The following is a 144179-nucleotide window of genomic DNA, read 5'->3' on the forward strand; positions in this document are numbered from 1 at the left end:
TCTAATGACATATATATATATATATAGACAGTATATATATATTTTCTTTTCTTTTTGGGACACATGGATCACTTCTATAGCGGTATGTTGGTTCTGCAAGCCTGCGAGAAAACCACGCAGTACGGATGCCATACGGATTACATACGGAGGATGCCATGCGCAAAAAACGCTGACACATCCTGCCTACGGAGGAGCTACGGACCATTATTTTCGGGACATTTCAGCGTATTACGGCCGTAATATACGGACCGTATTTTCATACGCTGAGTGTGAAGCCGGCCTTAGGTTTCCACAGACAGAAGCTGCCTCATGCTGCTACACGCAGAGCACGACTTGTGGCAGAACCCTCGCAGTACATGTGAGACCCCCTTCCTTCTATTCTTTCCTAAGCCCCCTGTATAGTGACAAGTCTCGGCCCTCAGCTACAGCTCTGTCAGAGAGACTTCTACACAGAGCCACCCTCTACACTGGACAACAGCGCACTGAGCGGGAGCGCAACGAATGCCGGAAGAGGAGGAGCTAGCACTGAAGAGTGGGCGTGGCTGCACGCAACTCCTGTGACGTGTCCGTACTAAGCGTTCCCTTACAGCCATTGGTGCGGTTCCGCCATGTTTGTTCAGGGCAAATTCAGCACTTAGCCCATAATGACACCTCTGAATCTATTTTTTTTTTCTCCGAGGTGTGCTGCCATACGTTTCATAGTGCTGCAATGTGAGAATACGACATAGATAGATATAGAATAGAAATAAATTTGAAGTCTGCCATGACCACTGCGCAGGGTTTGCCAGTGATAAACATGGCGTCTAGAGTCGGGGGTCGCGATTTTACCACGTCATTGAGTCGCTGAGTTTGCTTGAGTTATTGAGCCTGCCGGTAAGAGACTCGTAGAGGCTGGAGATGGCGAGCTCGGGGGGTGCAGCCGGCTCCTCGTCCCTAGCGGCTCTGTGGAACGACGTGAACAAGGCCGGGCAGAATGGCGACTTCACCAGGGCTCTGAAGTCGGTGACCAAGAGTGAGTGCGGGTTAGAGGTGGTGCTTGTACGTCCCTGATGTCTGTGCCTCGCATGACGCCAGGCTGCTCGTTATTTCACCTCCATAATGCTGATTCACCACATGGGGGCGCCACATCCCCAAGTGAGCAGCGCTGCAGTGGTCTGATGGCCCGTGATGGAGAGACCCCAGAGGCCGTGAGCCGGCAGTGGGGGCTGTCGTGTGCTCCGTCACTGCGTGCCATGCAGTCAGGCCCTCTAGTTAGGCTAGGTTCACATTGCGTTAGGGCAATCCATTAAGCGCATAGCGCTAGCGCAATGTTTGTTTAGGGTCGGCGTTCGGCGTCCCCGCTAGCACAGATCCCCGATCTGCGCTAGCGAGGGACGGACCTTGGACGCACCGTCCGTCACAAAAGAACGGCACATCGCTAGCGATGTTCTACAGGCAGAAGTCACATTGCTGTCAATGGGTGCGCAAACGGACCCGTTGCACGGCGTTAATTGCGACATTTTTGCCGTGCAACGCAGTCCGTTAGCGTTAACGCAATGTGAACCTAGCTGTGGGAGTGCTGCCTCTTTCCACAAGCCATGTGCACACTCCGGATTTGGTCAGCCTTCACCTCCATAATGCTTAGGCTAGGGTCACATTGCGTTAGCGCAATCTGCTAGCGCTAAACGGATTGCACTAACGCAATGTTTTTACCGGGGCCGCGTTCCGGGGTCGCGGTAACGTCCCTGCTCTCGCAGATCCTCGATCTGCGAGAGCGGGGAACAGACCGCGGGCGCGCCTCGGACGCTGCAAGCAGCGTCCGCGGCGCGCCACAAAACACCGGCGCGTCGCTAGCGCGTGCCGAACATGGCACGCGCTAGTGCTGCGCGTTCCCATTGCCGTGAATGGGCGTGCTAACGGACGCGTTGCACGGAGTTAATTTCGCCGTGCAACGCTGTCCGTTAGCGCGTTCCCATTAACGCAATGGGAACCAAGCCTTATTGGGTGATTCACCACATGGGGGTGCCACATCCCCAAGTGAGCAGCGCTGCAGTGGTCTGATGGCCCCGCTGGCTGCACTCCATGGGGAGACCCCCAGAGGCGGTGAGCCGTCAGTGGAGGCTGTCGTGTGCTCCGTCACTGCGCGCCATGCAGCCAGGCCCTCTAGTATTAGGCTACTTTCACATTAGCGTCAGACTCGGCCCGTCGCAGTGCGTCGGGCCGAGGTTCAGATGCAGTGAATGAACCGCACAACGGAGGCAGCGGATGCATTTTTCCTGCGCATCTGCTGCCCCATTGTAAAGTGCGGGGAGGTGGGGGCGGTCCGTCACAAAAAGCGGTCCGTCGGCAGCAAAAAACTTTACATGTAACGTTTTTTGCTCCCGGCGGTCCGCCACAACACGGCGCAACCATCGCACGATGGTTGCGACGTGTGTCAATGCGTCGCAATGCATAGCTAATGTTAATCCATGGGGCAAAAACGCATCCTGCAAACAACTTTGCAGGATGCGTTTTTTTCCATAAACGACGCATTGCGACATATTGCAAAAAATGCTAGTGTGAACGTAGCTGTGGGAGTGCTGCCTCTTTCCACACTCCGGATTTGGTCAGCCTTTCACCTCGACATCTGTAAGCCAGGAGCCAGTGACCCTACAGAAGTGGTGACGGCTTTCCTCTGATTGTCCCACCCCTGGCTGACACATACATCTAGCGGAGAGCGATGTGGCAGTAATGGGGTGTGATCACTCCTATATCAGGGTACACCCGACTGATCAGACGCTTCTGGCATAACCATTCTATATGCCCTGGCTGCTTATTGTGTTTCTTTTGCATTTTGATGTTCGGTTCCCATGAAGTCAGGTTCTGACAGGTTTCTCATCACACCTGGGCATTAAACCGTTTCATGATCTAAGACTCCATTCAGATGTCTGTGAATCACGTACATGTTCTATGTTGCTATTCAGTTGTCCATGTTATTTTGCTGACTGTGTGTTCATCAGGGCTTTGGAGTCGCTAAGGCAAACTTCCCACCCCTCAATTTCCCTGACTGCTGATCCCACAGGCCTGGTTACTACTGAGCCTGTACGTAAAGTACAGCACAGATTCATCTCAGCTAAACGCCCAGATCATTAGATCAGGAACAGAACTGACATTTATAGGACATTTCATAACTCCGACCCCACAGCACTGGTCACTACAGAGCATGTACACAATGTGCAGCACAGATTCATCTCCGCTAAACGCCCAGATCATTACATCAGGAGCAGAGCAGACATTTATAGGACATTTCATAACTCCGACCCCACAGCACTGGTCACTACAGAGCATGTACACGATGTGCAGCACAGATTCATCTCCCCTAAACGCCCAGATCATTAGATCAGGAACAGAACTGACATTTATAGGACATTTCATAACTCCGACCCCACAGCACTGGTCACTACAGAGCATGTACACAATGTGCAGCACAGATTCATCTCCGCTAAACGCCCAGATCATTAGATCAGGAACAGAACTGACATTTATAGGACATTTCATAACTCCGACCCCACAGCACTGGTCACTACAGAGCATGTACACAATGTGCAGCACAGATTCATCTCCGCTAAACGCCCAGATCATTACATCAGGAGCAGAGCAGACATTTATAGGACATTTCATAACTCCGACCCCACAGCACTGGTCACTACAGAGCATGTACACGATGTGCAGCACAGATTCATCTCCCCTAAACGCCCAGATCATTAGATCAGGAACAGAACTGACATTTATAGGACATTTCATAACTCCGACCCCACAGCACTGGTCACTACAGAGCATGTACACGATGTGCAGCACAGATTCATCTCCCCTAAACGCCCAGATCATTAGATCAGGAACAGAACTGACATTTATAGGACATTTCATAACTCCGACCCCACAGCACTGGTCACTACAGAGCATGTACACAATGTGCAGCACAGATTCATCTCCGCTAAACGCCCAGATCATTAGATCAGGAACAGAACTGACATTTATAGGACATTTCATAACTCCGACCCCACAGCACTGGTCACTACAGAGCATGTACACGATGTGCAGCACAGATTCATCTCCCCTAAACGCCCAGATCATTAGATCAGGAACAGAACTGACATTTATAAGACATTTCATAACTCCGACTCTACAGGCCTGGTCACTACTGAGCATGTGCACAATGTGCAGCACAGATTCATCTCCCCTAAACGCCCAGATCATTAGATCAGGAACAGAACTGACATTTATAGGACATTTCATAACTCCGACCCCACAGCACTGGTCACTACTGAGCATGTACGTAAAGTGCAGAACAGATTCATCTCCCCTAAAAGCCCAGATCATTAGATCAATAACAGAACTGACATTTATAGGACATTTCATAACTCCAACCCCACAGCACTGGTCACTACTGAGCATGTACGTAAAGTGCAGCACAGATTCATCTCACCTAAATGCACAGATCATTAGATCAGGAACAGATCAGACATTTATAGGACATTTCATAACTCCGACCCCACAGGCCTGGTTACTACTGAGCATGTACACAATGTGCAGCACAGATTCATCTTGCCTAAAAGCACAGATCTTTACATGAGGAACAGATCAGACATTTATAGGACATTTCATAACTCCGATTCCACAGCACTGGTCATCTCACCTAAAAGCCCAGATCCTTACATCAGGAAAAGAACTAACATTTATAGGACATTTCATAACTTTTCTGAATTCTTATGGATACATTTGCAGCACATCCTGCATTGTGCTACTGTACCTAATGTAATATATATTCTGGGAGTCGGTCCATATGATACCAACTCCACAGTGCTGGCATTCACATCCGTTTTGGTTTGAGTCATGGATCAAAATTTTCCATATAAATCTATGGGTCCGTTAAAATGGGCAACGGATTTCATCATTGTGCTGTCCGTGATTAACATGGTAACATAGAAGTTTTGAGATTTTTTTTTTTTTTTTTAAGATCATGAAATACTGATGAAGCTAGCACCTATTTTAACTGGTAAAAAAAAAAAATCAGTGACGTCTGAATGAGGCCTAATTCCATTAACTGCATGACTATGTACGATTAGGTTTCTCTCATTGTAGTTTGTAAGCTCTCACAAGCAGGGTCGTCTTATTTCGCTTTAATTATTGTATTGTTAACGTTGTTACTTATGACTTTTGTGTTTGAAACTGTTAAACTGTAAACCGCTGCGGAATATGTTGGCGCTATATAAATAAAGATTATTATTATTATTATTATTATTATTATTATTATTAATATATGGAAAGTAATGGGAGTGTATTTTACGTCATCTTTCCCTCTGTCTGGTTTAGTGTGGTGTTATTAGTGGTCGTGTTTCAGGCTTCTCAATTATCCATTATGTTTCTAGTATTACAGGTGGCAAAAGATGATGTGAAAGCTCTGCATTGTAAAGCGGTTTGTCTCATTCACAGCGGAAGCTTTAAGGAAGCCCTGACTTTAATTAACAACAACTCTAAATTGCTGACAAGGTAAGCAGTAAAGTGGTTGTGTCCACTCAAAATATTCGCCTACCGGCACCCATCTGCATCCAGCGCAGACTGCTCCTTTGCTCTGCGCAGAGACAAGAAGCTGTGATTCCACCTGCCGCTAGACCGCTGTGCTATGTGATTGACTGAAGCAATTGGGTAACTTGAGTAAAGTACTGTGGGATGTTTTATGATGACACCATGCTCAAGGTCACCTCACCAAACTCAATCAGTCTGCAGCGGTCTGGTGAAAATGTGACCTTGCCACTTGTCTGTGTGCAGACAATGGAACAGCCTGCGCTGGATCCAGGTGGGTGCCGACAGGGGAGCATGACCAAATTGGTTATATATCATCTTGTCCCCAAGGAAATTTTGTTTTGCATAAAAATGCCTTTTAAAGGTTTATTACAGCTTGGCTAGGGCTGTGTAGTGACTTTGTATGTACAATTCGTGTAACTTGCTGTTGTGGAACCATTTATGGTTGGGTTTGGCTTTAAGTCACATGTGACTTAGGATTTCCATTAGTCAGGAAAACCTAAACCTTGCAGATATTTCATACGTGGGGCACAGTTGCGTAATTGCTATCAAATAATCCATAGGTTTGGCTATTTTGCGTCTGTCCCAGCCATGATGTGTTGTATGGAGCAATGCAGCCACATTCCCAACTCTTGCTTGCAATTCGACGTGGCAATCCTCTTGTCGAGCAATGTAGCCCGAGCCTTGCTGGTGGTCTTATGTAATCATGTTATTTAGATGAATTTTTAAAATCTTCTGTTGTGACAAAGTTACAGTGACTTCTTATTTGTTATACAGTTAGTTCTCAAATGTCGCAGAATAGTAGAATAAAAAGCTGGTGTCCATGATGACTGCTCATCATATGCCGTTACCACCAAACTGTGACTGGGGAGCTCATCCAGATGTAAAGTGGGGCGTTATGGCTCAGGAATCAGGACTAAGTGCTGTGCGGCGTGTGACCAGGACATGATCGGGATGGGTTTTGAGGCTCTTGATGCAAATTAGAATGTTTTATGGTAATATACAGGGAATTGTAAGGGAACCTGTCAGTTGACTTTTTGTAACCTAAATACTGTATAGAACAATTTTAACAGACAGCCAATACAGTGGAATGTAGGCCTGAAATGCCAACATTTGTAGCCCAGAGATAAATTTGGCGTCTCTCAGAGGTACTACACTGTTCAATATGTGGCCTGTATTTTTTAGCCCAAAATACTGTATAGAATGAGGGTAACAGACAGCCAACACAGTGGAATGTAGCCCTGAAATGCCCAAATTTGTAGCCCACAGATAGATCAGGAGTCTGACAGAGATACCACAATATTCAATATGTGAACAAGCAAAAAAAAGGGGGCTCTGGATTGCTTTGGAATAAAATAATCAGGATTAAGATGGCAAAAAGAATTCTTCCTAGCCTCTGATACCAGCTCCTGCATTAACCATGTATGTTGTCTATGAAATGCTGTGAGATAAACCTGTTACTCTACCTGAGTAGCACAGACATTGCTCTTCAGCTAGTCCAAGCCTGCTTTCAACTGTGAGAGTGAAACATACATGGTGGGCCATTTATATGGATACACCTAAATAAAATGGGAATGGTTGGTGATATCAACTTGTGACTAGTGATGAGCGAATATACTCGTTACTCGAGATTTCCCGAGCATGCTCGGGTGTCCTCCGGGTATTTTTTAGTGCTTGAAGATTTAGTCTTTCTATTCGTCACAACTGCACCCACTTGAGAGAGGGGATCCGCCCCTAGGAACAGGAAACCTACAGAGAGATAAAAGGGGCGGCCCCCCTCGCTCCTCAGTTGGTTTCCGGTTCCTAGCTTGGAACCTACAGAGAAGATTCTCTGAAGATATTGTGAAGGAATACCCACCTGGATTGCCGCCTGTACGGCTCTGCTGAGCAGCAGGGGCTCCAGTACGAGTGACGGGGTCGGGGGAATGTTCCTGCTGGCTTCCCCCTCCTCTGGTCGCATAAGGATGGATACCCTTATGTTGTCAAGTCTCCCTGCTGGGACACTGTTTGGACGGTCTGATGTGCCGTCACAAGAGATTCCCCACAGGAACCGCAGTGAATGTGGTGGCGTTATCAGCATGGAGCAGCACTTACCTCCTGAAAGGTCCGGTAAGAGACGCTGCCGCATTGCGCCGGGAAGCAGCGTGGTGGCACGAGCATGCGCGGTAGAGGCAGCGTCCTGGAAGTAGATGGGTATACTTCTACTTCCGGGAGCGCGGTGTTGGGGGATGGCGTTCCTTCCATGGACGCCATTGTAGTGATCGGCGGGACCCAGAGCGTCTGTTGGCCGTGGCTGGAATCAGGTGATTCAAACAAAAAAAAGAAAGAAGGGGTGTTTTTTGTGCGGGGTGTATGAAGTTCTTCCACTATATAAATCATTTGGAGATAGTGGAGTGTGCGCAAACATGTCATCCCAATAGAATAATACTGAGCGCCCACTGGAGGAGTTAATATTACCAGTTGGTGACACTAGAAGGAATGGTAGTGGACACTCTAAAGTGAGTGATTCCACTGAGAAATCAGGAAAAGATAGAAAATCAACCCAGTCTGCACCCCAGGCTAATCAAACAACCCTACAGCCGGTATTTATATGGTTTTATATCCAGGTGAGCTCATTTAAAAGCTTCACTGAAGCTCATGGTAGCCTATTTTATGTCTATTTTCTCTTCGCCACGACAGCACCCACTGATAGAGGGGATCCACCCCTAGGAACAGGAAACCCTACGGAGAGATAAAAGGGGCGGTCCCCCTCGCTCCCATAGTTTAGTTTCCTGTTCCTACGGGAAAATCCACGGAGCGAAGAGGATGCCCAGCCTGGACGCCGCTTGCGCAGTTTACCTGTGAGGACGGCAAGGGCTCCAGGGCTGGATGCAACGTCGGGGGAACTGGCTCAGTTTCCCCCCTCTGCTGGCAGACGCCGCGAGGCCAGGACGGGCGGTTGCTGGTTCGCGGCAGGAATCATCCGGCGGTCTGCAGGGCGAGCGCCGGTAGGAGCGTCGCGCCGTCCTCGGCGGACGCCAGATCAGCGTGGAGCCCAGTATGTGCTCCCGGAAGTGCTGGTAAGCTTCCGGGGTGCCGGAGGAGTGAGACGGCGCCTGCGCTGAAGCCGGTGACAGCTCAGGCGCATACAGCATGGCCGAGACCCGGAAGTGGTTAGCACTTCCGGGTTCGACAGGAAGAACATGGCGGCCCCCATGTGAAAAGGACGCCGGCGCTGCATCCCGGCGTCCAAAATGGATTCTACGAGGGAGCCTGCACTACCTTCTGTGGAGATTACCGCTGTCACCCCACGCAGCCATGCCAGCAGCAGCCGCTCTAGACAGAGCGGATCGTCTAGAAAGAAATCGGATCGACCTCCACCTATACCTCAGTCTCCTCCTCAGCCGGTACCTTGACAGACAGCTTCTGGGTGAATGTGCATCTACCCCACTAAGCTGATTATTGTCCCTCTCCCTCTATATAGGCAAAAAGAACAGAAAAAGCGAAACACAAGCAGTGTGCGTTATGTCTCCAGCCCCTTCCGGATAGTTACACTAAGAGGCTATGTAATTCATGTATTGATACTACGTTATGGGAGGAAGCCTCAGAAGACATCAGTCATGATTAGGGAAGAATTACGAGCCCTGCATAGTTCTGACAGAGAGACGCGTATTAAGGGAAAAAGGGGATACGTTTCCCCTATATCCGACCAGTCTTCTGAGTTAGAGGATGCAGACTCAGATAAATCACAACAAGATGTGTCCTCAGATGAGGATCAGGATAAGTGCTTCCCCACAGACAGCATTGATAACCTGGTGAGATCAGTTTGTAACACTATGGGCATAGAGGATTCTAAAGTCCCTAGAACACCGCAAGACATAATGTTTGCTGGCCTATCCGAAAAGAAAAGACCCTCCTTTCCGGTAATAACGGCAGTGAAGAATTTAATCAAAAAAGAGTGGGAAAGCCAGGGGCAGAGGGGTTTACCACCGTCTTCAAAAAGGCGTTACCCCTTTTAATGATGAAGAATTCTCAACATGGTCAAAAACCGCAGCTGTGGCGTCTATATCAAAAAGATCCTTACTGCCTGTGGAGGATTCGGGCTCATTGCAAGATCCTCTAGATCGTAAAGCCGATTCGCTTTTAAAAAGAGCATGGGAGACCTCTGCAGGGGCTTTTAGACCGGCTATTTCAGCTACATGCACCGCGAGGTCCATGCTTGTCTGGCTGAGTGACTTGGAGGAAGGGCTGAAAGGGGGTCTCTCTCGGGAGAAGTTGTTGTCCTCTATACCCCTAATTAGAGGTGCCACAGCCTTTCTGGCGGACTCATCTGCTGATTCCATACGCCTGGCAGCCAAGTCGGCAGGACTGACGAATGCAGCACGTAGGGCCCTGTGGCTTAAGGGCTGGAAGGGTGATCCCCAAACCAAATCCAAATTATGCGGCCTCCCATGTCAGGGTGAGTACCTGTTTGGTACTAAACTGGACGAGATCCTAACTAAAGCGGGAGAAAGAAAAAAGGGCTTCCCTAATAATAATAATTACCTTCCATTCTATAGGAGAGCATTCCGAAAGCCCGCATTTAATAAAAGGAAGGAGTTTAAGAACCAAGATCGCTGGGCCACAAGAGACACAAAACAAAGAGGTGCATTCTTTGGGAAGCGCCCTTTCAAGTTTGAAGACAAACCCCGTTAGGACAGATCTACCTGTGGGAGGCAGATTGTCCTCCTTCTCAAATCAGTGGCGGGCGATAACATCTAATATTTGGGCAAATAACCTTATCAACTCCGGGTTAAGATTAAAATGTTCCCGAGTCCCTCCGGACTCATTTCTATTGACTTCATTAAAGTCTCAATTACAACAAGAGGCATTGGAGGAGGAGGTAATGAATCTTCTATCCAAGGGAGTCTTGGTGGAGGTTCCATTCCTTCAGGAGGGAAAGGGATTCTATTCCCCGTTATTTTTGATTCCAAAACCGGATGCAACATTCAGAACCATTATAAACCTTAAAAAATTAAACATCTACTTAGACTCCATTTTAAAGGTTTGATTTTCTATCCGGTCCTCCATTAAACTCCTGTTTCCCCATTGCTTTATGACGGTTCTTGACCTTAAAGATGCGTATTACCATCTGCCTATTTATATAGAGCATCAACAATATCTCCGTGTGGCGATTGTATTGAATGGGTGTATCCGGCACTTTCAGTATACAGCTATGCCTTTTGGACTATCTATAGCTCCAAGAGTGTTCACTAAACTAATGGCGGAGGTAATGTCATACCTAAGGTTAAAAGACACCCTCGTAATTCCATACCTAGATGACATCTTGGTAGTAGGAAATTCTCCTTCACAATGTCAACAACGATTGTGTGATTATGATAGCATCTCTGCAAGGATTGGGTTGGATAATAAACTGGGAAAAATCTAGGCTTTTCCCAACAACTCGGCAAATTTTTCTGGGGATTATATTAGACTCTACAAGCCAGAGATGTTTCCTTCCGGAAACTAAACAAATAACGGTTAGAAATAAGGTTCAATCGGTAATAGATAAACCCCTAATGTCCTTGAGAGAAGGCATGTCCCTTCTTGGCTCCTTCACGTCATGTATCCCAGCGGTTCCATGGACCCAATTTCATTCGAGGCATTTACAGTATGCAATTTTACATGAAGAAGAAAAATCACATGGTCGTTTAGATGTTAAGATTTCCCTTTCTAATGAAGTAGTCCAATCTCTGAACTGGTGGCTAGAGCCAAGAAACTTGGTTAGTGGGGTCCCCTGGGTAGTTAAACCCTCAAACATAATATATACGGATGCCAGTCCTACTGGCTGGGGAGCACATTTAAAAGACCACCTAGTCCAAGGACTATGGTCAGACTCTGAGTCAGACGACTCTTCTAATATAAGAGAGCTAAAAGCTATCTATCATGCTCTATGTGAATTCCTTCCGCAGCTACACGGGACACATACCAGAATTCTGTCAGACAACATGACATCAGTCGCTTATATCAATCATCAAGGAGGAACAAAATCAGGTACACTTATGTCTATAACCGAAGACATTCTAACTATAGCCGAAGAACATCTTCTGTCCCTGTCAGCGCTACATGTCAGAGGAGTGGACAACTCAAGAGCAGACTTCCTCAGTCGTCATACCCTCCACCAAGGGGAGTGGGTCCTAAATCATCGGATTTTCAAAATGATAACTATGAAATGGGGTATACCCGAGATAGATCTCTTCGCTACAAGAGACAACAGGCAATTAAAAAGATTTGCTTCAATGTTCCGGGCCGACAATCCTGACACTCTCGATGCCCTTCAGACTCCTTGGACATTTCAGAAAGCATACGCTTTTCCTCCTCTGATTCTTCTACCAACAGTAATTAGGAAGATAAGGGAGGACCGGGCAAATATAATCCTGATTGCCCCGTTTTGGCCAAAAAGACCATGGTTTTCCCTGCTCAGGGCCATGTCCATCTCGGATCCGTGGATCCTCCCGGAGGATCAGGATCTTCTTTTCCAGGGGCCCTTCAACCACCCTCATGTGAAGGGTCTACGGTTGACAGCCTGGAATTTGAGAGGCAGCTGTTAAAACTAAGAGGCTTCTCTGATAATGCAATTAATACCTTATTGGCAAGTAGAAAGAAATCCACTACTGCCATATATGTGAGAGTGTGGAAGAAATTTCTAAATCTCTATCCATCGGCCTTATCTAGTGAAATTCCCGTCTCTACTATTCTGGAGTTTCTTCAGAAAGGTTGTGATCTAGGCCTTTCAGTTAGTACTCTGAAAGTACAAGTTTCTGCTCTAGGGGCCTTGTATAGTCACAATGTTGCGGGTAATAGATGGATAGCCAGATTTATTTCAGCTTGCCAGAGATCAGAGCCAGTTCAGATTCCCCAAATACCTCCTTGGGATATTAATTTAGTCCTGGAAGCCTTGACAGGTCACCCGTTTGAGCCTCTAGACTCAGCTCACATTAAATATATTTCCCTTAAGACTGCTCTTCTTGTCGTGCTAGTATCGGCAAGAAGGGTAAGTGACATACAGGCGCTATCAGTAGATCCTCCCTTTATGTCAATTTTTCCAGATAGAATTGTCCTGAAAACAGACCCTTCCTGTCTACCTAAAATGTGTACAAAATTTCATAGGTATCAAGAGATCCTTCTTCCTTCTTTCTATAATAATCCTACAAACCAGGAGGAAGAGAAGTACCATACTTTAGATGTGAGAAGGGCTATAATAACTTATCTGGATAGGACTAGCGCCTGGAGGAAGAGCAGGGCTCTCTTTGTTTCCTTCTAGGGTCAAAGAAGAGGATCTGGTGTTACAAAAGGCACATTATCCCGATGGATTCGGGAGGCGATATATCTGGCCTATTCATCTAAAGGGGAGAATCCACCTGAGACTGTGAAGGCACATTCCACCCGGGCGATAGCATCATCCTGGGCTGAACGAGCAGAGGTTCCTATAGAACTCATATGTAAGGCCGCAACCTGGTCTTCTCCTACTACCTTCTATAGTCACTATAGATTAGATCTATCTGCCTCCACTGACTTGTGTTTCGGTAGATCGGTTCTTTAATACGATAATCCCCCCCAAATAACTATCTCTGAAAGTCTCTCAGTGGGTGCTGTCGTGGCGAAGAGAAAACACCGGATTACGTACCGGTAATGCTCTTTTATAGAGCCACGACAGCACCCCTTCACTATATATATATATATTAGTGTACATATGAGCACTGTTAAGGGTGGTGGATTCTTGTAGTTATACGTATTTATGTTAAAATAAATGATATAGAATTACCTACTAAAACTGGTGGGCGGTTCCTCGCAATCTCTGTAACCCAAACTGTGGGAGCGAGGGGGACCGCCCCTTTTATCTCTCCGTAGGGTTTCCTATTCCTAGGGGCGGATCCCCTCTCTCAGTGGGTGCTGTCGTGGCTCTATAAAAGAGCATTAGGCCATGTTCACACAGTGCGTTTTTTACCGCGGAACCGCGGCGGTTTTGCCGCTGCGCTTCCGCAGCTGTTTTCCATGCAGGGTACAGTACACTGTACCCTATGGAAAACAGGACACACTGTGCACATGGTCCGGAAATTGTAAAAAAAAAGACGCGCTGAATAGCTCCCGGAAAAAAGAAGGAGCATGTCAATTCTTTTTCCGGAGCCGCAGCGGTTCTGCACCCATAGACCTCCATTGTGAGGTCCAAACCGCAGTAAAACCCGCAGATCAAAAATATATCTGCGGGTTTTACTGCGGTTTGATGTGCAGAACCGCTGCAGCAGGAAGTGCGGGGAGCGGGCGGAAGTGCGTGGGCGGAGTGTGGCTGCCCCCCCCGTGTTCCGATCCCGCCCCCCCGTGCTCCGATGCCCCCCCCCAGTGCTCCGATGCCCCCCCCCAGTGCTCTGATGCCCCCCCCGTGCCCTAATCTCCCCCCCTTATACTCACCCGGCGTCCCGGTGTCCGTCCGGCCGTCTTCTCCCTGGGCGCCGCCATCTTGCAAAATGGCGGGCGCATGCGCAGTGCGCCCGCCGAATCTGCCGGCCGGCAGATTCGTTCCAAAGTGCATTTTGATCACTGAGATAGGTTATATCTCAGTGATCAAAATAAAAAAATAGTAAATGACACCCCCCCCCCTTTGTCACCCCCATAGGTAGGGACAATAAAAAAAATAAAGAATTTTTTTTTTTTTTTTTTCACTAAGGTTAGAATAGGGGTAGGGTTAGGGGTAGGGTTAGGGTTAGGGTTAGGGGTAGGGTTAGGGTTAGGGGTAGGGTTAGGGGTAGGGGTAGGGTTAGGGTATTTTCAGCCATTTTAACCCTAAAAAAATTCCTAGAAAACACACAGACTCTGGCTAGAAAACTGCATCAAAAAAACGCATCAAAAAACGCATCAAAAAACGCATCAAAAACGGACCAAAAAAGGACCAAAAAAAGGACCTGCGTTTTCTGCCAAGAGCTGCAGTTTTTTAAAAAACAGTCAGGAAAAAAAAAGGATGGAAATCCTGAACGTGTGAACATACCCTTACTGGTACGTAATCCGGTGTTTTTTCATAGGTAAAAGACTGGAAAGACTAAACATAAGCAGTGTGCTTTGTGTACTGAACCCCTGCCTGATTCCTATACTAAGAGATTATGTCAAATTTGTATAGGCAATACCTTGCAACAGGAAGGATCAGTCAGAATGGATGATATTCGTTTAATGGTCTGTCAGGAGGTAAAGTCCTTAAAGGGACCTGATTTTCGCGGGCCCTGTGTTCGGTCCGATGGGCAGTGTTTTCTCTTGTTTCATTCACCCCTTCGTTTCCTGCTGGCCGCACTATTTTCTTGAATGTGAGTTGGTTTCCTCTGTAGTACACGGGTGCGCAATGCAATCTTGCCTTGCGCATGCGCAGTATGCTTTGCCCAACTGCGGGCAAAGCAGAAAAGTGTTAGTGCGCATGCGCCGCCGCACTATGTCCCGGAAGTATTTCGCTGTGTTCCGGGACATAGTGCGTCATAGTGTGTTTTTCCCCCCCCTCCCCTCCCCCTGTGGCGACGATCGCTCTGATTGGCTGTTGAAAGTGACGTTTCACTTTCAGTCAAAGCAATCATAATATTTCACCAATGAAAATTTGGTGAAATATTACAATCCAGTCATGGCCGATGCTGCAATATCATCTGCCATGACTGGAGACCACGATCTCCTGCCCTCCTTCCGGTCCTCCGCTCCCCCCCCCCCTGTGCTCCGATCCCACCCCCTCATACTTACCGACCTCCGGTGTCCATCCGTCTCCTCCATGGGCGCCGCCATCTTCCAAAATGGCGGGCGCATGCTCAGTGTGCCCGCCGGATCGGCCGGCAGAGTCATTCCAGGTACAGTTTGATCGCTGTAATAAGTTCTATCACAGTGATCAAAATAAAAAAAAATAATAAATACCCCCCCCTTTATCACCCCCATGGGTAGGGACAATAATAAAAAAATATATATTTAGTTTTATTTTTCCACTAGGGTTAGGGTTAGAACTAGGGTTAGGGTTAGAACTAGTTAAGGGGGAGTCACACATAACGATATCGTTAACGATATCGTTGCAACGTCACGCTTTTGGTGACGTAGCAACGATCCAGCTAACGATCTCGTTATGTGTGACAGCGACCAACGATCAGGCCCCTGCTGGGAGATCGTTGGTCGTTGGGGAATGATCAGGACCATTTTTTGGTCGCTGATCACCCGCTGTCATTGCTGGATCGGCGTGTGTGACGCCGATCCAGCGATGTGTTCACTTGGCCACGCTTAGTAACCCGATATTTACCCTGGTTACCATTGTAAAAGTTAAAAAAAAAAAAAAAAAAAAAAAAAAAACAGTACATACATTCTGATGTCTGTCACGTCCCCCGGCGTCCACAGGGTTAAAACTGCTTTCGGCAGGAGCGCTGCTAATGTGTCAGCGCCGGCCGTAAAGCAGAGCACAGCGGTGACGTCACCACTGTTACTGCCGAAGCTGACACAGTAAGTGCAGGGAGGCTCTCGGCAGCAGCGCGTGCATTAGCAGCTCTCTTGCCGAAAGCAGTTTTAACCCTGTGGACGCTGGCGGGGGACGTGACAGACATCAGAATGTGAGTATGTACTGTTTTTTTTTTTTTTTTTTTTTTAACTTTTACAATGGTAACCAGGGTAAATATCAGGTTACTAAGCGCGGCCCTGCACTTAGTAACCCGATGTTTACCCGGGTGCTGCAGGGGGACTTCGGCATCGTTGAAGACAGTTTCAACGATGCCGAAGTCTTTCCCCTGATCGTTGGTCGCTGGAGAGAGCTGTCTGTGTGACAGCTCCCCAGCGACCACACGACTTACCAACGATCACGGCCAGGTCGTATCGCTGGTCGTGATCGTTGGTAAGTCGTTTAGTGTGACTAAAGCTTTAGGGTTAGGACTAGGGTTAGGGTTAGAACTAGGGTTAGGGTTAGAACTAGGGTTAGGGTTAGAACCAGGGTTAGGGTTAGAACTAGGGTTAGGGTTAGAACTAGGGTTAGGGTTGCTGTAAGAAAGTCCTTACTGAGAGCTGGAAGAGCCGGGAAAAATATGTAGACAATCCTCCTTTCAAGCAGAGACTGAAGTTTATTCAGAGATTCGCAGCAGGACAGCACATGGATAATCAGAGAAATAAAGCATGTGAGCACAAACAGGAATCCAGACAGACAAAGTAATGCTGGGACATCTGGCGGTGGTCTGGCCCTAGCCTGGCCAGGGTGTGGCACAGCGGCAGAATGGCGATGGAATGGCCATGTTGTGGCACGGCCGCAGGTTGGCAATGTAATGGCCCCGAACAACAGTAACAGGGGCTTATTATACATGGTTTAGACAAAGAAAGCTGCACCTTGAAGCAAAGGGCGTATACATGATAACCTCACATTGCAGAGAGAAACATGTGTTTTAGAACAAAGAATATAATGACATAATATGACATCAATTAATGTTTACCCAAACTACATTAAAATCATAAATCTCCATGTCCCACTTAGCTAACCTTATTATTCACATCATGCTTTCAGCGTGCTGTTTTAACTCTTCATACACTGATAGCTCTTTAGCTCTTGATTCTGGTTTCATCTTAATATCTTAACTAAATATATATATATATATATATATATCACTATTCACTAGCATATAATACCACTTATTTTCTATCACAGTGCCCTGCAGCTGTTCCATTTAGTCTCCCTGGACTCCTTCCATACTTACTAATGGCACTGAGGTGATTTTATACCTTTATTCTGGGGAGAGCCTCAGCTATTTCTGCAAAGTTAGTTGACTAGAGTTTGTCCAAGATGGCTGCTAGAGCCAACATGGTTGTTCAGTATATTATGGCTGACCATTCTCTTACAGTTGCAATTAGGGTTAGGGTTGCAATTAGGGTTAGAATTAGGGTTGCAATTAGGGTTAGGGTTAGAATTAGGTTATGTGCACACGGTGCGGATTTGGTTGCGGATCCGCAGTGGATTGGCCGCTGCGGATTCGTAGCAGTTTTTCATCACGTTTATAGTACCATGTAAACCTATGGAAAACCAAATCCGCTGTGCCCATGGTCAGAAAAAAACACGCGAAAAGCTGCGTTGGATTTTCCGCAGCATGTCAATTCTTTGCAGATTCCGCAGCATTTTACACCTGTTACTCAATAGGAATCCGCAGGTGAAATCTGCACAAAAAACACTGGAAATCCACGGTAAATCCGCAGGTAAGACGCAGTGCGCTTTACCTGCGGATTTTTCAAAAACTGTGTGGAAAAATCCTCACACGAATCCGCGACGTGGGCACATAGCCTTAGGGTTAGGGTTGGAATTAGAGCTAGGGTTGGAATTGGGGTTAAGAATGGATTAGGGTTAGGGGTGGGTTAGGGGTGTGTTGGGGTTAGGGTTGGGATAGGGGTGTGTTTGGGTTAGGGTTGTGATTAGGGTTATGGCTAGAGTTGGGATTAGGGTACGGGTGTGTTTGGGTTAGGGTTGTGGTTAGGGGTGTGTTGGGGTTAGGGTTGTGATTAGGGTTATGGCTAGTGTTGGATTAGGGTTAGGGGTGTGTTGGGGTTAGTGTTGGAGTTAGAATTGAGGGGTTTCCACTGTTTAGGCACATCAGGGGTCTCCAAACGCAACATGGTGCCACTATTGATTCCAGCCAATCTTGCGTTCAAAAAGTCAAATGGTGCTCCCTCCCTTCCAAGGCCTGATGTGCACCCAAACAGTGGTTTACCCAAACATTTGGGGCATAAGCGTACTCAGGAAAAATTGTGCAGCAACTCTGGGGGTCTAATTTCTCCTGTTACCCTTGGGAAAATAAAGAAATGGGGGCTAAAAACTTATTTTTGAGGGGAAAAAATGATTTTTTATTTTCACGGCTCTGCGTTATAAGCTTGAGGCCCCTGCTAGGAGATCGTTGGTCGCTGGGGAAAGTCCAGCACTTTTTGTCGCTGGATCTCCCGCTGATATCGCTGAATCGGCATGTGTGACGCCGATTCAGCTATGTCTTCACTGGTAACCAGGGTAAACATCGGGTTACTAAGCGCAGGGCCGCGCGTAGTAACCCGATGTTTACCCTGGTTACCGTTGTAAATGTTAAAAAACAAACACTACATACTTACATTCCCGGTGTCTGATCATGTCCCTCGCCGTCAGCTTCCTGCACTGACTGGTGAGCGCCGGCCAGCCGTAAAACACAGCATAGCGGTGACATCACCGCTGTACTTTATGGCCGGCGCTCAGTCAGTGCGGGAAGCTGAAGGCGAGGGACATGACCAGACACCGGGAATGTAAATATATAGTGTTGTTTTTTTTTTTTACATTTACAACGGTAACCAGGGTAAACATCGGGTTACTAAGCGCGGCCCTGCGCTTAGTAACCCGATGTTTACCCTGGTTACCCGGGGACTTCAGGATCGTTGGTCGCTGGAGAGCTGTCTGTGTGACAGCTCTCCAGCGACCAAACAGCGACGCTGCAGCGATCGACATCATTGTCGGTATCGCTGCAGCGTCGCTTAGTGTGACGGTACCTTAAAAAGCAGAAACGTGCCTTCAGGAGCAAAATCCTCTTCATGCATGACAATGCACAATCTCATGCTGCAAAGAATACCTCTGAGTCATTGGCTGCTATGGGCATAAAAGGAGATAAACTCATGGTGTGGCCACCATCTTCACCTGACCTCAACTGTACAGAGAACCTTTGGAGTATCATCAAGCAAAAGATCTATGAGGGTGGGAGGCAGTTCACATCAAAACAGCGGCTCTGGGAGGCTATTCTTTCTTCATGCAAAGAAATACAAGCAGAAACTCTCCAAAAACTCACAAGTTCAATGGATGCAAGAATTGTGAAGGTGATATCAAAGAAGGGTTCCTATGTTAACATGGCCTGTTAGGAGGTTTTGGAGTTAAATAGCGGTTTTTTTTTCAGTGAATGTGACTTCCTAATGCTGCAAATTCCACAAATGAGCATTTTCAGTTCTTTAAAACATATCAAATGTATAGAAATTCTACTGTGCCTAATAATTTGGAACAATGCATTTTCAGTTTTTATTTATTTTGGAGATTATACTGTTATCATTGGGAGGTTTCTTCAATAAAATTCGATGTATAATCTAACGGGTTATGACTTTTATTAGACTGACTGTCATTTGCACCGACCATTTAGGAAAATCTGAGAAAAATATCATTTGCATAATAATTTGGAACACCGTGTATATGGAACCTTACAAAATAGTCCACCATAGTAGTGGAAGTTGTATTTCTTGTAGGGTGCCTCCTTGCCTGAGAGAACCTTGAAGAAGCCAAGCAGGAATAAAAAGTGTCCTATCTGTGCGACTAAGATGGATACCTGGCAGAAACCACTGTGTGAAGCATGCACCTGCAGGATTATAGGAGAAGAGCAGGCTTCTCTTATGTCAAATATGAGAGCCATCATAAGAGAGGAGGTTCAGGCTTCCGTGTCAGGCCTGGTACTCCCTCAGACCTCATTTCCAGAGAAATCTAGGAAGAGGCCAAGGGTAGAGTATTCCTTAGGAGACTCCTCTTCCGTGTCAGATCTAGATGAGGAGGAAGAAAGAGAGCCTCCGGAAAAAGGAGATATTTATTTTCTGCTGGAGAACGTTTAGAGGCTGTAAGGCATACTGTGCAGATTGAAGAGCCTCAACCAACTTGTTCGGTATAGGATGAGATGTTTGGAGGCTTACGCTCTCAAACCTATAAGGTCTTTCCGGTGAACTCCCATATCTAGTCCATGATTCTAGAGGAATGGGAGGAAGCAGAGAAAAGACTGACTATTCCTAAGGACTTCAGACTCCGCTTGCCGTTTGATCCAGAAGAGGTTAAAGAATGGGTGGGCATTCCTAAAATAGACATCCCGCTAGCTAAAGTGTCCAAAAGGGCTGCAATTCCTTTTGAGGACTCTTCCAACCTAAAAAAGCCCAATGATAGAAAGGCAAACGGCCTTTTAAAAAAGGCTTGGGAGAGTTCATCAGCAGTTATTGGAGTGAATATAAAGGCAACATCTGTTGCTCGCTCAATGCACCTATGGATAGATTATCTTCAGGATCAGTTAACAGCCAAGACTCCTAGGGAAACTATTCTGAAATCCCTGCCTCAGTTAAAATTGGAAACCACCTTTTTGGCAGATGCCGCTGCAGAATCTGTTAGGTTTGCAGCTAGGGGTCAATCCCTGTCTAATGCAGCCTGGAGAGCTATCTGGCTCAAGAGCTGGTCGGGAGATATGCATTCTAAGAATAAGCTGTGTTCGATACCCTTTTCCGGGGCAGGGTCTTCGGACTGGTCCTCGATGATATTTTAGAGAAGGCCTCAGATGTAAAGAAAGGGTTTCCTGAAGAAAAGCCTAAAAAATTCCAGCCCTTTCTTAGACCCTGCTGTAATCAGAAGCCAGATTACAGGGGGAAAGGAAAGCAAGGTAGATGGAGTTATCAAAAAGGTGGGGAGAACAGGCTCAAAAGCAAAGACTCGAGCTACTCAGGTTCAGGGTCTAGTTACTGAAGGAAATGACGCCATCAGAGTGGGGGGGTCGTCTATCAGAATTCCTAGGAGGATGGCAGGAAGTAACTACAAGTCCTTGGGCCTTACAGGTGGTGTCCCAGGGATACAAAATAGAGTTTATATCTTACTCTCCCGAACGATTCCTTGTTTCCAGCTCCCGTCTAAAATCGGCATCCCCCATGTGGTCAGATATACAGGACCTCCTGGAAATGGCGGCAATTGTTCCGGTCCCCCCTCAGGAAGAGTACAGAGGTAATTACTCGAATCTCTTCTCAATAATAAAACCATCAGGAGAGTCAAGAACAATAATAAATCTGAAACAAATAAATGGGTGACATACAAAAGATTCAAAATGGAGTCAAGAAGGGGCATGGTAATGTGTACTCTGGATCTAAAGAGGGCATATTACCATGTACCTATTCATCGAAGTCACCAAAAGTTTCTAAGGTTTACAGTAAATATGGAAGGCAAAATTTACCTTTTTCAATTTCGCTGCCTCCCCTTCGGCCTGGCATCAGCTCCCAGAGTTTTTACAAAACTTATGGTAGAGGTGGTGGCCTATCTGAGATATCAGGATATAAGGATGAGTCCTTATTTAGACGATTTTCTAATAGCGGCAGACTCTGTAAACCAGCTCAGGATCAACTGTCAATCCCTCATTTCCACACTGGAGAGTCTAGGGTGGATCATAAATTGGAAAAAATCGGATCTGATAACCAAGTCCAAAATAAAGTTCTTAGGAGTCATGCTAGATTCGGAGACAAGAATGTCATACCTACCAGAAGACAGGCTAAGGGGCATAATAGAAAAAGTCCATCAGTTTGCTGAGAGCCAGAACTCTATCAGAGACGGGATGAAAGTCTTAGGATTAATGACGGCCTGCATCGCTTGCATGAACTGGAGCCAGTTTCATTCTCTGCAGATTCAGCAGGGATTTCTGACGGGCTGGACCAGAAAACGGAACTCACTAAATCAGAAGCTGAGACTCGCTTCAGGTCAAGATATCCTTGAAATGGACTCTTCCCAGGAACCTTCAGGTTATGGTACCATCGCTTCAAGCCCCGGGTGTTTGTCACAACAGACGCAAGTCAGCAAGGTTGGGGAGGTCATATTCAAGGAAGAGATTTCCAAGGTCGTTGGGAAAGGGAGGACAGCAAGAGATCATCAAACTACAGGGAACTACACGCAGTTTGGAAGGTCTTATCAGCCGCGCAGCCCTTACTGAGAAACAAGCATGTTAGTCTTTTCAGACAGCACGACTGTAGCCTTCCTTTGTCATCAAGGCGGCCCAAGACATATTGGATTGCAGGGTCTGGCGGAACAAATCTTCAGATGGGCAGAAAAGTCGGTACTGTCAATCTCAGCAGTACATTTGGAAGGATTCAAGAACCAGTTGGCGGATTTCCTCAGCAGGGAAAGAGTGTCCCCAAAAAGAGTGGGAACTGAACGAGGTCTTCAGAAGTCTTTGTCACCGTTGGGGGAAGCCGGATGTGGATCTGTTTGCTGTCAAGCGAAATGCAAAGGTCAGAACCTTTTACTCCCTAAATTCCTGCAGCGATCGATGCTTTCTCACACCCCTGGAACAACGGTCTTCTGTATTCTTTTCCTCCTCTGGCAATGATTCTAAGGACACTCGGGAAAATCTGCGAGGACAAGGCCAATGTCATTCATTGGCCGAAACAGAGTTGGTTCCACTTGCTAAAAAAGCTGTCAGTAGAGGAACCCCTCCTGTTACCAGAAAGAGAGGATTTTCTTCAGCAGGGTCCAGTTCTACACCAGAACCCAGGAGCTCTTCAATTGGCGGCCTGGATCCTGAACGGCAGGTCTTAAAAGCAAAGGGCCTTTCAGATGACGTTATCTCTACCTTCCAAGCCAGCAGGAAACCAGTGTCATCAGCTATCTATACAAAAATATGGAAACAAATTTTGTGGTTTTTGTGAGGAGATGACAGTTGATACTGACCATCCTAATATCCCAAGGATCCTTGTCTTCCTGCAGTCAGGATTTCAAAAAGGCCTTAGACCTAGTACATTGATGGTCCAAATAGCGGCCCTGAGTGTGTTTTTCGATTTCCCTCTATCTACCCACCCCTGGATTAGTCGGTTCTCTAGTCCTGAAGTTTCTATGTGAACAGCCGGGGGACATAGAGATCAGTAAACTTTCCCTTAAAACCACGTTCTTAGTAGCGATCACGTCGGCAAAAAGGATGGGGGAACTACAGGCTCTATTAGTACAGGACCCGTATTTACAAATCTTTGATAAACTAGTGCTAAGACTCGACCCGGCGTTTCTCCCAAAAGTCGTCTCAGATACTAATATGAATCAGGAAATTGTCTTGCCATCATTTTGTCAGTTCCCTAAAAACCAAAAAGAAAGAAAGGTTTTACCATAATTTAGACGTAAGAGAGACGGTACTCAAGTACCTTGAGTTATCTAGGCCCTGGAGACAGGATAGCAACCTGTTAATTCAGTTCAGAGGCCCGAATAGGGGGAAAAAAGTGTCTAAAGCGACTATTGCACGGTGGATAAAGTCCACAATCAATTTGGTTTATGAAGCTAAAGGAGAGAGTTCCCCGGTTAACCTTAGAGTCCATTCATCTAGGGCCATGGCCACGTCATGGGCAGAGAAAGGGGGGGGCTACGGCAGATCAGATCTGCAAGACTGCATCATGGTCTAGCCTTAGTACCTTTTCTAAACATTATAAGTTAGATGTAGTGTCGCCTCAGTTGGCTTTTGGTAGAAAGGTACTTCAAGCAGTGGTCCCACCCTAAATACCATTCTACTTTGGTATCTCTCCAGTGTGTTGTCAGGTGGTGACCTGGAAAACTGTAATTAGACCTACCGGTAATTGTATTTTCAGGAATCCTTCCTGACAGCACTATTAGTTCCCTCCCTATTGTATGATCTTTATACTCATGTGATGTAACATTTGTATGATTATTTTTTTTGGACTAAACCTTGTTTTTTGCATCCATCCAGATGTTACTTTGAAAAGCACTGAAGGGTGGTAGGGTGAGGGTCCTTTTAACCTCTCGTTTCCTGTCCCATGATGAATAAGAAGGATGTCCTCCAGTGTGCTGTCAGGATGAATTCCTGGAAATACGATTACCGGTAGGTCTAATTACGTTTTTTGAGGAAAGAAAAATTATTTTTTATTTTCACAGCTCTGCGTTATAAACTTCTGTGAAGCATTTGGGTGTTCAAAGTGCTCATCGCACATCTAGATTAGTTCCTTGGGGGGTCCGCTAGCGATTGGAGCTAATTTTTCACTGTCAAATGGCGCTCCTTTCATTCCGAGTCCTGCCGTGCGCCCAAACAGTGGTTTCTGACCACATATGAGGTATCGGTGTACTCAGGAGAAATTGCCCAACAAATTTTAGGATCCATTTTATCCTGTTGCCCATGTAAAAATGAAAAAATTGAGGCTTAAAGATCTTTTGTGAAGAGGAGAAAAAAAAAAAGTCCTTTTTCATTTTTACGGATCAATTTGTGAAGCACCTGGGGGTTCAAAGTGCTCACTAGGCATCTATATAAGTTCCTTGAGGGGTCTAGTTTCCAAAATGGGGTCACTTGTTGGGGAGCTCCAATGTTTAGGCATACGGGGGCTCTCCAAACGAGCCAATTTTTCATTCAAAAAGTCAAACGGCGCTCCTTCCCTTCCGAGCCCTGTCGTGCGCCCAAACAGTAGTTCCCCCCCCCCCCCCTCACATATGGGGTATCGGCGTACTCAGGACAAATTGTACAATAACTTTCGGGGTCCAGTTTTTCCTTTTACCCTTGGGAAAATAAAAAAAACTGTTGCTAAAAGATCATTTTCTCTTACCCCATGACGGCACTAACGAGAGGGATCCCCCCTCAGGGACAGGAAACCCACAGGTTAAAAAGGCGGGACCTCTCCTCCACCTCAGTTCGGTTTCCTGTCCCCGACGGGGACCCACAGCTTACCGTCCAGGGACCATCGGGCCGAGTTCAGGCAGCGGGGGGCCCTGCCACGGTCACGGGTGGATTCCTCCCTGAAGGCGCGTTCCGGGGTCGGCGGGCCTCGTGGATATGCGCGGAGGGGAGGCAGTGAAGAGGACCGAGCCTGCCTCTTCTCTTTTCAATGGAGTGGTCGGTAATAGGTAGCGGCGGCTACCTGGAGGTTTCCTCCGCCGGTCCATGAGGCGCACAGGGGGTGGTGACGCCGGTCACCGACAAGCGGCAGGATGCAGGGTGCAGCAGCGGCTGCAGAAGCTCCATCCCTCCTGTGAGCCGGTAAGTAGTGAGCGCGCGCGCGACTTACTGCGCAGGTGCGGGGGGTCACTTCCGGGGCGGCGCAAGGCACCTCTGGGTAAACCGGAAGTTGCCTGGAGCCGCTCCATCGGTATATATCCAGAAGGAAAGGGGCATACCGCTGCTCAGAGATTACCACCATGAGTGGAATAGAGCAGTCGGTGGAAGAAATTTCACAGGCCCCTGTGACAAAGAACCCGAAGGAGCGCCATTCTTCAAGAAAACCCACGCAGCGCAGCAGCTCAGGATCCCAGCGTAGCAGAGGCTCTGGTGGATCCAGGAGGGAGATGGTGGTTCAAGTGGAGGAGGCATCCTCAAAGCCACAACCGGTATCTTCCTCACATTAGGAGGGTAAGTGACCTCCGTGAAAGTGGAAATTCTAATAGGGGTTTATTGTTTCCTAGGGAAAGAAATGCCAGGGGAAAAGTAAACCTAGAGTATGCCCGCTTTGTTCAGCAGATTTGCCGGATTCATGGGTTAAAAAACTCTGTGCGCCATGTATTAAGAACACCATTGATGAGGAGACACCAAGTTTCACATCTGAATTAAAAGATTTAATTAAAACCCAAGTAGCGGACGCATTAAAAAGCGTAAAAAACCGTAAAAGAAAACATAAAGAAAAATCTCCAGATTACAGCTCCAGCGAGGGAGATAGCTCGAGTGAGGATTCTGATAGCTCTACAGCTTCATCATGCTCCTCCGCATCTTCAGAAAGCGGTTGCAACTGTTTCCCAATAGATGAAACGGATGCGCTGGTAAAAATGGTTAGGGCGACAATGGGTCTGGCAGACACTTGTTCCAAAAAATCTGTACAAGATCTTATGTTTAGTGGCCTGGAACAAAAGAAGTACAGAGTGTTCCCATTAAATGAAAAAATTCAAGCCCTTATAAAAAAGGAGTGGAAAAGACCAGACAAAAAAGTACTGTTAACACCCAAAAGGAAATACCCATTTGATGACCCAGCCTGCGCCTCATGGGGAAAAGCGCCAAAATTAGACGTCGCCATCGCGAAAGCCTCTAAAAAGTTCGCTCTGCCTTTTGAAGATATGGGGACCCTCAAGGATCCTATGGATAAAAAGGCTGATGTCTTCCTAAAAGGGTCCTGGGAGGCCGCCAGCGGGGGGCTAAAACCCGGTATAGCTGCTACGTGTACAGCTAGAGCACTAATGGTCTGGCTGGATCATTTAGAGACTCAATTAAAAAATAAAACCCCGAGAGAGTCTATATTGGACTCTGTGTCAGCGATGAGAGGTGCCGCTGCGTATTTAGCAGATACCTCAATAGACTCAGTTAGACTGACGGCAAGATCGGCTTCCTTCTCAAATGCGGCTAGGAGAGCACTATGGCTAAAGTGCTGGCCGGGGGACCTGCAAACTAAAGCCAAGTTGTGTTCCATTCCATGTGAAGGTGAATATTTGTTCGGTCCCACCGTAGACGATGTCCTCGAAAAAGCGGTTGATAAAAAGAAAGCCTTTCCGGGATTCCTAAATCAATCTTATAGGCGGCCCTTTCGAGGAAGGAGGTTCACACAAAGACGCCCCCCAAAAAACCAAAAGGAGTGGTGGGAAGACAGAAAATTCAAAAGAGGAGGTTTCATGTTCAACAAGCCGGATAATAAAAAACAGCCACAATGAGGGTGTGCCCCAGGTAGGAGGGAGACTGACCCACTTTCTTCCAACCTGGGAAAAAATTTCTGGAAGTGCCTGGACTCTAAACATCATAAAGACGGGCCTAAGACTAATCTTTCACACAATGCCACACAATCAGTTTGTGGTCACACCACGAAGAAAGTCGAGCAGCTGAGTATCCAGAGAGAAGTTCTCAGTCTTCTGGAGAAGAAAGTCTTACAAGAAGTACCGCAACAGGAAGAGACGAGGGGGTTTTATTCTCCGCTCTTTCTTCGAACAAAGCCGGACGGAACTTTCAGAGTAATTATAAATTTGAAACAACTAAACAGATACCTGGTAATAGAAAAATTCAAAATGGAGACAATAAAATCATGTGTCAGATCCCTTATCCCGTCTTGTTTCATGACTGTTATAGACTTAAAGGACGCATACTATCATGTGCCAATCCATCCGGATTTCCGGAAATATCTCAGGGTTGCAGTAATGATACAAGGGGAACTGAAACATTACCAATACAGGGCTCTTCCGTTTGGTCTAGCCATTGCCCCGAGAGTATTCACAAAATTAATGGCGGAAGTAATGGCCCATATAAGGGAACAAAACATATTGATTGTGCCTTATCTGGACGACCTCCTAGTGATGGGCAGTTCCTCTCTACATTGCAGCCAGCAACTAAACAGAGTGATGGTAGCCCTATCGAATCTAGGATGGTTTTTGAACCTGGAAAAATCCAGGCTTATCCCATCTCAAGTACAGTTGTACTTGGGGATAGTAATAGACTCAACAAAGCAAGAGTGTCGTCTGCCGGAAGAAAAAGTATCCAACATGATACATCTAGTGAATCAGTTAAGTATCTCTCCTCTGATCACTCTAAGGAGAGCCATGTCCATACTGGGGTCAATGACATCCTGTATCCCAGCGGTACAGTGGGCTCAGAGCCACTCGAGAGATCTCCAGTGGGAAATACTAGAGGCGGTATCCCACGCAGGAGGAAATTTAGAAAAGCAATTAAAAATATCCTCTCGGACAAAAACTTCCTTAGCTTGGTGGACAGACCCGTCCAATCTCAGGAGGGGGGTTCCATGGGTATGGCCGGTCTCGATAATCCTGACCACAGACGCAAGTCCTTGGGGGTGGGGGGCCCACCTAAACAGGCAAATTGCCCAAGGTCCTTGGTCAGTAGAAGAAAAAGACCTTACTTCAAACATGAAGGAGCTTTTAGCAGTTCAGTACGCCATCAATCATTTTTTAACATCCCTCCGTTCCCACCACGTGAGAGTACTGACGGACAACAGGGTGGTAGTAGCATATTTAAACCATCAGGGAGGGACGAGGTCTCAATCCCTAATGAAAGTGACAAATTTCATCATGTCACAAGCAGAAGCCAACTTGTCCTCCCTGACAGCCCTTCACATAAAAGGGTCAGAAAATCAAACTGCAGATTTTCTAAGCAGAACCCAATTAAAACAGGGGGAATGGGAGTTAAATACAAGAATATTCAAACGCATAGTGGATCTTTGGGGGGCCCCGGATATAGATCTATTTGCAAACAATCAAAATCGGAAAACGGAGGCCTTCTGCTCGATAGATCCTCGGGGGAGTCCAGTGGCTATAGACGCGTTGTCAATTCCATGGAAATTCCATCTAGCTTATGTGTTTCCTCCAATAGCTCTAATTCCCTTAGTCTTGAAGAAGATCAGGGAGGACAGAGCCAAAGTGATATTGATAGCCCCGTTCTGGCCGAAAAGAGTATGGTTCCCATGGCTACGCCTAATGTCCATAGCGGATCCATGGGTACTCCCAGATATCCCAGACCTTCTGCATCAAGGGCCAGTGAATCACCCACAAATAAAAAGTTTACATATGACGGCCTGGCTTTTGAAAGGGAACTGTTAAAAAAAGAGGGGGTTTTCTTCAAATCTAATTTCTACCCTGCTGGCTAGTAGAAAACCTGTAACTACCAAAGCATACGGCAAGGTCTGGAAAAAGTTCCTATCCACATCAGCAGTTACTCTATCAGATCAGATGCCAATACAGGAAATTCTAGAATTTCTGCAAAAAGGATTAGAGAAAGGCCTGGCAACAAACACCCTGAAAGTTCAGATTGCAGCATTGGGTGCCCTTTATAATCAGGATTTGGCGGGGAATCACTGGGTAAAAAGATTTATTAGAGCATCTACTAGGTCCAGACCAGTTATACATCTCACCGCTCCTCCCTGGGACCTGAACTTAGTCCTTTCAGCACTAACTAAGGCGCCGTTCGAACCTTTATCTCAGGCTTCACTAAAAATAATATCTTGGAAAACCTGTTTATTGGTGGCCTTAACCTCAGCTCGCAGGATTAGTGATCTGCAGGCCTTATCAGCCTACCCACCTCTAACACAAATATTAGATGACAGAGTAGTCCTCAAAACTGACCCTTCTTACCTTCCCAAAGTGGCGTCAAAATTCCACAGATCTCAAGAGATAGCGTTACCATCTTTTTGCCCCAATCCAAAAAACAAAAAAGAGGAGGCTCTACACACACTAGATGTAAAGAGATGTCTAACACACTATCAGCCACAAGGGAGTGTAGAAAAGGGAGGGCTCTGTTTGTCTGCTTTCAGGGACCAAATAAGGGTCACAAGGCATCGAAAGCCACGTTGGCGAGGTGGGTAAGAGATGCCATCAAGATGTCATATACCTCTTCCGGAGAACAAGCTCCGGACACAATTAAGGCTCATTCAACCAGGTCGGTGGCAACCTCTTGGGCTGAACGTGGTGGAGCATCAATAGATCAAATATGTAGAGCAGCCACTTGGTCTTCCCCCTCTACATTCTTCAAGCACTATCAGCTTAATCTATCTTCTCCCTCAGACTTAACTTTTGGTAGGAGAGTTCTTGAGGCAGTAGTCCCACCCTAAAACTTTCATTCTTTGAAATTCTCTCGTTAGTGCAGTCATGGGGTAAGAGAATATCGTAGTTACTTACCGATAACGGTATTTCTCTGATCCCATGACTGCACCTGTATATTCCCTCCCTTCACGTATGGGTGTCCACACTACTTATAAATTAAGTCACGAGGTGTGCATAAAAAAAAAAAAAAATGTATGTATATATATATATATAGAGGAGCTTATATAAGTTATACAGTTATATTTTGTTGTGTAAAAATAACCAATTAAGTTACAGCAGAAATTCCCTGCAAGGCTCTGTAAACCAACTGAGGTGGAGGAGAGGTCCCGCCTTTTTAACCTGTGGGTTTCCTGTCCCTGAGGGCGGATCCCTCTCGTTAGTGCCGTCATGGGATCAGAGAAATACCGTTATCGGTAAGTAACTACGATATTTGTGACTAAAAAGTTAAATGTTCATTTTTTTCCTTCCATGTTTCTTCTGCTACTGTGAAACACCTGAAAGGTTAATAAACTTCTTGAATGTGGTTTTGAGCACCTTGAGGGGTGCAGTTTTTAGAATGGTGTCACTTTTGGGTATTTTCAGCCATATAGACCCCTCAAAGTAACTTCAATTGTGAGATGGTCCCTAAGAAAAAAAATGTTTTTGTAAATTTTGTTGTAAAAATGAGAAATCGCTGGTCAAATTTTAACCCTTAACTTCCTAGCAAAAAAAATTTTGTTTCCAAAATTGTGCTGATGTAAAGTAGACACATGGGTAATGTTATTTATTAACAACTATTTTGTGTCACATAACTCTCTGGCTTAACAGAATAAAAATAAAAAATTAGAAAATTGTGAAATTTTCACTTAATTTCTGTTTTTTTTTGGTTGTTTTTTTTTTGTTTTTTTACAAATAAACGCAAAAATTATCAACCTAAATTTACTACTAACATGAAGCCCAATATGTCACGAAAAAACATTCTCAGAATCGCTAGGATCCCTTGAAGCGTTCCTGAGTTATTACCTCATAAAAGGACACTGGTCAGAATTGCAAAAAAAGGCCAGGTCACTAAGGTCAAAATAGGGTGGGTCATGAAGGGGTTAGTGGTTGTTCTTAAATAAATCATAAAAGAAAAAATAGGGGAATATACCTTAAAAATGCCGCCAGGCTCTTGATATTGCGCACCCTATTTTGACAGTGACTGGTTTGTATATACCTGAGCTATATATTCTTCAGAGCCTGTTGCAGATATTGCCACATTATTCCATTTCCTTTGATGGAACCGCATAATACCTCTAAAGAACTGGTGCTACAAAAAATACAACCTAGGCGAGGATGACCAGACCACGGCCAATGTGAACTTTTAAAAGCTTGTTCCGAGTGAGCGTCGACAGTTGGACCCCCACCAATATGATATTTATGGCCCGTACTAAGATTAAACCATTAAATGCTGGATTAACTCTTTTAGGGATGGACTCACAAATGCAGTTTAAGCCAAAGTTAAAATTTAATACAATAGAGAAGTAATTTCTTCATATATTTTCCGTTTTTAGATCCATTTCTAGCATTGACTCAAAGCTGCATCAAAAAGTCTTTCCATGATAACGGATATTAGATTTTACTGACTGCAGTTAAAGGGTTTTCTGGTTTGTTGTCGGATACGCACTCAATGCCGCAGTGCTGTGCAACTTTTCTAAAGAATATATGCTTACAACTATCCCCCCTCTTCACATAAATAGAGGAGGCATTTAATCATTGGAACCATCCCCCCTAGAAGTCTAACATGCAGCATTCACGTAGGAAAAACAATGTGCTTTTCTTAATTACTGTATCTCCTTAGAGTCATTCCAATATTATTAAAACCTAAAGATGTAAAAGTGATCATCTTGTCCTAATCAACATTTTTTTTATAGTCCGGTGAAAGATCTAGACTGTCACCAGCAGAGCAGATGTTGACCAAGAAGGTCTTAGGGTACCATCGCACAGTGGCATTTTGATCGCTACGACGGCACGATTTGTGACGTTCCAGCGATATATCCGTGACGTTCCAGCGATCTCGCTGTGTCTGACACGCTCCTGCGATCAGGGACCCCGCTGAGAATCGTACGTCGTAGCAGATCGTTTGAAACTTTCTTTCGTCGTCTAGTGTCCCGCTGTGGTGGCATGATCGCATGGTGTAACAAAGGTGTACACGATATTGTATACGATGTGCGCATAGTAACCAACGGCTTCTACATCGCACACACGTCATGAAATTATCGCTCCAGCGTCGTACATTGCAAAGTGTGACAGCAGTCTACGACGCTGGAGCGTCACGGATCGTGCCGTCGTAGCGATCAAAATGCCACTGTGTGACGGTACCCTTAATCCAATCTCTGAAATTTACAACCTGACTTGTTTGGGGAAGCGCATTTAAGAGCACAATCTCCATTTACCCCCCGATTCATCAAGGTGGTGCTGTGCACTCCGGTCTAGATAATGTGGAACTTCTGTGGGCACCTCACCACAAATGGCTTGAGAAAGACAAATATCGCAACCATTTAGCACATTCTTGAGTTGAGCCAAAAGTTTGTGACTTTTCAAAGCTTTTTACTCCAGAATTCTGTTGTAAAAGCTTTGATGAATTGGGCCCTTTCGAAAGGGGTGAGGAAACTCTATGGCTGATGTGTGGTCCCACCAACAACCTACATCTACATGATCTACATGATTAACAGCCAAAGCCAGATCTCCTCTTGTCTCCACTCAGTAATTAGACACAGATGTTGGCTATGTAACATACATCTACCAGATGTGGAGGGAGATCGGCTCCTGAGCGGCCTCCACACTTCCAAGCTTATTCCCAGGATATTTATTCACATCCTAATGTGGGAAGGGGTTATTATTATTATTATTATTATTTATTTATATAGCACCATTGATTCCATGGTGCTTTACATGAGAAGGGGTTACATACAAGTTACAGATATCACTTACCGTAAACAAACTAACTGACAGACTAATACAGAGTGGCGAGGACCCTGCCCTTGCGGGCTTAAGGTACCGTCACACATAACGATATCGTTAACGATATCGTTGCTTTTTGTGACGTAGCAACGATATCGTTAAGGAAATCGTTATGTGTGACAGCGACCAACGATCAGGCCCCTGCTGGGAGATCGTTGGTCGCTGAGGAAAGTCCAGAACTTTATTTCGTCGCTGGATCTCCCGCTGACATCGCTGGATCGGCGTATGTGACGCCGATCCAGCGATGTCTTCACTGGTAACCAGGGTAAACATCGGGTTACTAAGCGCAGGGCCGCGCTTAGTAACCCGATGTTTACCCTGGTTACCAGCGTTAACGTAAAAAAAACAAACACTACATACTTACCTTCAGCTGTCTGTCCCCGGCGCTCTGCTTCTCTGCACTCCTCCTGCATCATGTGTCAGCGCTGGCCAGCCGGAAAGCACAGCGGTGACGTCACCGCTCTGCTTTCCGGCGCTGACAGTGCAGAGGAAAGCAGAGCACCGGAGGACAGACAGCGGAAGGTAAGTATGTAGTGTTTGTTTTTTTAACATTTACGCTGGTAACCATGGTAAACATTGGGTTACTAAGCGCGGCCCTGCGCTTAGTAACCCGATGTTTACCCTGGTTACCGGGGACCTCGGGATCGTTGGTCGCTGGAGAGCGGTCTGTGTGACAGCTCTCCAGCGACCAAACAGCGACGCTGCAGCGATCGGCATCGTTGTCGGTATCGCTGCAGCGTCGCTGAGTGTGAAGGTACCTTTACATTCTACTGGATTATGGGGAAGGAGACAGTAGGTTGAGGGTTAAAAGATTATTACTTTCTTACAAACTTGAGTCATGCCCACAGGTTTGATGTAGATTTGTGCTGAGTGTACACCAACCCTGTGCGTACTCTGTTGCCAGACTATGGACCTCTAAATTAAAGTCCCTATGTGATACTGAATGTCATGAATCACAGGGGAGATATTGTTGATTATCCCACTGCTGCTACCAATATGTCATGTACCGGGGGTTGTTTGGTTGCCCCCAGTTCCTTTCTGAAGGGGATTTATTTATATCCCACTTCCCAGTTCCGGATTGGAACTCTAATCTCTCTGGTGCCCCCCTTACCCTCAGGTCAGACAGGGAACTGCAACTGGGATAATTTGTAGCTAGAAAGGCTGCCTTGCGGGAAAAATAATTATCAGCGCCGTCCATTGCTGTCAGTTTCCCCAAAAGCTTAGGACATTTCCGCTGCTAGCAGCTCTTATTTCTTATTTAATAACGGGTCCGGAGTAGTGATGAGCGAATATACTCGTTACTCGAGATCTCCCGAGCACGCTCGGGTGTCCTCCGAGTTTTTTTTTTTGTTTTTTTTTCTTTAGTGCTCGGAGATTTCGTTTTCTTAGCCGTAGCAGAATGATTTACATCTGTTAGCCAGCATAAGTACATGTGGGGGTTGCCTGGTTGCTAGGGAATTTCCACATGTAATCAAGCTGGCTAACAGATGTAAATCATTCAGCTGAAGTGAGCAAAACTAAATCTCCGAGTACTTACAAATACTCGGAGGACACCCGAGCATTCTCGGTGAAATCTTGAGTAACGAGTCTATTCGCTCATCACTAGTCAGAAGCCAATCCACTCAGTAGCAATGGCTTAGTTCAGAGGCTTTAGGCTAAGTTTTAGAGCAAGGAAAACAACGCTAGTAAATATTATAACTTTTACTCCAAAAAAAAGGCTAGGCAGTGTTAACAAAAGTATATAAAAGATATTATAAAAGGAGACAATTATCGCATGTACAGACAATTACAAAATAAATGGGATTAAAGATGAAAATGCATTTACAGTTGCTTCATTTTCTGGCAGACCGTGCGGTGTGGGGGAGGGGCGCTACATCAAAATGCATCACAGATTGCTTCTCAGCTAGCTCCCTGGACAAAGACTAATGCAGAATGACCTCTCACTATCTTATACCTGTGCCCAAAACCAAGGCACTCCCCCTTTGCTGACCTCACTGAATACTCCCCTTTTTGAAAATTATGAAATCCTGCTATTATCCCTATCTCTTAGGGTGAGCCTTGTAGAAGAAAGACAAACTTATTATGCTCAGTATGACATGGGGGTTCATTTAAGTATAAACACGAAGTGGATACATGACCTGCTTATGGAGAAATCCGTTCCTTGAATTTCGTTGGGTTTGGATCCTAGAGATTTCAGTGGGTCATACATCTAACGGTGGACCTTTTGGAATATGTAACTTTTATACCTCTATCACTACCTGGTGTCAAATTATTTTCTCTTGAATTAAGGTACCGTCACACTAAGCGACGCTGCAGCGATACCGACAACGATGTCGATCGCTGTAGCGTCGCTGTTTGGTCGCTGGAGAGCTGTCACACAGACAGCTCTCCAGCGACCAACGATGCCGAAGTCCCCGGGTAACCAGGGTAAACATCGGGTTACTAAGCGCAGGGCCGCGCTTAGTAACCCGATGTTTACCCTGGTTACCGTTGTAAATGTAAAAAAAAAAAACACTATATACTTACATTCCCGGTGTCTGGTCATGTCCCTCGCCTTCAGCTTCCCGCACTGACTGAGCGCCGACCGTAAAGTACAGCGGTGACGTCACCGCTGCACAGCGTGCTTTACGGCCGGTGCTCACCAGTCAGTGCGGGAAGCTGACAGCGGGGGACATGACCAGACACCGGGAATGTAAGTATGTAGTGTTTGTTTTTTTACATTTACAACGGTAACCAGGGTAAACATCGGGTTACTACGCGCGGCCCTGCGCTTAGTAACCCGATATTTACCCTGGTTACCAGTGAAGACGTCGCTGGATCGGCATCACACACGCCGATTCAGCGATGTCAGCGGGAGATCCAGCGACAAAATAAAGTGCTGGACTTTCCCCAGCGACCAACGATCTCCCAGCAGGGGCCTGATCGTTGGTCGCTGTCACACATAACGATTTCGTTAACGATATCGTTCAGTGTGACGGTACCTTAACTCTCACACAAACCAAAAAGCGCATTGCTGCAAACAAGAGCTGAGTTCTGCTAATTAACACATTCCTGAAGGAGAGGGGTAAGAGTATAGAATTACACTCAAGCACAGTGAGGAGGAAAGCGGAGGGGGGAAAATGGGGGGTTGTCTAATCTGCTGTGCATGTGGGTGGGTGTTGTGGAACCTTCTAGAAGTATACTCAGGATATGGCATATTTATATTATCGTGACACTGAACAACCCAGAGGAGCTGCTTGTTTGACTCTCTCAGGGTATGTGCACACGGTCAGTTATCGACAGTGCTTTGGACGAGCACATGTCCGCTGTATCTAAAGCGCTGCTGGCTATTGAACGCAGGTGATTCGGCATGTCTTCATTGAACGGTGTGGAATCGCTGCTTCCCATTACATTGTACGAGTGAAATTTATCTTGCAGAGACTTGAGTTTCTGCAAGTTAAATAGATATTCTGCAGTCTGGAAAGATGCGCCACATGTCAGTCTCCGCGGGTGTCAGTGCACACATAGTGGAGATGGGATTTCTTTAAATCCCATCTACTATGCTGTAACATCTGGACAAGTACGCCGCATCCAACCTGCAGCATTTACTAACCATGTGCACCTACTCTTACTCTCTTAAGCTACAATTTAGCGTAGTAGCATATTGGAGAACAGCTGCAAGATTAGGTATTGTGCGTCCTATGTAAGATTTCTTTTTTTCTCCTGTCTTCCTATAGTGACATCATTGCTTTTGAAAAGGCATACTGTGAATACAGGCTGAATAAAATTGAGAGCTCATTGAAAACAATTGAAAATGCACCTGAAAAAACAGAAAAACTAAGCGAACTTCATGGACAAGTGGTAAGTTGTTAACTGGTCCACCTAGTAAATGCTGGAGCCACCAAAACCCACTACCGTACTTATAAGGATGCACTGATTACTCCGATGTGACTTTTTTTTTTTTCCCCCCATGACTTCCATCCAATACATACACATACACACACACACACACACACACACTTATATACATACACTTATATACTAGATGGTGGCCTGATTCTAAGGCATCGGGTATTCTAGAATATGCATGTCCACGTAGTATGTTGGCCAGCCACGTAATATATTGCACAGCCCACGTAGTATATTGCCAGCCACGTCGGGTATTCTAGAATATGCATGTCAACGTATTATATTGCACAGACCACGTATTATATTGCACAGCCCTTGTAGTATATTGCACAGCCCTTGTAGTATATTGCACAGCCCACGTAGTATATTGCACAGCCCACGTAGTATATTGCACAGCCCACGTAGTATATTGCACAGCCCACGTAGTATATTGCACAGCCCACGTAGTATATTGCACAGCCCACGTAGTATATTGCACAGCCCACGTAGTATATTGCACAGCCCACGTAGTATATACTCACCTTCCGTCCGCAGCTGTCCTGAATAACCGCGGCCGTCATCACTGACCGCGGCCGCAAATTTAGTCCCCGGCTTTTGGCGGCGGTAGGCCCAGCAGCGTCCATGGTCCCGGCCGGCTCCGCCTTCCTCTCTGCGACTCTGCCCCCTTTGCAGCGCTTCTGGCCGGGCCTGTACTGGCTGGCTACAACCCGCAGCTGCTAATTTAGTCTCCAGCTTTTTGCCGGGGTAGGCCCAACAGTGGCCATGGTCCCGGCCGGCTCCACCCTCCTCATGGCGACTCCGCCCCCCTTTACAGCACTTCTGGCCGGGCCTGTACGGAATGGGTGGGGACTCGCTCTGCATACTTCCTGGCCTCCCCTGCCCTTTTGTCTACGCCCACTGGCTGGCCGCGACTAATGAATATCCGGGACTGAGAGAATTTTTTTTTTCTCCAAAAAAATAATGGAAACACTAAAATCCCACATCCTAGATATCACTGAATGAAATATTCCAGTTGTAAATCTTTATTCATTATGCAGTGGAATGCGTTAAGAACAGTAAAACTTAAAAGTGATCATTGTAAATGACAACTAATATCCCATGGAGGTCTGGAGTTGGAATGATGCTCAAAATCAAAGTGTAAAATCAAATTGCAGGCCGATCCAACTTCAGTGAAAATGGCTCAAGACAAGGAATTGATGCTCAGTAGTGTGTGTGGCTTCCACGTGCCTGTATGACCTCCCTACAACACCTAGGCATGCTCCTGATGAGGTGGCGGCGGATGGTCTCCTGAGGGATCTTCTCCCAGACCTGGACTAAAGCATCCGCCAACTCTTGGACAGTCTGTGGTGCAACGTGACGTTGGTGGATAGTGAGACATGATGTCCCAGATTTGTTCAGTCGGATTCAGGTCTGGGGAACAGGTGGGCCAGTGTTATGATGGGCAATTCAGGAACACAATGTACATAGCGATCAGAGCACACATAGTGATCTGACAACAACCCAAAATAACAGAACGAGCTCTGAGGCGTGGGAACTCTGTAGACCGCAATTCCTGATCCTCTCCAAACACAACTAGAGGCAGCTGTGGATTGCGCCTAACGCTCCCTATGCAACTCGGCACAGCCTGAGAAACTAACTAGCCTGAAGATAGAAAAATAAGCCTACCTTGCCTCAGAGAAATACCCCAAAGGAAAAGGCAGCCCCCCACATATAATGACTGTGAGTAACATGAAAAGGCAAACGTAGGGATGAAATAGATTCAGCAAAGTGAGGCCCGATATTCTAGACAGAACGAGGATAGGAAAGATAACTTTGCGGTCTACACAAAACCCTAAAGAACACCACGCAAAGGGGGCAAAAAGACCCTCCGTACCGAACTAACGGCACGGAGGTACACCCCTTGCGTCCCAGAGCTTCCAGCAAAACAAATAGACAAGCTGGACAGAAAAAATAGCAACAAATAGCAAAGAAGCACTTAGCTATGCAGAGCAGCAGGCCACAGGAATGATCCAGAGAAACACAAGTCCAACACTGGAACATTGACAGGAAGCATGAATCAAAGCATCAGGTGGAGTTAAGTAGAGAAGCAGCTAACGACCTCACCAGATCACCTGAGGGAGGAAACTCAGAAGCTGCAGTACCACTTTCCTCCACAAACGGAAGCTCCCAGAGAGAATCAGCCGAAGTACCACTTGTGACCACAGGAATGAACTCTGCCACAGAATTCACAACAGGCCAGTCCATAGCTTCAATGCCTTCATTTTGCGGGAACTGCTGACACACTCCAGCCACATGAGGTCTGGCATTGTCCTGCATAAGGAGGAGCCCAGGGCCAACCGCACCAGCATATCGTCTCGCAAGGGGTCTGAGGATCTCATCTCGGTACCTAATGGCAGTCAGGCTACCTCTGGTGAGCACATGGAGGGCTGTGCAGCCCTCCAAAGAAATGCCACCCCACACCATTACTGACCCACTGCCAAACCAGTCATGTTGAAGGATGTTGCAGGCAGCCGATTGCTCTCCACGACGTCTCCAGACTCTGTCACGTCTGTCACATGTGCTCAGTGTGAACCTCCTTTCATCCGTGAAGAGTACAGGGCGCCAGTGGCGAATTTGCCATTCCTGGTGTTCTGTGGCAAATGCCCAGCGTCCTGCACAGTGTTGCTTCAGGCACTCAGACAATCCTCATGGAGTTTGTAACCGTTTGTGCAGACATATGCACATTTGTGGCCTGCTGGAGGTCATTTTGCAGGGCTCTGGCAGTGCTTTTCCTGTTCTTACTTTCACAAAGGCTACGGTATTGGTCCTGCTGCTGGGTTGTTGCCCTCCTACGGCCCCCTCCACGTCTCCTGGTGTACTGTCTCCTGGTAGTGCCTCCAGCCTCTTGACCCTACGCTGACGCACAGCAAAAATTTTTGCCACAGCTCGCATTGATGTGCCATCCTGGATGAGCTGCACTTCCTGAGCCACTTGTGTGGATTGTAGAGTCCATCTCATGCTACCACGAGTGTGAAAGCACAACCAACATTCAAGTGACCAAAACATCAGCCAGAAAGCATTGGTACTGAGATGTAGTCTGTGGTCCCCACCTGCAGAACCGCTCATTTATTGAGGGTGTCTTGATAATTGCCAATTTCCATCTGTTGTCTATTCCATTTGCACAACAGCATGTGAAATTGATTGTCAAACAATGTTGCTTCCTAAGTGGACAGTTTGATTTCACAGAAGTTTGATTTACTTGGAGTTATATTCTGTTGTTTGTGTTCTTTTTATTTTTTGGAGCAGTGTGTGTATACATACATACATACATACATACATACATACATACATACATACAATATATTTCTTTCTCGCCTCATTGGGGGACACAGGTAACCATGGTTGTATGCTGCCGACACTATGCAAATAAAGAAGTAACTCCTCCCCCGCAGTATACACCCTCCAACAGGCACCAGGCAACTCAGTTTTTGCTTAGTGTCTGTAGGATCTAACACCAGATCCGCATTTCTTTTTACAGGGATTTGTTGTGTGTTATTAACCATTTCTCCTTTCTTTTTCAGATATTTTCTTCAGGGTAACAGGGTGCAGTTTTCTCACCCTGTTTTCCCCACTGAGCGACCGAGAGAGCAGTGTGGTATCGCCTACATCGCACCCTCTCGGACCCGCTGGGCAGGACTTTGTCCCCTGTCCCCCATTCGGGTGTTCAGGGTGACCTTTCCTCGGTGGCCAGTCCTGCCCGTTTCCCCTCCTCATCCCTCTCCTCGGAGTGGGCTGAGAGGAAGACGGTGGTCCCTTCCAGTGACCCTCTCCCCCTGTTTAGGGGTTGACGCCGTCTTCTGCGCCGGAGTTCGTAGCGCGGGAAGGAGGACTTCATTCCAGGACCCTCTACTCTGACAAGGGATCCTGATGTGTTCCTCAACCTCAGGTAGGGAATCTTCAAGCAGCTTGTACTGGGCAGCTCAGGATGATACCCCTCCCCCTCCCGCCCTGCAAGCGATCTCTTACCAGGGCCTCTGCTTAATAGGGGAGTGGGCTGTAATCTCCTTGTTCTTGCGTCGCGCCTATCGCCGCACGGCAGGCATTCTTCATTTTCCCCCCTTCCAATTGAAACCTGCGGGCGCCCGCCATTTTTTTTTCTGGCTACAGGCGGCCTTTCGGCGCCCGGCTGACCACGCCCCCTTGCGGCGCCCTGCATCACCGCGGCCAGGAGTCCAGCACTCTCGGGGGTGTTCTTCTGCTCCCCCCTTCGGCGCTTGTACACGCCCACAGCGTCACGTTGTTCCCGCGCTCTTCAGCCGACTTCCTCTTCCTACCAGCTTCTCCTCACACCGCGTGGGACACGAGGATCTCGGGGGGACACAGGCACAGACTCCTGCGGCTACCGCTGTCGCTGTCCTGTCAGCAGGCTCAGCGCTACTGCTCTCGCGGGCTCTACTCTTCCCGGCAGTACTTCTTCACCTAGACAAGGTAATAGCTCTACCTATGTCCGACCCCACTCCGGGCTTTGCCACTACAGACATCCACTACGCCTGCGCTCACTGTAAGAAAAAGTGGGCCTCAGGTCAGCCTTCTCCTTTCTGCCCGTCCTGCGTTCCTCCTATCATGTCAGCCCCTCAGGAAGCTCCTAGGTCTCGGGATGAGTGCACCCCCCTCCCCCGGAGTGGGCTGTTGCAATGTCTCAATCAGTGTCTGACCGGACTAAGGTGTCTCAGTCCCTGGTCCAGGCACTTGAACGTATCCCGCTTCTCTCTAATGCCACCAGTGCCACGAACACCTCACACGGTGATTCGCTCGCACCTGTCCAAGACCCTCACAGAGGCAGACTGGACAAAAGAGACAGAAAAAGGACCTTATCTAGATCCTCTTCCAGTTCCCTGGACCACACCGGGATACCCCTATCTGCCCGTTCACCCTCCTCGCAGGCGGACGTCTGGTCTGACCTAACCTCTCAGTCGGAATCTGACTCGGATGCAGATCAGACTTCTGGAACACAGGATATGGTCGATAGCCTTATTTCAGTTATTATTCAGACGCTTGAACTTAAAGGGAGGGTGCCGTGATTTTAGTTTTTGTATTAATAATTATTGATTATATAATCAATTATTTTTAATACAAAAGTAAATGTACCGTATATACTCGAGTATAAGCCGACCCGAGTATAAGCCGACCCCCCTAATTTTGCCACAAAAAACTGGGAAAACTTATTGACTCGAGTATAAGCCTAGGGTGGAAATGCAGCATTTACCGGTGAATTTCAAAAATAAAAATAGATCATTATTTCCCCATAGCTGTGCCATACAGTGCTCTGCACCGTTCATATTTCCCCATAGCTGTGCCATATACGGTGCTCTGCACCGTTCATTGTGCCCCATAGATGTGCCATATACGGTGCTCTGCACCGTTCACTGTGCCCCATAGATGTGCCATATACGGTGCTCTGCACCGTTCACTGTGCCCCATAGATGTGCCATATACGGTGCTCTGCACCGTTCATTGTGCCCTATAGATGTGCCATATACGGTGCTCCGCACCGTTCACTGTGCCCCATAGCTGTGCCATATACGGTGCTCTGCACCGTTCATTGTGCCCCATAGATGTGCCATATACGGTGCTCTGCACCGTTCACTGTGCCCCATAGATGTGCCATATATGGTGCTCTGCACCGTTCACTGTGCCCCATAGATGTGCCATATACGGTGCCCTGCACCGTTCACTGTGCCCCATAGATGTGCCATATACGGTGCTCTGCACCGTTCACTGTGCCCCATAGATGTGCCATATACGGTGCTCTGCACCGTTCACTGTGCCCCATAGATGTGCCATATACGGTGCTCTGCACCGTTCACTGTGCCCCATAGATGTGCCATATACGGTGCCCTGCACCGTTCACTGTGCCCCATAGATGTGCCATATACGGTGCTCTGCACCGTTCACTGTGCCCCATAGATGTGCCATATACGGTGCTCTGCACCGTTCACTGTGCCCCATAGATGTGCCATATACGGTGCTCTGCACCGTTCACTGTGCCCCATAGATGCTCCACATAAATCTCTGCCGCCGCCGCTGCTGCAATAAAAAAAAAAAACACATACTCACCTCCCTTGATTGCAGCTCCCGGCGTCTCGTTCCGGCGCCTCCATCTTCCCGGCGTCTCTGCTCTGACTGATCAGGCAGAGGGCGCCGCACACACTATATGCGTCATCGCGCCCTCTGCCTGAACAGTCAGAGCGCAGACGCCGGGAAGATGGAGGCGCCGGCCGGGAAGATGGAGCGACGCTCGGCGGCTGGAACGAGGACAGGTGAATATGCTATACTTACCTAGTCCTGGCGATCCTCGCGCTGTCCCTCTGCCTGGTCTTCGGTGCCGCAGCTTCTTTCTCTATCAGCGGTCACCGGCACCGCTGATTAGAGGAATGAATAGGCGGCTCCACCTCCCATAGGGGAGGTCATTTCTGTAATGAGCGGTCCCACGTGACTGCTGAAGAGGGGAAGAAGCTGCAGCACAGAAGACCGTGGGACGGCAGGGACAGCGCGAGGATCGCTGGGACTAGGTAAGTATGCCTCAGCGCCCTCACCCCCTCACCCGCCGACCCTGCCACCCACCTTGACTCGAGTATAAGCCGAGAGGGGCACTTTCAGCCCAAAATTTTGGGCTGAAAATCTCGGCTTATACTCGAGTATATACGGTAATACTTTCATACTTTTTTATTTATTCCTTTTTACTTTTACCACTGGAGGCCGCCATTTTCATTAGTGTGGGTGTAAGTGTCTGGGCACGACACTTGCACACCTCACTTACGGCAGCCATGGACATAGGAGCCAACGGTCGGACCCGACCGCATCTTTCATTGAGGCTGCTTCTCCTGCCTCTCAGCTGTGACTTGGGCATGCCCACTGAGCTGCTACGTCACAGCTGTGAGAGGAGATCGCGGCCATTTTGTTTTTTATTTTCCTCTGTCATCGCACACAGCTCAGTGTGTGCGATCATGGCAGGAGCTGCCAGGGAGAAGCTGCTGCTGGGAAGAGAGGGTCGGGGTGAGTATCTGCAGCCAGGAGCGGTGATTGCAGCCTGTACTTAGTATTACAGCACAGGCTGCAATCACTGCTCACTGCCGACCTGTTCTGAGCAGGGAGATCGTCACACTGCTCTGCCCTGACCATGATTCAGCACTTCCTGGGAGAGGACTGAAGGTAAGTACAGAGTTTTTATTTTCTTATGCATCTACCACTGCTACCAGCCCCTATATACCACTGCTACCTGCCCCTATATACCATCTACCACTGCTACCTGCCCCTATATACCATCTACCACTGCTACCTGCCCCTATATACCACCTACCACTGCTACCAGCCCCTATATACCACCTACCACTGCTACCAGCCCCTATATACCACTGCTACCTGCCCCTATATACCATCTACCACTGCTACCAGCCCCTATATACCACTGCTACCTGCCCCTATATACCATCTACTACTGCTACCAGCCCCTATATACCACTGCAACCTACCCCTATATACCATCTACCACTGCTACCAGCCCCTATATACCACTGCTACCTGCCCCTATATACCATCTACCACTGCTACCAGCCCCTATATACCATCTACCACTGCTACCAGCCCCTATATACCACCTACCACTGCTACCAGCCCCTATATACCACTGCTACCTGCCCCCCTATATACCACTGCTACCAGCCCCTATATACCACCTACCACTGCTACCTGCCCCTATATACCATCTACCACTGTCTCTATATACCACCTACCACTGCTACCAGCCCCTATATACCCCCTAGCACTGCTACCTGCCCCTATATACCACTGCTACCAGCCCCTATATACCACCTACCACTGCTACCAGCCTCTATATACCACCTACCACTGCTACCAGCCTCTATATACCACCTACCACCGCTACCTGCCTCTGTATACCACCGCTACCTGCCTCTGTATACCACCGCTACCTGCCTCTGTATACCACCGCTACCTGCCTCTGTATACCACCGCTACCTGCCTCTGTATACCACTGCTGCCTGCCTCTATATACCATCTACCACTGCTGCCTGCCTCTATATACCATCTACCACTGCTACCTCTGTCCTGTGTAGCTAATCTAGTCCTGTGTAGCTAATCCTGTCCTGTGTACAGTATCACACAAAATAGGATTAGATACACGACTCAGCACAGTATCACACAGGACAGGATTAGATACACGGCTCAGCAGTCAGTATCTAATCCTCTCCTATGCACTCCTCTCCCCCCTGCGTGTCTTTCCCCATTGTGGTTTATTATTTTTGTTGTGGGAGATGAGGGAGTCGATGATTATGCGTGCGGTATGGTTTAAAAAAGATTAATAAAGGACTTTATTCTGTCCGAGTCTTTATTTACAATACATGAGATCTATGTGGCGGCATTATGGGTGATCTATATGGTGGTATTATGTGAGAAGCATATGGTGGTATGTGAGAACACTGGCGGCATTATGTGTGATCTATGTGGTGGTATGTGTGATCTATATGGAGGTATTATGTGAGGACTATATAACAGTATTATGTGTGATCTATATGGCGGTATTATCTTCAGAAAGGGGGCCCATTCTATGGTGGTTCTGGCTGATCACCTGCACACGGGTCTGGGGTCATAGAGTGGGCAACAGGACCTACGTTAGGTGCAGTCAGGGGAGGGCTGGTGAGGAAGCTGAAGAGAGGGGTCTCATTTTTATCATTCCTATATGGCTACATTTCCCCCCTGCTTCCCAATGTAACCCTGTACTGCGCCTGTCGCCTCGCTTTCACACATCGCCAGGACAGGATCTGAGGAGGGGAATGGGGTCTTTGCATGCAATGTCTGGATCAGAACAGGCCATCAATCAGCAGAAATGTTTCCTGGATTTTTGTGGAGCAGACTGTCCATCCATGTGTATAAAAGACAGCGCTCTATGTACAATCCCTGGCTGCTCCGCGCACCAAACAGGGTGCCCCTATAGACCAGCACACTGCTCTCCTGAAATACTCTGTGCTGCTGCCACCCTGCTCCCTCCACCACATATCTCCCAGAATCCTTGCTGTCTGCCATCCTCGGTGACTGTCTACTTGTCAGTATAAGGCTGCTTTCACACTAGCGTCGGTACGGGCCCGTCGCAGTGCATCGGGCCGATGTACCGACGCATGCTGTGAAAGAAATGTCCGACGTGGGCAGCGGAAGCAGTCTTATGACGCTTCCGCTGCCCCATTGTAAGGTCTGGGGAGGATGGGGCGGAGTTTCAGCCGTGCATGCGTGGTCGAAAATGGCAGACTCGACGCCCAAACAAACGTTACATGTAACTTTTTTTGTGGCGGCGGTCCACCAAAACATGACGCAACCATCGCACGACAGTTGCGACGTGTGGCAATACGTCGGTAATGTTAGTATATGGGGAAAAACGCATCCTGCAGACAACTTTGCAGGATGTGTTTTTTCTCCTGAACGATGCATTGCAATGTACAGCCAACAACGCTAGTGTGAAAGTAGCCTAAGGCTGCCGTCCACTATCAGTATTTGGTCAGTATTTTACCTCAGTATTTGTAGCTAAAACCAGGAGTGGGTGATAAATACAGAAGTGATGACATGTTTCTATTATACTTTTCCTCTATTTGTTTCACTCCTGGTTTTGGCTTACAAATACTGAGGTAAAATACTGACCAAATACTGATAGTGTGACGGCAGCCATACTCTGCAGTCACCAACAAAATGGCTGCTCACTGGGTTCCTGAATATCATCCTCTCTAATCCCTTAGCAAACACCCAGAAGGGGAGAGGAGACATCACACAGGTCAGCAGACTCCGCCCATAATTACTGCAGTGCAGTAATGTGAGCTAGTTGTACACTAGGTTTTTCTGAAATTTCAGCAGCTGCTCCCCCTAGTGTTTAAAAGTGGAAATTTCAAAATTTTTCAAATTATTTTTCATATTTTACTAAATTATAAACAAATGATAATATTTTTTAAGAAAATGTAATCATTAATTCTTGACATTTTTACAATTTCTGAAAAAAAAATTTTTTTGATGGCACCTTCCCTTTAAGGAGGATGAGGTAAGCTCTCAGGACGTCTCTGTTGCGTTTAAACGGATTAAACGTCCCTCTAGGGTTTTTCCTAATCACAGGGAGTTCGACAACACTACCTCTACACACTGGGAAAACCCTGGTAAGCGTTTCCCTGGCAGGAAACGGCTAGACGTGTTATACCCTTTTCACTCTGACCTTGTCAGCAAATGGTCCGAGTCTCTTAAGGACGACCCGCCTGTGTCCAGGCTATCCTCTCAGACTGTTCTGTCTATTTCAGACGCGGCTTTCCTTAAGGACCCCACGGACAGACAAATCGAGGCATTGGCCAAATCGGCATTTGAGGCTTCAGGAGCCTCCCTCTGCCCTAGTTTCGCCTCATCCTGGGTAGCCAAGGCTGTGTCAGCCTAGGCCAAAACCCTGCGCAGAGGCATTTTGGCCTCTGCTCCTGCTGAGGAACTGTCTGATTTAGCGGATCAGATTTCTCTTGCGGGTAAATATCCCATGGATGCCTCCCTTGATGCGGCAGCCTGCTCGACTAGGGCTAACAGCAACTTTGTGGCCATTCGCCGGGTTCTTTGGCTAAAAGCGTGGAACGCAGATCCTGCTTCTAAAAAATCCCTCACTGGTCTGTCCTTCCAGGGTTCTAGACTTTTCGGCACGCAGCTGGATCAAATGATCTCTGACGCTACGGGTGGTGAGTACCTCTTTACCCTAGTCCAAGCCTAAACGTTCCTTCGACAGGAGGGGCCCCCAGTCCTTTCGTCCCTTTCGGTCCTTCGCCTCCACAGGAAACCCCAACCAGGACCGTTCTTCCTCACAAGGGAACCTAAGGAAGCCTTCTTTCGGGCCTCCCCCGCGCTGGAGAGCTAAGAGCCACCCCTCAAAACCATCTGGATCTTGGGGCCACAGGTTTTCTAATAAATGACGGGTCGCCCCCACCTGGAAATCCCCTCCAGGGTGGGAGGCCGACTTCTTCTGTTCTCAGAGGTTAGGCTATCGGTAGTCGACGACGCCTGGGTCAGGGAGATTGTCACGTCAGGCTACAAGATAGAATCTTCTTCGCCCCCAGGAAGACGTTTCCTGATCTCTCGTCCTCCCAAAAGGCCTTCTCATCTCCCAGGGCTTCTCCAGGCCGTCGATTCACTCCTCGCCTCAGGAGTCGTAGTTCCGGTGCTTTATCGCAAGCGGTTTTCGGGTTTTTACTCAAACCTGTTCATGGTTCCAAAGAAGGATGGCTCTCTCCATCCAATTCTGGATCTCAAGCAGTTGAACCGCCATCTCCGGATTCGGCGCTTCAGGATGGAATCTCTACGTTCTGTGGTCGCGTCCATGGAACCGGGAGAGTTTCTGTGTTCCGTGGACATCCGGGATGCGTACCTTCACGTTCCTATTTGTGTACGGCATCAGAGATTCCTCCGGTTCGCTATCCAAGAACATCATTACCAGTTCACGGCTATCCCTTTCGGTCTGGCGTCTGCGCCCAGGGTCTTTACGAAGGTCATGGCAGCTGTAATGACCATTCTGCGCTCAAAGGGGATTCTGGTAATCCCATATCTCGACGACCTCTTGATCAAGGGTCCATCCCGTCGGGATTGCAGCCAGAGCCTCCAGCTTACTCTGGACACGCGTCTTCGCCTTGGCTGGATAATCAATTACCAGAAGTCTTTCTTGATTCCAACCCAGCGTCTGGAGTTCCTGGGCATGGAATTCGACACCTCTCAGGCTCAGGTCTTTCTCCCCAAGGAGAAGTTCCTTTCTCTTCGTCGGGGTGTCAGAGCACTAAAGGGCCCGAACCCTCTGTCCCTCCGCCTCGCCATGAGGGTTCTGGGGAAAATGGTTGCTTCTATCGAAGCGGTCCCCTATGCCCAGTTCCACTCTCGTCCCCTCCAGCTGGCCCTTCTGTCTGGGACAGGAACCCACTTTCCCTGGATCGCCCGTTTCGCCTCTCTCCCAGGGTGAAACAGTCTCTCTTGGTGGACGCTGTCCACCTCCATTCTGCGTGAGAGGTCATTTCTCCCTCCCCACTGGCAGGTTATCACCACCGACGCCAGCCTCCAAGGTTGGGGAGCGGCTTTTCTCCATTTCACGGCCCAGGGCCGCTGGACTGCTCAGGAGGCGTGCCTCCCTATCAACCTCTTGGAAATCAGAGCCATCTTCCTAGCCCTCATCCGCTGGGAGTCTCTCCTTTCAGGAAAACCGGTCCACATTCAGTCGGACAACGCCACAGCCGTGGCTTACATAAACCATCAGTGAGGGACTCACAGCAGACAAGTCATGACGGAAGTGGCAAAAATTCTGCGTTGGGCGGAGGGTCACGTTCCCTCTCTATCTGCCGTCCACATCCCAGGGGTGGACAATTGGGAAGCCGACTTTCTAAGTCGCCAGGGCATTATGGCGGGCGTGTGCTCTCTTCTTCCCTCAATCTTCAGCTAGATTTGCCAGCGGTGGGGCATCCCAAACGTCGTCTTAATGACCTCCCGGGCAAACCACAAGGTTCCCCAGTACGTCTCCAGATCTCGGGATCTGATGGCCGTCGAATGCGACACTCTCGTGATCTCGTGGGCCCAGTTCCAGATGCCCTATCTGTTCCCACCCCTCCCCTTGATCCCAAGGGTCGTAAAAAAGATCAAGATAGAGGGGGTTCCCGTACTCTTGGTAGCTCCAGATTGGCCTCGCAGGGCCTGGTATGCGGAACTGTTGAACATGCTATCGGACATTCCGTGGAGGCTTCCGGATCGTCCGGATCTTCTTTCGCAGGGGCCCCTCTTCCACCCGAATTCTCGGCCTCTGAATTTAATGGTATGGCCGTTGAGGCTGCGGTCCTGAAGGACGCGGGTTTTTCTCATAGCGTCATCCAGACTATGATAAGAGTGAGAAAACCGGCTTCCTCGCGTATTTACCACAGATGTTGGAAGGCCTTTTTCCGGTGGTGTCAGGACAACAGTCTATTTCCTATGACCTTTTCCCTTCCATCCCTTCTCGGTTTCCTTCAAGCAGGTCTAGATTCGGGTCTTTCCTATAGCACCTTGAAGGGTCAGATTTCCGCTCTGTCTATCCTTTTTCAAAGAGACCTGGCCTTCCTTCCTCAGGTGAGGACCTTTATCCAGGGGGTTGCTCATATAGCTCCCCCTTATCGTCCTCCTGTTGAGCCTTGGGATCTCAACCTCGTCTTAGACGCCCTCCAGCGGGCGCCCTTTGAACCGATTCAGGACATTCCCTTCTCGCTTCTTTCCTGGAAGGTAGCCTTTTTGGTCGCCATCACCTCCATTAGAAGAGTGTCGGAGCTGGCGGCATCGGCATTATCCTGTCGTTCTCACTTTCTAGTCCTGCACCAGGAAAAGGTGGTTCTTCGTCCGATTCCTCCTTTTCTACCAAAGGTAGTTTTGGCTTTTCACATCAATTAGTACATCGTCCTCCCTTCCTTGTGCCCTTCCCCAGTTCATCCCTTGGAGAAATCTCTTCACAAGTTGGATGTGGTCAGGGCTATCCGGATTTATCTCTCCAGAACTGCCTCTTTTAGTCAGGCCGATCCTCTGTTCATCATCCCGGAAGGACGGCGAAAGGGGCTCCCCGCCTCCAAGTCCACAATTGTTCATTGGATCCGTTCGGCGGTTCTGGAGGCATACCGAGTCCAAGTCAAACTACCTCCTTCGGGGGTGAAGGCTCACTCTACCCGGGCTGTGTGAGCTTCCTGGGCAGTTCGTCACCAAGCTTCGGCCTCGCAGGTTTACAAGGCCGCAACGTGGTCATCCATTCACACCTTTGTAAAATTCTACAAGGTGCATACTCCGGCTTCTGCGGACGCGAGCCTGGGTAGGAGGATACTGCAGGCGGCGGTTTCTCACCGGCCGACCTAACTCCTCTTTTTTCTGCACAATATCCCACCCTAGGGACTGCTTTTGGATGTCCCATGGTTACCTGTGTCCCCCAATGAGGCGAGAAAGAAAGAGGGATTTTTGGTTCTTACCGTAAAATCGCTTTCTTGGAGCCTTCATTGGGGGACACAGCACCCTCCCTTGAAGTTGTACCGTGTTGGTCAACGTGCCGTTGTTGTGGGTTGGTACATAGGTTGAGTTTTATATTACCTGTTCCTACTACTGCTTTTGCACCAACTGAGTTGCCTGGTGCCTGTCGGAGGGTGTATACTGCCGGGGAGGAGTTAGTGACAGCAACATACACCCATGGTTACCTGTGTCCCCCCAATGAAGGCTCCAAGAAAGAGATTTTACGGTCCAGAAAGTGCTGATTTAGTCATGGCTACAAGAGCCTGTATGCCACATGGTATGGTATGGGAGCCCTGCTGGGCATGAGGTTATAAAATGTCACGCTCGCAGATACAAGTATTCAGTCACTAAGGATATAAGCACATGACACTGAGTACTGGACAAAACTTTTTTTTTTTTTTTTATATATATATATATAAGCTTTATAGGCTGGAACGATATGAAGAATGCTTATCTGTCTATCGAGATCTCATAAGAAATTCTCAAGATGATTATGATGAGGAAAGGCAAACAAATCTGTCTGCGGTGGTGGCTGCTATGAATCTGTGGTCGAAGACCAAGCCTGTAAGTGTCTGCCTTTACCAGCTTAATATTCCTTATTATTGTCATTACACGGTAAGCTAGCAGGTTACATCCAGCCATGGTCTTTCCTCGCTTTCTGTTTTCTAGGAAGACCTTGGCTTGCAGGAGTCCACGTATGAGCTGTGCTACAATGCTGCCTGTAGCCTAATTGGACAGGGGAGGTTTGGAGATGCAATGAAAAAGCTGCGAGAGGCTGAAAGTAAGTTCACTGCTCTTCTGACTTATTGGACCTATCGTAGTGTTGCTCCTCGTACTGTTTTAGTTGACCCTTATGACTTGATGGTTTTGATCATAATGAAATACATTATATTTTCTGTATGGTGTTCATAGGATTCGACCTGTAATTTTGCACCAATTAGAATAAAGGGATTTTCGAGCATTTCTTATTATGCCATAGAATTGCCCTGTATAAAAAAAAATATATAAATAAATAAGCTTTACTTGCCTACAACAGGACCAGAGCTGCCTCTATACTGCTACCCTTCTGCCTTTGTCTGTGACGGTGGTGTCATGACTACAGCACTTGTGACCGCTGCAGCCAGTCACTGGCTCCGCAATTGTCATAGTAGTCATGAAACCGCTGAACCCTGTGACTGACTGCAGTGATCATATGCTCTGTAGTAGTGAGGCCAAAGCTGCAGAATGCTTAGAAAACCCTGTGGACAATGGCAGGGAGGCAGCTCAAGACCTGGGTCGGTAAGTAAAAGCTTACTAGTTTTACAGTGTATGGTATTATATAAAAAAAAATAAGCCTTTCTACGCACATTCTTCAGTGAATATACTGCTAGGTAGTATTTTTTTACAATCAGGCTTCCGTTCCCATCACTCAACTGAAACTGCCCTAACTAAAGTCACCAATGACCTACTAACTGCCAGGAGCAAGCGACACTACTGTCCTCCTTCTCCTGGACTTGTCTTCTGCCTTTGACACTGTAGACCACTCCCTTTTGCTACAAATCCTCTCATCCCTTGGCATCACAGACTTGGCCCTTTCCTGGATCTCGTCATATCTGACAGACCGAACATTCAGTGTCTCCCTCCCCCACACCACCTCCTCACTTCGCCCCTTGTCAGTCGGTGTTCCTCAAGGCTCTGTTCTAGGACCCCTACTCTTCTCCATCTACACTTTCGGCCTGGGACAGCTCATAGAATCCCACGGTATGCAGTACCATCTCTACGCTGACGACACGCAGATCTACCTCTCCGGACCTGACCTCTCCTCCTTGCTTACCAAAATCCCGCACTGTCTGTCTGCCATTTCAGCCTTCTTTTCTGCTCGCTTTCTACAACTGAACATGAACAAAACAGAATTCATCATCTTTCCCCCATCTCACTCTACCCCTCCACCAGACCTATCCATCAATGTCAATGGCTGCTCACTATCCCCAGTCCCACTCGCCCGGTGCCTCGGGGTGATCCTCGACTCTGCCCTCTCTTTCAAGCCACATATCCAAGCCCTTGCCTCCTCCTGTCGTCTCAAACTCAAAAATATTTCCCGGATCCGTGCTTTCCTTGACCGCAACACTGCAAAAACCCTAGTGCATGCCCTTATCATCTCCCGCCTCGACTACTGCAACCTCCTACTCTCTGGACTCCCCTCTAGCACTCTGGCACCACTCCAATCCATCCTACACTCTGCTGCCCGACTAATCCACCTGTCCCCCCGCTATTCCCCAGCCTCTCCCCTGTGTCAAGCCCTTCACTGGCTTCCTATCGCCCAGAGACTCCAGTTCAAAACCCTCACACTGACATACAAAGCCATCCACAACCTGTCTCCTCCATACATCTGTGACATGGTCTCCCGGTACCTACCTACACGCGACCTCCGATCCTCCCAAGACCTCCTTCTCTACTCCCCTCTCATCTCTTCTTCCCATAACCGCATCCAAGACTTCTCCCGTGCTTCCCCCATACTCTGGAACTCTCTACCCCAACACATCAGACTTGCGCCTACCATAGAAACCTTCAAAAAGAACCTGAAGACTCATCTCTTCCGACAAGCCTACAGCCTGCAGTGATCCTCAACCTACTGAACAGCCGCACAGCCAGCTCTTCCCTCTCCTAGTGTATCCTCACCCACCCCCTGCAGACTGTGAGCCCTCGCGGGCAGGGTCCTCCCTCCTTATGTACTCGTGTGCCTTGTTATCTGCTCATGTTTAATGTATTTGTCTATATTTGCCCCGTATTCACATGTAAAGCGCCATGGAATAAATGGCGCTATAAAAATGGATAATAATAATGATAATACTGGATGATTCATATCTTGAAGCCAGAGAAGGAAAAAATAAGTTTCTGAATGAAGTTTTTTTTTTTTTTTTTTGCAATGTGACCACATAATTTATATATTCATTACCCTTTGTTTTTTGTCTTAAGATCTCTGCAGACAATCCATTTCCGAAGACACTGTGAGTATGTTCTCTTACTTTGGATACTGTTCCTTTTAATTTTAACCCCTTCACAACATTGCCAATTTCCATTTTTGCGTTGGTCTTCCCAGAGCGATTTTTTTTTTTTTTTTTTTTTTTACTTTTCTGTCCACATACACGTATGAAAGATTGTTTGTTGCAGAACGAGTTGTAATTTTTAATGACACCATTACTTTTACCACATAGTATACTGAAAAATGGAGGGGAAAAAATCCAAGTGGGGAGACATTGTGGGGAAAAAACGCAATTCTAACTTTTGGGGGGAATTGTTTTTACGGTGCACATTTTGTGGTAAAATTGACCTCATGACTTTGCCCATCAGCATGGTTACGGCGATACCAAAAATGTCCAATTCTTTATTTTATTTTAGTGGTGGGAAAAAAAAATCAGAAGCTCCAAGAAAAAATTGACAGGTTGTGTCTCCATTTTCCAAAACCCATAACTGATTAATTTTTTGGTTGATGGAGCTGTTATGGGTTGTTGTGTTTTTTTTTTTTTGTTTTTTTTTTTTTTTTGCGGGTTGAGATGACGTTTTTGCCTATATTATTTTGGGATAGCTGTGATGTGTGGATTGCTCATTGCACCTTTTTTTTGTGTGTTTTGTTGTACCTACACACATACCCTTCTCCTTAACCCCTTAATGACAAACGATACACTTTTTTTAAGGTATGTGCACACGCTGCAGATTTTGTTGCAGATTCGCAGCTGTTTTCCCTGAGTTTTGCAGTACCATGTAAACCTATGGAATACAAAATCCGCATTGCACATGCTGTGGAAAAAAACGCGCAGAAACGCAGCGTTGTTAATTCCGCAGCATGTCAATTCTTTGTGCGGATTCCGCAGTGGTTTACACCTGCTCCATAATGGGAATCTGCAGGTGTAAAACCGCAGGTGAAATCCGCATAAAATCCGTAAACAAAACTCTGTAAATCCACGGTAATTCCGCAGGAAATCCGCAGTGTGGATTACCTGCAGATTTACCAAAATCAGTCCGGGAAAATCTGCAGAGTACTCCACAGCGAGCGCACATACCCTGAACGGCGCTAAGAAATAAGGTTATAGTGTCCCCCAGCGTCAGATAATATCCGGAGTCTCGGTTACCGTGGGGCAGGGTGGATTTGATTTAAATCTAACTGATTTAAATCACGATTTAAATCACTAGTCAGTAAGGCTTGATTTAAATCAGTGATTTAAATCAAAGTTTCTACCTAACTGAATTTGACTCCGCAGAGGTCCCAGCCTCTTCTTCACGGCAAAAATGTTACAACATGAACAGAGTTGAGAAAAAGACCTTAATCCTATTGTTCTACAAACCTATGAATACCTATGAAGATGAGTCATCTTCATCACCGCACTTCTCATGATGTTGCCTCATTCGCGCCACCAGGCCTTGCATCTCTTTGTTGCATCGTTTGCATTTTGCACGCATGCCTGCCTTACCGATAGGCGAAGGAGCTTCATTAAAATATTCCCAAACTGGGTCTCTTTTACGGCCTGCTGCCATTATAAGGAAAGAATGTAATAAACCTCAGATCGTACACACAAACAGATCCAGACTTGTCTGTCTGTGGCTATGCTGCAGTATTGTGCTCAAAGTTTCACTTTCATTTTCTTGTCTGCTTGCCCTTCCTCCTCCTCACACTTAGATTCACATTCTTCTTGTGTTGTGCAGATCTATTCCACTCCAAACAATCAGAAACATATTGTCTAACTTCTTGGACTTGGCACTGAAGGGGTTGATTCTGTATTCATAGGTTTGTAGAACAATAGGATTAAGGTCTTTTTCTCAACTCTGTTCATGTTGTAACATTTTTGCCGTGAAGAAGAGGCTGGGACCTCTGCGGCGTCAAATTCAGTTTTGAGAACTGCGCAAGTAAAGCGAGCGTCTGTGATAATATAGGAGAGAAACTGCCCACTAATCCTACAGAAACCTCTGGAAGAGCATGGCATTGTGAATGTTACACATATACAGCCTTTATTCTGCTGAGTTAAACAACTCAGCTTTATCTCATGATGGAAGAACCTTTTGGATGGTAAAATATTTTCCTCAAAAAGCAGTTTATTGAAAAAAATCCGATTTAAATCAAAAAAATCCGATTTTTTTTTTTTTATTTTTTTTTATTTTTTTTTTTTTTTTTAAACATTGATTTTTATCCACCCTGCCGTGGGGTAGCTGAGACGCCAGAGTACATGATTCGGGTTGGTTTTTTTTTCACACCCCAGTGTTGCAATCACCGTTACTCACAGAATAACTGCGACCGCAGAAAAAGTCAGATTTCCCATTTATTTCTCTCTCCTCTGATATGATCTAGCACATCAGAGGAGAGAGAAATGGGGTCCCCCGAGCCCCCTCGGTACTCGTGGTGTCCCTTCGGCTGTGTCTCCAGGCCCTTGGCGTCTTCTGGGGAAAAAATGGCGGGCACATGCGCAAGATCTGCCAGCAAGCACCCGGCAACAATAGTTTTCTCCTACTGGTTCATTTTGATCACTGTGATAGAACCTATCACAGTGATCAAAATAACAAAATAGTAAATCAAACCCCCCTTTATCACTCCCGTAGTTAGGTAAGAATAATAAAATAAAAGTATTTTTTTCCATTATGGTTATATTTGGGGTTAGAGCTAGGGTTGGGGCTAGTGTTGGGATTAGGGTTAGGGTGTGTTGGGGTTAGGGCCGTGTTACGGTTGGAGTTAGAATTGGGGAGTTTCCACTGTTTAGGTACATCAGGGGTCTCCAAATGCGACATGGCGCCCGCCATTGATTCCAGCTACTTTTGGGTTCAAAAAGCAAAAGGTGCTCCCTCCCTTCTGAGCCCTGGTGTGTGCCCAAACAGTAGTTTTCCCCCACATATGGGGTATCTGCGTACTCAGGAGAAATTGCACAACAAATTTTGTGGTCCATTTTCTCCTGATACCCTTGTGAAAATAAAAAAAAAATTTGGTTCCAAAGTAAATTTTTTGTGAAAAAAGTAAAATATTCATTTTTTTCCTACCACATTGCTTTAATTCTCGTGAAGTACCAGAAGGGTTGTTAAACTTCTTGAATGTGGTTTTGAGTACCTTGAGGGGTGCAGTTCTTAGAATGGTGTCACTTTTGGGTATTTTCTGTCATATTGATCCCCCCCAAACTCGCTTCAAATGTGAGGTGGTCCCTAAAAGAATGGTTTTGTATATTTTGTTGGAAAAACGAGAAATCGCTGGTCAACTTTTAACCCTTATAACTTATAACTTTCTAACAAAAATGTTGGTTCCAAAATTGTGCTGATTGTAAAGTAGACATGTGGGAAATGTTATTTATGAAGTATTTTGTGCGATATGACTCTGATTTAAGAGAACAAAAAATTAAGTTTGTAAATTACAACATTTTCAACATTTTTGCCAAATTTCCGTGTTTTTCGTAAGTAAACGCAAGTTATATCGAAGACATTTTACCACTAAGATGAAGTACAATATGTCACGAGAAAACATTCTCCGAATCAGTGGGATCCATTGAAGAGTTCCTGAGTAATTACCACACAACGTGACAGTGGTTAGAATTGTAAAAATTTAATTTTTCTTTTCGGTTTTACCGATCAGGTTAATTATTTTTATATTTTGATTGGACTTGTCTGAACGTGGTGATACCACGTGTATTTATTTTATTTATTTATTCTTTTAAAGGGGGGATTTAAACTTTAATGGTTTTGTTTTTTACATTTTTCTTTTCCTTTTTAAAGTTTCCTGTTCACTGTTCTTGAATCTGCAGTCGTCTATTCGCTAGTGCTATATACAGCACTGCCACAGCATCACTGCATATAGTAGAAATCACGGTCTCCTTTGAGCCTCGGCCACAGGCAGGGTTGCAAACCAGCTCTGTAATGACAAGCACATGGGTCAATAGCCCGCTGCTGTCATAGCAACACGTTGGCGACCCACGATTACATCACGGGCACATGGAATGATGGGCCAACCTGCTGGTGCGTGTTAAATGCCGTCAGTTTTCTCCACCCACAATTGTTAGAGGCAGGTCCTGGCTGCAACACACAAGCTACCGACTTACTCCGTATGGCACATGTCGTGAAGGGGTTAATGAAACTCATGGACTACATGTTTTTTTTTTTTTTTTCTGAGATAAATGACTCCCGTTACATCTTCTCAGGATTTGACTGAAGAAGATATAGATGCTGAACTGACCATAATTCATGGTCAGATGGCCTATGTCATGCAACTCCAAGGCTCTATAGAAGATGCCCTTCAGCTTTACAACCAAATCGTCAAATTAAAGTAAGGATTGCAGAAGCAGCGAGTTTATCTCCTACATTCTACTCTAACCAGTGGTTCACTTCAGTGTCTCTTTCCTTACAGGCCCACGGACGTTGGTTTATTGGCTGTTGTGGCAAATAACATCATAACCGTTAACAAGGTTTGTATGCTGCTTTCTGCGCCACTTAAGAAAAACAAAGGAAATGGAATTTTCACTATGGCAAATAATGTTGAAATAGACAACCCCATTAACAATCCGTTATATTTTCTTAAAGGACCAAAACGTATTTGATTCAAAGAAGAAAGTGAAGCTTGCAAACGCTGAGGGAGTAGAACATAAGCTGGCAAAGAGACAACTGCAGGCCATAGAATTTAACAAGGCTTTGCTTTCTATGTACACAAATCAGGTATGCAGCGTAATACAACACAATTCATGACCTTTTCTTCATTTTCCTGAGTGGTTTTTTTCCGGTAACTGGAATGCTTCTACTTCTTTTAGGCAGAGCAGTGCCGAAAGCTGTCCACCAGTTTACAGGCCCAGAACCCCGAGGACCTTCTTCCAGTTCTTATTCAGGCTGCCCAGCTATGTCGTGAGAAACAGCCCGCGAAAGCTATAGACCTACTCCAGGTATACATCTGAGGCATGATCATATTAAGAATGTGTAAACTTTGACAGAGGTGGTCTACCGGAGAGCATGGCTTCTGAGGCTGTGTTCTCTGCCTTTGAGGACTTTTTAGGCTGTGTTCCATCGATAAGTCTGCGTGTTTTCTGCTGCATTTCTGCACCAACTTACTTATTTTTACTGCATTTATATATGAGTTTGAACCAGTTACATGTTTTTACTGCATTTCCACTGAAGAAATGCACGTGTGATTTTTATATGCAGATTTTCCTCATCTCATTTGTCTATGAAAAACAAATCAACAAATAAAACATATTAACACAAAAGAAATTTACAAATAATATGATGACAGGTCAACGTAAAGGGAAAAAAAAAACTAGCAGAATGGGCATGAGACTTGCATAAATGTCATCCACTTTGCTGGCTCTGATCACTTAGGCTTCTTTCACACTTGTGTTGGTGCAGGGCCGTCGCAATGCGTTGGCCCGACGTACCGATGCACGTTGTGAAACTTGTGCACAACATGGGCAGCGGATGCAGTTTTTCAACGCATCCGCTGCCCAGTCTATGTCCCGGGGAGGAGGGGGCAGAGTTCCATCCGCGACGTACAAAAAAAGTTACATTGTAATTTTTAGTGCAGGTACAATTCAGCTGTGAGAGACAGAAGATAAAAATAAAAACCAGAAAATCACATTGAATGATTTTTATTTAATTAATTTGCATTTTGTTGCATGAAATTTGTATTTGATAAAATAGAAAAACAGAACTCAATATTTGGAACAGAAACCTTTGTTTGCAATTAGAGGTCAGACATTTCCTGTAGTCCTTGACCAAGATTACACACACTGCAGCAGGGATTTTGGCCCACTCCTCCATATAGATCTTCTCCAGAACTTTCAGATTTCGGGGCTGTTGCTGGGCAACATTGAGGTTCATCTCCCTCCAAAGATTTTCTGTTGGGTTCAGGTCAGAAGACGGGCTAGGCCACTCCAGGACCTTGAAATGTTTCTTACAGAGTCACTCCTTAGTTGCCGAAGCTGTGTGTTTCGGGTCATTGTCATGCTGGAAGACTCAGCCACAATCCATCTTCAATTCTCTTACTGAGGGAAGGAGGTTGTTGGCCAAAATCTCACGATACGTGACTCCATCTATCCTCATTTCAGTACGGTGCAGTTTTCCTGTCCTCTTTGCAGAAAAGCATCCCCAAAGTATGATGTTTTCCTGTTTTCCCCAACATGCTTCACGGTTGTGATGGTGTTCTTAGGATTGTACTTATCCTTTTTCCTCCAAACACGGCGAGTGGAGTTGATACCAAAAAGTTCTATTTTGGTCTCATCTGATCACATGACCTTCTCCCAAGCCTTTTCTGAATCATCCAGATAGTCATTGGCGAACTTCAAATGCATCGGACGTGTGGTGGTGTGAGCAGGGGAACCTTGTGTGCCCTGCAGGATTTTAATCCATGACGGCGTAGTGTGTTACTAATAGTAATGTTTGAGACTGTTTTCTCTATTTTCTGGTCATTGACCATGTCCTCCCATGTGTTTCTGGGCTAATTCCTGACCTTTATCAGAATCATCTCTACCCCACATGGATCTTGCATAGAGCACCAGACCGAGGAAGATTGACAGTTATCTTATGTTTCTTCCATTGTCTAATAATTGTGCCAACAGTTGTTGCCTTCTCACCAAACTGCTTGCCTATTGTCCTGTAGCCCAGTCTTGTACAGGTCCGCAATTTAGTCCCTGTGTCCTTAGACAGCACTTTGGTCTAGGCCATGGTGGAGAGGTTGGAGTGTGATTGAGTGTATGCACAGGTGTCTTTTATATAGGTAATGAGATCAAACAGGTGAAATGAATACAGGTAATGAGTGCAGAGTAAGAGGCCTCTTAAAGAAAAACTAACAGGTCTATGAAAAGCCAGAATTGCTGGTTGGTAGGTGATAAAATACTTTTGTGCAATAAAATACAATTTAATTATTTAAAAATCATACAATGTGATTTTCTGGTTTTTTTTAGATTTTGTCTCACAGTTGAATTGTACCTATGACAAAAATGACAGACTTCTCCATTCTTTGTAGGTGGGAAAAATTGCAAAATTGGCAGTGTATCAAATACTTAGGCTAGTTTCACACTAGCGTTCAGCAGGGCTGCGGACCAAAGCCTTCTTCATCCATGAAGCCCCTATCACTGCTGCGCCCTTCCTTGAGCTCCGCCTACGTCTGCATGCGTCCTGCATACCCATCTTTAACATTGGGTACGCAGGCCATGCGGATGCCTCAGCATGCGTCATCTTGACGCTGTGCTGACCTGCATCAAATGCAACATGTTGCATTATCTTGCGGTTGGCGCAGCTTCCGCATGGCCTGCGTACCCAATGTTAAATATAGGGTACGCAGGACAAATGCAGACATAGGCGGAGCTCAATGAAGAGGCGCAGCAGTGGGCGAGGCTTCACGGAGGAAGAGGCCTTTCGTCCAAAGCCCTGCCGAACGCTAGTGTGAAGCTAACATTATTTTCACCACTGTACATAAGCGTTTAGGCTATGTGCATACAGGAAAGAAATATATCTTGGTACCGTGTTAGCCAGTAGATAGAAAAATATTTAGAATTGAGAGTCCTCAGTGGTTGATACCTTTTAATGGCTAACTGAAGAGATAGTAACAAATTGCAAGCTTTCCAGACTACTCAGGTCTCTTCATCAAATCCATGGTTATCCATGGTTTTTCCCTTTTTTTTTTTTTTCTTTTCTATGCCATGTTGTGCATAAATATGTGATTCTTCAGAATTTATATTAGTCTTTATCTGATGAAGAGACCTGTGTAGTCTGGAAAGCTTGCAATTTGTTACCATCTTTTCAGTTAGCCATTAAAAGGTATCAACCACTGAGGACTCTCAATTCTAAATATTTTTCTAGGCTATGTGCATATGTTTCCTGAGCAAAACTGGACATTTTCTGCAAGAAATCCGCATGCGTTTTTGACTCGTTTTTTCCAGAGCTTAAATAGCGGGAAAAATCCGCAAAATTAATGAACATGATGCGTTTTTTACCGCAAAAAAACGCATCATGTGCACAAAAATGCATTCTAAATGATTGGAAGCATAATGTGTGCATTTTTTATGCGTTTTTATAGCGAAAAAACCGCAACGTGTGCACACAGCCTTAAGTTTAAAAAATTAATGAAGTAACTTACAATTTGAGGATATAACTTTTAAGTATTTTTTCCAAAAATCCCTGTCCATTAACTTCTTGATCTGAACTATATGTTATTCTATTTGTCCCACTGAATCAATCCACTAAAATGATTTTATTTTCATATTTTCATAGGAATTTGCTGATCAGAATCCAGTCCATGCACCCCAAATCAAACTAACAATGGCACAATTGAAACTCTCACAAGGTATGTAACTAATACACGCACGCACGCACGCACACACACACACACACACCTCCCCCAAAATAATACATATGTATGTATGTATATATATGTGTATGTATATATATGTGTGTGTATATATATATATATATGTGTGTATGTATATATGCATCGGGTATTCTAGAGTATGCATGTCCACGTAGTATATTGCCCAGCACAGAGCCGCATAGTATAGAGACTTAAAGGGAACCTGTCACCCCGAAAATCGCGGGTGAGGTAAGCCCACCGGCATCAGGGGCTTATCTACAGCATTCTGTAATGCTGTAGATAAGCCCCCGATGTTACCTGAAAGAGGAGAAATAGACGTTAGATTATACTCACCCAGGGGCGGTCCCGCTGCTGGTCAGGTCGGATGGGCGTCTCTGGTCCGCTGCGGTGCCTCCCATCTTCATTACAAGACGTCCTCTTCTGATCTTCAGCCACGGCTCCGGCGCAGGCGTACTTTGCTCTGCCCTGTTGAGGGCAGACAAAGTACTGTAGTGCGCAGGCGCCGGGACTCTGACCTTTCCGGCGCCTGCGCACTGCAGTACTATCCTCTGCCCTCAAGAGGGCAGAGCAAAGTACGCCTGCGCCGGAGCCGTGGCTGAAGATCAGAAGAGAACGTCTTGTAATGAAGATGGGAGGCGCCGCAGCGGACCAGAGACGCCCATCCGACCTGACCAGCAGCGGGACCGCCCCTGGGTGAGTATAACCTAACGTCTTTTTATTCAGTCGCCATGACAGCACAACGAGAGAGGGGATCCGCCCTTCAGGGACAGGAAACCTACAGACATAAAAGGGCGGTACCTCTCTCCCACGTAAGTTGGTTTCCTGTCCCTGACAGCGGAACCTCTTCAGACAGGCCTGTGAAGAAGGTCGAAGGTATGACACGTCCCCACCCCTGGCAGGCCGATACTGGTAGCGGGGGCCCCCTACCTCGGCCTGATCACGGGACAGGAAGCACCACACGGCAGGGGGACTGTTGGTGTAGGTGGTAGCAGGAGGAAGCAGCCTCACACATATAGGCTGGCTTCTATGGTGTCCGCAGTAAAGGGGTACCTGTGGAGGATCTGGAGGAGGGAGTCTACGCTTGGTGCGGCTGCTGGGTCCTCGGAGTCCGTCTGTGCCTAACTGGGGTCGGTATCGGTCCGGTGAGGTGTCTGCTGCCGTCCTGGTCCGCGTGTCTGCTTGGCGCCGCTGCCGCGTCCGGAAGGGGCGTGTCCGGATGACGCGGCGAGCGGCGCGGCCGAATGACGTGGCCGGGCATGCGCAGTAGCGCTGGTTTCTTCCGGCCAATGGCGGCGCCCAGCTGGGGGCAATCCGGGCTTCGGGGATGGTCTGACGGAGGTTTTTCTGTCAGGCGGGGGCGGCGCAGCACGGAGCGGTGGCGGTCCCTCATCGATTAAGGCGGCATCTAGGATTCCCTGCTAACCCCCATCGGGGGCGGTACCCTGGGGGCCTTTTTTAAACGCTGCACACATGGTGGCTGGTGTTCCTGTTCCATTCCGTAATGGAGTCGCCAGAAGGAACACACAGCAGCCAGCGGCAGCAGCAGGAGCTTCAGCAGTTAGAGAAGCCTCGGAGGAGCTCCCAGCGTCGGTCTAGTGGCAGTAGCCGCGCTGGTGGAGCTAAGGAGGCTCAAACTTTAAGACCAAAGTCCTCAAGCCGTAAGGAATTGCCGGCTGCGAAGGACCCCCCATCTACGGTACCACTCATTACTGGCGGGGTAAGTGATCTTCGTGAAAGTTCACTTAGTGATTATTTGTTCCCCTTATTTTCCCTCTCTCCTTATTAGGGGAGGAAAAGTTTAACTAAGGCCAAACATAGGCAGTGTGCCGAATGTGCAGAGCCACTTCCAGACGGGCATTTAAGAAAATTGTGCAAATCATGTATACAACGTTTGCTGGAGGAAGAGGCTCCTGATCTGACCTCCACAATTAGAGAGATGGTTAGACACGAAGTGAGAAGTTCTGTAAAGTCCAAGTCTCGGGTGACGGAAGTTGAAAGGTCATCCCCTTTATCTGATGTAAATTCGGACTCGGGTGAGCTGAGCTCTGGGTCCCTCCCGTCTTCCTCCTCCTCTGGAGTCTAGTCGGGCCTGTTTGTCCTTGGATAGGGTTAACCATCTTGTTAAAGCAGTTAACAGTACAATGGGGATAGAGGACGCCCAATCAGAATGCTCCATTCAGGATGTTATGTTCAAAGGTATTGAGCGGAAGTCCCGTAGAGCCTTTCCAGTGGTTGACAAGATTAAATCACTAATTTCAAAAGAATGGAAGAAACCCGAGAGAAAGGGGTCACTTCCGCCTGCATTTAAAAGAAGATATCCCTTTGAGGAGGAGGCTTCATCCTCATGGGATAAGGTCCCGAAGCTGGATGCGGCAGTCGCCAAAGCATGCAAAAAAACATCTCTCCCCTTTGACGACTTGGGGAACCTAAATGACCCATTAGACAGGAAAGCTGATACTTTTCTTAAAGGAGCTTGGGAGACTTCAGCTGGGTCCTTGAGACCAGCTATAGCAGCCACCTGTACAGCCGGGTCCTTGATGGTATGGTTAGGACACCTCGAAGATCAGCTCAAGGATAAGGTTCCCAGAACTGAAATATTATCCTCTATGCCTATAATCCAGGATGCGGCAGCTTTCCTTTCGGACGCATCAGCAGACTCGGTCAGGTTGGCCGCCAGGTCCTCAGCATTATCGAACGCAGCCCGGAGAGCGCTATGGATAAAATGCTGGCCAGGGGACTTACAGGCCAGAACAAAGTTATGTAGCATCCCCTGTGAAGGAGCTCACTTATTCGGACCGGTCCTAGATGAATTATTGGAAAAAGCAGGGGATAATAAAAAACGCTTCCCTTTCCTAGGAAGATCCTTTTACAGACGGGACTACAATAGAGGATGGTCTAGCCGTAGAAGGCCGTATAGAGATTCTAACAGGGAATCTACCAGATACGACAGCAACAGAAGAAGGCGTAAAGGATTTATGTTTAATCCTTCATGAGAATTTAAGAAACCGCAATGACTGGCGGACCAGGTGGGGGGTAGGCTTTCGGCCTTCTACCCGGCCTGGGTACGGATCACGAGTAGCCCATGGATTCTAGGCATCGTGGAAAAAGGCCTAAAGTTTGACTTCCACCATATTCCTCGGGACAAGTTTATGTTGACACCTGTTCGTTCCTCCTCTACAGAGCAGTTGGCGCTGGAGTCTGAGGTCCGGGAACTTCAACAAAAGAAAGTTTTGGTCAGAGTCCCTACGGTAGAGGAAGGTAGGGGGTTTTATTCCCCTCTATTCCTGATCAAAAAACCTGACGGTTCATATCGCACTGTTATTAATTTGAAAGGCCTGAACAAGTTTTTGTTGGTTTCCTCCTTCAAGATGGAGTCGGTTAAAACAGCAATAAAGTTACTCTTTAACCATTGTTTTATGGTTGTCTTAGATCTCAAAGACGCCTACTACCATGTTCCAATACATGTAGATCATCAAAAGTTTCTTAGGGTGGCGATTTCACTAGCTGGCACGATAGAACATTTTCAATATCAGGCACTTCCCTTCGGAGTCGCAGTTGCACCCAGGGTGTTCACAAAAATCATGGTGGAGGTTATGGCACACTTACATGAACAAGACATATTAGTAATCCCATACCTAGATGATTTACTAATTGTAGGTCACTTAGAATCACATTGCAAGGACCAGCTAGAAAAAGTGATGAGAGCTTTGAACGACTTGGGCTGGATAATCAATCTCAAAAAGTCACGTCTTCAGCCCCTAAAAATACAAGAGTTTCTGGGATTTATTGTAGACTCTAGTCAGCAGGAGTGTCGCCTGCCGGACGCAAAGGTAGCTAAGGTTCAACAGCTGGTCACCAGGGCGATTGGCAATCCCTTAGTGTCAGTTAGAAGTGCATTGTCTCTCTTGGGCACTCTTACATCTTGCATCCCGGCGGTCCTCTGGGCCCAGTTCCACACAAGGACACTACAATGGGACGTTTTACACAATTCCCGTCGTCTAGGGGCTCACCTCGATAGTAAATTTACACTTTCTGCGGAGACTACACATTCACTTGTTTGGTGGACTCACGCTTCAAATCTACATAGGGGGGTCCCTTGGATAAATCATGTTTCTAGAGTTTTGACTACGGATGCTAGCCCTAAGGGATGGGGGGCTCACTTAGGGGAGGATTGGGTTCAGGGGCTATGGCCTCAGTCTGAAGAGGACTCCTCCTCCAATCTAAAAGAGCTGTTGGCTGTAAAACATGCCTTAAATAAATTCCTTGTACCCCTACAGGGTCGACACGTCAGACTATTATCGGACAATCGGGTAACTGTGGCCTACATTAATCGTCAAGGTGGTACACGATCCAGTTCATTGATGAAGGTCGCAAATCATATTTTTCAGGTGGCTGAAGAACATCTTCTCTCTCTGACGGCACTTCATATAAGAGGAAGTATCAATACCAAAGCCGACTACTTAAGCTGCAACAGACTCAGACAGGGAGAGTGGTCGCTAAATCCAGCCGTCTTCAAGCAGATCATTCAGTTATGGGGTTGTCCAGAGATGGACCTTTTTGCCAGCAGGGGGAACCAAAAATTGCACCAGTTCTGCTCCCTAAATCCAAAAGACAACCCATATGCGGTGGACGCTCTACTAATATCTTGGCGCTTCAGTCTCGCATATGCCTTTCCCCCTCTAAACCTAATACCATTAGTTCTGAGGAAGATTCGGGAGGACAGGGCCCAAGAGGCCATGGTTTCCTTGGCTGAGGAAGATGTCTGTCTGCCAACCATGGATTCTCCCAGAACTGCCAGATCTACTCTCCCAAGGCCCAATCCTCCATCCACGAGTAGCCAACTTACACCTAGCGGCATGGAACTTGATAGGTCTTTACTGAGGGGGAAGGGATTCTCTCAGAATTTAGTAAATACACTCCTTAAAAGTAGGAAACCCTCTACAACGAGCATCTATGTTAGAGTGTGGAGAAAATTTCTGTCATGTTCAGGGGCTCAAATTGACCAGAAACCATGTATAAACCAGATTCTTGAATTTTTACAGAAAGGACTAGAGATGGGCTTGGCCACAAGTACTCTGAGTACAAGTGTCGGCTCTGGGGGCACTATACAATCTTAACTTAGCCAGTAATCACTGGATATCCAGATTTTTCAAAGCAGTCACTAGGTCCAGACCAATCATCAAACAAAGGTTAGTCCCATGGGATCTGAATCTGGTTCTCTCAGCCCTAACGCAAGCCCCATTCGAGCCTATCGATACCATTCCTATAAAAATCCTTTCAATCAAAACAGCCCTCTTGGTTGCACTCACATCTGCTAGAAGGGTTAGTGATCTGCAGGCACTTTCCAGACATCCACCATACATACAGTTCAGGGAGGATAGAGTAATCTTGAAACCCGATCCCCTCTATCTTCCGAAAGTTGCATCAAAATTCCACAGGGTACAGGAGGTAGTCCTACCCTCATTTTGCTCCAACCCTGCTAACGATAAAGAACGTAAATATCATTGCTTAGATGTAAGAAGATGCCTCCTTAGATATATTACAGTTTCAGATGCCTGGAAAAAAGATAACTCTCTGTTTGTAGCCTATCAAAGGGTGAGGAAAGGTCTTAGAGTATCTAAAAACTCTCTAGCTAGATGGATCAGGGAGGCGATCTCTCTCGCTTATACAGCAGGTGGCAAAGAATTTCCAGATGGTATAAAGGCACACTCCACGCGGGCTGTAGCATCTTCCTGGGCGGAGAGGTCCGAAGTATTGATCGAAGATATATGTAAGGCGGCCACATGGTCTTCTCCTTCTACCTTTCTTAAACACTACAGATTAGATCTGGGTAGTTCCTCAGACCTTACGTTTGGGAGAAGGGTGCTGGAGGCTATTATCCCCTCCCCCCCCCCCCCCCCCCTAGTCTTCCTTGTTTTCTCTGAAAGTCTCTCGTTGTGCTGTCATGGCGACTGAATAAATACGTACGCTACTCACCTGGTAGCAGTGTTTTTTCAGGAGCCATGACAGCACCCTTAGATTCCCTACCCTATTTTTTTGGATGATTCAACACCCTTTCGGTTTTCCTTATAATTGCTTGTTCACTTGCATAATAAAATGTATTGGTTTATATGCTGCATCTGTGTTATTAACCTTGGTGGTCCTCTCATGCTCTGGAACCAACTGACGTGGGAGAGAGGTACCGCCCTTTTATGTCTGTAGGTTTCCTGTCCCTGAAGGGCGGATCCCCTCTCTCGTTGTGCTGTCATGGCTCCTGAAAAAACACTGCTACCAGGTGAGTAGCGTACGTATTTCTCCTCTTTCAGGTAACATCGGGGGCTTATCTACAGCATTACAGAATGTTGTAGATAAGCCCCTGATGCCGGTGGGCTTACCTCACCCGCGATTTTCGGGGTGACAGGTTCCCTTTAAAAAAAAAAAAAAACATATACTACCTATAGCCTGTTGAAGTCCTGCTATACTTACCCTCCGCCGCCTTTCCCGCTCCTCGCCACGCTCCCGGGACCGCTCCATTGCAAGCGGCAGCTTGCGGTCCCGTCCCAGGGCTGGTGTGAGCAGGACCTATGATGACGTCGCGGTCACATGACCGACCGTGACGTCACGGCAGGTCCTTGTCGCACACCAGCCCTGGGACGGGACCACAAGCTGCCGCTTGCAATGGAGCGGTCCCGGGAGCGTGGAGAGGACCGAGAAAGGCGGCGGAGGGGGAGTATAGCAGGGTTTTTTTTATTATTATTATTTTTAACATGACATTTTTACTATTGATGCCGCATTGGCAGCATCAATAGTAAATAGTTGGGGACACACAGGGTTAATAGCAGCGGTAACGGAGTGCGTTACACCGCGGGCCGTTACCGCTGCCATTAACCCTGTGTGAGTGGAGGGGATTATGGAGCGGGCGCCGGGCAGTGAGTGCAGGGGAGTACGGGACTGACTAATCGGACTGTGGCCGTCGCTGATTGGTTGCGGCAGCCATGACAGGCAGCTGCTGAGACCAATCAGCGAACGAATAACCGTGACAGAAGGACAGACGGAAGTGACCCTTAGACAATTATTTTTTTTTTGTTATTCTCAGGAAATGTAACCAAAGCATGCATGATCATGAAAACCATTAAGGAACTGGAGCACAGACCTGGCCTGGTGAGTTTATACATTACAGAATATTTCTTAGTGTTAGGCGCAGTAGACATCATGGCTTTCACTGTTTTGTCTTCTCCCTTCTTCTAATCCTAACGTACATGATCACCATTACGATCCATGAAAAATTAGTAGAAGGGGTAATCATCCAAAGGTAAATTAAAAAAAAAAGTTAATGTTGAAGACAACATTTTTGTGGCTTAAAGTGTTGACACCCTTGAAATTTTTCACGAACATTGGGTATTTCTTGCAGAAAATTATTCCAATTACACATGTTGTGTTATACACTTGTTTTTTTTTCCCTTGTGTGTGTATTGGAACAAACAAACACAGAGGAAGACAAAATGGATATAATTTCACACAAAACCGAAAAATGGCCCGGACAAAATTGTTGTCACCCTCAATTTAATATTTGGTTGCACACCATTCAGAATAAACATCTGCAATCAATGGCTTCCTATAACCATCAGCAAGCTTCTTACACCTCTCAACTGGAATTTTGGACCACTCTTCTCTTGCAAACTGCTCCAGGTCACTCATATTTGAAGGGTGCCTTCTCCCAACAGCAATTTAAGATCTCTTCACAGGTATACAGGTGTTCAATGGGATTTAGATCCGAACGCATTGTTGGCGACTTCTGAACTCTAGAGCCCTTTGTTCCAATCCATTTCTGGGGACTTCTTGAAGTATGTTTGCGGTCTTTGTCCTGCTACAAGGCCCGTTATCTAGGACGTAAACCCTGCTTTCTCCTTCACCTCATTGGGGGACACAGACTGTGGGTGTATGCTGTTGCCACTAGGAGGCTGACACGGAGGCTGACACGAAGTTAATACAAAGAAAGTTAGCTGTTCCTCTGCAGTATACACCCTCACGCTGGCTCCCAGAGAACCAGTTCTTGCTTAGTGTCCGTAGGAGGCACATGGGTCTGCTATTCAGACCAAAAACTTTTTTTTTTTTTTTTAAGCATTTTTACCTGGATGAAGGGGTGACTGAACCTTTCTAGGCTCCGATCTCCCCGGACCAACAACAGGCGAGAACATGGAGTGTCGCCTCCACGTATCCTCTTCTGTGACGTGGGATGCCATGCCTGGGCTGATTTTTAGGGGTGACGGGTCTCTTAAAGGGCACCAATCTCCCCGCACCATCAATAGACGAGCACATGGAGTGTCGCCTCTGTGTCTCCTCTTCTGCAGCCAGGCCTAATGCCGGACAACCAGCCTTGTCCACCAGGATTGAACCCCTTGGATGCACAGAGGCACCCTCCGTTTTGTCGTCCGTGCAGCCCCCACTGCTCCACCACTGTCTAGCGGTTGAAGCAAGGAGGCTTCTTAACATTATCCCTGCACCGTCCAAAAAAAAATCGCCAGCGACCGCAGCAACAGAGGTACCTGCACTACAGCGAAGGTACCTGCAGCATCATCCGAAGGACATCTCCAGCCTTTCCGGGTAAGCGCTGAGAAGGAGGGGGGGCTCTGAGCAAGTCCGGGTACAGGCAGCAGTCTTTTCCTGGCAGGGGGGACATTTTACTGTTTTTCAGGCCTGGGTAAAAATTTAGTCCCTGGCTTTGACCTTGTACAGGCCGAAGCTCCGCCCCTGATCAACCCCCACTATGATGCAATGTGGCAGCTCTGCCCACTTTTAAGGCGCTTGTCATTCTGAATGAAAGTTGCCCATGAAATCTCGTTGGCCATCTTCCTACACCCTGTTGCAATCTAACAGGGCCTCCGGATTCTCCTGAAGCCTCCTGCTTGCTCGGATAGCGACGTGGAGTGTGATTCTTGTGGCTGGGACACAGGACCTGGGTAACCCAACCTCGGGCACCTAAAAAGTCCCATAAGACTCTAACAGTCTTTTTCACTTCATGTAACTCCTGCCAGTCTGCGTTTCCAAAAACTGAGTTCAACGCTCTGCAAAGCCTGTGATCTCAAATGCTCTCGGGAGCCCCCCGCTGACACTAAGCCTAGTGCCCTTAGTCCCCCTGAGTGGGTCTTGTCCCTGTCGCAATCTATGACTTCTCTGGCCAAAGCGCTTGAATCATTCAGTGTTCCTTCTGGGGATCGTGGCGTTCACATGTGTGACGGAGGGACCATCCCTTACACGGCAACAGTCGGCTAGCTGGGGCCGCACACAATCTAGAAATGTACAAACGTCTAGGAAACGGATACGTAGTTCTTCTCCTGTACAATCACGTGCCATGCCGTTCGCGAGCTCAGTTTCTCCTTCTCCCTCTCCAGACGTTGGTAGCGAACTCGATTCTGAGTATGAATCGGACATCTCCTTAGATTCGGATTCGCCAGACTTTCAGAGGACGCTTGATTCTCTGATTGAGGCTGTCAACCAAATTCTGAAGGTTGATGAAGACTCCGGCTCTGTGCAGGATCACACTGTGTGCTTCAAAAAAGCTTTTTCCTTTTTCGGCGTCAACAACAAATCCGCTTCCGATCCTTTCACGCCAATGCAGTTTTGTCCACTACCTCTTCAGGATCAGTTCGCTCTCCACGCAGGAACAGAGGACCCCAGACATCCTATAGGTCCAATCAGCAATGGAAGGGTCGGTCCAAACCATCTGGATCTAAGCTAAGGCATCTAGGTTCCAGAGATTTTTCCGCCCAACGACTCATGGGATTAACTGGTCGACACCAGCAGGGTCGCCTATTTCTGTTTTACCAGGTCTGGCTCTGTCGTTCACGACAAAGGAGTCAGAGACCTAGTGTCTTCCGTATAGAAAATTGATTTTTCTTCGTGGCCACTGGCCCGTTACTTTCCTTCCCGACTTCCAGCATCAAGGGCAAAGGCTCTTTCCCGAGCCATAGACCCTTTGTGCCGCGATGGCGTCATTGTCCCAGTTCCGGAAGACGAAAGGTTCGAGTGATTCTACTCCACCCTATTCGTTGTCCCAAAAAAGGATGAAAAGGTGAGACCCATACTAGAATTCAAACTTCTCAACAAGTTTGTCAAGGTCCGTCATCTCCACTTGGAGTCTCTGCGTTCAGTCATCACCTCAATGGAAAAAGGGGAGTTTTCTAGCATCCATCGATATTTGAGATACTTACCTGCACATTTCGTTTTTTTGTTGTTGTTTTTTTCCTCCCCACCAAAAGTTCCTGTGTTTCGCCATTTGCGACCAGCACTTTCAATTCACGGCTTCCCCTTCGGCCTTGCTACCGCTCCCAGGGTTTTCACAAAGGTCATGGCGGCTGTCATGTCCATCCTGCACTCTTGGAGCGTGATCGTCCTAACCTGTCTGTACGACCTAGTCAAGGCTCCGTCTTTCCACGATTGCGTGGAGTCCGTTATTATCACTTGTGATACTCTTTCTAGTCTGGGTTGGCTGATTAATCTTGCCAAGTCTTCCCCCATTCCAGCCCAGCAGATATCCTTTTTAGGGAGGACCCTGGACTCCTCCTGAGGGTTGGTGATTCTCCCTCAAGACAAGGTCCTAGCCCTTTAGCAAGGAGCCCGCGCACTTTCTCAGTCATCCCTTCATTCAATCCCCTTTCGATAAGGGTACTGGGGAAAACTGTAGCAGCAATGGAAGTGGTTCCTTTCGCAGAGATGCACCTCTGTCCCCTACAGCATGCTCTTATAGCAGCTTGGGACAGGAACCTTTTCTCCCTTGACTGTCGATGCCGTCTGTCCCCGCTGGTCAGGCAGGCTCAGATGGTGGATATTGAGTTCTTCCCTCAACCAGGGGAAGTCCTTTGTCCCGGTTCAATGGTTAGTGGTGACTTCCGATGCCAGTCTTCTGGGCTGGGGAGCAGTTTTTCATCACCACACCGCTCAGGGCCGCTGATCTTCTCAGGAATCGAAACTTCCAATCAATATCTTGGAAATCTGAGCGATTATGGCTAGGGCTACTGAATATTCATTGTCTCCTACCGGGTCACCCCATCCTAATTCAATCGGACAACGCCACAGCTGTGGCATACATCAGCCATCAAGTGGGTACCCGCAGCAGGGCGGCCATGTCCGAGGTAACTCGGATTCTTCAATGGGCAGAGGGGAACCACTCCGTAATATCAGAAGTGAACATACCAGGCATGAAAAACTGGGCAACATACTTCCTCAGCCGTCAGGGTCTCGCCTCGGGGGATTGGGAACTTCATCCAGAAGTTTTCCAACAGATCTGTCTTTGTTGGAGGACCCCAGATGTGGATCTGAAGGCGTCCAGACAGAACGCCAAGGTCTCCAGATTCATAGCTCTGTCTCGAGATCCAAGAGCCATAGGAATGGATGCTCTGGTTCTTCTGTGGCGCCAGTTCCATCCTCCGTACATTTTTTCCCCCCGCTGACACTTCTTCCGAGAGTCATCAGGAAGATCAAGGCAGAAGGGGTTCCGGTGATCCTGGTCGCTCTGGATTGGCCACGCTGGGAGTGGTTCACAGAGTTTGTGCGCCTCGTCGCCGATGCACCCGGGTCATCCAGATCTGCTCTCCCAGGAACTGATTTACCACCAGAACTCAGCGGCCCTTTGTTTAACGGCTTGGCCGTTGAATCTTGGATTCTGACACAGGCTGGTTTTTCACCATAGGTCGTGTCCACAATGATCAGTGCTCGTAAACCTCTGTCGGTACACATATATCACCGTACCTGGAAGACATTTTTTGCTTTGTACAAGGCTCGTGGTCATCTTCTCTTCGTCTTCTCTATTCCCACCATTTTGGAGTTCCTACAGACCGGTCTGGACTCAAGCCTGGCGCTCAGCTCGCTCAAAGGCCAGGTATCCGCCTTATCGGTCTTATTCCAATGTAGGATTGCGACAAAATCTCAGGTGAAGACGTTCATTCAGGGGGTTACCCATGTGCTTCCCCGTTATCACATGCCTTTATACACTTGGGACCTTAACGTGGTCCTGGGAGTCTTACAAGAAGCTCCTTTTGAACCGCTTCAGGACATTTCGCTCACTTTTCTTTCTGTCCTGGAAAGTTGCCTTTCTCGTTCCAATTACATCAATCAGGCGGGTTTCGGAGCTGGCTGCTCTGTCCTGTCGGGTGCCTTTCCTTATTTTCCACCAGGACAAGATTGTCCTTAGTCCGTCCCCATCCTTTTTGCCCAAGGTTGTCTCATCCTTCCAGCTTAACGAGCACATTGTTCTTCCTTCATTTTGTCCAACTCCAGTCCACAGGGTGAAAAGGGCTCTCCATACTCTGGATTTAGACAGGGCTCTGAGAAGGTGCGTATCGAGGATGACGTCCTTGCGAAGGTCCGATTCTTTGTTCGTGGTTCTCAGGGTCGCAGGAAGGGTCTAGCCGCTTCAAAGGCCATGATAGCTAGCTAGATTCCACCATTCAGGAGTCCTACCGCATCAGATGTAAGCCTATCCCAGCGGGGATCAGGGCACACTCCACTCGGTCAGTGGGTGCTTCCTGTGCCATTCGGCATCAGGCGGAGCAGGTCTGTAAAGCCACGACTTGGTCCAGCCTGCATACGTTCTCGAAACACTACAATGTTCATACTCAAGCTTCAGCTGATGCAGGGCTGAGCAGAAGAATTCTGTAGGCTTCGCTGGTGCACATCTAGGCAGATGTTACGTGAAGCCTGATGTTGTTCTGTTTTTTCCACCCAGAGACTGCTTTGGGACCTCCCATTATCCTGTCTCCCCCAATGAGGGGAAGGAGAAACAGGGATTTCCGTGTACTCACCGTAAAATCCTTTTCTCCGAGCCACTTACTGGGGGACACAGCACCCACCCAGTTAGCCTAATGGATAGTGTTTTTCGTTAGTTTGACATGTTGTACTCTTATATGTTGTTAATATTCTCCTACTGCTTTTGCACTGAACTGGTTCTCTGGGAGCCAGCATGAGGGTGTATACTGCAGAAGAGGAGCTAGCTTTCTTTGTATTAACTTCGTGTCAGCCTCCTAGTGGCAACATCATACACCCACGGTCCTGTGTCCCCCTAAGAGTGGCTCGGAGAAATGGATTTTACTGTGAGTACACAAAAATCTCTGTTTTTGACACTGCACTACATTGCGAAACAAAATCCTTTGGTAGTCTTCAGATTTCATGATGCACTGCACACAGTCGAGGCACCCATTGCCTGAGGCAGCAAGTCAGTCCCAAAACATCTTCGAACCTCCACCATACTTGACTGTAGGTACTGTGTTCTTTTCTTTGTAGACATCATTCCATTTTCAGTAACCAGTAGACTGATGTACTTTACCAAAACCCTCTATCTTGGTCTCCTCTATCCACAAGACTTTCATAGAAGGATTTTGCTTACTCGCGTGCATTTTGCCGAACTGCAGTCTAGTATTTTTATGTCCCTGTGTCAGCAGTGGGGTCTCCTTCCATAGTGTTTAATTTCATTCTAATGTCGACAGATGGTTTGCGCTGACACTGATGCACCCTGAGCCTGCAATACATCTTGAATTTCTTTGAAACTTGATTGGGGCTGCTTATCCACCTTCCAGACTATCCTGCGTTGCAACCTTTCATCAATTTTTCTCTGCTGTCCAATGAAATTAACTACAGTGCCATGGGTTGTAAACTTCTTGATTATGTTGAACACCGTGGACAAAGGAACACCAAGAGATGGAATTGTAACTTTGAGTGTTGATACTGTTCAAGAATTTTGGTTCTCAAGTACTCAGACAGTTCTTTTCTCCTCTCTGTTCTCCATGCATTGTATGACACATGCAGATACGCAATGCAAAAATTTAGTTCACTTCTCCCCATTTTATCTTGTTTCAGGTGTGATTTTCATATTGCCCACACTTGTTACTTGCCACATGTGAGTTTGAATTAGCATCACATGTTGGAAACAAAGTTGTGTACCCACAATTTTGGAAAGGTTCCAACAATTTTGTGAAATTATGTCCAATTTGCCCTTTTTTCCCCTCTGTGTCCTGCGTGTGTATTGGAACAACAAAAAATAAACACAATCTAAGTATAACAAAACATGTGTAGTTATAGTAATTTTTAAGCATATATACTTCATTTTTCTGGAACAATTTCAAGGATGCCAACACTCTCGGCCAATCTGTGTATATATACGTAGCTCCTTATCTTAGTACTGTAACAAATATGCATATACAAAAAAAATGGAAGCAACGTTAAAGGGGTTGCCCAGTCTAAAATAAGTCTGCAGTTACTAGTTCTGCCAATATACTGTAGTCCCTTTACAAGCAAGGTTGATTAGCTGTCACCGTCAATCATTAATTTTTCACAATTACGGTAGTGGAAAAACTTTTCCATTTGGAGGTGCTGGCATTAATATTTGGAGGCTTGCTAAGGATAGTGACATTCCTACCATAGACAATTATGGTGCTCATGGAGAGGGTACCTAGCTGTGAACGCCCAACATAGAATTATTGTATTTCCCTCCAGCCACCACTAGGGAGAGCTCTCTGCACAGATTTTTCGAGCCTCTATATAATCCATGTGTAAGAAGCTTCCCCCTCATGCACTGTGTGAAGGGAAGCTGAGCCTAAAGCCTATGGACAAAGCCTAAGGACTTCGTTGAACAAAACGTACTGGAAAGCCTGCTCCACTATTATTTCTGTGTATATAACAGTCCTCGAACCTTAACTTTTCTAGAAATTAGATATTGCTGCCTTTGTGTCAAAAACGTAGAACAGTCTTGATTCTGCATGACTATCAATCCTAGCATGTGATACATTTAGGATTACTGCATTTTCCTTTGTATGCACTTTAGTTATTGCTTGTAAACTTTTATGTTGTGCCATTTTTCAATGTTCCAGGTATCCGCACTAGTGACTATGCACAGCCATGATGAAGATATTGACAGTGCTATAGAAGTGTTTAACCAGGCAATCAGTTGGTACCAAGCAAAGCAGGTAAGCAAGGCTGCAGAGACCCTCGTGTCTCAAACAGTGCCTTCCCCCATCCCACCACAGACAGATTTTTTTATAAGATGGGGGTCCGTCTTCTTGTCCGAATTTACAGTATCTTACCTGAGGGCTGGCGGTGGCAGAGCAGGGTCACAGGAGGCAAGGTGTCGGCAGAGGTGGGGTGATGCTGGGATGAGGAGGTGCTGGGATGAGGAGGTGCTGGGATGAGGAGGTGCTGGGATGAGGAGGTGCAGTGAGAGGGGTCCCAGGCTTACCGTGCAGGCAATGCAGGCTTACCATGGCGGCAGAGGTGCGGTGGCAGAGGTGCAGCGGCAGAGGAGGCGCAGTATGCGGGGTCCCTTTCCCCGGTATGGTGATTCAGCAGCCCGGTAAGCAGCAGAGCCGGGTGAATCCTGTTGTTATCGGTGGGCGCGGCCATCTTCCTGAGGCCGCGCGTGTGCAGATGAAGCGCTCTGCTTCCCGGGGCTTCAGGAAAATGGCCGCGGGAGGCCGCGCGTGCGCAGAAGGAGATCGCGGCGGCCATTTTCCTGAAGCCCCGGGAAGCAGAGCGCTCCATCTGCGCACGCGCGGCCACGGGAAAATGGCCGCCACCACGGATAACAACAGGATTCACCCGGCTCTGCTGCATACCAGGCTGCTGCATCACCTCACCGGAGAAAGGGACCCCGCTTACTGCGCCTCCTCTGCCGCTGCACCTCTGCCACCGCACCTCTGCCGCCACGGTAAGCCTGCATTGCGACTATTAGACGCACCCCCCCATTTTCCCCCCTTTTTTGGGGGGGGAAAAGTGCGTCTTGTAGTCCGAAAAATACGGTATATGTCATAATGGGCTCATCACCGAAGACCCTGTCTGCGACCGACAGGCGAACAGGCCAATGAGCGGTTACGAACCTTAGCCCTCTTCCACAGCTTCTGCCATGGAGGATCATGTGTATGACATACACATGACTCCGGCCCCCACCCATGAACATTAGGGCCTGCTGGACTCCGCCCTGTAGGCCGGGCAAAAATATGTCACGGTCAATGTCCGTAAGGTGAACTTCATTCGGTCTTAATAGTGCTGAGTTATCACCTTCCAGCTGGTGGTGGCGAACCACAATACCACTTCTTCCCATCACAAATTTCGCCATCTGCGCGTTGATCTTTCTCCTTGCGCGCTCTATGGCTTTTACATAGCTCGCGGCACTCCAGACTGCTAGTGGTATTATCTGTGACCACACCACTATCATATCCGGGAAGAAACAGGTAAAACTTTCTATGTCTGTTGTCATTCCTGTATAGAGCGAAGTGATTTTGTGTTTGCTCAAATCATAGCCACCAGCACGTAACACTAATATTACCGGCCCTTTTAGCGATGTTGACTAACTCCGGGCACATCTGTTGCTATTTGAGCCCTCTGATACCTCTCCAGTTGACCTCTAATCCTGAGAAGCCTAGATTTTTGTTCTCACGGCCGAAGCTCAGCTCTTTTCACCACCCAGTAGACACATGAATGTCCTAATATCCAAACTGCGGGCTATAGATGCCTGTAAGAGACAAAATGTGTTACTTCAGCAAATCGGGTCTTGTATATCTGGCGAAGCATGCAGATTTCCAATGACCCATTCTCTGCACTTCAGCCTCCGATACTCCTGCCCTAGCTGCTTTAGAGGCTGCCCCAATTCGAAAAGAATGTGTCCCATATTCCTTTGGATTAGCCCCGGTTTTTGCTACACACTGCTTGAAAATTGCCTGAAACTGATACTTGGTAAGAGGGGACTTGTCTATATGAGAGAAAAGCATCTGCTTGCGTGTCTTATTAATGCGTAACATTTGACTAGTTTTAGTGGGCATTTTGGGCCATCTGATGAGTTAACCGGGACCCACGTGCCCCTATCGGTGGTATCGCAGTTGGATTTTTGCACGCAAATGCGCAGAGCGTCGCTGCATATGGCTAAATACTCGTTGATTAAATCGCCTTCCACACTATTTTTGACCGTGGCAACAATCTGCTAATGCACAGCACGCCGAAAAAAACAAAAAGCTGAAAGATGCTGCTTGAGACTTGCATACTGATGGGGATATTGAAATAATGTCATGCAATAATCCAAGTGAAATGGGACGATGACATTCCTGACTCTGCTGAAGCCTTTTCCAGCCTTTAATGGCTTGTTTGATGGAAAAGAACTTTGTAACATCCACCCCATTAGTTGAAAGAAAAAGGCTATTCTGGATAATTGCCGTTGCGCCGATATACCAGACGCCCCTCTTTCTTTGAGCCAAATCAAAAATTCTGTAGACAGTCTGCATCTCGCTCGGTCGTACTTATCGGCGGGCCTACCCTGAATTAGCGAGCACTAATCTAATCTAATACCATAAACCTGCCAGGTAGCCAGTGTAACCGAGGCGCGTATTAATGGCATCAGTGATTGGCCACTGTATCCCATACGGATGGAGGACACTGGACACGACACCCGATGACTGCGCATTGGGGAGAAGGTCTTTGAAGGCCTGCCAATGGGAAGATAAGTGAGTTAACGAGATTAGTCTACAACTGCCACTAATGTGGCACCAGATCTTGTGTTTTAGGCAGAGTAGTGCTAGCCGGCGTAAGAATAAGGACAGGGATGCAGAAGACCTATGGTATAAGCTCTTTGTGGTTCCAGGATTTTTCGTTTAAAATCGAATGTTCGCGTTTATCAACTGTGTACCCCATAGCTCCACTGATGATACTATTGCAAAAATCTCTAACAGGGCTGGATCGCTCCCCCAGCTTGCTGTGGTCCATAGCTTTGGCCAGCTGCCTTTGCACCATTGGTTTTTGTAGATTGGTGCAAAACCATGTTTCATAAGTTCTCCTACCACGAGCCGTAGGTCCTAGTTTGCGAGTAAGCCTAATTTTATGGCCCGGCTGGGAAATGCCCTTTGTTGCCAACGATAATCGTTGAGAGAAGGCTGCCGACCTGCATTACGCGGACCCAGCAAGGACTGCATTTGTCTGTGTGACTTTATCTTCACAGAAACCCTGCAATATATGTTTTCTGCATTTTTTCCGCTGGTAAGCGAAAAACCATTGAATTGATGCCCATTTCGATGCCAAGGAAAGGTAATACATTACATGGTCTGACTGTTTTTTTTTCTGGTGATAGCGGTACGCCGCAATGCCGTGATATAAATCGAAACTTTTCGAGAAGGAAAGAGCAGAGTTTTGAATTTTTCTGGGCGATGAACAAATAATCGTCGTGGAGTGAATCAGAGAATTCCAGTTTCATAACGGACTACCCAGTACAGTAAAGTATTGAATAGCTCGAAATAGTGACACGAAATGGAATATCCCATCGGCAGGTACATATCAAAATAGTAGTTCTGGTCCGCCTTGCAACCTAAAAAGTGAAAGCAGTCTGGGTGCACGGGTAATAGGCAGAATGCCAACCCTATGTCTGATTTAGCGAACAGTGCGCCAGGCCCGGCTGCACGGACTAATTCTACCGCCTTGTCAAATGACGCGTATGTCACGGAAATTTCCTCTGGGTGGATAGCGTCATTAACCGATTTGCCATTTGGGTGTGACAAATGATGGATCAGACTATATTTTCCGTATCCCTTTTTTTTTTTTTTTTTTAAATGCTTAATGGCGAGATTCTGATATTTTGGAATTGCAATGATTGAAAGGGGCCTGCCATTCTACCTAGTTCAACCAACTTTTCGATATTTTATATTATATTGCAGGGAATTCGCTACGGATTTTAGGTTATTGGTCAGGGTTGGTGTTTTACGGAGTTTGAAGGGGATAAAAAAAAAAAAACGTAAAACAGGAGTGTATATGCCATGCTGCTTGTTTATTGGGGTAGAAGTTTAGCCAGGGGCTCATTGCGGCTACGCTCACCGGGTTTATGCTTTGTAGATGCTTTGTTTGCCTAACGAGTACACCTTACTGCTGGGTGCCCCCCCCGCAAGCTGAGCAGTAGTGCCTAAATCTGCATGACGCATGGAAACGGCAGTTTCCCTCGTTAAATAGCCAGCAGGCCTTGGGTTTTCGTTGTGTTCACCTGCAGCTGCGGAGTAGTTAGTGGTCGTAGATGAAAAAGGGGGGAGGGGGGAGCCGATTCTGCGACAAAGCTTCATATGTGTGGCTACAACTGAAGCTAACTCCCCAACCCATTAATTATCTAATTTTTCCAGGACGTCCTTCCTGACAGCACCATGGAGGGTGTCCTTGCAGGGACATGAAGCACACGAGAGGTTAAAAAGTCCCATCCCACCCCTATTCCTTCAGTGTTTTTCCTGTCCCTGCATGGAGGGACACACAAGAAGAGCTGTGCAAGCTTACCGGGCTCAGGGGGATCGTGCGGCCTGCCAATACCCCTCCCCCTGTCAAGAGGCCCAGGGCCGAAACTTCCCGGTGGGAAGTCCCTCTGCCCCAAAGGCCAGGAGCAGGACAAGGCTCCTGAATGGAGCCGGCACGCAGCTTCTGGGGACTCTGAGTGGAGCGCGTCATGTCCGGTAACGTCACTTCCAGTGACGTCACTAAGGCAGGGAGAGTGTGCGCTCCAGCGGTGGAACGTATAGCATCGTGGACACTTCTGGCAACAGCGTCCAGTGTTGTGCCGCCGTGCTTCTGACTGCAGCTGCGGAGACAACCATTGAAGGAGACATGCTGGAGGTAGGAGGGGTAAGTGCGCCTGGTGCAGGCCACCCTCACCTCACATAGGCCCCAGGAAGCTTTTAGCCTATTACTCCCTATTTTATGCCATTTAATATGAAGGAACCCCTGCTGCTCCTCCGACCACAGCTTAAAAGCCCGGCAAGGCCTCGGTGAAATCCAGTAGATGCCCTGTATGTCACGTGAAGCTCCCGGCCTCCCATGGTAAAACTCTGTGCACCCTGTACATCAAAGGTCATGAGAGATGAGCAGCTGTCGCTGCTATCAAAAATGAGATCCCTAACCCGTGAAGAGGTTCAGGTCTCTATGTCCAGCCTCGCACAACCACGGCCGTCCAGCCCCATTCCAGGCCGCAAGCGAGCCAGGTGGGAGAGAGATAGGAGGGAGCCAGAGAATAGTTCAGATGACGGGTCCGATCTATGGACTCTTGTCTCAGAAGAGGGGGAGCTTCCAGCAGAGAGCCACGACCGTTGTAGGAAGTCTCTTTTCCAGGCAGAGGACACGGACGAGCTTGTCCAGGCGGTGAGGAGTGCCATGAAGATCGAGGAGACCCCGAAGACCCAGTCCAGACAGGACATGATGTTCGGTGGACTTATGCCCCAGAGGCAGACTGTATTCCTTATAAGTGAACATATAAGGGCCTTGGTACTAGAGGAGTGGAAGGATGCGGAAAGCTGGCTGGTACTGTCCCGTGACTTTAAGGGTCGGTTACCATTCGACCCTGAGGAAGTCAAATTATGGGAAGAGATCCCTAAGATAGATGTTCCAGTAGCAAAGATCGCCAAAAAGACTGCCATCCCTTTTGAGGACACATCTAACCTGCGCGACCCTATGGACAGAAAGGCTGATATTCTCTTAAAGCGGGCCTGGGAAACATCTGCGGCCCTAATTAGGACAAACATAGCAGCCACCTCGGTGGCCAGATCTAGGTATCTATGGATGGGTCAGTTGGAAGAACATTTGTCCGATAAGACTCCTAGGACTGATAGTCTAAGCTCCCTCCACATTATAAAATCAGCTATGGCGTTCCTGTCTTACACGTCGGCTGAATCAGTTAGGTTTTCAGCTAGGAAGAACTCTCTAATGCAGCCAGGAGGGCCGTATGGTTAAGATTAGTGATGAGTGCATATACTCGTTACTCGAGATTTCTAGAGCACGCTCGGGTGTCCTCCGAGTATTTTTTTTTAGTGCTCGGAAATTTAGTTTTTATTGCCACAGCTGAATATTTTATATCTGTTAGCCAGCATAAGTACGTGTGGGGATTCCCTAGCAACCAGGCAACCCCCACATGTACTTATGCTGGCTAACAGATGTAAAACATTCAGCTGCGGCAATAAAAACTAAATTTCCGAGCACTAAAAAAATACTCCGAGGACACCCGAGCGTGCTCAGGAAATCTCGAGTAACGAGTATATTCGCTCATCACTAGTTAAGATCTTGATCAGGAGATAATGCCTCTAAGACCAAGCTCTGCTCCATCCCATTTTCAGGGCTTAAGAGTATTTAGGCCAGCTTTAGATAATATTCTGAAATCGGCCTCTGACAAAAAGAAAGGGTTCCCCGAGGACAAACCTAAGCGGCCCCAGCCCTTTCGAAGAGGTTTCTTCTCCAGGAGGCAGTATGACTTTAGAGGTCAGGGTAGGTCCAATAGAGGGTCCTACAGGGGCTCCCGTAGCCAGGGTGGGAAAAACAAAGGGTTCTTCTTCAGCCAAAACCTCCAGATCCAAAAGACAATGACGCCACTTGCATTGGGGGAAGACTCCGCCACTTTGCAGGAAACTGGGCCTAAATCGCACAAAATCAGTGGGTTCGTTTGCAGAACCATTGCAGAGGGATACCGCATAGAGCTTTACTCTCCCCCTCCAGAAAAATACATCTCCCTACTGTAGTCCCGGCAGATTCTGCTATACTGACAGACTTACAGGACATTGTCAGTTCGGCCGTCGTAATTCTGGTTCCCCTGTCAGAGGTGGGCAGGGGGCACTACTCCTCCCTATTCGCCATCACAAAGCTGTCAGTCGAGGCCCACACTATTATAAATCTAAAACCTTTGAATGGACAGAGGACAAGCAGAAGACAATTTATGTCCGAGTTACGAACGTGTTGGAACATCGAACTTCCATAAGGGCCGCTATGAAGGTGCTGGGACTAATGATGGCATGTATACCATGTGTCAGATGGGCACAGTCACACTCAAGACCTTTGCAAACAGAGATACTGTCCATATGGGGTCACCGTCAGACCTCACTGGATGGATCCGTCAGACCTCAATGGATGGATCCGTGAGCCTATCAGGACCAGTAAGGAGGTCACTCCTCTGGTGGACACAGGGAGAGAACTTGATGGTGGGAGTGCTATGGTCCACCTCCCCTTGCGTAGTGGTCACCACGGACGCCAGCGTGTGGGGTTGGGGAGCCCATCTACACGGGAGAATCCTTCAAGGCAGATCCTCCAACTTCAGGGAACTCTATGCTGTTTGGGAGACCTTAAGACGAAATCGGCCCACGCTCTCAAATCATCACGTCCAGATATTATCTGACAACGTGACAACGGTCTCATTCTTGAAGCATCAAGGAGGTCCAAGACACCGGCCACTGCAGGACCTGGCAGAAAGAATATTCAACTGGGCAGAAGATACTGTCCTATCCATAACGGCGGTACACCTGGAAGGGTCCCAGTACGTGGTAGCAGATTATCTGCGCAGACAGCGGGTTTGCCCAACCGAGTGGGAGCTGAACCAGGATATCTTCCAGAAACTGTCGGCATTGGAGAACCCGCAAAATAGACCTATTTGCAAACAGAAGAAACTCTTAAGGTCTCAAAATTCTACTCTCTGAACCCATTGGACGTTTCAGATGGGATAGATGCCTTGAGTCAAAAGTGGATAGAACCCCTCTCATATGCGTTTTCACCCCTGGCGCTCATACCAGCCTTCCTACGGAAGATTCAGGAGGATCGGGCAAGAGTCATCATGGTCGTCCTGTTCTGGCCAAGGAGGAGCTGGTTCCCTCTGCTAGGGGCCTTGGCGATCGAGAACCAAATCGAGCTTCCCCTTTGGGAGGATGTCATCCACCAGGGACAGATTCCCCACCCAAACCCAGGGAAGCTCCACCACATCCTGAAGGTTAAGGGCTTATCAGACCAAGTCATAGCCACTATCCAGGCCAGTAGGAAACCAGTCACATCAGCAATTTATCTAAAAATTTGGAAAGTGTTCTGTTTGGACTGTGGCAGATCCGACTTTGTGGCTGACACACCGGGCATACCTAGTGTCCTAGATTTCCTTCAGGCAGGGTTCAACAAGGGCCTTAGGCCCAGCACCTTGAAGGTTCAGGTCTCAGCACTAAGCTCTTTTTTTGACTATCCTCTAGCGTCACACCCATGGATAGTAAGATTCATTCAAGCAACTCAGCGGCTGCGCCCCACTATTAGGCTATTTACTCCACCTTGGGACCTTAACCTAGTCCTCAGGTCCCTGTGTAGGGATCCATATGTCCGCTGCGAAGATATGCCTATATCAATTCGCACACGGAAAACTGCGTTTTTAGTGGCGATCACCACGGCCATGAGGGTAGGGGAGATCCAGGCCCTATCCACCAGAGACCCGTATCTCCAGATCAGGGATGATGGCTTAATTTTAAGACTAGACCCGGCATTCATACCAAAGGAAGACTGTACCCAGAACCGAAATCGGGAGATAGTGTTACCCTCCTTTTGTAGCAATCCTTCCAATGCGAAAGAGAAAAGCCTTCACTCTCTGGATGTCAGACAGGCAGTTATAGAATATCTAGATGCCACTAGTAGCTGGTGTATAGACCCAAACCTGTTTGTTCATTTCGGGGAAAAAACAAGGGGAAGAAGGCCTCTAAGGCTTCAATTGCACGATGGATTACGACTGTCATCTCAAATCCACATGGAGAGAAGTAGAACCGGAGAATAGAAGCCGCGCAGACCACAATAAAGGTATCAGAGTTACACACACACTCTGTTTATTAGCCTACGCGTTTCGTGGCCAACAGGCCACTTCATCAGGGCATCAAGATTCATCAGTAAAAACAGGTATATATACCTACAAATACAATCAAAAAAATATATACAAACATGTATAAACCCCACCTTCTTACGACATCACTTCTGGTGAGAACGCCCACTTTAAATCAAAAATTTATAAATACACCCATAACATTAATTATAAAACATTAAAATACATAAAACACAATAATCAATCTTTAGAACTACAAATATTAATCAATAAATAATAAAAACAAATATATATAAACATTTCTGGTATCTAGATCAACCAGGATCAGAACTCACATATGAAGAAACCTAAAAACTATCCTCCAGAGAATAAACCTCCGTCTTATACCACTACACCACCTGGTGGTCTTAGGTGAGGGCAACTATTTATCCTGGATCCACCAGTTAAACCCATTCAAGACGCTATCATATGTTGACCCATAATAAAGGCAAAACAAACAAAGGGCTCATATAAGGTAACAACATCACATAATATAAAGTAAAAAAGTAAGGGAAAGAATGGGTTCCCATATGCTCAATTTCCACAACTCTTTTCGGATATGAACCCATATGATCTAGAGGTCTACAAACACTACAAAGGAATAAGCAGCACCTCAAACCAGTTAACCACCGGAGTTCATGAAAAATGGGGAGCACTGAGGTCCATAGTCTCTCCCCACGACGACACACGGAGGAACTCCTACAATCAAGAAAATCCATCACAGAAGAATCTCCGTGAGATGAAACTCATGATATTAATTACTTATAGGTACCTAGAAGAGGTCGCTAACCTCATTCAATCCACCAGGGCTTAAGGTGCCCAACTTAAATATCCAATATGTTTCTTTTTTACCCAGGACCTCCAATCTCCTAGGTGTATTAACAGGCACATGATCAATAGGAGTAACAGATAATTTAACATTCCCATGATGAACTATGGTACAATGTCGCGACAATCCATGTTCAGAAAAACCTCTAAGAATATTAAACCTATGGGAGTTCACACGTTTGTGAAGAGGTTGAGAAGTCCTTCCCACATACTGTTTACCACAGTTGCACTGAATCAAATAGATTACGTAATCTGTCTGACACGTCATTCTAAAATTGATATTAAAAGCCTTCCCTTTTTTTGAAAACGACGTGAAGCTGTCAACATTGTTACTAATAGATCTACAACATTTACACCTACGTCCATTACATCGGTAAGAACCGTAACAGCCAATCCATTCTTTACCTACTAAAGTGCATCCAGAGGAGGAAATCTTAACTACACTAGGTGCCAAAACATTTTTTATAGTAGGAGCCCTTTTAAATGTTACTGTTGGTTTCATGGGAACCACCTTATTAAGGATCGGATCGTTTAAGGGCCTGACCATGGAACGAATTCTAATGGTGGCACCATGGATTCCGTTGCTGCTTCTAGTCTTACACAGGCTATTATTCCGGATGGTGTGAGTTCTATGACCGATTCGGTTGTGGAACCACATGGAGGGGATTTTGAGAGGGGTTTACGAAATAAAGAAAATAAGATCAGACAGAACAAGATTAAAAGAAAGAAAAATATGTCACACCCACATGATCTTGGTAAGGATCAGGTGAGTGAAGACGCAGTAAGAGGTACAATTGATGGTAAGGATAAAGATATCCATGTTAATTTGGAGCAGGTTAAGCTCCAAATGGAAAGAATAAGGAAGGATAATTTATTGGATTTGAACTCCACTGGCCAAAGTATTCCGTTGGGTGTGTTGGTCTCGCTTGCTAATGAGGCCAATGGAGGTAAGGCCAACATATTTGACTGCCTGCTAGATGAGGAAACCAATGATGGGACACCTCCCCAAATATTAACACCTAGAGTAGGGGATAATTTTAACTTAATAGACATTCGGGAGAACGAGATGCAAGTAAATAATATAAAGCAGAGTTTAGTTGTGGATGACTCTAGGTCTGGATCTCCCTCTGTTTGTTTTTTACCAAAGGTTGTAGAAAACAACAACAGTATAACGAAATATTTTCTTCCGATATCACAAAAAAGAAAAAAACTAGAAGAGGTACCCGAGGGAAGAAAAAGAATAAAAATAAAAAAGTATGCAATACCAAGACCAATTTAAACATTATGGAGCAACCAGTGCAGGTTTTTGTAAATAAAAATGGATGTAAGCTCGAAAGAAGAGGTAATATTTTTAATCTTTCTAAACACAAACTCACCATAGGTGAAACAAAGGTTTTAAATAGGGGCCTGTCTTTTTGCCCAAATAATAAATCTAAAGATGTTGATCTTTTTATGGACCTTCAACATTTCATCCGTAAATTAACTTTAAAAAGACATTTCTGCATAAAAGATGATAGAAATAAGACGGTTGAGATGGTTGGTGATAACATCAAACATTGCCAACTAAAGGATAAATCTAAGTTTTACCCCTTCCATAGCCAGGGTCACCATCTAAAAACCTACGTAGACTTGGTTTTGAATGACTTCGAGTCCTTGAATTTTAAGCGAGGATCGATTAACAATCTGACAACAATTGAAATTGAGGGCATTAAGACTCTCAAAAATGATGTAAATTTGGTAATAAAATCTGCTGATAAGGGTGGAGGAGTGGTACTACAAGATTTGGATGCTTATGTCCGAGAGGCTAATAGGATTTTGTCAGATGAGGGGACTTATAATATTTCCAATAGGGCTGAATATGAGAATGCGATAATAAAATATAAGGAGTTAGTTAAAACAGCTGATGAAATGGGAATTCTGAATAAGAGCGAGAAAGAATTCCTTGGGGTAAAAAACCCAAAGATGGCAGTTTATTACCATCTCCCAAAGGTTCATAAGGATGAGTTTAACCCACCTGGACGACCGATCATAGCGGGGATTAACTCTTTAACATCAAATCTAGCAGCATTTGTGGACTCCTTTATGAATGAGTCTGTCAGAAATTTGGGTTCTTATCTCAGGGATTCTACCCACCTTATACAGGAATTGCAGGGACTTATATGGGGTGATGATTTTTTATTTATATCTATTGACGTGACTGGTTTATATTCTAATATTGACCACACTATTGGCCTTCAATGTTTTAAATTATACATCGATAGATTATCGAATGTGACCATGGCCCAAAGAGAGTTTCTGTTGAAAAGCATGACTTTTATTTTAGAGAATAATTTTTTTACATTCGGGGAGACTATTTATCACCAGATACGGGGGACTGCCATGGGGTCGAAGGCAGCGCCTACGTATGCTAACTTATTCATGGCTGCCTTTGAGTCCTGGTATGTCCTCCATTGTAAACATAAACAGAATCTGGTTCTATACAAACGTTTTATAGATGATATATTTATTATCTATAATAATGTAGATAATACGGTTTTTGATTTCCTTGATGCTATAAGGGATAATCATTGGGGTTTGGAGCTCACTCCCTGTGTGGATAGTAAAAGTGTCACCTTTTTAGACTTGAACATCTATATTGATGATGCCGGAGAGATCATGACCAAAAACCATTTTAAAAGAGTGGATGCCAATGGGTATGTTCACTATGAAAGTAACCATCATAGACCATGGCTTAGGAACATCCCAAGGAATCAGTATTATAGGATTAGAAAAAATTGTACTTCTGATACAGCATTTAGGGAACAAAGTAAAATTCTTAGGGAGAGATTTCAGGAAAAAGAATATCCGGTGAAGCTTGTTAAAAAGGCTTACAATTCCGTTAAGGGTTGTTCCCAAAATGAGCTTATACATCTTGACAAAAATAAGGGTGTTAGAGAAAACCTTTTTGAAACAAATTTTATTACTACTTTTTCGTCACAAAATGTACAAATACGGAATATATTAGAAAAACATTGGAGTGTGATCTTAAACGATCCGATCCTTAATAAGGTGGTTCCCATGAAACCAACAGTAACATTTAAAAGGGCTCCTACTATAAAAAATGTTTTGGCACCTAGTGTAGTTAAGATTTCCTCCTCTGGATGCACTTTAGTAGGTAAAGAATGGATTGGCTGTTACGGTTCTTACCGATGTAATGGACGTAGGTGTAAATGTTGTAGATCTATTAGTAACAATGTTGACAGCTTCACGTCGTTTTCAAAAAAAGGGAAGGCTTTTAATATCAATTTTAGAATGACGTGTCAGACAGATTACGTAATCTATTTGATTCAGTGCAACTGTGGTAAACAGTATGTGGGAAGGACTTCTCAACCTCTTCACAAACGTGTGAACTCCCATAGGTTTAATATTCTTAGAGGTTTTTCTGAACATGGATTGTCGCGACATTGTACCATAGTTCATCATGGGAATGTTAAATTATCTGTTACTCCTATTGATCATGTGCCTGTTAATACACCTAGGAGATTGGAGGTCCTGGGTAAAAAAGAAACATATTGGATATTTAAGTTGGGCACCTTAAGCCCTGGTGGATTGAATGAGGTTAGCGACCTCTTCTAGGTACCTATAAGTAATTAATATCATGAGTTTCATCTCACGGAGATTCTTCTGTGATGGATTTTCTTGATTGTAGGAGTTCCTCCGTGTGTCGTCGTGGGGAGAGACTATGGACCTCAGTGCTCCCCATTTTTCATGAACTCCGGTGGTTAACTGGTTTGAGGTGCTGCTTATTCCTTTGTAGTGTTTGTAGACCTCTAGATCATATGGGTTCATATCCGAAAAGAGTTGTGGAAATTGAGCATATGGGAACCCATTCTTTCCCTTACTTTTTTACTTTATATTATGTGATGATGTTACCTTATATGAGCCCTTTGTTTGTTTTGCCTTTATTATGGGTCAACATATGATAGCGTCTTGAATGGGTTTAACTGGTGGATCCAGGATAAATAGTTGCCCTCACCTAAGACCACCAGGTGGTGTAGTGGTATAAGACGGAGGTTTATTCTCTGGAGGATAGTTTTTAGGTTTCTTCATATGTGAGTTCTGATCCTGGTTGATCTAGATACCAGAAATGTTTATATATATTTGTTTTTATTATTTATTGATTAATATTTGTAGTTCTAAAGATTGATTATTGTGTTTTATGTATTTTAATGTTTTATAATTAATGTTATGGGTGTATTTATAAATTTTTGATTTAAAGTGGGCGTTCTCACCAGAAGTGATGTCGTAAGAAGGTGGGGTTTATACATGTTTGTATATATTTTTTTGATTGTATTTGTAGGTATATATACCTGTTTTTACTGATGAATCTTGATGCCCTGATGAAGTGGCCTGTTGGCCACGAAACGCGTAGGCTAATAAACAGAGTGTGTGTGTAACTCTGATACCTTTATTGTGGTCTGCGCGGCTTCTATTCTCCGGTTCTACTTCTCTCCATGTGGATTTGTTCTGCTTGCCGGGAGCTTGCTGCGACCATACGTGCTGATCCAAGGGAGTTGTGACCTGTCACAACCAGACCAGGTGAGTCTGTTTTGTGGGGGTCCACGTGATTGCGACACCTGAAGGTATTACTCTATGTGCGCTTTTTTTTTCTTGTTTTTAGACTGTCATCTCAGACGCTTACCGGGCTGAGGGGGTTACTCCTCCAGTAGGTCTAAGTTCCCACTCTACCTTTGGGGTATCTGCTTCCTGGGGCAAGAGAGCAGGCGCATCATTAGAGCAGATCTGTAGGGCAGCAACATGGGCCAGTGTTGACACATTCTGTAAGCATTATAAACTCGATGTACTGTCTGGCCAGCAGACCGCATTTGGTAGGAAAGTTCTCCAAGTGGTAATCCCACCCTAGGGAGGTTCTTTGGTACTCTCCATGCTGCTGTCAGGAGGAACGTCCTGGAAAATGGGCAGTAGACCTACCGGTAATTATGTTTCCAGGCATCCATCCTGACAGCACTTGTAGTTCCCTTCCCGTTTTTTGTTGATATGTCCTATGATGTAATATGATTCTGTCATTAAAGTGTTATTTGCATTAAACCATGTGGTGGTACTTGTTACAACACTGAGGGAATGGCGGTGGGATGGGACCTTTTAACCTGTCGTGTGTTTCCTGTCCCTGCAAGGAGGAGGACGACGACGTCCTCCAAGGTGCTGTCAGGATGGACTCCTGGAAACATAATTACCGGTAGGTCTAATGCCTATTTTCTGTCCTCTGAGATCTTCTTCAGGGACCCATGTTCCACCCTCCGCTGAGTCCACCTTAGGGACCCATATTCCACCGTCCGCCGAGTCCACCTGAGGAACCCATATTCCACCGAGTTCACTTCATGGACCCATGTTCCGCCGTCCGCTGAGTCCCCCTCGGTGACTCGTGTTCCGCCGTACGCTGAGTCCACCTCCACTGCTAGCATCTGTCGTGTGCCTGAGCCTGCCTATCTGGACTCGGATGCGTTGAGCCATTTGGATATGGATGGGGAACGCCATCTAGAGGACCGAGATGTGCTGCGGATCCTATATGAGCTGTGGTAATGGTAGGAATGTCTTTTAGAGGGACAGCAGGAATGATGGCGGGAAACGTTTGAGGAGGATGGGGAGGACCTGTGGCGTCTATGCCTGCGTCCTCTGTGGCTATGGGGTTTTGTTAGGGGCGTTAAGATCTGTAAAAAGCGGTGCAATGGGTGGGTTATGGGGTGTAACACTATTAGTTAACACTGTGCTGTTAATGTTAAACAGGGGAGGTGGGGGTTATGTTATTCTATATTATGGGTCGTGTATGGGAGGGTGGGGGTTAATGTATAACCTTTATTAGCTGTTTGGAAAATGATCGGGGGAGCTGTTGGTGTATCGATGGTGGTTGGTGCAGTTACTATTTGTGTATTGCTTCAAACGTGCCATAGCTGGAGGGCACGCTCTTTCGGGTTGGACCGATCAGCGCACTCCATAGCTGCATTGAGGGACCTCTGCTGGCAATAAGGCTGCGCCGGCAGGAGGGGCAGAGGTGGTGCAGCAGGAGCTGACCCTGAATTACTCGGTGGGAAACCGGATGTGAGGTAATGATGGGGGCGGGCCGTTACGCGCCGGAAGATGTTCTGGCTATATCTCCAATGTAGCTACGAGATCAGGATGATGGAGTCTCGCATCCTGTGGAACGCGTCGTATTTAGAAGGCGGAGCCGACGCCACTGCCACGCCGGTGGGCGGCGCTCTGCCGTGAGTCATGGAAAAGGGGTGAAGCTTCTGTATGCTGCATGGAGTAGGCCCAAGCCGGGGCCTAAATTTGTATGCCGGCCAGAAGCACTCAAGGGAGAGGGGGAGAAAGAGAGCGCTGTAATCGGAGCCCTCCGCCGGAAGCTGCCACTCTGACCAGGTCACTGCCCGGACCCACTTAGGCCTCTTTCACACTTCAGTCTTTTGGCGTCAGTCTAAAACAGCCATTTTCCTCAAATAGCGGATCCGCCATTTTTTTTTTTTGGTGGATCCGCTATTTTCCCATAGACATACATTAGTGACGGATTGTGGCGGATGGTCGTCCATTCCATCCGCCATGTGACGGATCCGTCGAGATTTGGCGGATGTCATCTAGACATTGACGGACATTATAACGTTTTTTGTCTACGCCGAAATGGCGGTTCGCGACGGATCAGTTACGTCCGCCATTCTATAGAATGGCCGCCTATGGGCGACGGATCCGTCGCGACCGTCATTTCGGCGGATCCATAGCCCCAATCCGCTTTTCCAATTGCGCATGTTCCAAAAAGTAGATACTTTTCCCTGACAACCCCCAAGTAACGGATCCGTCAAAAAACAGGATCCGTTAAAACCGTTTTCTCAACAATTGTGACGGATCCGTCGATCCGTCACTATGTCGGAGCAGACTGACGCCAAACAACTGAAGTGTGAAAGAAGCCTTACCGAAAGGTGTGCGTCCCGGTATTGAAACCTGCCGCAGCGCCAGACCCGTACAGTGGAGATGAATCACCGTACAGGTTAGCTACAGCTTGGACGGTGGATGGGACCTCTTTGTGGGAGGGGGGGTAACGGAGGACGGAGCCGCAAGCAACCCTACTGGAGGGGAGGCTATCGGTGATTAGGTTGCACGGCGAAGGGAGAGTTCAGGAGGGGCTGTCAGGGATGGTGTCCCAGGGATGGAAGGCGATGCCTGAGGCAAGGACAGGGGGTTAGGAGAGGGCACAGGGAGGCGAGCGCTGATGCCAGTAATAAAGACTTGAAGCCAGTGCTCAACTTGCTGTGCTGTCCTCTGCCGCAGGGCCTCCATCATGGCATCAGACATGGTCAGCTGAGCCTCCAGGACAACATGGCTGCAGGGGGTTTCGGGATTTTCAAGGCACAGCAGCTTCCAGGGGTCAGCCAGGGAGAAAGTGAAAGTTGCTGACCCTGGGCACCTGACTTTTTAACCCAAGTAGGTGTGGCTGGATGCTCCTTTCCCTTTAAATTCCATTGGTCAGTTGGGGTTCCAATTAGTGCATCGCCTGGGGAGTGGTGTAAGGGGGGGAATTGGGCACTGAACAGTGTTTCCCTCTAGCTTTAGCTATATGGGCTCCGCAGTCAGAGGCACGTTCCTTATTTATTACCGTGCCTTCCATTTGTTCGATCAAATGATTCTAAAATGGATTTCTAGTTCTCACATTCCCTATGTTGAAACTTAAAAGGAACCTATATTGTTGTATTTGCAGTCCTGTTTGTGGAAAGCATAATATAAAAAAGGAGAATCTGAGCAGAATGTAGGTTTGTGGGAAAAGTGTCAGTAAACTTTGCATTTTATTAATTGAAATCCTTAGTGTATATGTATGTGTCTAGTGGGCGGTCCTACTGGTGATTGACAGCTGTCACCTCATACACGGTCATACAGAGAAGACTGTCAGTCACTGGATAGGACCGCCCACTAGATTCATAACTGCAAAACAGCACCAGGGATTTCAATGAACAAAATGCAAGTTGTACTGACACTTTTCCCTCAAAAATATTTTTCTGAGCAGCGCCTTCTTCTGCATGAGGTTCTCATACTGAGTAATAAAAATTTTTTTTAAACTTTGCTTCCATGTTTTCATCACTTGCACATCATTAAGACATTTATTAGTCCTCTAATTTCCATAATTCTATGCTGATTCCTTTGCGGTGTTGCAATTACAATATTATAAATTCTATATATTTATTTAAAAATAAAGTTGTTCTATTTTTATAGCCAAACTCTCCAGCACACTTAGCCCTAATTAGAGAAGCTTCAAACTTCAAGTTACAACATGGCCGAAAGAAGGAAGCTATCAATGACCTGGAACAACTATGGAAGTGAGTTCTCTTTCCACATTCCACCTTCTAGGCTTATGAGTTGAACGAGCAATACAGTAATCAATTGTATCATTACAGACAAAACCCCAAAGACATTCATACGTTGGCGCAGCTAATCTCCGCGTACTCCCTTGTGGATGCGAATAAGGCAAAAGTGTATCCTTTTTGTTGATGGTTTTCATACTGCAGCGATGTATGTAACTTGTAATAATGCACTAGTGATGATTGGCTTCCTGCTTTTTCTGTACCTCTTATGGCTGTATCAGTTGTCCTTACATCAGAAATTCAGTCTTAGTGAACATTTGCCTTCATCTGACACTATGCATTTGAAAGTAGATGTTGATGCCTTAGAAAATTCCACTGGAGCTACCTTTATCCGGAAAAAGGCTGCCAAGGTGGCGACTGAGCAGCAGGCCAAAGTACAAGGGTATGTTCTTACTTTCAAATGTAAAGTATTATTGCCATTACAAAGAGCTTTTCCCATGAATGAGGTTTACAACCTCTATTAGGATAGTTGATAAAGATCACTTGGACCCTTAAAGGGAACCTGTCAGGGCAGGATTGTGCACAGTAACCTACAGATAGTGTCAGGTCGGTGCCGTTATACTGAATAAAATGATTCCTGGGTGATGAAATCTGTCTTGTGGTTGTTTAATCTTTCTTTTCAGTTTGTGTTAATGATGTGCCTGTGCTTCAGCGCAGCCTGTGGGGGGGTCTTCATGTGGTGCTCTGATTGGGTATTCACCAGTATGGCTTCTGACAGGTCACTGATCCCTCACTGACCTGCCCCCTAGTTTACATAATGAATATTATATGTAAATACTGAAGGGAAAAAAAAAACTTCCACAGGTAGGAGCCAGCCGTGGCACCTGCACTGCAGCATAATCGCCTGTGTACTGAATTCATCAAAAATGTGCCTGAGGTTATCCGGATGGTATGAAAAGGAAAAAAATCAATCAGCATAGCCTCAAGCACATTTATGATTAACATATTACACATGTGACTATGCTGGGGCCACGGCTGGCGCCTGCCTGTGGAAGTTTTTTTTTTTTTTATACTAGGGGGCAGGACAGTGAGTGACCTGTCAGGAGCCCCCCCCTCTACCAAATAAAGATTAAACAACCACCACGAGACAGATTTCATCAACCAAGGTATCATTATAATCAGTATAAACTGCACCAACCTGACACTGTGTGACAATCCTGCTGACAGGTTCCCTTTAGCAATCATTTCAACAGGCTTTCTGAGCCCATGTTCTTCCTAGGTGAGGTTTCAGTTGATTGGCGTGACATGGTCAGATCACGTTGCTCCATTTAGGGACCTTGTGGTACCCATTCTACTGATCATGGGGATCCCAATAATGAGACCCATAATTAGTCAGACATTTCTCACCCAATCCTGTGACTTGTGCAGTGATATTCTCCTCTAGATGCTGCTTACGGGGTAAACTGCTTTGTACATGCTGCTTCTGATGGAACATGGCACATTTATTTATTCATTTTGAATTGGTACAGAATCCAAAGATGAAAAAGCGATTGCAATACTATGTCCAATTGTAATACATCTTTTTAATCTTTTTTTCCCCCTTCTCTCAAACAGCCAATTGGAAATGAAGAAAAAGAAGAAGAAAAAGAAAGGTATTTTATAATCAAAAATGATTCAAAAAGTATTACACAATAATTGTAAGGCCAGGTCCATACAGGCAGTTTGTCAGTTTAGAGGTTATTCGATTAAAACACAGATCAGCTGATAATATTATTATAATCGGTGTCGATCAGACAGCTTGGACCCCCGTTGATTGCCAAATCCCTCTCCATTCATTCCCTATGGGGCTGCTGTAAAAAAGCAATGTGCAGCGCTCAGCAGCCCCATAGGGAGTGAATCACGCTTGTGCATTGTTGCTCTGTTTTAACAGGAGATCAAAGTTCCTCGTTCTGCCGATCCTTGTGGGTTGTAATGGTTGGACCCCACCAATCAAGTTATTACAGAAAGACAGAGAAAAATGTATGAAAAAGAAAACAAAAACCTGCACTACATGAATCTACCCTTTAGGGATTACTTATTTGCTGTGTTTTAACCTCATCACGACATTCGCCGTACTAGTACGGCGCATATCCTGTCCCTCCCTTTGATGTGGGCCTTGCCGCTGAGCCCCACATCTTTCCCGCCACTTGTCAGCTGTTTTGAACAGCAGACCTGTTCCCCTAACTGCCGCGAGTAGAATCGCGATCCATCCGCGGCTGTTAACCCGTTAAATGCCGCTGACAGCGACATTTAATGTTGAAAAAAAACGATAAAGGTTGCACCATAATTGACCAAAAATGATTACTCTAGAACAGTGAAGATGCGTTACTGCCATACAAAATGGGGAAAAAGCTCTATATAATGTATATATGAAATATTCATCTGCAAAAATTGCTATGAAAAACAGTAGAAAAGAAGGTACTTTGCGCATAAATTGGCCAATATATGTGTGCCCAACTGCCATGTCAAGGCGTCCCTCGAAAGTTGGGTCCCTGTCCTGTTTTGTCACCTCTCCTGGGCAAAAAAGCCTACAATTTATGGGTCAGAAATGGACCAGCTAACTACCTAAAATCACATGTGGCTGATGGGATTGGGAGTGCACATGTCCAAAAAGCGTCACTAATCCCGCCCATTGGTGAACTCGTCACATGATTGCGGGTTACCGATGGGTCGACATGACTACCGGTGGTCTCCAGCAGATCTCTATGGTTGTCATTGCCGGATTGATTTGAACTCCGCCCAGTGGTCGGCGCTCACAGCAAGTGAGCATTTCTGCTACATACAGTAGATCTGATCATTGCCTGTGTGTAGTAGAGGCGATCGGGTTAACGCAGCTCATGTGACCGCGACGTCATCGAAGGTCCTTCACTCACCGCATTCTAAGGAACAGAGGGAGACGCTTACAGCGCTGTGATCCAGGGCCCGTCCGAGGGTGAGTGTATCCATGTTTTTTATTTTTATTCTTTATTTTTTACATGAATATGGATCCCAGGGCCTGAAGGAGTCTCCTTTCCTCCAGACCCTGGGAACCACACGCCGTATAACATGACTGGGCATATAAGATGACCCCCATCTTATACAGCGGGTATATCCCAAATTCCATATTTTATATGGAAAAGTTGGGGGTCGTCTTATACGCCCAATCGTCTTATACGCCAGAAAATACGGTATATAAAAGTTCAAATCATCCCCCATTCAACACCTATTTAGTATTGTCGCTTTCAGGACTGCCCGATCTATCAAGCTATAAAAATAATCCGATAAATGGCGTAGCAAAAAAAGTTGGATGCCACAAGATTGCATTAAAATACAATAACGGGCGATCAAAAGATCGTATCCACACCAAAATGGTATCGTTAAAAACACCAGCTCGGCACGCAAACAATAAGCCCTCACCCGACCCCAGATCATGAAAACTGGAGACGCTACGGGTATCAGAAAATGACACCATTTTTTATTTTAACAAACCGTGGTTTGTTTGTTTTTATCATCACTGAAATAAAAAACAACCTATACATGTTTGGTATCTACAAACTCGGAATGACCTGTAGAATCATAGCTGCAGGTCAGTTTTAGCGTTTGGTGAACATGGTAAAAAAAAACACTGTGGAATTGCACTTTTTTTTTTTGCAATTTCACAGCACTTGGATTTTTTTTCCCCGTTTTCTAGTACAAGACATGGTAAAAGCAATGATGTCGTTCAAAGGTACAACTCGTCCTGCAAAAAACAAGCCCTCACATGGCCATATTGACGGAAAAATAAAAAAAGTTATGGCTCTGGGAAGAAGGGGTGCAAAAACAGAACCGCAAAAACGAAAAAGGGCTGCGGCGTGAAGGGCTTAAAGAAAATCTGCCAACAGGATTTTTCTAATGTAAAGCCGTGGCTGTAAAGGCACTGTAATGCTGATTACATTGATACCTTAGGTGAAGAAATCCACTGTGCTTCTTCTTTAATGAGTATGTGAAGTTTTCTGCTGAACTGTATACGGGTCTCCTGCCCCGGTCTGTGAGGTTACTGCTGAGATGTCAGACAGGAGGCAGGTCACTCACAGACCAGAGGTAGCGTGGGGGCTGGGGATCGGATAGGGAGGAGAAGACCCACAAAGTGACCTCCTTGACACAAGGCATCAATATTACAGCACAATCGTAGCCATGCCTTTACTTTACAAAATCGTGTTCACAGGTTCTCCTTAAGGTTCATTTTACAAACACCATTCCCTGCAGTGTGACATGAGGTTGTTACTGATGGTCAGGAGACCCATAGTCGGGTCAGGGGATTTCCAGCTGTAATTTAGACCATAAAATCCAGTCGTGCGAATGAGCCCTTATTTATTCAGTCGCCATGACAGCACAACGAGAGAGGGGATCCGCCCTTCAGGGACAGGAAACCTCAGACATAAAAAGGGCGGCACCTCACTCCCCCGCCAGTTGGTTTCCTGTCCCTGACAGCGGAACCTCTTCAGACAGACCTTTGGAAGAAGGTTGAAGAAAAGAAGCTATCCCACTCCTGACAGGCCGATACAGGTAGCGGGGGTCCCCTGCCTCGGTCTGGTCAGGAGGTTGGTAGCACCACACGGCAGGGGGACTGTTGGTGTAGGTGACAGCAGGAGGAAGCAACCCAAGGAAGGGGTTAGCTTCTTGGGTGTCCACTTACTATACCGGGTAAGTAGGCCGTGGTACCATGTCTGCGGGGCCTCTGGGGTCTGTCCGCCGCTACCGCTGTGGTCCGCTTTGGCCGGGGGACGCTGCCGCCCCTGTTTCGGCGCGTCTGCCCTCAGCGCCGCAGCTGTGACCGGAAGGGACGTGTACGGATGACGCGGCGAGCGGCACGGGGTGATGACGCGGCCGCGCATGCGCGGTAGCGCATTTTCTCCGGCTAGTGGTGGCGCCCAGCGGCAGAAGGGGGATTTTGGCCGCAGGGAATTCGGCGGCCAGGCTCACAGTGGACGGAGCCTATCGGTGTAATACCGATTAGCGGCACCTGGAGGAAGCCCTGCTGACCCCCATCTGGGGGTAGTACCTAGGGGGATGTATTTAAGAGCTGCACAGACTCCTCTACATGTTCCTGTCCTCGTTTCCTATATGGAGTCACCGGAGGGAACTCCGCAGCTGTGCGGTGAACAGCAGCAACCACTGGAGCAGCCACAGACAGGGAAGTCTCTGAGAAGCTCCCAGCGGCGTTCTAGTGGCAGTAGTCGCACTGGTGGAGCTAAAGCTGCTCAGAAATCTACTAAGTCCTCAGGCCGTAAAGATTCTCCAGCTAGAGAGGACCCCCCGATCACGGTACCATTTGCTTCAGGGATGGGTAAGTGAGCTACGTGAAAGTACGCTTTTTGATTGCTGTCCCTCCTTGTATTCCCTCTCTCCTTATTTAGGGGAGAAAATGTGCTTCCAAAGCCAAGCATAGGAAGTGTGCCGTATGTACAGAGCCACTTCCAGATGGGCATAAAAAGAAGCTGTGCAGATCCTGCATACAGCGCTTAATCGAGGAGGAGGCCCCTGACCTGACGTCTACCCTTAGGGACATGGTTAAACAGGAGGTCAGGGATTCCTTAAAATCCAGATCTCACAGGACAATGTCCAAAAAGAGGATGGAAGTCTCATCCCCAGTTTCAGATATGGATTCAGATGGTGTGAGCTCGGATTCTCATCCTTCATCTTCAGAGGACGTAGAATCTAGCCGAGCATGTCTATCACTAGATAGGATTAATCACCTAGTGAAGGCTGTCAACAACACTATGGGGATTGAAGAGACCCAGTCAGAGTGCTCCATTCAGGACATTATGTTCAAGGGCATAGACCGTAAATCCCGAAGGGTTTTTCCGGTGGTAGAAAAAATCAAGTCGCTGATTACGAAGGAATGGAAGAAGCCCAAAAGAAAGGGGTCACTTCCACCAGCATTTAAAAGAAGGTATCCCTTCGAGGAAGAGGCTTCAGCTTCTTGGGACAAGGTCCCGAAGTTGGATGCAGCGGTGGCCAAGGCATGCAAAAAGTCTTCTCTTCCTTTTGAGGATTTAGGTAACCTAAAGCAGGGGTCCCCAACTCCAGTCCTCAAGGCCCACCAACATGTCATGTTTTCAGGATTTCCTTAGTCTTGCCCAGGTAATAATTGCATCACCTGTGCAATGCAAAGGAAATCCTGAAAACATGACCTGTTGGTGGGCCTTGAGGACTGGAGTTGGGGACCCCTGACCTAAAGGACCCGCTTGATAGGAAAGCTGATGTATTCCTTAAAGGGGCTTGGGAGACTTCTGCGGGATCTCTGAGACCAGCAATTGCGGCCACTTGCACAGCTCGGTCTTTGATGGTGTGGCTAGGCCACCTGGAAGACCAACTCAAGGATAAAGTTCCTAGAAGTGAAATCCTATCTTCTATGCCCATGATCCAAGATGCTGCAGCCTTCCTTTCAGATGCGTCAGCGGATTCACTTAGGCTGGACGCAAGATCCTCAGCCTTATCCAACGCAGCCCGCAGAGCACTTTGGATAAAATGTTGGCCGGGAGATTTACAGGCCAGATCAAAACTATGTGGCATCCCCTGTGAGGGGGTTCATTTGTTTGGTCCGGTACTAGATGAGCTGCTCGAGAAGGCAGGTGATTGTAAGAAGCGGTTCCCTCTATTGAGAAAACCCTTTTATATACGTGATTACAGCAGAGGATGGTCTTATCGCCGTAGACTAGATATAACAGCAGCAGAAGAAGAGGTAGGGGATACATGTTTAACTCCCCTCGGGACTCTAAGAAACCTCAATGACTGGCGGTCCAGGTGGGCGGTAGGCTTTTAGCCTTCTACCCAGCCTGGTTGAAGATCACCAATAGTCCGTGGATTCTCAGTATCATTAAAGAAGGGTTAAAGTTCCAGTTCCATCATATCCCTCAGGACAAATTTAAATTAACTCCTATCCGTTCTTCTCCTGCAGAACAGTTGGCATTGGAGTCAGAGGTTCAAGATCTCCAACAAAAGGGGGTTCTTATTAAAGTACCCACGGAAGAACGAGGTATGGGGTTTTATTCCCCTTTATTCCTGGTAAAGAAGCCAGATGGGTCATATCGTACCATCATCAATCTGAAAGACCTGAATGAATTCTTGCTGGTCCCATCCTTTAAAATGGAATCTGTGAAAACGGCAATAAAGCTTCTTTTTCACAATTGCTTCATGGTTGTCTTAGATCTGAAAGACGCCTATTACCATGTCCCGATACATTTAAATCATCAGCGCTTTCTCAGGGTGGCAGTTTCTCTTGCCGGCACAGTAGAGCACTTTCAATATCGGGCACTCCCCTTTGGTGTTGCAGTCGCACCACGGGTTTTCACTAAGATTATGGTAGAGGTTATGGCACACCTTCATGAGCAAAACGTACTAATAATTCCCTACCTGGATGATTTATTAATTGTTGGGCGTTCAGAGTCACACTGTAAAGAGCAGTTGGAGAAGGTGATGGCAGCATTACATAACTTAGGATGGATTATCAATCTCAAAAAATCGCGTCTTCAGCCCTTAACATCACAGCAGTTTTTGGGTCTTATTGCAGATTCGGGTCAGCAGGAATGTCGCCTGCCGGACTCAAAGGTTGATAGTATTCATCGGCTGGCCTCCAGAGCAATTAATAATCTCGTTATCTCCTTAAGAGGTGCAATGTCACTTTTGGGTTCTCTTACTTCTTGTTTTCCAGCGGTGCTGTGGGCACAGTTTCACTCCAGGTCTCTGTAATGGGATGTTCTACATAATTTTCGTCGGCTGGGCGCTAACCTCGATAAAAAATTTTCTCTATCTGTTGAGGCCACTGATTCACTAATTTGGTGGACGCACATTCCGAATCTGCGTAGAGGTGTACCCTGGACAAATCAAATAACGCGAGTAATAACAACTGATGCTAGCCCCACGGGTTGGGGGGCACACTGGGAAGATGATTGCATTCAGGGTTTGTGGTCCGTCTGAGCAAGACACGTCTTCCAATCTAAAAGAATTGTTGGCGGTAGAACTTGCCTTGAATGGATTCCTTATACCTCTGCAGGGTAGACATGTCAGACTACTCTCTGACAACCAGGTGACCGTTGCTTATGTTAACCACCAAGGAGGTACGCGGTCTAGGTCATTAATGGATGTTACAAATCGTATTTTTCAGATGGCCGAAAATCACCTACTCTCCCTTACGGCTCTTCATATAAAGGGAAAGCTAAATACCATGGCCGATTATTTAAGCCGCAACGAGCTCAAACAAGGGGACTAGTCTCTAAAACCGGCTGTCTTCAATCAGATCGTACGTTTATGGGGATGTCCAGAAACAGATCTTTTTGCCAGTCGAGGAAACAGGAAACTACATCAATTCTGTTCCCTAAATCCGGAGGACAACCCGTATGCAGTCGACGCTCTTCTAATCTCCTGGAACTTCAGTCTCGCCTATGCCTTTCCCCCTCTAAATCTAATTCCTATAGTTCTGAGGAAAATTCGGGAAGACAGGGCCCGAGTGATATTAATAGCCCCATTCTGGCCCAGAAGGTCGTGGTTCCCATGGCTGAGAAGCATGTCCATTTCCCAGCCATGGATCCTCCCAGAAATACCAGACCTCCTTTCCCAGGGTCCAGTCCTGCATCCACGAGTAACCAACTTACACCTGACAGCGTGGAATTTAAGAGGTCACTTCTGAAAGGGAAGGGATTTTCTCAAAATTATAAATACACTGCTTAAAAGTAGGAAAGCCTCCAGGACAAACATTTATGTTAGGGTTTGGAGAAGATTCCTATCGAGTTCAGGGGCACAAATTGATCAAAGACCTGATATTACTCAAATCTTAGAATTTTTACAAAAGGGCCTAGAGTTAGGCTTAGCCACCAGCACCATTAGAGTTCAGGTTTCAGCTCTAGGGGCGCTATATAATTCTAACTTAGCCAGTAATCACTGGATAACAAGGTTTTTCAAGGCGGTTACCAGATCCAGGCCGGTTATTAAACAAAAAATAGTCCCATGGGACCTAAATCTTGTGCTCTCAGCTCTAACACAAGCCCCGTTCGAGCCTATTGACTCTGTCCCAATCAAGATCCTGTCAGTCAAAACGGCCCTCTTAGTTGCCCTCACATCCGCGAGAAGGGTTAGTGATCTACAGGCATTGTCCAGACAACATCCATATATGCAGTTTAGGGAAGATAGAGTGGTTATGAGACCTGACCCTCTTTATCTTCCAAAGGTTGCTTCAAAATTTCATAGATCCCAAGAGGTGGTCCTACCTTCATTCTGTTCTAATCCCTCTAACGATAAGGAACAGAGATTTCATTGTTTGGTCGTACGAAGGTGTCTTCTCAAATACATTTCAGTGACAGACACCTGGAAAAAAGATCACTCCTTATTTTTATCCTACCAGGGAGTTAGGAAGGGGCTTAGGGTATCAAAAAATACGCTAGCCAGATGGATTAGGGAGGCGATATCTCTTGCTTATAGCGCAGGTGGCGTGGAAATTCCAGAAGGTATAAAGGCTCACTCCACTCGTGCGGTAGCCACATCCTGGGCTGAGAGAGCAGAGGTGTCGATTGAGGACATTTGTAAGGCGGCCACATGGTCTTCTCCATCTACCTTTCTTAGACACTATAGATTAGATCTAGGTGGCTCCTCCGACCTCACGTTTGGGAGAAAGGTGCTGGAGGCAGTGGTCCCTCCCTAGTCACTTTTCACTTCTCTGAAAGTCTCTCGTTGTGCTGTCATGGCGACTGAATAAATACGTACGCTACTCACCTGGTAGCAGTGTTTTTTCAGGAGCCATGACAGCACCCTTATATTCCCTACCCTCTTGGCTTTATGGGTTCGACACTTCCTTTAGTTAATTCCTAAGTTTATTCACTGGGTGAATTGTACCATATATTAATATTGTTTATGTGCTACTAACCTAGAAGGTCCTTTCATACTCTGTAAACCAACTGGCGGGGGAGTGAGGTGCCGCCCTTTTTATGTCTGAGGTTTCCTGTCCCTGAAGGGCGGATCCCCTCTCTCGTTGTGCTGTCATGGCTCCTGAAAAAACACTGCTACCAGGTGAGTAGCGTACGTATTTTTCACTTCTTGATTTGTCAGAAATATAAAGAGTAAATTGTCATTGGCTGTATAAATACTTTTCAAATAGCATTCTGAATGAACAATTTGGTGCCAGTATACAGAGCACTATCTGCCATAGCAAAAGTCCTGGCACTGCTGCGTAAATCTTCACTCGCTATTCCCTGCTATACGCACAATCTGATTTAGGATGCTGCAGCTCGGCTCCTTTATTTTTTGAGAAAAAAATCTGTTAAGCGGTTTATAATGACTAAATCTTCATTCGGAGTGTATCACAGAAGTTCTAAGTGATGACCTCATATAACTACATTTAGAAATACAAGTGGACTGTTGAAAATGTTTAATTTAAAATTAAAAATGTATTTTAACCCAATAATGACAAGATAACACATTTTCAGTAAGGCGTCATGGAAGATTTACAGAGCAGGTTCAGGAACTGAGCAAGCACCATAACAGACAGATGCTGACTTCGTCACACAGCCAGTAATTGTCTGTTGCTGTTTAAAGCAGTTTTCCCACAAACAAAAGTTGATTTTAATCAATAGATCTTGGAATAATAATAATTTCGACAATTGGATGTGTTTAAATAAAATGTTCCTGTGCTGAGATAATCTTATAAATGTGCCCCTGCTATTTACTGTGTCATGGCTGTGTCTGACCATGCAGGAACATGGTCTGATCATACCACATCTCCTGGGCAGGGGAGGAAATAAGACAGTATACAGACATTACAGCACAGGGATTGCAGCTTTGAAGTAAAACATTGCTTAAAAACAGGAAGGGAAATATTTTACCTCAGAGAGAATCAGCTGTGATCCCCTTCTGTAATGTGTGTATCTTCTTTTGCTTCCTTGCCTGCCCAGTAGCTGTGGTATGATCAGAACTATTGTACACTGTATCTACAGAACTATTCTTGTACTGCTGTCTATTTGTTCATTCTACCTCACAAAAATCATAATAGGGCTCGGTTCACATTTATCATGCGCTATTTGCTGAGCGCTTGCCTCAGGGCTTCCTAAATCCCCAAAACTGCAATTCAAACAAAACCCGAACGGAACCACTCGGTTATAAGGCAGATGGAGTCACCTCAGACTGGTCTATTTTTCAACGTATTTTTAGAGCACAAGTGTGGGTGACGACAGATAGGTGCATGCCTGAAAAGATGGATACCACCGAAGCAGACACCAAACAGAGTACAAAGGGTCTCCATCTGCCTCACAGTGGGTGATTCCATTGGGGGTTTTGTCTGAATCGCATTTTTTGGGGATTTACACGGAAACCACAACATAAGTGATCAGTGTAGAATACAAGAATGTGATCCCAGCCTTATACTGGAAGCAGTCAAAAAATATTATGTACCCCAAAATGTTACCCCAATTAATCCCACACAAAACCAGCCCCCACTCAGGTCTGCAATCTGTCACTGGTACTATAGGATGTTCCCATGGGACTGGTAGAACAAAGACTCTGGAAAAAGCAACATGGCTCCCACCCCCTCAAATAAAATCCAGAGAATTCTGTGCACCCAAATCCAAATGCCCCACTGTGCCTAAACCACAGTAAGCGACCACATGATTGGCATTACACTGTGTGCAGAATTATAAGGCAAGTTGTATTTTAGAGAATTATTTTTATTATTGATCAACAACTCTGTTCTCAATCAACCCAAAAGACTTATAAATATCAAAGCTTAGTATTTTTGAACGTTGGAGTGGGTTTTTTTTTTAGATTTGGCTATCTTAGGAGGATATCTGTTTGTGCAGGTAACTATTACTGTGCAGAATTATTAGGCAACTTAATAAAAACCAAATATATTCCCATCTCACTTGTATATTTTCACCAGGTAAATCAATAAACTCTACAAAATTCAGAAATAAACATTTCTGACATGCAAAAACAAAACCCAAAAAAATTAATGACCAAAATAGCCACTTTTCTTTATGATAACACTCAACAGCCTTCCGTCCATAGATTGTCATTTGCTTGATCTGTTTATGATCAATATTGCTTGCAGCAGCCACCACAGCCTCCCAGTTCCGAGAGGTATACTGCTTTCCCTCCCTGTAGATTTCACATTTTATGAGGGACCACAGGTTCTCTATGGGGTTCAGATCAGGTGAACAAGGGGGCCATGTCATTATTTTTTCTTCTTTGAGACCTTTACTGGCCAGCCACACTGTGGAGTAGTTGGAGACATGTGATGGAGCATTGTCCTGCATAAAAATCATGTTTTTCTTGAAGGATACTGACTTCTTCCTGTACCATTGCTTGAAGAAGTCTTCCAGAAACTGGCAGTAGGTCTGGGAGTTGAGCTTCACTCCATCCTCAACCCGAAAAGGTCCCACAAGTTCATCTTTGATGATAACAGTCCATACCAGTACCCCCTCCACCTTACTGGCGTCGGAGTGGAGCTCTCTGCCCTTTACTGATCCAGCCTCTGGCCCATCAAGAGTCACTCATTTCATCAGTCCATAAAACCTTTGAAAAGTAAGTCTTAAGATATTTCTTGGCCCAGTCTTGAAGTTTTATCTTATGTTTCTTGTTCAAAGGTGGTCGTTTTTCAGCCTTCCTTACCTTGGCCATGTCCCTGAGTATCACACATCTTGTGCTTTTTGTTAGTCCAGTAACGTTGCAGCTCTGAAATATGGCAAAACTGGTGGCAAATGGCATCTTGGCAGCTTCACACTTGATTTTCCTCAATTCATGGGCAGTTATTTTACTCCTTTTTTGCCCAACACGCTTCTTGCGACCCTGTTGGCTATTTGCCATGAAACACTTGATTGTTCGGTGATCACGCTTCAAAAGTTTGGCAATTTCTAGACTGCTGCATCCCTCTGCAAGACATCTCACAATTTTGGACTTTTCAGAGCCCGTCAAATCTCTCTTCTGACCCATTTTGCCAAAGGAAAGGAAGTTGTCTAATAATTAAGCACACTTTATATAGGGTTTTGATGTCATTAGACAACACCCCTCCTCATTACAGAGATGCACATCACCTGATTTACTTAATTGGTAGATGGCTCTCAAGCCTAAACAGCTTGGAGTAGGACAACATGTATTAAAAGTGAGTCGTGATCAAAATGCAACTTGCCTAATAATTCTGCACACAGTGTATTGTAATGGAGAGAAGGCACTTAATTTACGGGTGCATATCACCAGAAGCACAAACTGGGCACAATTTAGGAGGCGTTAGTGTAAGGGAGACACAATGTGTGGGTACTAGACTGGCAGATCTGCAATTCTCCAGAATAAGGCCTGGTGTGGATGTTGCATAATAGTAACTGCAGCCATAGATGAATTCATAGAGAGGTGCCGTTTCTACAGTGGTGTCACTTTTGGGGGTTTTCTGCTGTTCTGGCACATTAGGAGCTCCACAAATGTCGCCCGTAAACTCTTCTAGCAAAATCTGCTCCAAAAGCCAAATAGCGCTCCTTTCTTCTCAGCCTTGGCGTGTGGTCTATCAGTAATTTCTGACGACATATGGGGCAGCACCGCGTTCAGGAAAAATTGCACAATAAATCGTGGGATCTAGTTTCACCTATTAACCCTTGTGTTCCTGACAGATTTGCAGAAAATACAAAAATTACCGTTACTGTATTTTTCGGATTAGAAGACATACTTATTTTTCCCCAAAATTTTTGGGGAAAATTGGTGTGCGTCTTATATTGCGGCTATACCTTACTGGTACCGTTGCTGCAGGCTGGGATGAGGGGGGTGTCCAGCGCTGCTGCGATGGTGTCCGGTGCTGCTGCGGGGGTCTCTGCTGACCATTTTGTGAAAAGCCAGACCCCCCCCCCCCCCCCCCATAGTTCCATGGTTTCCTGTGCAGTGGACTCCGGGAAAATGGCCGCCGGAGAGCAGTGCATGGGCAGATGGAGATCTCGGCATCAAGATCTCGGGGTCCACCGCCCAGGAAACCATGGAACTATGGGGGGGGTCTGGCCTTTCACAAAATATCAGCGGAGACCCCTGCAGCACCACCGGGCACCCGCAGCAGCATCGGACACCCCCTCATCCCAGCCTTCGGGATGCAGCATCACTCCACTCCTGCCTTTTTCCAGCAGTGACCCTGGGACCCCGCTTCACCTCAGCCACTACCCCCAGTAAGCAATAAGACACATGGATTATAAGTAGCGCCACCATTTTATTAGAAAAAAATAAATACATTTCCTATTTTTCTCCTCAAAATTTGGGGTGCGTCTAATAATCTGAAAATGCTGCACATTTTTACCACTATAATATAATTTTATACCATTGAGATGTGGAAAAAATGTGAGGCACCTATAGTTTCAAAATACTTACTCCACCCCTAGATGAATTTCTTGAGAGGTCTAGTTTCCAAAATGCGGTCACGTATGGGGGTATCTGCTGTTTTCAGTCAGTCTCTTCAAATGACATGGCATTCACAATTTATCCCAGGCTAATAGCGCTTTTTACTTTCCTAGCAGTGCCCTGTGTACAAACAGAAGTTTTTGACCACATATTGGGTACGGTCGCATTCAGAACAAATTGTGGTCTGTTTTATCCTATAATACATTGTGAAAATTAAAATTACAAATTTGGGGCTAAAACAACATTTTCATGAAAAAAAAAAATGAGAATTTTCAATATGACAACCTAATGTTATCAAATTCTGTGTAGTACCTGTGGGTTGAAAATGCTCACTATACCTATGGATAAAATTGTTGAGGGGTGTAGTTTCCAAAATGGGTTCACTTGTGGAGGGTTTTCTCTGTTTAAGCACATCAGGGTCTCCAAACGCGATATGTCGCCCGCAGACCATTCCATCAAAGTCTGCGTTCCAAAATGTCACTCCTTCCTCTGAGCCCTGCCGTGCACCCAAATAGTAGTAATCCCCCACATATGGGGTATTGACGTATGCGGTAGAAAATGTAGAACAAATTTCAGAGTCCATTTTCTGTAGTTACCCTTGGAAAAATAAAAAAAAATTAAGGCTAAAAGTACTTTTTATTTTTTATTTTTTTTGTGAGTAAAATGTGATTTTGTATTTTGACAGATCTATGTTATAAGCTTCTGTGAAGCACCTGTGAGTTCACCTCTAGACAAGTTCTTTGAGGGGTCTAGGTTCCAAAATAAGGTCATTTGTGGGGGTTTCCACTTCTTAGGCACATCAGCGGCTTTTCAAATGCAACATGGAGTCTGCTCTCGATTCCAGGCAGTTTTGTGTCCAAAAAGTCCAATGTGCTCCTTCACTTCCGAGCCCTGCTGGGCACCCAAATAGTAGTATTTTTCCACATATGGGGTATCTATGTATTCAATAGAAAATGTACAACAAATTTTAGGGTGCATTTTCTCCTGTTACTCTTGTGATAATAACAAATTTGAAGCTAAATTAAAATTTGTGTGAAAAAAGTTACCGTAAATGTTCATTTTTTTTCCTACCACATTGCTTTAGTTCCTGTGAAGCATCGGAAGGGTGAATAAACTTCTTGAATGTGGTTTTGAGCACCTTGATGGGTTCAGTTTTTAGAAGGAATGGTGCCACTTTTGGTTATTTTGTCTTATAGGCCCCTCAGTCACATCAAATGTGATGTGGTCCCTAAAAAAATAATTGTTTAAATTTTGTTGGAAAAATTAGAAATCGCCGGTCAACCTTTATCCCATGTAACTTCCTAACAAAAAAAAAGTTTAAAAAAATGATAGATGTAAAGTAGACATGTGGGAAATGTTATTTATTATTTTGAGTGACATAACTCTCCGATTTAAGGGCCTAAAAATTAAGTTTGAAAATTGTGAAATTTTCTCCAAATTTCCAATGTTTTAACAAACAAATGTACGGTAAGTCATAGAGAAGAAATTTTACCACTATCATGAAGTAAAACATGTCACGAAAAAAACAATCTCTGAATCAGTGGGATTCATTGAAGCGTTCCAGAGCTAGAACCACAGAAAGTGACACTGGTCAGATTAAAAAAAATTTGGGTTAAATCTGAATCTTGATGCACAAAAAAACAAGCCCTCATATGGCTGTGTTGGTGAACAAATAAGGTTATGATTGTTTGGAAGCAGAGGAGTAAAAAAATAACCATATAAAAAAACTAATCTCTCCTGGTCATGGAGGGGTTAAAGTAGATGTAGACCTTCAAAGTTGAAGCCTACATTACTAATCAGATGCACTGTACATGCCTCCACTTTATCTGTTTGTGTTTTCATAAATTAGGTAAGTTACCCAAGAATTATGATCCCAAGGTTGCCCCAGACCCAGAGCGATGGTTGCCTATGCGGGAGAGATCATATTATCGTGGGAAGAAGAAGGGGAAGAAGAAGGAACAAATTGGAAAAGGAACGCAGGGAGCCACGTCTGCCGTAACTGCTGAACTGTAAGTAAGACTTGACTCCGATAACAATGCTCTGTCATCCATATGATGGGCAAGTCAGGTCATTAAAAATGTTGGCTGGTTATGTTTACCTTGCATTGCAAGAGCATTATTTGTCCCTTAGGTACCGTAATTGTTCAGTACTAAAAAAAGTTAGTTGATGGCCTTTTTTTTTTACACTAGGTTATAAGACGCACCCCAAATTTTGGGGAGGAAAATAGGAAAAAAATGTTTAAATAAAATGGTGGTGCATCTTATAGTCCACTTTTACCGTAGGTTACTGGGGGTGGTTTCTGTGGTGAAGCGGGGTCCCAGGAGGCAGGGTTGTGCTGTAAGAAGCTGGCCACGACCAGAGTGGGGATATACTAGAAGGAGGGAGTATTGGGTAGGTTTGATACTGCAGGGCGATGCTACTGGTCCCAGGTTGGTTAGTGGGAGTGTTTGGTGGTGCATGGGTTCTGCTGACATTTTGTGAAAGCCCAGAGCCCCAACACTTTCCATGGTTGTCAATGCGGTGGACTCAAGAGAAAATGGAGTAGGCTCATGTCCAGATTGAAATCTCTGCTTCTGAGATCTCAGTCTGCGCATGCACTGTCTCTGGAGTCCACCACATTGAAAACCATGGAAAATGCAGGGCTCTGGGCTTTCACTAAAATGTTGGCGGAGCCCTCGCACCACCAAACACCACCTCTAACCAGTCTGGGACCCGCAGCATCACCCCACTCCTGCTGCTGTCAGCTTTCTGCAGGAGTGACCCTGGGACCCCGCTACACCGCAGCCTGTTAGTTACATTCGAACTAGAAGACACACCCCCTTTTCAGCCGCAAATTTGGGGGAAAAATGTGCGTCTTATAATCCGAAAAAGACGGTATTTGAACAGAGTATTGGCATTCATTTATTCAGTGAGTGACCTCATGATAATGAGATGTTTGACTTACATGATATAACAATGGACATGCATATTGGCTGCAATAAAATCATGGGTTAGAATTGTCATGCACAACTAATTCTTTTTTCACTTTAGGAAATATTATTTTCAATAAAGAATTGCTTTCTTTTTCCATTGAGGTGTAAAATGTTATGTCTACACTGTAAAGAGCATTCGTTTCTTCATATTTCTAATGTTTGATACTGAAAGGGAATCTGTCACCTGTTTTTTGCCCTATAAACTGCGGCCACCGGCATCAGAGCTTATCTACAGCATTCTGTAATGCTGTAGATAAGCCCCCGATGTAACCTGAAAGATAATAAAACAGGTTAGATTATACTCACCCAGGGGCGGTCCCGGTGCGTCACGTTCCGATGGGCATCGCGGTCCAGATCGTCGCCTCCCATCTTCATACGTTGTCGTCATCGTCCTTTCTTCTGTTGCGGCTCCGGCGCAGGCGTACTTTGCCCTGTTGATGGCAGCGTAAAGTACTGCAGTGCGCAGGCGCTGTAGATAATCACAGCGCGCACTGTAGATAAGCCCCTGATGCCAGTGGCCGCAGTTTATAGGGCAAAAAACGGGTGACAGATGTCCTTTAACTACCATAATGAACACATTGGATTTGCTTTATTCCATAATTTCTCTGGTTTCAGGGATGCAAGCAAAACAGCCAGCAGTCCGCCGACATCTCCAAGACCTGGAGTGGCAGCAACAAATGCTCCTTCAACAGCAAACAGCAATGTTGTTCCACCAAGACATCAAAAACCAGTGGGTGCTGCTGGCACAAAGAAAAAACAGCAACAGAAGAAAAAGAAGGGAGGACGGAGTGGTTGGTGATGAAAACCCCATCTACATAAAATTTGATCAATGTCTTACCATGTGCTGTTTGATGCACTCGCATTTTTTTTTTTTTTTAGAAATCTAAAATGGTGGACTTTGGAAGCAAACTTTTTATTTTATTTAAATTTGCTGTTGTGCATAACTATTTTGATTCCTGCTCCTTTTTGTTTTCCCAAATACAACATGTTGTTTTTGGTTTTTACCTCTATATTATTCTTCAAATCATGGCATTCAATAAGACTACCTTCCTCCGGGAAGTCATTTTAGCTATAAAAAAAACGATGGAATTTAATTTAATTGTGCATTAAATCAATATCAGCAACATACAACCATAGAGTTTGGCTTTCTTTTCTTTTAATTTTGCCTCTTCCTTCATATACACAACTCACTATAATTTTAGGTTTTAAAGGTGCAGTTTTGACTATAAAACCAATATGTATAAGGGAATTCATTGAAATGTAAAAACTTGATTATTCTGTCCCAAACCCCCCAATATCCTATATATTCTTTCAATGGAGAGTGATAGGCCCACATACATATACAGGCAGTTCTCACAAAATTTGTATATTATCAAAAAGTTAATTTCTTTCAGTTCTTCAATACAAAAAGTGAAACTCATATGTTATATAGTCAATACAGAGCGATCTATTTCAAGTGTTTATTTCTGCTAATGTTGGTGATTATGGCTTATTAACAAAAAGCACCTGCAAAGGCTTCCTAAGCGTTCAACCCCTTAACGATTGCCTATACACCTTTTAACATGGCAGTTAAGGGTACTTATTCCTCAGTGCCACTTTTTAACAGCGCTGAGAAATAAGTGTATAGCGCCCCCCAGCGTCAGAATTTCTCGGGGTCTCGGCTACCGTGGATGGCGGAGACCCCGGAGAACATGATTTGGGTCATTTTTTTCGACCCCAGTGTTGCAATCGCCATTACTAACCAGGGCTGTGGAGTCGGAGTTAGTTTTGGTTGGAGTCGGTAGAAATGTATTAATATTTCATAATTGAACTTTCATATGAATTTGATAAATGTTACTCAAATATATATGTTCTGTCAAATTATGAACAACAGTGATAAGCAGTTCTGCTGGAGATAGACATTTCTTAAGGTACCTTCACACATAACGATATTGTTAACGATATCGTTGCTTTTTGTGACGTAGCAACGATATCGTTAATGAAATCGTTATGTGTGACAGCGACCAACGATCAGGCCCCTGCTGGGAGATCGTTGGTCGCTGAAGAAAGTCCAGAACTTTATTTTGTCGCTGGACTCCTGCTGACATCGCTGAATCGGCGTGTGTGACACCGATCCAGCGATGTCTTCACTGGTAACCAGGGTAAACATCGGGTAACTAAGCGCAGGGCCGCGCTTAGTAACCCGATGTTTACCCTGGTTACCATCCTAAAAGTAAAAAAAAACAAACACTACATACTTACCTACAGCCGTCTGTCCTCCAGCGCTCTGCTCTGCACTCCTCCTGTACTGGCTGTGAGCGTCGGTCAGCCGGAAAGCAGAGCGGTGACGTCACCGCTCTGCTTTCTGGCCGCTGTGCTCACAGTCAGTACAGGAGGAGTGCAGAGCACAGCGCTGGAGGACAGACAGCTGTAGATAAGTATGTAGTGTTTGTTTTTTTTTTACTTTTAGGATGGTAACCAGGGTAAACATCGGGTTACTAAGCGCGGCCCTGCGCTTAGTTACCCGATGTTTACCCTGGTTACCGGCATCGTTGGTCGCTGGAGAGCTGTCTGTGTGACAGCTCTCCAGCGACCAAACAGCGACGCTGCAGCGATCCGGATCGTTGTCGGTATCGCTGCAGCGTCGCTTAATGTGAAGGGGCCTTTACTTCTTGTGTGTCACTGTTCTCTACTGCCCTTATCTAATCTTATACTTGGTTAACAAAAACAAAGCAAAATACAGCAGCACAGCCTTAAACCGAGATCAGGTGCACACTCAGTCCTCAATAATCGAGACCCGACAGTCTCGGGAGGTGCTCGCGTGGAAAATAAGGAAAACACCACGAACAATATGAATTGACTGAGGCCGGACACGTCTAGTTAGAATGTGGCCAGAAGTATCCAAATCACATACTTGTGCTGTCATGACCGTCCACTCTGGCCACCGGCAAGGGAGAATCCTGAAAGTGTGCAGTGCTTGCGCTGTGAGAATTCAGAAGCCTGCAGTCACATAGAATGACTGCAGACTTTCATCTCAAACCTGGACGCACCATTTTGTGCCATTTTGGTTGGTGGTGTGCCTCGGGATTTTTTAAGTATAAAAAGTGTGCCGCGGCTCAAAAAAGGTTGAAAATCACTGCCCTAAGGGACATGGGCGGCTGGACAGATGTTGTCATACGTCCAGCCGATAAAGGAGGCAAGACAGTATTAATACCAAGAGAGGCATACTTAGTGGAAGCTAATCGCCAGTTATCAGATACCACCACTTATCTTAAGTTAAAGGGAGATTGTACACAAAAATTTAAAGGGGAACTGAGCTCCTTTTTGAGGAGCGCAGTAGAAAATAAAATTATCACACAAAGAAAAGCAGAAAGATTACTCCCCCAATTTCCCACAAGACCTCATTGGTATTATCTTCCTAAAATTCATAAATCTGTCACGTTGCCCCCTGGTAGACCGATCGTGTCGGGGATAGGTTCGCTCACTGAGCCCCTCTCCCAGTATATTGACTGGCTTCTACGCCCTCTTCTAAAAGATATTCCCTCATATCAGGGACACTAATTCTTTTCTAAACCATGTGCAGAATGTTGATTGGCAGCCGGGGTTCTCCCTGGCATCCATAGATGTGGTCAGCCTGTACACCAATATCCCGCAGGAATTGGGTATTGGAATGATTAGATGTATCTTAGAGACTACTGATAGTAGTCCTGGTTATGTGGATTTTGTGTGTGAGGGTTTGCACTTTATCCTCACAATATTTTCACTTTCTTTGATGCTTGGTACAGACAGACCACTGGCACTGCCATGGGGACCCCGGCTGCATGTACTTTTGCTAACCTGTTCATGGCAGTGTTTGAAGAGGATTGTGTATTCTAGTTTAAATACGTTTTTGAAACACATTAAGGTATACTTAAGATACGTTGATGACGTGTTCCTGATATGGGATGGCACTGAAGACGAATTTTCCCGGTTCGTTGATTTTTTGAACACTAAGAATACCATGGGTATGTCTTTCACCTCCAAAATTGGGGGTGAAAAGTTGGAATTTCTAGATGTGGCTATTGATATCCAAGAGGGTAAATTGTGTACGTCGATCTTTTGGAAGCCCACTGCCGTCAATTCGCTTCTGCATTTCGACAGCTTCCATCGGGGGGGATGGAAAAATGTTAAGATCATTACCCTACAGTCAACCCCTTAGAACCAAAAGAGTCAACAACACACACAGGGGTTTTGATGTTCAATCTAAAGACCTATGCCAACGTTTCCGCACCAGAGGCTATCCTGAGGACATTCTGTCAAATGCCGTAGAACAGGTTAACACCCAGGTTCATCCTATATGCCCCACGGACACTTCTCCGCAGCGTTTCGCTTTTTGCTTTCAGTATAGCCCCATCAACAGAGACATCAGATCCATAATAAGGAAGCATTGGCATATACTGGAAAGGGATAGGGATTTGGCAAGTAGAGCTGCGGGAGGACCGCTTATTTCTTACAGGCGAGGGAGAAGGGTGAGAGATGTATTGGTCCATAACCGTTTAGTCAAGGAAAAACCACTTGGCTGGAACAAATCAGCCTGAAGGGTAATTACCGATGTGGGCAGTGTCAGTATTGCCGTTTTCATATTCAAGATCCGGTCCTGAATATTGGCCCCTGTTCACATAAGGTAAAACAACTAATTACTTGTAAAACTAACTACGTAGTATACATGGTCTTCTGTCCCTGCAGAAGATACTACATCGGGAAAACTATTAGAAAGTTATATATGCGCTTTAGGGAACATTATAAATCTATCCTTTCAGGAAAAGGAGTTCCCAGGCTGATTCAACATATTGGAGAGTGCCATGAGAGCAATCCCGATGTACTATCCTTTGCAGGTGTTGAGAGAGTAATGTTACCTAAACAAGGAGGGGACCTGCAGAAATTGTTGTTGCAACATGAGGCCATGTGGATCATGAAAACACGGGCAACAGGACCAGCAGGTCTTAATGAGAAAATTGATATGTCCGTCTTCCTGTGACAAGTATGGTTGCGGTTTTGATATTTGGCATTATCAAATTAATCTATATATTAACTCCTGATCTTTCTGACTCTATAAGTGGCCGTCGGGTTTATTCCATCACTCCTTTTTGATTTTTAGAAGGGGAGGTGGCATGACCAATACGGAGCAACAAGAGAAATAAATAATAAGTTCTGAGATGTCTCCGCACTAATATCATTTTCAGTTTTGCCGATAATGATTATTTACACTCTGTTATTTTAATTCTGCTGTTATAGATGTGAATACGCGATGGTATCGTCTATATTGTCGTTCATGCTTTTAATTGTATTTTAATCTGCACCTGCTGTTTCTTCATGCCGATTGGGGCTGACGCCTGGAGGAGTTGGTGATTTTTCCCATATCTTCTCGGGCGTCACTTCCTTTTAGCGTGGACCCGTAGAAGCGCCGGTTTGGCGTGAAACGGCCGTCGTCCAGCGGCGACTCACGGAGAGAGAAGACAAAGGTTGCTGGATATCGGGGGAAATGCAGTTGGAGAACGCACATGACATCAGAACCAAAGGAGCACAAGTTGAGGGGAGATGGAGAGATGGAAGAAGCGACTATGGTATACGTAACTATGGCCATAGAATTGCACCGCAGCTATGGGCATAGAATTAAACCGCAGCTATTTTCTTCTTGTAGTCCTGTCTCGTGTGTTTGGTACCTGATTCTAGACAGGCTTTGGGTAGAAACTTCCCCCTTCTCTTTTTATTTGTTCTCTCTACATGACTCTGTTGGGGGGGAAGTAGCGTCCAGAATAAGGGAAGTCAAGCAAATGTTTTTATAGGAATTTTATTTTTTTGGGAAGATACAGGTTCGAGCTGTTACTGGGGAGGGAGGGGGAAGAGAATGTTGGGTAGAGTTACGTTCTAAACCAGATAGATTCTATGAAAACCGATGACAGGTTTGTGAGGTTATTTAGATAACCATTATCAAATATATGATTGAGCGAAGATTATTTCATGGAATGTGAAGGGTCTGAGGTCTCCAGGAAAAAGGTCCATGGTCTTGAGACATTTAAAGAGGCTGGAGGCAGATATAGCTCTATTACAGGAAACCCAATTGTTAAAAGAAGATTTTAGAACGAACAAGTATTGGGTAGGGAAGGTTTTTGGCTCACCAGCTCAGGGCAGGAGAGCAGGGACCTTAAACGTAATCTGTCACCACAAAAATGGCCTATAAAACTAAGCCCGCCGGCATCAGGGGCTTATCCACAGCATTCTGTAATGCTGTAGATAAGCCCCTGATGTATCCTGAAAGATAAGAAAAACAGGTTACATTATACTCACCCAGGGGCGATCCCACTGCGGTCCGGTGCGATGGGCGTCGCGGTCCGGCACCTCCCATCTTCATACGATCACATCCTCTTCTTGCCGCGGCTCCTGCGCATGCGTACTTTGTCTCCCCTGTTGAGGGCAGAGCCAAGTACTGCAGTGTGCAGGCGCCAGGCCTCTCTGACCTTTCCCAGCACCTGCACACTACAGTAATTTTCTCTGCCCTCAACAGGCAAGACAAGACGAGGATGTCATTGTATGAAGATAGGAGGCGCTGGACCGGTCCGCGATGCCCACCGGACTGGACCGCAGCAGGACTGCCCCTGGGTGAGTATAATATAACGTGTTTTTCTTATCTTTCAGGATACATCGGGGGGCTTATCTACAGCATTACAGAATGCTGTAGGTAAGCCCCTGATGCCGGTGGCCTTAGTTTATAGCCCATTTTTGGGGTGACAGATTCATTTTAATTTTAGTAAATCGGCACTGTCACGATTCACACCGTGACTATCAACAGTACGTCACGATCGGGGTAACCTTTGGCCAGCCCACGGCTATCACATATGCAGGGGGCTTATCTTAGTTATCCCTCCACTGTTCCAATGTGATGAAAACACAAACAAGGTTATTGACCTCTTAATTTACCGCAGGTGCTTATTTTAGTTATCCCACTGCTCTGCAATATAACACTAACTGCAGGGATTTATGTATATCCTGCTTTACAGTTCCGCTTGAAAACTTGCAGCTCTCTGGCGCCCCCCTTACCCTCAGGTCAGCTTAAGTACTGCACCTAGGCTAATTAGTCGTCAGACAGGCTGCCTGCTCTGTACTGGCTATTGGGCACGCTGCAGCGAGGGCGATATAACTACTCCCACTCTGGCAGGAACCATAAAAATCAATGCCGCCGTTGCTACAACAACTCCCAAGAGCGCAGGACAAGGTATGCTGCCACCAGGTTCGATTATCTGCTCCGGAGCTAACCCAAAACAGTAGCGCAATTCGATTCAGAAGACTTAGGGTATGTTTTAGAGTAGGAGAACGAAGCTAATATTTAAATATTTTACTTCATAAAGATCAGGCAGTGTTTATAAAAAGGTATACAAAGATGTTACAATATGAGACAAAGTATGTATGTACAAAGCAATTATAAAATAACATGGATTAAAGAAGAAAGATAAAACTCACATGTGCTCACATCATCTGACTAGAAATGAAAACTTTCATAGGATATTGAGAGAGTGGTGGGAGGACTTCAGAGCGACAAATGAAGAACATGAACAAAATCCGTCACTGTACTGGGAGACGGCTAAAGTGGTCCTGTGGGGTTGTCTGTTGGGATACACGGTCACACTCAAAAGGAGAACAAGTGAAAAAATACCTGAGGGCAAGTGACCTCTTGAAGATGGCATATACGACGTTCCTGGTGGACCGCTCTGCTTCAGCAAAAAAGAGGTGGCTGGAGGCTAAGCACAGTTTTGACTCGTGGGCAGATAAAAAGGAGCAGATGTTTTATTCACAGCAGGAAGCGGCTCTTCATAGATTTGGAAATAAGGGTATGTTTCCACATTCAGGAAACACTGCGCATTTGACGCTGTGCAGAGCCGCAGCATCAAACACGCAGCGTCCAGATGTTATAGCATAGTGGAGGGGACCACTATGCGGTAAAACACGCAGGCGGCAGACCAGCGTAAACGGACATGCGGCGCGTCTTTTCAGAACGCAGCATGTCTATTTCCAAATGGCGACGCTCCATGGCCGCACCGTAAATTTACCATACACTATCATTAGATGCGCTAAAATCGCATCTAATGATTAGTCACATGCGTAGAAACTGCGTACACGCAGATTACTACGCATGTCTGCTGGCTCACCTGTTCCCCCGCCGGAAGTACCTCGTCCACTGCAGTTCTCGCGATAACGGCCGTGCACGTGACCGAGAGTTATCTCTGGTCACTAGTCTGGTTCTCGCAAACAGCTGATCAGCTGTTTGTGAGAACGCTGTAGTGTAGGTGATCGCTGGAGAGTTATCTCCGGCGATCATCTACCGGCTCTGCTACATCTGGATGTCAGGCTTCCAGATGTAGCAGAGCTGGACTCGTCTACACTGTGTGCACATACACCATGCAACATACACCATGCTGCAACATGTGACGACATGCGATATGATGCGACAACATGTAACATGCGACAACATGCGACGACATGCTACATGTGACAACATACGACATGCAACAACATACAATATGTGACAAGATGTGACATGCAACATGCGACATGTGACGACATGCAACATGCGCCAACATGCAACAACATACAACATATGACATGCAACAACATGCAATATGCAACATACGACATGCAACATACAACACATACAGTACATACATATAGACATACAGTACATTAAACATAGATTACATACTCACCATCACTTGTCACTTTGATCCACAAAGCCAGTGTCACCTGTAAAAAATATTAAAATAATAAACAAACACTATACTCCCTAATCCGCAGAAATCCAATTAAAACGAGTGTCCCACGATGATCTCCCGTGGAGAGCAGCAGCATCAGCTGATGTGACCGCTCTCCAGGTGCTCCAGGAATACAATGAAGGAAGGTATCCTTCCACACTGTATTCCTTCGCCATTGTAAAAAATAGTCCCTAGTCTCACTTGTGGCACTGCTGTGTGAGAAAGTTCCCATACAGCAATGCCATAAAGTGAGACCCTGAACTCAGGTAACCTCAGTGATGCACTGCAGGAACCATTGTCTCCTGTCAGTGTCACTGGAGGGCCTAAAGAGCAGTGACATCACCCGATGCTTCTGTTCTATAGGGGAGATCGTCGTGGGACACTCGTTATTAATTGGACTACGGCGGGCAGGTAGTATACGGTTTATTATTTTTAACTTTTTGCTGGTGATCGAGTATGGTTAAATTAAGAATATTAAAATACTTTTTTCTGGCTGTGTTTTTTTTTTTAACTCGTTCACTACTCTAGGATTGATAATGGATAGGCGTCTTATTGACGACTCTTCATTATTAACCCGGCTTAATGTCACCTTACAATAGCAAGGTGACATTAACCCCTTATTACCCCATATCCCACCGCTACACTGGAGTGGGAAGAGAGGGGCTAAGTGCCGGAATTGGCGCATCTTACAGATGTGCCATTTCTGGGGTGGCTGGGGGCTGGTATTTGTCGGCGGGGGGCCAATAACCATGGCCCCTCTCAAGGCTATGAATATCAGCCCGCAGCTGTCTGCGTAGCTTTACTGGCTATAAAATATAGGGGGACCCAACGTCTTTATTTTTTTGGGGTCCCCCTATCTTTATAACCAGTAAAGGCTACGCAGACAGCTGCAGGCTGATATTCATAGCCTAGAGAGGGGCCATGGGTATTAACCCCTTCCTAGGCTATAAATATTGGCCCCCGGCCGTCGGCTTTCCCCCTCTGGTGCAGAAAATTGTGCGGCAGCCCACGTAATTTTTTGCCATTTTTTTTTTTTTTAAATTAAACGTTCATTCATAAACATCGGCCTTGCTATTACACATCTACTAGATGGTGGCCCGATTCTAACGCATCGGGTATTCTAGAATTTGAATGTAGTTTATTTATGAAGTGGTGTTTAAATCCCTCTGCAATACCGCTGATTGGTTGCGGCCGGCGGGGTGCGAGCAATCAGCGAAGCGTGGTTAAAATCCTGCACCAATTCACGGCCGGACTGCACCTGTCGCTGATTGGTCGCGCCAGTCGCCCGCGACCAATCAGCGACGCGGGATTTCCGTTACAGATAAACAGACCCTTAGACGACACTAGGGAACACAATTTTTTAAGAGTTAGGTCAGACAACTGTTCTTAATTAATTTTTGGATGCTGAATCCAGAAATTATCTCAGTTTTTTTCTATCACGTCAAGTTTTTGAACTATAGGATTTTTGTCTTCTCAAAACTATGTACCGTATATACTCGAGTATAAGCCGAGATTTTCAGCCCACTTTTTTGGGCTGAAAGTCCCCCTCTCGGCTTATACTCGAGTCATATACCCGGGGGTCGGCAGGTGAGGGGGAGCGGGGGCTGTGTAGATATACTTACCTGCTGCGGCGCGGTCCCTGCAGTCCCTGGCTTCCCCCGACACTGCAGATTCTTCCTGTACTGAGTGGTCACATGGCACCGCTCATTACAGAAATGAACATGCGGCTCCACCTCCCATAGGGGAGGAGCCGCATATTCATTGCTGTAAATGATCGGTAACTGTGACCGCTCAATTACAGGAAGAAGCTGCAGCGCCGGGGAAGCCAGGGACTGCAGGGACCGCGCCAGGAGCAAGTAAGGGGAGCGCAGCGCTGCGCGATATTTACCTGCTCCTCGCTCCGGTGCGGCTCCGTCTGCAGCGTCCTCTAGCAGTGACGCTCAGGTTAGAGGGCGCTGTGACGTAGTCAGTGCGCGCCCTCTGCTGAGCGTCAGTGCTGGAGACGGAGCCGCACGAGGAGTAGGTAAATATTGAAAGCGCCGGCGTCCTGAGCAAAAGAGGTGAGTATGTGATTTATTTTTTTTTATGGCAGCACCAGCAGCAGCATTCTATATGGCACAGCATTATATAAGGAGCATCTATGGGGCCATAAAGAACGGTGCAGAGCATTATATATGGCACAGCATTATATAAGGAGCATCTATGGGGGCAAAAAGTACGGTGCAGAGCATTATATATGGCACAGCTTTATATGGCACATCTATGGGGCCATAAAGAACGATGCAGAGCACTATATATATGGCACAGCATTATATAAGGAGCATCTATGGGGGCAAAAAGTACGGTGCAGAGCATTATATATGGCACAGCTTTCTATGGCACATCTATGGGGCCATAAAGAACGGTGCAGAGCATTATATATGGCACAGCTTTATAAGGAGCATCTATGGGGAAATAATGAACGGTGCAGAGCAATATACCGTATATGGGGCACAGCTTTATAAGGAGCATCTATGGGGCCATAATGAACGGTGCAGAGCATTATATGTGGCACAGCTTTATATGGAGCATCTATGGGGCCATAATGAACGGTATAGAGCATTCTATATAGCACAGTTGTATATGGAGCATCTATGGGGCAATAATGAACGGTATGGAGCATCTATTTTTATTTTTGAAATTTACGTGTAGCTGCTGCATTTTCCACCCTAGGCTTATACTCGAGTCAATAAGTTTTCCCAGTTTTTTGTGGCAAAATTAGGGGGGTCGGCTTATACTCAGGTCGGCTTATACTCGAGTATATACGGTAAACTACTGTACCTAAAAAGTGGTGTTGTTTTTTTAAATAGTACAAATATGAATAAAAAATGAAATATATAAGAAATAGGCATGACAAAGTTGTGACTACTCTTACAAGTTGCCACGTAGCTCTATATGAGTCGAATTGTAATCAGATAACAAGTCTTATTACAGATATCAGTGCAATTGTGCTTCTCTGGCAGGTAAGTTGTGGAGGAAAAACTTGTAGTCAGTTTTTTTCTAGCACGTCATTTTTGGAATCAGCATGCCAATTTTAGTATAAATCAGCTCAAAAACCTAACTCAACAGAAAATGTTTTTCAAATTGTTCCCCTGTGTTATATATATACAGTGGGGCAAAAAAGTATTTAGTCAGTCAGCAATAGTGCAAGTTCCACCACTTAAAAAGATGAGAGGAGTCTGTAATTTACATCATAGGTAGACCTCAACTATGGGAGACAAACTGAGAAAAAAAAATCCAGAAAATCACATTGTCTGTTTTTTTAACAATTTATTTGCATATTATGGTGGAAAATAAGTATTTGGTCAGAAACAAAATTTCATCTCAATACTTTGTAATATATCCTTTGTTGGCAATGACAGAGGTCAAACGTTTTCTGTAAGTCTTCACAAGGTTGCCACACACTGTTGTTGGTATGTTGGCCCATTCCTCCATGCAGATCTCCTCTAGAGCAGTGATGTTTTTGGCTTTTCGCTTGGCAACACGGACTTTCAACTCCCTCCAAAGGTTTTCTATAGGGTTGAGATCTGGAGACTGGCTAGGCCACTCCAGGACCTTGAAATGCTTCTTACGAAGCCACTCCTTCGTTGCCCTGGCGGTGTGCTTTGGATCATTGTCATGTTGAAAGACCCAGCCACGTTTCATCTTCAATGCCCTTGCTGATGGAAGGAGGTTTGCACTCAAAATCTCACGATACATGGCCCCATTCATTCTTTCATGTACCCGGATCAGTCGTCCTGGCCCCTTTGCAGAGAAACAGCCCCAAAGCATGATGTTTCCACCACAATGCTTTACAGTAGGTATGGTGTTTGATGGATGCAACTCAGTATTCTTTTTCCTCCAAACACGACAAGTTGTGTTTCTACCAAACAGTTCCAGTTTGGTTTCATCAGACCATAGGACATTCTCCCAAAACTCCTCTGGATCATCCAAATGCTCTCTAGCAAACTTCAGATGGGCCCGGACATGTACTGGCTTAAGCAGTGGGACACGACTGGCACTGCAGGATCTGAGTCCATGGTGGCGTAGTGTGTTACTTATGGTAGGCCTTGTTACATTGGTCCCAGCTCTCTGCAGTTCATTCACTAGGTCCCCTCGCGTGGTTCTGGGATTTTTGCTCACCGTTCTTGTGATCATTCTGACCCCACGGGGTGGGATTTTGCGTGGAGCCCCAGATTGAGGGAGATTATCAGTGGTCTTGTATGTCTTCCATTTTCTAATTATTGCTCCCACTGTTGATTTCTTCACTCCAAGCTGGTTGGCTATTGCAGATTCAGTCTTCCCAGCCTGGTGCAGGGCTACAATTTTGTTTCTGGTGTCCTTTGACAGCTCTTTGGTCTTCACCATAGTGGAGTTTGGAGTCAGACTGTTTGAGGGTGTGCACAGGTGTCTTTTTATACTGATAACAAGTGTAAACAGGTGCCATTACTACAGGTAATGAGTGGAGGAAAGAGGAGACTCTTAAAGAAGAAGTTACAGGTCTGTGAGAGCCAGAAATCTTGATTGTTTGTTTCTGACCAAATACTTATTTTCCACCATAATATGCAAATAAATTGTTAAAAAAACAGACAATGTGATTTTCTGGATTTTTTTTTCTCAGTTTGTCTCCCATAGTTGAGGTCTACCTATGATGTAAATTACAGACGCCTCTCATCTTTTTAAGTGGTGGAACTTGCACTATTGCTGACTGACTAAATACTTTTTTGCCCCACTGTATATATATATATATATATATATATATATATACTAGATTGTGGCTCGATTCTAACGCATTGGGTATTCTAGAATATGTATGTATGTACGTCGTGCTGTGAGTGGGGGTTTAATTCTGCACCAATATTGCTGATTGGCCGGCCGCATAGTATATAGCACAGCCACGTAGTATATAGCACAGCGATGTAGTATATAACACAGCCCACATAGTATATAACACAGCCCACGCAGTAGATGGCACAGCCACGTAGTATATAGCAGCCACATAGTATATAGCAAAAGCCACGTAGTATATAGCACAGCAATGTAGTATATAACACAGCCCACGTATATAGCACAGTCCACGCAGTAGATAGAACAGCCACGTAGTATATAGCACAGCCCACGTAGTATATAAACGCCCCGTAGTATATAGCACAGCCAATGCAGTAGATAGCGCAGCCATGTAGTATATAGCAGCCACGTACTATATAGCACAGCGATGTAGTATAACACAGCCCACGTAGTATATAGCGCAGCCCACGCAGTAGATAGCACAGCCACGTAGTATATAGCACAGCCCGCGTAGTATATAGCACATCCACGTAGTATATAGCACAGCCCACATAGTATATAACACAGCCACGTAGTATATAACACAGCCACATAGTATATAGCAAAGCCACACAGTATACAACACAGTCACGTAGTATATAACACAGCCAAAGCAGTAGATAGCGCAGCCACATAGTATATAGCAGCCACATAGTAAATAACACAGCCCGCAAAAAGAATTAAAATAAAAAAGTTATATACTCACCTTCCGTCGTCCACCGAAGCTGTCCTGCTCCTCGCGATGCGCCCGGCAGCTTCCGTTCCTAGAGATGCATTTCGAAATTACCCAGATGAGTTAGCGGTCTTTGGCAGAGACCGCTAATTCATCTGTGTAATTTCGCAATGCATCTCTGGAAACGGAAGCTGCCGAGAGCATCGGGAGGAGCGGGAAAGCTGTGGAGGCGATGGAAGGTCAGAATAGCGTGATTTTTTTTTTTTTATTACTTTTACCATTATATCTTTTTACTATTGATGCTGCATAGCCAGCATCAATAGTAAAAAGTTGGTCCGGGATGAGGAGTAGGGAGGGGCCAATTCGCAGCCGGACTGCTGGCCGCGACCAATCAGCGACTTGGGATTTCCGTTACAGACAAAAAGACAGACGGAAGTACCCCTCAGATGATTATATAGATAGATGGATAATCTATAAATATATCTATCTATAAATATATCTATCGATAGATTATCCATCTATCTATATAATCATCTATAGATATATTTATAGATAGATGGATAATCTATAGATATCTATCTATATAATCATCTATAGATAGATATATCTATAGATACATAGATATACTAAAAAGGAAAGAAAAAAAAAAATTGTTCCAGCTCCAAATAGTAAAAATCCAAATTCCAACTTTATTTCGCCAATGTAAAAACAACGGTGGACATATGCTCTACATGTGCATATCAGGACACGAGCGACGCGTTTCGATCCTACACGGATCTTTATCAAAGCTACATGTGAAATGTTCATCAATCGATATATAGACCCTATACACCAATAGCAATCAAATGAACGGTCACATGACCGTGTAGAAGGTCCTTCACATATACACATAATAGTGGCAAAACATAAATAATTAAACAAATCTGTGATAAAAAACATAACAACAACATATATAAACACATTCTAATAATGAAACATTAATTCGTTACGTCTATTCAAACCTGTAGGAGACCGAGTGTTGAGATGGTAAATCCAAAAGGCCTCACGGGTATGGAGGCAACGAATAGTGTCTCCACCCCGTAGAGGCTTATTAACACGTTCGATCCCGTATGCCCGAAAAAATTTAGTGCTGCGAGCATGAGCATTTACAAAATGTTTGGAAGCCGCTGATAAGGTACGTGTAGATTCACCCGTATAGCCTATATCATAAAGATGTTCATTGATACGAATTTTCAACTAGCTAGCAGCGGCCACCCCAGACACACCATCCGGTCTGTGCCGGTTGGTGAGTTTGTTAGAATCAAACGTAATTGTAGTGATCAGCGTGATTTAAATGCGGAGATAGATTTGGTTTCGAGCAAATTGAAACGTCGCAACTATCCAGATTGGACGCTTAAAAGAGCTAAAAAGATTCTTAATAACAAAAATCGGGAGGATCTCATTGCACGGCAGGAAAATAAAATATTAACACCGACATCTCCTACATACAGAAAGCCCTATGTGTGCTTTCAATTCAGCCAACAATTTTATCAAATTAAAGGGATCATAAATAAATTCCTTCCCATATTATATGAGGATGAAAATTTAGCAGAAATTTTGAAAACTGGTGTTAACGTTGTTGCAAGAAAAGCACCGTCTATAGGCAACAGAGTCTCACCGAGTTTATTTTGCACGGATAAGAAAAGAAATAAAACATGGTTAGAGTGCAATGGTTTTTTCAAGTGCGGTACTAATAACTGTAAAACATGCGCACATGCTATTATTACCAAAAAAATTTCTAATCACAATAACACGCAATGTTTTAATATCAAGCAGTATATTAACTGCAATACTAAATGTGTTATTTATAAAATTGATTGCATTGCATGTCAGCTGTCTTATGTTGGCTGTACTTCACGAAAGTTGAAAATTCGTATCAATGAACATCTTTATGATATAGGCTATACGGGTGAATCTACACGTACCTTATCAGCGGCTTCCAAACATTTTGTAAATGCTCATGCTCGCAGCACTAAATTTTTTCGGGCATACGGGATCGAACGTGTTAATAAGCCTCTACGGGGTGGAGACACTATTCGTTGCCTCCATACCCGTGAGGCCTTTTGGATTTACCATCTCAACACTCGGTCTCCTACAGGTTTGAATAGACGTAACGAATTAATGTTTCATTATTAGAATGTGTTTATATATGTTGTTGTTATGTTTTTTATCACAGATTTGTTTAATTATTTATGTTTTGCCACTATTATCTGTATATGTGAAGGACCTTCTACACGGTCATGTGACCGTTCATTTGATTGCTATTGGTGTATAGGGTCTATATATCGATTGATGAACATTTCACATGTAGCTTTGATAAAGATCCGTGTAGGATCGAAACGCGTCGCTCGTGTCCTGATATGCACATGTAGAGCATATGTCCACCGTTGTTTTTACATTGGCGAAATAAAGTTGGAATTTGGATTTTTACTATTTGGAGCTGGAACAATTTTTTTTTTTTCTTTCGTTCATATGATGACCACGTGGATCAGCGTTGGGTTCCGTGCTCCTGCGGTGGCTACTCGGTGAGCTGGCTTTTTTTCTTCTTTGCTATTTCCAGTTTTGTGATTGCCGTTGCTCCCGTGTGGATTGCTTCTACTTTTCTTTTTCTATGGCACATAGTGCTGATAAATAAATTGACATTGGTGCATTCAGGACCGATATTTTGTTTTATCATTCATTTATCAGTTTTTCGTTATGGCTACAAATCTGACAAGAGACAGATCACATAAGGCTGCCCAGGTGTTCTCTAATGATATGGAGGAATGTATTGTGGCACCTGACCTGCATGATGGTTTAAAAAATCTGGAAAAACTTTTATTGCAAGAGACTAAGATTTGGTGGGATCAAACGACGCTGAATAATTATATCTCTAAAGATATGGTCCCGAGGGGACTGCGCATAAAAAAATTACCCACCACCATTTATTCCATGGAATTTATGGATGAATGGAATACTCTTTTAAGCAATTGCTCTTTGAATCTCATGAGACTAATTGTCAAGCATGAAGAGGTTAAACTGAGGGAAGTTCAGCAAGAAATGGAGGCTGTTAATTTGTCCCTGGTTCAATTTAAAACTATGGCACAGTTTGATTCTCTTGTTAATAAGATGCAGGACAATATCAATGCAGTGGAAGAGGACATTATGGAGAGAAAAAAACGCAAGTTTGCCCGAGATCTAAATGATTATGCCACTAAAAAAGTCTATGAGTGGGGCCAATGGGAGCACGGCAATAGGACCCCTAGGTCCATTTTGAAAAGCGGCTCAGGTAACCGCAGACAAGTAGCCAAACCGCATGTCAATTTCAACCCATCTGATCCTGAGTCATCGGACAACAATCCTAGCCTGTCAGATGTGTCATCGGGGGAATCTGTGTTTGGAGCTAGAAAAAAGTTTTTTCGTCACTCAAAAAATGCAAAAGGCGCGGTGGCAGGAAGCACCACAGAAGCGTATGGAATCGTGACTCGTCGGAAGAAACGTCTGTTCAAATAAATACTACGGCTAACAATAATGTTTTGAATTTATCATCAAGGACTCTGACACAAGATCAACTCGAGGTTCTTTCTTTGGGTCTCAATTTTGAGCCCAATCAGAACTTCGACTTATTTTCTACCATCTTAGATATCAACAAGTTCGTCCGAAATCTTACTGTGAAAAAACATTTTTTGAATAATACGGACAACACAGATGGTATCAATCCTGATGAACATATCTGCCGCGACACAGGTCTGGTCAATGAGTTCTTGGGTATGAATTTTTCAGAGCAAGTCGCTTTAGTTTCTTTACAGTCTCTTGATATGGAAAATCGGGTTGACAATGTTATTACAGATCATTCCCCTGGTTTTGTAACAAAAAATCCATATTTTTATCCAGTCCATGCTAGATCTGACTGCATGGATAGATTTCAGGAGATTGTAGAGAGAGAACTAAAAAAGTTGAGTGACAATCTTACTTCTGTTAATCGTAATTGCCAGTTTGGTAATTTCTCCCATAGACAACGTAAAGCGCTGCATGAACTTAAAGAAATGGATGATCTTGTGATAAAGATGTCAGATAAAGGTGGATTGGTGGTATTAAATTCTACAGATTATTGTTCTAAAATCATGGAATTGCTTTCTGATACACTAGTGTATGACAAACTGAGTTGTGACCCCTCGGTTAAGTTCAAAGAAAAGGTGGACAAAATTATTGAGGAAGGGCATAGCATTGGTGTATTATCTCTGAAACAAAAGGAGTATTTGATTGTAGACAATCCTGTGTGCCCAATCCTTCATGGTCTCCCCAAAGTCCATAAGAGCGATGTGATTCCACCCATGAGGCCAATAGTGTCAGGAATTGGCTCGGCAAATGAGCATCTGTGTGAATGGGTGGACTCAGTATTGCAGCCTCTTGTACGTAGAATCCCTGGCTATCTGAGATATTCCAAAGAGGTACTAAAAGTCTTTTCCGACAAATTATGGTTGCCCAACTATTCATGGCTATGCTGCGATGTCATCTCATTATACACATGTATTCCACATAAATTGGCTATGTGTGCTGTTCAATTCCATTTGGATCATTTCAGTAATTATTCGTTTGATTTAAAAAAAATTATTTTACAGGCAATTTATTTTTTTTTCTGATGACACAATTTTTTTTCTTTCAATGGTAATTTTTTTTTTGCAGAAATCAGGCGTGGCTATGGGCGCTAAATTTTCACCGTCTCTAGCCAACCTCGTTATGGCCTTTTGGGAGTACAAATTAATTTTTTCAGCATCAAATCCTTTTCTGTCGTGTTTGATATGGTATGGTAGATATATTGATGACCTACTAATGATTTGGGGGTCCGATGTATCTGCCATACCGAAATTTATCGAATATTTAAATTCTAACCAATACAACATTCGTTTTACATATAGGCAAGATCCGGTTCATATTCAATTTTTGGATTTAAAATTAAAGGGTATAAGTAATTGTTTCATTTCTACTAGCACATACCATAAATCGTTAAGTGGAAATACTATACTACATGCTAGCAGCGGCCACCCCAGACACACCATCCGGTCTGTGCCGGTTGGTGAGTTTGTTAGAATCAAACGTAATTGTAGTGATCAGCGTGATTTAAATGCGGAGATAGATTTGGTTTCGAGCAAATTGAAACGTCGCAACTATCCAGATTGGACGCTTAAAAGAGCTAAAAAGATTCTTAACCCCTTTCTGACATCGGACGTACTATCCCGTCCATGTGGGGTGGGCCCCTATGACCATGGACGGGATAGTACGTCCAGCGCGATCGGCGGCGCTCACGGGGGGAGCGCCGCCGATCGCGGCCGGGTGTCAGCTGCCTATCGCAGCTGACATCCGGCACTATGTGCCAGGAGCGGTCACGGACCGCCCCCGGCACATTAACCCCTGGCACACCGCGATTAAAGATGATCGCGATGTGCCGGCGGTGCAGGGAAGCACCGCGCAGGGAGGGGGCTCCCTGCGGGCTTCCCTGAGCCCCCCGCAGCAACGCGATGTGATCGCGTTGCTGCGAGGGTCTTACCTCCCTCCCTCCCTGCTCGAGCCCCGGATCCAAGATGGCCGCGGATCCGGGTCCTGCAGGGAGGGAGGTGGCTTCACAGAGCCTGCTCAGAGCAGGCACTGTGAAGGCTGCAGCGCTGCATGTCAGATCAGTGATCTGACAGAGTGCTGTGCAAACTGTCAGATCACTGATCTGTGATGTCCCCCCCTGGGACAAAGTAAAAAAGTAAAAAAAAAAATTTTCAAATGTGTAAAAAAAAAATTAAAAAAAATATTCCAAAATAATGAAAAAAAAAAAATTATTATTCCCATAAATACATTTCTTTATCTAAATAAAAAAAAAAAAAACAATAAAAGTACACATATTTAGTATCGCCGCGTCCGTAACGGCCCGACCTATAAAACTGGCCCACTAGTTAACCCCTTCAGTAAACACCGTAAGGAAAAAAAAAAAAAAACGAGGCAAAAAACAACGCTTTATTATCATACCGCCGAACAAAAAGTGGAATAACACGCGATCAAAAAGACAGATATAAATAACCATGGTACCGCTGAAAACGTCATCTTGTCCCGCAAAAAACGAGCCGCAATACAGCATCATCAGCAAAAAAATAAAAAAGTTATAGTCCTGAGAATAAAGCGATGCCAAAATACGGTAATTATTTTTTCTATAAAATAGTTTTTATCGTATAAAAGCGCCAAAACATAAAAAAATGATATAAATGAGGTGTCGCTCTAATCGTACTGACCCGAAGAATAAAACTGCTTTATCAATTTTACCAAACGCGGAACGGTATAAACGCCTCCCCCAAAAGAAATTCATGAATAGCTGGTTTTTGGTCATTCTGCCTCACAAAAATCGGAATAAAAAGCGATCAAAAAACGTCACGTGCCCGAAAATGTTACCAATAAAAACGTCAACTCGTCCCGCAAAAAACAAGACTTCACATGACTCTGTGGACCAAAATATAGAAAAATTATAGCTCTCAAAATGTGGTAACGCAAAAAATATTTTTTGCAATAAAAAGCGTCTTTCAGTGTGTGACGGCTGCCAATCATAAAAATCCGCTAAAAAACTCGCTATAAAAGTAAATCAAACCCCCCTTCATCACCCCCTTAGTTAGGGAAAAATTAAAAAAATGTATTTATTTCCATTTTCCCATTAGGGTTAGGGTTAGGGCTAGGGTTAGGGCTAGGGTTAGGGTTAGGGCTAGGGTTAGGGCTAGGGCTAGGGTTAGGGCTAGGGTTAGGGCTAGGGCTACAGTTTGGGTTGGGGCTAAAGTTACAGTTAGGGTTTAGATTACATTTACGGTTGGGAATAGGGTTGGGATTAGGGTTAGGGGGTGGGTCTGGGTTAGAGGTGTGGTTAGGGTTACTGTTGGGATTAGGGTTAGGGATGTGTTTGGATTAGGGTTTCAGTTATAATTGTGGGGTTTCCACTGTTTAGGCACATCAGGGGCTCTCCAAACGCGACATAGCGTCCGATCTCAATTCCAGCCAATTCTGCTTTGAAAAAGTAAAACAGTGCTTCTTCCCTTCCGAGCTCTCCCGTGTGCCCAAACAGGGGTTTACCCCAACTTATGGGGTATCAGCGTACTCAGGACAAATAGGACAACAACTTTTGGGGTCCAATTTCTCCTGTTACCCTTGGGAAAATACAAAACTCGGGGCTAAAACATATTTTTTGTGGGGAAAAAAAAAAGATTTTTTATTTTCACGGCTCTGCGTTATAAACTGTAGTGAAACACTTGGGGGTTCAAAGTTCTCACAACACATCTAGATGAGTTCCTTAGGGGGTCTAGTTTCCAAAATGGTGTCACTTGTGGGGGGTTTCTACTGTTTAGGTACATTAGGGGCTCTGCAAACGCAACGTGACACCTGCAGACCATTCCATCTAAGTCTGCATTCAAATGGCACTCCTTCCCTTCTGAGCCCTCCCATGTGCCCAAACAGTGGTTCCCCCCACATATGGTGTATCATCGCACTCAGGACAAATTGGGCAACAAATTTTGGGGTCCAATTTCTCCTGTTACCCTCAGGAAAATACAAAACTGGGGGCTAAAAAAATAATTTTTGTGGGAAAAAAATTTTGTTTTATTTTTACGGCTCTGCATTATAAACTTCTGTGAAGCACTTGGTGGGTCAAAGTGCTCACCACACCTCTAGATAAGTTCCTTAGGGGGTCTACTTTCCAAAATGGTGTCATTTGTGGGGGGTTTCAATGTTTAGGCACATCAGTGGCTCTTCAAACGCAACATGGCGTTCTATCTCAATTCCTGTCAATTTTGCTTTGAAAAGTCAAACGGCGCTCCTTCCCTTCCGAGCTCTCCCATCCGCCCAAACAGTGGTTTACCCCCACATATGGGGTATCAGCGTACTCAGGACAAATTGTACAACAACTTTTGGGGTCCAATTTCTTCTCTTACCCTTGGGAAAATAAAAAATTGGGGGCAAAAAGATAATTTTTGTGAAAAAATATGATTTTATATTTTTACGGTTCTACATTATAAACTTCTGTGAAGCACTTGGTGGGTCAAAGTGCTCACCACACTTCTAGATAAGTTCCTTAGGGGGTCTACTTTCCAAAATGGTGTCACTTGTGGGGGGTTTCAATGTTTAGGCACATCAGTGGCTCTTCAAACGCAACATGGCGTCCCATCTCAATTCCTGTCAATTTTGCATTGAAAAGTCAAACGGCGCTCCTTCCCTTCCGAGCTCTCCCATCCGCCCAAACAGTGGTTTACCCCCACATGTGGGGTATTGGCATACCCAGGACAAATTGTACAACAATGTTTGGGGTCCATTTTCTCCTGTTACCCTTGGTAAAATAAAACAAATTGGAGCTGAATTAAATTTTTTGTGAAAAAAAGTTAAATGTTCATTTTTATTTAAACATTAAAAAAACTCCTGTGAAGCACCAGAAGGGTTAATAAACTTCTTGAATGTGGTTTTGAGCACCTTGAGGGGTGTAGTTTTTAGAATGGTGTCACACTTGGGTATTTTCTATCATATAGACCCCTCAAAATGACTTCAAATGAGATGTGGTCCCTAAAATAAAATGGTGTTGTAGAAATGAGAAATTGCTGGTCAACTTTTAACCCTTATAACTCCCTAACAAAAAAAATTTTGGTTCCAAAATTGTGCTGATGTAAAGTAGACATGTGGGAAATGTTACTTATTAAGTATTTTGTGTGACATATCTCTGTGATTTAATTGCATAAAAATTCAAAAGTTGGAAAATTGCAAAATTTTCATAATTTTTGCCAAATTTCCGTTTTTTTCACAAATAAACGCACGTACTATCAAAGAATTTTTACCATTGTCATGAAGTACAATATGTCACGAGAAAACAATGTCAGAATCACCAGGATCCATTGAAGCGTTCCAGAGTTATAACCTCATAAAGGGACAGTGGTCAGAATTGTAAAAATTGGCCCGGTCATTAACGTGCAAACCACCCTTGGGGGTAAAGGGGTTAATAACAAAAATCGGGAGGATCTCATTGCACAGAAGGAAAATAAAATATTAACACCGACATCTCCTACATACAGAAAGCCCTATGTGTGCTTTCAATTCAGCCAACAATTTTATCAAATTAAAGGGATCATAAATAAATTCCTTCCCATATTATATGAGGATGAAAATTTAGCAGAAATTTTGAAAACTGGTGTTAACGTTGTTGCAAGAAAAGCACCGTCTATAGGCAACAGAGTCTCACCGAGTTTATTTTGCACGGATAAGAAAAGAAATAAAACATGGTTAGAGTGCAATGGTTTTTTCAAGTGCGGTACTAATAACTGTAAAACATGCGCACATGCTATTATTACCAAAAAAAATTTTCTAATCACAATAACACGCAATGTTTTAATATCAAGCAGTATATTAACTGCAATACTAAATGTGTTATTTATAAAATTGATTGCATTGCATGTCAGCTGTCTTACGTTGGCTGTACTTCACGAAAGTTGAAAATTCGTATCAATGAACATCTTTATGATATAGGCTATACGGGTGAATCTACACGTACCTTATCAGCGGCTTCCAAACATTTTGTAAATGCTCATGCTCGCAGCACTAAATTTTTTCGGGCATACGGGATCGAACGTGTTAATAAGCCTCTACGGGGTGGAGACACTATTCGTTGCCTCCATACCCGTGAGGCCTTTTGGATTTACCATCTCAACACTCGGTCTCCTACAGGTTTGAATAGACGTAACGAATTAATGTTTCATTATTAGAATGTGTTTATATATGTTGTTGTTATGTTTTTTATCACAGATTTGTTTAATTATTTATGTTTTGCCACTATTATGTGTATATGTGAAGGACCTTCTACACGGTCATGTGACCGTTCATTTGATTGCTATTGGTGTATAGGGTCTATATATCGATTGATGAACATTTCACATGTAGCTTTGATAAAGATCCGTGTAGGATCGAAACGCGTCGCTCGTGTCCTGATATGCACATGTAGAGCATATGTCCACCGTTGTTTTTACATTGGCGAAATAAAGTTGGAATTTGGATTTTTACTATTTGGAGCTGGAACAATTATTTTTTTTTTCTTTCCTTCATATGATGACCGCGTGGATCAGCGTTGGGTTCCGTGCTCCTGCGGTGGCTACTCGGTGAGCTGGCTTTTTTTCTTCTTTGCTATAGATATACTAAACACCGGGCTTAGTATTATCTATCTATCGTATCTATCATCTATCTATTATCTATCGATATATCTATCTAGCTATCTATAGATATATCTATCGATTGATATATTTATAGATAGATACGATAGATCTATTATCTATCCCATATCTATCATCTATCTATCATCGATCTATCTGTGTGTGTAAACATTATTCTTCAATGGAGTATGTAAATTAAGAGGTTGGACAAGAAATGACATCACCCTTTTTTTTGGTATATCTTTATTGAGCTTATAAAAACACACACAAATCCGCATGAAAAAAACGCGTCAAAAAACGCATGAAAAACGCAGGTGACCTGCCAGTGTCCTCAGGTGCAGATTTTACCTGCGTCAAATCCTGATCAAATCCTGATGCAATCCTGAACGTGGACACATACTACCCTAAGGCGGGGAAGATGCTGGCCAATTTGGCTAGGGGTCGGAGGCAGCAGACTTTAATTCCGAATTTGAATAAGAAAGGTGGGCATCTAACTTCTGACCCTTGGGAGATAAATAAGATTCTAGGGGAGTTCTACAGAGAGCTTTATGAGGAGACGCAGAAGGTTGTAGGGGGGAGTGAGGAATGTTTAAGGAGAGCAAAAGATGCCTTGTTTCTAGGACCAGGTGCTATGGTTCCTAAATGCTGAGATCTCAGTTGATGAGGTGAAAACAGCCATTAAAGGACTTGGTAATGGAAAAGCACCTGGGCCCTACGGATTCGGGGGTTAGTTTTATAAAGTCCTACCAGAACAAATCTCACCTAGGCTGATGGCCATGTTTAATACTTGGAAAGGGGGAGGAGGAATCTTGGATCAGGCATATTAAGCTGCTGCTAAAGGGAGATATAAATTTTGGGGACCCTTCCAGCTACTGGCCAATTTAACTTATTAACCAAGACCTGAAGCTGATCTCTAAAATCTTGGTGGATAGACTGACAATGATTCTACCTAGAGTAATTGCGCCACACCAATGGGGTTTCATAAAAGGCAGATCTGCAGTATTAATTAACAGAAAAGCCATGTTGATCATGGATGCGGTTAAATATGAGCAGAGAGATCAAACAGGGTGTCTGGCGTTTGTCATGTTAGATGCTGAGAAACCACTTGATAATGTGGCTGGAATTGATTCTGGACAGAATGGGTTTGAGAGGCAGAGTGCGTAGCTACATCCAGACGCTCTATTCGAACCCTCAGGCGAGGGTCTACACCCCTGGATTTCTGTCAGATGTGTTCCCACTGAGAAGGGGCACACGTCAGGGCTCTCCGCTGTCGCCTTTCTTGTTCAATATGGCTACTGAACCCCTGTTGAGGGTCCTTAATGGTGGGGATAGCCTATGGGGATCAAAATAGGGGACAAAATAATGCGGTCCGCATTGTTTGCGGATGATATATTGTTATTTATGCGTGATCCGTATAAGGATCTAGCACAGACACTAAAGCTCATAGAAAGATTTGGGGAGTTATCGGGTTTTAGGCTTAACAAGAAAACGTGTGAGCTGCTGTTTCTGAAAGGGGTGATGGGACAAAAAACCACAACCAACACTTTGAGGTATTGGGAATTCCAATAGCAAGATCTTCGATCAAGTATCTGGGCATATGCCTGGGCCGCATGAAAGACTAAGGCAAGGTTCACATTAGCGTTTCTGGGCGCAGCGTATCATCTGCATGCGCAAACGCATGCCAAAACGAATGCAAACACATGGATACGCTGCTTTTTATCCACATCAGCTTAGAGCTGACGCAAAAAAACGCTGCTTGTGCATGCGTTTGTAAGCCTTTTTGCCTGTGTTTGCGTTGTTTATGTGCATGCGTTCGATATTTCCAGGAGGGCGTGTCTTAATGGGCGTGTCTTAATCGGTTCCTGGACATGCGCTGTCCGAAGTACACAAGCGCAACGAACGCATGCGTACGCATGTCCTTGCGTAGCAATGCGTTCCCATAAACAGTAATGCGTTGTTTTGACGCACTCATCCGCATGCACATGATTGCGCAATATTTGGTGTGCCAAAAAATGCAACATATTGTGGTCGCCGGACACCACGAAACGACGCATGCGGTCGCATGTCCCTGCGCACACCATGTTAAATATATGTATGCGTGATGAATACGGATCTATGCAGATCAAACACTGCGCACAGATCCGCTAATGTGACACCAGCATTAGTGTACACCTTAAATTATCACCCGCTTATAGAATCATAATTAAGAGGCTGGAGCGGTCTGCCATTGTCGTTACTAGCGCGAGAGGGCACTTGAATAAAATGATGAGCTTTCCGAAGCTGTTATATCCCCTTCAGATGATCCCCCTGCTGCTTAAACATGGTGATATCTCAAGGTTGAATGGAGCTTTTATGAGGATTCTCTTGGGGAAAAAAGCTAGGATAAAGCTCAGCACACTCATGTCCTCGACGGAAGGGGGAGGGATCGGGCTCCTCAATATCAGGGGCTATAATCTTTCCTGTTTAACTAGACATGTGGTTGACTGGCTACGCATGTTAAATATTAATTATTGAATTATTATTACATTCAATTCTGTTCTGAGCATCGTGGAAGGTTTCGCTGACATTACAAATGCTATTCCTGTATATTTAGCTTAGAGTAAAAGTTAACACCATATAGAGAGAACACGTGCTCTATGGGACATATATAATCATGGCTCATAGGAAGGTGGGGGCTGTCATTTGGGCCTTCTCCTTCACTCTCTACGGACTTCAGACTTCACAACAGATGGAATGAACAGCTGGTATGTGAATTAGCCATGTGCTGCTTGATGGCTTCTACCATACTCCATGACAGGGACAGACGTCATTTACCATTCAGAATCTCAGGAAAGATGAGGAACAAACTTTGATATGGACAAATGGGCAATCTCTTTGTAAGAATTTCACCTATTTTACGTTTTGCTGCAATGATGCTTTTTGGTGGACAATCCGATAAACCATTACATTTTTTATGAGACATCTGGTAAAGAGTCCTGATTAAGTAAATATATGAAATAAGCATATTTAATAACGCGAGACTAGTCGGCATGCAGATATTGGCTTGGAAAATTAATTCTGCAGACCATGTGATCTAGCTTCAGTGTTACATTCCCCCCCATCCTGCTTGAGCTCCGGCTATCAGGAACTCGCTGGTGTGTAGGGATACAATAGTGTACTGGAAGGCGATACGATAAAAAGCGGGGACTACCGTGGAATGTGTCTAAATATCTTAATCCCTGGGCTCACCCTAACTTTCAGTTTGGCAGGGAAAATAGACTGTTTAAAGCGTGGCAAGAGAAGGGTGTGGAGAAGGATGTGGAATCCTCAATGCCAGGACGGGTACAGTTTTGGTCTGTCACCAGACGGAAACACATACATTGGGGCAAAAAAGTATTTAGTCAGTCAGCAATAGTGCAAGTTCCACCACTTAAAAAGATGAGAGGCGTCTGTAATTTACATCATAGGTAGACCTCAACTATGGGAGACAAACTGAGAAAAAAAAAATCCAGAAAATCACATTGTCTGTTTTTTTAACATTTTATTTGCATATTATGGTGGAAAATAAGTATTTGGTCAGAAACAAACAATCAAGATTTCTGGCTCTCACAGACCTGTAATTTCTTCTTTAAGAGTCTCCTCTTTCCTCCACTCATTACCTGTAGTAATGGCACCTGTTTAAACTTGTTATCAGTATAAAAAGACACCTGTGCACACCCTCAAACAGTCTGACTCCAAACTCCACTATGGTGAAGACCAAAGAGCTGTCAAAGGACACCAGAAACAAAATTGTAGCCCTGCACCAGGCTGGTAAGACTGAATCTGCAATAGCCAACCAGCTTGGAGTGAAGAAATCAACAGTGGGAGCAATAATTAGAAAATGGAAGACATACAAGACCACTGATAATCTCCCTCGATCTGGGGCTCCACGCAAAATCCCACCCCGTGGGGTCAGAATGATCACAAGAACGGTGAGCAAAAATCCCAGAACCACGAGGGGGGAACTAGTGAATGAACTGCAGAGAGCTGGGACCAATGTAACAAGGCCTACCATAAGTAACACACTACGCCACCATGGACTCAGATCCTGCAGTGCCAGACGTGTCCCACTGCTTAAGCCAGTACATGTCCGGGCCCGTCTGAAGTTTGCTAGAGAGCATTTGAATGATCCAGAGGAGTGTTGGGAGAATGTCCTATGGTCTGATGAAACCAAACTGGAACTGTTTGGTAGAAACACAACTTGTCGTGTTTGGAGGAAAAAGAATACTGAGTTGCATCCATCAAACACCATACCTACTGTAAAGCATGGTGGTGAAAACATCATGCTTTTGGGCTGTTTCTCTGCAAAGGGGCCACTACGACTGATCCGGGTACATGAAAGAATGAACCTCCTTCCATCAGCAAGGGCATTGAAGATGAAACGTGGCTGGGTCTTTCAACATGACAATGATCCAAAGCACACCGCCAGGGCAACGAAGGAGTGGCTTCGTAAGAAGCATTTCAAGGTCCTGGAGTGGCCTAGCCAGTCTCCAGATCTCAACCCTATAGAAAACCTTTGGAGGGAGTTGAAAGTCCGTGTTGCCAAGCGAAAAGCCAAAAACATCACTGCTCTAGAGGAGATCTGCATGGAGGAATGGGCCAACATACCAACAACAGTGTGTGGCAACCTTGTGAAGACTTACAGAAAACGTTTGACCTCTGTCATTTCCAACAAAGGATATATTACAAAGTATTGAGATAAAATTTTGTTTCTGACCAAATACTTATTTTCCACCATAATATGCAAATAAAATGTTAAAAAAACAGACAATGTGATTTTCTGGATTTTTTTTTCTCAGTTTGTCTCCCATAGTTGAGGTCTACCTATGATGTAAATTACAGACGCCTCTCATCTTTTTAAGTGGTGGAACTTGCACTATTGCTGACTGACTAAATATTTTTTTGCCCCACTGTACGTGCTGGGAGATGAGTCCTGTTATGGCTGGCAATCAGGCAACACAGTGTGCAGTAATCAGCGCACATACAGAGATCTGGCAATAACCAAAAACAATAGGACGAGCTCTGAGACGTGGAATCTCTGTAGACTGCAGTACCTGATCTATCCTCACACAACTATAAGCAGCAGTGGATTGCGCCTATCACTACCTATGCAACTCGGCACTGCCTGAGGAGCTGACTAGCCTGAAGATAGAAATACAAGCCTGACTTACCTCAGAGAAATACCCCAAAGGAATAGGCAGCCCCCCACATATAATGACTGTTAGCAAGATGAAAAGACAAACGTAGGAATGAAATAGATTCAGCAAAGTGAGGCCCGATATTCTAGACAGAGCGAGGATAGCAAAGAGAACTATGCAGTCTACAAAAAACCCTAAAACGAAAACCACGCAAAGGGGCAAAAAGACCCACCGTGCCGAACTAACAGCACGGCGGTGCACCCCTTTGCTTCTCAGAGCTTCCAGCAAAAGTTAATAGCAAGCTGGACAGAAAAAACAGAAAACAAACTAGAAGCACTTATCTAGCAGAGCAGCAGGCCCAAGGAAAGATGTAGTAGCTCAGATCCAACATTGGAACATTGACAAGGAGCAAGGAAGACAGACTCAGGTGGAGCTAAATAGCAAGGCAGCCAACGAGCTCACCAAAACACCTGAGGGAGGAAGCCCAGAGACTGCAATACCACTTGTGACCACAGAAGTGAACTCAGCCACAGAATTCACAACAGTACCACCCCCTTGAGGAGGGGTCACCGAACCCTCACCAGAACCCCCAGGCCGACCAGGATGAGCCACATGAAAGGCACGAACAAGATCTGGGGCATGGACATCAGAGGCAAAAACCCAGGAATTATCTTCCTGAGCATAACCCTTCCATTTGACCAGATACTGGAGTTTCCGTCTAGAGACACGAGAATCCAAAATCTTCTCCACAATATACTCCAATTCCCCCTCCACCAAAACAGGGGCAGGAGGCTCCACAGATGGAACCATAGGTGCCACGTATCTCCTCAACAACGACCTATGGAATACATTATGTATGGAAAAGGAGTCTGGGAGGGTCAGACGAAAAGACACCGGATTGAGAATCTCAGAAATCCTATACGGACCAATAAAACGAGGTTTAAACTTAGGAGAGGAAACCTTCATAGGAATATGACGAGAAGATAACCAAACCAGATCCCCAACACGAAGTCGGGGTCCCACACGGCGTCTGCGATTAGCGAAAAGCTGAGCCTTCTCCTGGGACAAGGTCAAATTGTCCACTACCTGAGTCCAGATCTGCTGCAACCTGTCCACCACAGAATCCACACCAGGACAGTCCGAAGACTCAACCTGTCCTGAAGAGAAACGAGGATGGAACCCAGAATTGCAGAAAAATGGAGAGACCAAGGTAGCCGAGCTGGCCCGATTATTAAGGGCGAACTCAGCCAACGGCAAAAATGACACCCAATCATCCTGGTCAGCGGAAACAAAACATCTCAGATATGTTTCCAAGGTCTGATTGGTTCGTTCGGTCTGGCCATTAGTCTGAGGATGGAAGGCCGAGGAGAAAGATAGGTCAATGCCCATCCTACCACAAAAGGCTCGCCAGAACCTCGAGACAAACTGGGAACCTCTGTCAGAAACAATATTCTCAGGAATGCCATGTAAACGAACCACATGCTGGAAGAACAAAGGCACCAAATCAGAGGAGGAAGGCAATTTAACCAAGGGCACCAGATGGACCATTTTAGAAAAGCGATCACAGACCACCCAAATGACCGACATTTTTTGAGAAACGGGAAGGTCAGAAATGAAATCCATCGAAATATGTGTCCAAGGCCTCTTCGGGACCGGCAAGGGCAAAAGCAACCCACTGGCACGTGAACAGCAGGGCTTAGCCCTAGCACAAATTCCACAGGACTGCACAAAAGCACGCACATCCCGTGACAGAGATGGCCACCAGAAGGATCTAGCAACCAACTCCCTGGTACCAAAGATTCCTGGATGACCGGCCAGCACCGAACAATGAAGTTCAGAGATAACTTTACTAGTCCACCTATCAGGGACGAACAGTTTCTCGGCCGGACAACGATCAGGTTTATTAGCCTGAAATTTCTGCAACACTCTCCGCAAATCAGGGGAGATGGCAGACACAATGACTCCTTCCTTGAGGATACTCGCCGGCTCAGATAACCCCGGAGAGTCGGGCACAAAACTCCTAGACAGAGCATCCGCCTTCACATTTTTAGAGCCCGGAAGGTATGAAATCACAAAATCAAAACGAGCAAAAAATAACGACCAACGGGCCTGTCTAGGATTCAAGCGCTTGGCAGACTCAAGATAAGTAAGGTTCTTATGATCAGTCAAAACCACCACGCGATGCTTAGCACCCTCAAGCCAATGACGCCACTCCTCGAATGCCCACTTCATGGCCAGCAACTCTCGGTTGCCCACATCATAATTACGCTCAGCAGCAGAAAATTTCCTGGAAAAGAAAGCACATGGTTTGAACAC

At 45.5% G+C, this 144179-nt stretch overlaps 1 protein-coding gene across 1 annotated transcript; it reads left to right on the top strand.

Annotated features, from left to right (window-relative positions):
• Positions 1-836: 836 nt before the first annotated feature.
• SRP72 (signal recognition particle 72) lies at positions 837-113335 on the top strand. The gene is made up of 19 exons (XM_069767674.1): positions 837-1012; positions 5388-5508; positions 36517-36640; positions 51164-51307; positions 51413-51524; positions 53699-53730; positions 57889-58013; positions 58095-58152; positions 58268-58399; positions 58492-58620; positions 61943-62015; positions 69115-69179; positions 76880-76975; positions 94735-94838; positions 94917-94994; positions 95128-95265; positions 96438-96475; positions 111082-111241; positions 112820-113335. Exons 1-19 carry the CDS (start codon positions 898-900, stop codon positions 113001-113003), a joined length of 2028 nt encoding a protein of 675 aa, XP_069623775.1. The 5' UTR covers positions 837-897; the 3' UTR covers positions 113004-113335.
• Positions 113336-144179: the final 30844 nt, after the last annotated feature.

The sequence above is a fragment of the Ranitomeya imitator genome, chromosome 1 (genome assembly GCF_032444005.1).
Source record: "Ranitomeya imitator isolate aRanImi1 chromosome 1, aRanImi1.pri, whole genome shotgun sequence".
In the NCBI taxonomy this organism is placed as follows: domain Eukaryota; kingdom Metazoa; phylum Chordata; class Amphibia; order Anura; family Dendrobatidae; genus Ranitomeya; species Ranitomeya imitator.

Bases quoted from the DNA above. Each gene is read 5' to 3' on its own strand.
- SRP72 (XM_069767674.1), top strand. From the start codon at position 898: ATGGCGAGCTCGGGGGGTGCAGCCGGCTCCTCGTCCCTAGCGGCTCTG. The intron at 51,308-51,412 runs GTAAGTGTCTGC...TCTGTTTTCTAG, and splicing joins TGTGGTCGAAGACCAAGCCT to GAAGACCTTGGCTTGCAGGA. The intron at 62,016-69,114 runs GTATGTAACTAA...TGTTATTCTCAG, and splicing joins ACAATTGAAACTCTCACAAG to GAAATGTAACCAAAGCATGC.